At 45.2% G+C, this 144,179-nt stretch overlaps 2 protein-coding genes and 1 pseudogene across 2 annotated transcripts; 1 reads left to right on the forward strand and 2 right to left on the reverse strand.

Moving 5' to 3' along the window:
- Positions 1-13,157: 13,157 nt before the first annotated feature.
- On the reverse strand, positions 13,158-22,269 carry LOC148477464 (collagenase 3-like). Its single transcript, XM_088456677.1, has 5 exons — positions 22,117-22,269; positions 19,524-19,744; positions 16,928-17,076; positions 15,760-15,885; positions 13,158-14,242 (listed from the first exon to the last, which is right to left on the reverse strand). The coding sequence occupies exons 1-5, from the start codon at positions 22,225-22,227 to the stop codon at positions 14,067-14,069; spliced, it is 783 nt and encodes a 260-aa protein (XP_088312803.1). The 5' UTR covers positions 22,228-22,269; the 3' UTR covers positions 13,158-14,066.
- Positions 22,270-50,743: 28,474 nt separating this feature from the next.
- Positions 50,744-50,862, forward strand: LOC148477465 (5S ribosomal RNA; annotated as a pseudogene).
- A 1,114-nt stretch (positions 50,863-51,976) lies between these two features.
- Positions 51,977-111,444, reverse strand: MMP20 (matrix metallopeptidase 20). The gene is made up of 10 exons (XM_088456696.1): positions 111,319-111,444; positions 104,415-104,659; positions 97,248-97,396; positions 94,859-94,984; positions 94,604-94,765; positions 66,970-67,096; positions 61,364-61,497; positions 59,535-59,691; positions 53,832-53,935; positions 51,977-52,077 (listed from the first exon to the last, which is right to left on the reverse strand). Exons 1-10 carry the CDS (start codon positions 111,442-111,444, stop codon positions 51,977-51,979), a joined length of 1,431 nt encoding a protein of 476 aa, XP_088312822.1.
- Between the last annotated feature and the right edge of the window lie 32,735 nt (positions 111,445-144,179).

A 144,179-nucleotide genomic window follows, 5' to 3' on the forward strand; every position in this document is an offset into this window, starting at 1 on the left:
GTTGAACAATTTACTTAATTTGGGCATACTGAAATAAACGGGATATACTCCTTCCCTATTGCATGAGGGAGATGCAGCTCTGAAATCTCAGCATGCATGCAGGATATGTGAAATAAGTGACAATCAAGAACAGTGTTAGACCGGGGCATGAACAGCCTACCAGGGAATGCAATGGATGGACCACAAATTGAAGGGGTGTGGCCAGCCACCATAAAGGGACTGTAGTTTCCACAGAAGGAAACCAAGCACACAAGTTCATCCATGATCCTCCTCCACCAAGTCACTGACTCTCTAATAGTATAATTACAATGTATAACATAAGTGCTTGGTCTGGAACCTGACCCCTAAAGGAATACGTGGGGCCCTCATGCATTGGGCACCACCAGGGATTTCCCCTGTAGCCCTATGGGCCACTCCGACCCTGGGCAATAAAAAAATCAAGATGGGTGGGGTGATGAAGTACAGGCAGAGAGGAACAAGAAAAAGAAGAGGGTGTGAATATAGAAACTTGGGATTTGCGCCGACCCCATGTTTTGGTGTTGGATCTGTATCTCCTTGTGTTTTGGATCTGAGTTTGGTTTTGCCAAAACTGCCCATGTGTGTTATGGTTTTGGATCTGTATTTTTTCTAAACAAATCATAAAAACAGCTAAAATCACATAATTTGGGCCTGTTTTTGATCCTACAGTATTATTAACCTCAATAACAGTTATTTCCAGTCAATTTGACCACCTCACAGCTCACAATATTGAATTAATCTAGTTTAGGCCAAAAGGTTGCATCCAGCTAGCTGGCTGACTAAGCTAAGCGACAGCAGTGGGCAGCACTAACATGTGGTAGTTCAGCTTCCAACATGGCACAGAGTGGCAATGCACAGTGGTGTAACTATAAATTTTGCTCCCCCATGCCAAAAAAGTTTCAGGCCCCCCCTTCCCCGCCCAAAGATCAAACACACCCAAAGATGACATTTAAGGTGTGTGGTTACATGATACAGTAACGTGCCTTACAAATTATGACACACTAAGTAATGCCACTTATAACACAGTGTGCCACACTGGAATGCCCCTTACAACACATTATGCCTTACACATGCCACACAATAATGCCACGTATAACACATAATGACATACAGTAATGCCCTTATAACAAATAAATGCCACGCTGTAATGCCCCTATTTCACATTATGCCACTGTAATGCCACATACAACACATTATGCCACACAGTAATGCCCCTAATAGCACATTGTGCACATAGTAATGCCAAATACACATTATGCCAAACAGTAATGCCCATTACATCCCACCCTGACAGATCTACTTCACCAACCCTCCTCTCTGCTCCTGCCAGTCTGTCACCTCAGCTCAAGACAGGTTGCAGTTTTTATGTCCGTGTAGAACCAGATTATTGGGAACATAATTTATAACCTGTAAACTGCGTGTATCAAGTTAGTGCCCCTTATACAGTGCCCCCTGTAGTTGTGCCCCAAAATGCAATGCCCCCTATACTAGTGCCCCTTATGCAATGCCCCCTGTAATAGTGCCCATTATGCAGGGCCCCCTGTAGTTGTGCCCATTAAAGTAGTGCCCCCTGTAGCTGTGCCCCATATGCAATGCCCCCCTATACTAGTGCCCCTCATAAAATGTCCCCTGTAATAATGCCCCTTATGCAATGCCCCCTGTAGTAGTGCCCATTATGCAGGGCCCCTGTAATTGTGCCCATTAAAGTAGTGCCCCCTGTAATTGTGCCCATTAAAGTAGTGCCCCTGTAATTGTGCCCCTTCTAGTAGTGCCCCCGTAGTTGTGCCCCTTTTAGTAGTGCCCCCTGTAGTTGTGCCCCTTTTAGTAGTGCCCCTTCTAGTAGTGCCCCCTGTAGTTGTGCACCTTCTAGTAGTGCCATCTGTAGTTGTGCCCCTTCTAGTAGTGCCCCCTGTAGTCGTGCCCTTTTAGTAGTGCCCACTGTAGTTGTGCCCTTTCTAGTAGTGCCCCTTCTAGTAGTGCCCTCTGTAGTTGTGCCCCTTCTAGTAGTGCCCTCTGTTGTTGTGCCCCTTCTAGTAGTGGCCTCTGTAGTTGTGCCCCTTCTAGTAGTGCCCCCCGTAGTTGTGCCCCTTTTAGTAGTGCCCGTTGTAGTTGTGGCCTCTCCTTTAGTTGTGGCCTCCCCAAACCTCTCTCTCCCCTCCGTCCCCCCGTCCGTACTTACCTGACTTTGTGCGCTGTCATCCGGGCCGTCTCTCCCACTGCCACGCTGACTGGATCTAAATAGTTCCAGCAGACGAGGCCACACAGGTTCCCCAGGTCGCGGGTGACGTCATAACGTCACCCGCGCACTGCATTACTGGGAACGCTGACCTCTGAAGTGATCGGAGGCTTCCTTAGCCTCCGATCACTTCAGAGGCCAGCACTCACAGTTGCAGTGGCGTAACCACTGCCCCCAAGCTACCCGGCACCTCCAAGCCAACGCGTGGGCTGTAGGGGCAGTAGTTACGCCACTGGCACTGCAGTGGTAGACCGGATGGCAGTTTAATAAACTATACGACACCTTGGAAGTTTAAAAACCAAGAATGGTTTCCTTAACTAGGTCAGAGGCCTGACGGAGTTGGAATATGTTTATGGACTGAAGACAGGGAAAGGACGGAAGGATTGATTAGTTTTTAATTTGTTTATTTTAATGTTTTGATATATATATTTTTTTAGTTTTTGTGGATTGATAATATTATTTTTTATTTCACTTTTATTTTTTTTACTCTGGGGAAGAGCACCCCTGAACGAGACAGCAGCCCCTTGATGAACAACGCAGACAGCACCACTTCTTTATGGACAATAACGCACCCCTGCCGAGTGTGGACAGACCACATGCAGTGCAGAGTCACAAATACGTGGACGATAAACTGCGGTCTGGCTGGCAGTGTCACCAAACAATAATAGCGCAGCTAAGTTGCTTATGCACACACACAAAAAGAAAAAAAGCTCTTTTATTTTTTTTACACTGGGGAAGAGAACCCCTGACTGACAGGACACCCTGCCTGGACAACACAGCACCCCTTTATGGACTGCAGCCCTAGCACCTTGATGGACAGGACAACAAACACAGCAGCAGCCCTTATGTATAACACAGCAGCAGCCCCTTGATTGATAGGACAAGTGACACAGCAGACGCAGCACCCACCGAAGTCCCCCTTTATACTCCAGCCCCTTTATGGACAACACAGCAGCAGCCTTCATCCCCAGACCTTGACAGGACAAGTTGGGCAACACACTGACACAGACAGTGACAGCAACAAGCCTGTTCAGTTCACCATCCACAGCCAGAGTGAAAATGGTGCCAATCATTGTGACATTTATAAAATCCAAAACCCCTGAGAATCCGACAGCGGGAGGATGACGTTTTGCCTCATTTTGAGATCCGAGTCAGCTGGAAAAACTTGAGCCGGTCTTGGATCCGACTCTGAATTGCAAAGTTTGGGTGGGTCCATTTCTCTGAGAACTGAACTGACATCCCACACACATCCTTCTGGATGCTGGTCACAGTCAGAAGCCCCATTCTGTGCTCTGAACACATTCTTAAAGGCTGATTACAGGTGCAGTTTAATTAATTAAATGATAACTGGAGCCTTCAGTCCTACTGCTTTTGCTCTGCCAAACCTGAGATATCTGGACATTCCACATTCACTTCATGTGGATTTATGCTGACCCTACCACACTCCTCCCCCTTAGCTTCAACCATCCTGGTGAAGCTAAGAAACTTTCAGGTGAGCTTGCCTCGCCCACATCTATTTGTGCTATCCGTCCAGGCACACAACTCTCTACCTTTTTCCAAAGTTCGCCATCTTCACCCTCTTCCTCCTTCTCCCCTAGCTTCACCATAGGGTTGTTTGGAGGATCAGGCCCAACATATGTTCTCTAAAGGGCATCAGCATTGAGGTGCTGTTTCTCCGGATGATGCTGTACCCCAAATTTAAATGGCTGCAAAGACAAAAACCAGCAGGTTACACGAGCATTCACTTTGTTCATGTGCATCCTCTGTAAAGGGGCATGATCTGTAACCAACAAAAATTCCCTCCCCAACAAATAATATTTTAACGAGTCTATTGCCCACTTAATTGCCACGCACTCTTGCTCCACAGTTGAGTACTTGCGCTCCCTGGGCAGCAATATCCGACTGAGGTAGAGGATGGGTTTCTTTTCCCCTTCTACCAGTTGGTAAAGGACTGCCCCGAATCCCGTTCCCGAGACATCTGTCTGCAATATAAATTGCTTCTTGAAATCAGGAGCCTTAAAAACAGGTTCTGCACACAAGCCGCGCCTCAAATCCTGCCATGCAGTTTCTGCTGGTCTACACCAAACTATTTTGTCGGGGAACTATTTTTTTAGACACTGAGTTAATGGTGCTGCCCTAGTGCAAAGTCATGAATGAATCTGTGGTAGTAACCCACTAGGCCAAGGAATGTTCTGAGCTGGGACTTTGGGTTTAGGCCATGTGAGGACCACCTCCACCTTACTGGGCTGAGGTTTTACCTGCCCCCTGTCTACAACATATCCCAAATATTTTACCTACACCATTCCAATGGCACACTTCTCAGGATTAGCAGTAAACCCATGTGCCCATAAAGACAGTAACACTGCTTCTACTCTTGGAAGGTGAGACTCCAAGTCAGGGCTAAAGATGACTACAGTATGTCATCTAGATATGCTGCTGCATATTCCTTGTGAGGCCACAGCAACCTGTTCATAGCCCTCTGGAAGGTTGCCGGAACCCCATGCAAACGAAACGGCAGTACTTTATGCTGAAATAAACCTTCTAGAGAAGGCTGTTTTAGCCTTAGCAGTCTCAGTCAAAGGAATCTGACAATACCCTTTTGTCAAATATAGGGTGGTGAGATACTGGCTGTTTGCTAAAGTCTCCAACAGCTCGTCCACCAGGGGCATCGGATAGGAATCAAACTACGAAACTTTATTTAGTTTGCGAAAATCTTAAAGCTATTTGCTTTCCCTATGACTCCTAAGCGCAGAATCTCCTCTACTTCCTGTTTGACCACTGCCCGCTTTGACTCTGGTATACGGTATGGCCTCTGTTTTATTACCACCCCGGGAGGAGTAACTATATAATGATGCTGGATAATTAGTGCTTCCCCCGGAATTGCATAGAACACATCTTGGTGTCGTGCTACCTGTTGTTTCTGGCTAAAATTAAAGGTATTTTCAATGGGTACCTGACATTCTGGGGTTTTCTTGGTGACCAAAGAGGGCTGAGCAGCACTTTCTTTGCAGGGTTTTAACAGATTTATATGGTAGATTTGCACCTCCTTCCTTCTACCCTCTTGTCGAACCTTATAGTTAACAGGTCCCACTGCCTCTATAACTTCATAATGGTCTTGCCACCGGACTTACATTTTGCTTTCACTGGTGGGCACCAGAACCAGTACCCTGTCTCCTGGTTTAAAAGACTGGTTAACCTCGGTCACGTCATAATGACGTTTCTGCCGTTGTTGTGCTCTACCCATGAGCAACCATTTTGCCATTAAATTCTACCACATTTTCAAAGGCATTAACCAGATTTCTATCATTCTGTTGGCCTCTGCCAAAGTCCTTTAAAGACACTTACTCACCAACAGGGGACCACTGGGCCTCAGTCTCTGTTTCCTCCTGCAGCTCACCAACTAAGGAAGCTTTCACAGTCGTTAAGCTCTGGTTACCCATGGTACTCGGCTCCTGGCTCGCCTCAGCTGCTGACCGTTTACCGTCATCATGCCACGTAAGCACCTCTTGCAGCAACGGGAAATCCTGGCCCAGGATCAGTGGATAAGGTGGTTTGGTTGTCACTGCGGCTACCACTTTCAATGACCAGCCTTTTAATAGCAATAGTAGTATATGCACACGTGGGCACTCATCAACATCCCCATGAATACACAACACCTTGATAGGGGGTAAAACCTTGTCAGTCCCCGGAGGTACCAGGTTAGCGGCAACAATGGTGAGGGCACTACAAGTATCAACTAGTGCCCAGATCTCCCGACCATCCACTTGTACCAGCTTAAGGCACAGGGTGGTTTCTGCAGTAGAGAGATGGTCTCAGCAGCCATGCTGACCATAGATCAGGTTGCTCTCCCCGCGCTGCAATACATCGGTTCACCCTGTTTCGGACAGTCCTGCCGCACATGACCGGACTCACCGCAGTTGAAACACACCACAGGAAGTGGGGTTTTGCCCTTAGCAATGGGTACCTGGGTTCTAGGCTTTGGCACTGGTTGCCACCCTTGCTTTGTTTTGGTTAATTTACCGAAGGTAGAATGCTGCTCAACTACCACCGCTAATTCCTGAAATGTCTGCGGGACAGCCTGCAGGGCCCAGTGTTGTACCCCACGGTCTAACATCCATTTAGCGTGGTCTAGGGCAACAATTTCTACTATGCGTAGCGCTGCATGTTTCTTTGGCTGTAACCACGCTTTACTCAATCTGGCTAGCTTGGAAGACTCAGAGGGGTTCACCTGCCAATCGTGGAACTCCTGGGCTTTACTGGAGCTGGTCACCCCAACCCTGCTGAGAATGGCCTGCTTTAGATTATGGTATGAGCTAGCCTCCGCTACCGTCAGGTCAGTATAGGCTCGCTGTAATTCTCCTGTGAGACAGGGAGCTAACCGGGCAGCCCATTCCTCTTCTAGCAACTTTAATCGGGCGGCAATACGTTCAAAAGTGCACAAGAATGCCTCAACATCATCTGAAGCTGTGAGTTTTTGCAAAACTTCACGATCCTGCCCACCTTTTCTTATTTCCTTCAGCTCTTCATGCAGTAGCTGGATTTGAGTTTTGCTGCTCGCTAGCCAGTTTTTGTTGGCCTGCAGCCAATTCAGCAAACACCTTCCATATCTTCCTGCTGCTTGTACACAAACAGCCAGATTCCCAGCACACTATCCCTGCTGATTATCCTTAACACTGCCAATCATTCCCTGGGCTCAAAGCCCTATACACAGGAATTAGTAACAGCTGTACAGAGTGCAGACTCACCAAACTGCCAGACTCTGCTCTTTCTAGGGTCCTTTGCTGCGTAGTAGCATCCAGCAAATCAGGTCCCTGTTCGGGCGCCAAATGTGACAAGAAATACCATATATACAGGATGAAAGTCCAACACTCTTTATTACCAGGACAGGCAGGTTACAGCTTCATACACCAGACTTGGCATTCAGGTTATTCGGCAGTTCTTCAAACAGCAGTTGTTACAGCAGTACATGTTCAGATCAGCTCACAGTTGCACAGGAATATGTCAGTATATCAACATAGCAGCACTGGATCACATCACAGGAACAGTGGCCCTGACTTTGACCGGCTTAGGGGGACGCCCCTTACTAGCTACTAGAGGCTGGACACTATACATACTTGGATACGCTTGCCTAATACAGTTTAGACCCGGAGGTATTACACTGTTTATTTTCCCATGAGTTTATGAGGAAATCCGGAAAACAAGACTCTCATTGAATTGTTACTATGTGGTGCTTCTGGAATAAACCACCTAGATAAAAGGAACGTTCTATTGTTTAAGCTGCTACTAATCCTACACACAGGCTTTATTCTGTTTATTTATGTATTCGTACATAATCCCATTTTAAACTGATATGTTTACATGCTATATATGGATCATTATTTAACTTGATAGAGTTAATGATCCTATCTTATTTACCCTAGATATTGCATATTTAGACTAAAGAGATATAGTTTATTGTTATATTTATATATGGTGTGATATTTGTGATGTTTTAATAGGACCTACTATGGAATAAATACTAATTGAAATTTGCACTCCAGCGCAGAATCTGTTTTCTTTATTTGTCCTTTTTGTGAGGTTGGCAACACCTCTTATTATTCTTCTGCAGGTGTGCATAGAGAACTATCAGCAGGTGGTCATTAGGCGCTGAGATCTTTTAGTATTAATGATTCTGCCTCCACCATGCTTCCCTGTAGGGATGGTATTGGCCTGGTGATGAGCGGTGCCTGGTTTCCTCCAAACATAATGCCTGGCATTCACGCCAAAGAGTTCAATCTTTGTCTCTCATGATCTGAGAGTCCTTCAGGTGCATTTTGGAAAACTCCAGGTGGGCTGCCATGTGCTTTTTACTAAGGAGTGGCTTCCATCTGGCTACTCTACCTCTCTAAGGTTCTCCTCTCTCAACAGAGGAATACTGTAGCTCTGACAGAGTGACCATCGGGTTCTTGGTCACCTCCCTGACTAGGGCCTTTCTCCCCCGATCGCTCAGTTTAGACGGCCGGTCAACTCTAGGAAGAGTCCTGGTAGTTCTGAACTTCTTCCATTTACGGGTGATGGAGGCCACTGTGCTCATTGGGACCTTCAGAGCAGCAGATATTTTTCTGTACCTTTCCTCAGATTTGTACCTCGAGACAATCCTGTCTCGGAGGTCTACGGACAATTCCTTGGACTTCATGCTTGGTTTGTGCTGTGACATGCACTGTCAAGTGTGGGACCTTTTATAGACAGGTGTATGCCTTTCACAATCATGTCCAATCAACACAATTTACCACAGGTGGACTCCAATTAAGCTGTAGGAACATCTCAAGGATGATCAGTGGAATCAGGATGCACCTGAGCTCAATTTTGAGCTTCATGGCAAAGGTTGTGAATACTTATGTACATGTGATTTCTTCTGTTTTTTTTTTTTTTTTAATAAAATTTGCAAAAATCTCAATAAAACTTTTTACACATTGTCATTATAGGGTATTGTGTGTAGAATTTTGAGGACAAAAAAGTATTTATTCCATTGTGGAATAAGGCTGTAACATAACAAAATGTGGAAAAAGTGAAGCGCTGTGAATACTTTCCGGATGCACTGTATAGGGGCCCTTACAAACTTTTGCTATGGGGCCTTCAAAATATCTAGTTATGACCCTGGTTAGAGACACTAACATATTTGCTGCATAGGGCTAAATAAGCCAGAGCTACATTAAACCACAAGATTTCCCTTTTATATGTTAATTTGGTGATGAGGTTGTGGATCGGCAGCCTATCACAGGTTAAGGGGTGGATTTTGCAGGATCATAGTTTTGATCCCTGTCAATCATTCCTTCTCTTGTCTGCTGGAAAGTCATAGAGGAAGGTGCGACCTGTGTCTGTTACACTGACCATTTGTTATCTATGGAGTATAGTGCCTGTTATAGTCTGTTTATATGGGGCCTATTCATCAACACTAAAATAATGTTTTTAAGGACATTTTCCTTAATTAACGTTATTATAGTATTCCTGAAGAAACTTAACACAGGAGATATCACTGATATCGCCTGGTTAAGTCCCCCTGCGTTAATTTCCACACTCCTCATACATTAGTACATTAATATGGGGATATGGAAATTATGGTATTCATCAAATTCCAAAAATTATGTATTTTCGGAAATTGATGGAGTTACTATCCGCCACTGAGAGGTGGCGAATAGCAAGTGACACTTACCTGTGTCAGCGTGTGCAGGTCCCCCGGCGTCTTCCTCTGGCCCTCTGGTCCATCCTCTGGCTCCGGTGGCTGCTCGGACACTGGGCCTGATCAGACCCGCTCGCGAGCGCTGAGTGCTCGCAAGTGGGTCGATGTTGGCCCAGTGCGCAAGCGCACGACGGAGCTGGATCCGTCGTGCGCATGCGCGAGACCCGGATAGCGAAGGGGAAACTGTCGCTCCGGGTCTCGCACCAAAGGGGGCGTGCTGTCGTCGATGTTGAGTGACAGCACGCCCACTTTGGTGGGCGTGCTGGGGGCGTGGCTGCCCAGACGGAGGGAGTGCCAGTGGGAGTGCTTTCGGCTCTGTTTGAGCCGAAAGCACTCCAGGGCTTGCGGCAATGAGACCCTACCACAAGGGTCTCGTTGCAAGCCCGATGGTCGCGATGTTCTTGATCATCGCGACCATCTTCATGACCGCTCGCTATAGCTGTGGGTGGTCACCCACAGCTATACGAGTGGCCAGGAGGCCGCTCTAAAAATCAAGAAGGACGACCCTGATTCAGAACGAGCGCTCTGTCAGAGCGTCCGGCTCTGAATCAGGGCCACTGTGTTCTCCCAGCAGAACACAATAAAGTTTAGAAAAAAAAAAGTTTATTTTTCTTTCTTCTTAACTGTACTGTGGTCTGCTGGAGAACACGGTGTCCGAGCAGCCACCAGAGCCAGAGGCGCTCCAGCGGGCAGGTAAGTCGGGGTCGGGGGGGAGGTATGCAGAGGGGGGAGAGGGGTGAGGGGGACACAAATTTACCACAGGAGTAGGCAGTGCTGCGCATGCGCTGGTTTTACAGATGTAACAGCGCATGCGCAGCACTGATTACAGCTGCAGTAAGGTGGAGCAGCCAGGGAAAACTATCTATTTCCCGAAAAGCTGTCATCGCAAAAATGGAAATAGATACTTATGAAGAGGAGGAATGATGAAATCCTCCGGTAATTAGGTAGAACTCCATGCGAGTTCTAAACCTACTGTAATTACCTACAGAGATTTTTTAGGTATGATGAATAGGCCCCTATGTACCCCATTTTACACTGTGGTTATGTTGTTTTTTAATGTTGCAGTATATCAGTGATCAACTCGATTCAGGATAAAACACTGTTTATGGCACTGACCGCTCTTAGAAGTATTGTGATACTTTTAATCAAACTTCATATTAGCCGTAAAACTCAACACCACAGAGCAGCTATGGAAAGCGTTGACCAGTTATCAAGTAGAACTTTGATTAAAAAAAATAAATGAATAATAAAATAACCACAAAAGCAGCAAGTGAATATACCTATAAAAAGGTCACCAGAGGCTGCATCTGGGACTCTGCTTTAAGGAAAACAGAAAACACTAGAACACATTAAACAGCTAAAATTTAATGTGACTTAAGTAAATAGACCAAAAACCCCTGACATGGGTCTCTTTGATGGGATGGGCTATTATAAGTGAAGCAATCACACCAGGCCTGGTTATATTTGTGGCATTTATTAATTAAATATACATACATAGATGCTAAATACCACCCCACCAGTCCAATATCTAACTAAAGGTGCCTACACACTCCGTGATGTGGTCACGATGCGATCTCGTATCCGATTTCCCTTGAACTCTCCCCAGCAGCTCCCCGGGAGTCCTGGACACGATTTGGTGTTAAAAAGTGTCCAATGTGACAAACGATCTATCGTGCATCTTTAACTTTTTCCAGTGCATCGTGTCCCAGATTGGCAGATCTTGCCTGCAGCAGGCAAGATCTGAAGATGCGATGTACGACCAGCGGGTATGCGCATCGTGATCGTGAGTGGACACTCACGATTTGGACATATTTTACGCGATTTGTCGTTCTGATGCGTCGAAATCGAGCTACACACACTGGGCGGGATGTACTGAGCAATGCATCCCAATGAAAATAGATAGACAAGTACTGTACATATACAGGTTGTAGACTAATACACAGATGGTGACAGACACACAGAGGCAGGGCTGTAACTAGGTATTTTAAGGCTCCATAGCAAAAGATTGTAAGGGCCCCTATATACCACCCAAAGGTGGAAATTTTATATAACATTTATATAAAAATGTATATAACTTTGACAAGGAAGATGGGCCTCTCTCAGCTCTGGGCCTCTCTCAGCTCTGGGTCTCTCAGCTCTGGGCCTCTCTCAGCTCTGGGCCTCTCTCAGCTCTGGGTCTCTCTCAGCTCTGGGTCTCTCTCAGCTCTGGGCCTCTCTCAGCTCTGGGTCTCTCTCAGCTCTGGGCCTCTCTCAGCTCTGGGCTCCAACTATGCAAGGGGTGCAGCTTCCAAGTGTTATTAACGCCACCAGTTATACCAGTTAGTGATGATTTATAAACTACTGCCAATAGTATAATTGGTTGGTACTGATGTCATCACTTCAGCATTCGTTGAGAATTTTAAGTAATAGAAGGAATTATGAACCCCCTAATATACACATACTAGAGGTTCCTCTTAACCTAGTCCTAACCTTTAGGACTGGAGCTTATATGGTTTATGGATCTCCTCAGTAACATAATACCCTTATAATTTACAGTAGTTAGTGCATTATCCCATATAGAATGTCGCACATTTAAACTGATGAAAATGCCCACTGTAGTCTTAAATACAGACATTGGCCCTGATTCTAAAGCTGTATATCCACTATACGAGTGTAGAACGACTGTACGATTACAACATTGTAATCATTCAATCGTTCATCATCCTGTGCAGTGGATATTGTGCCCACACTGAACGATATATCGCTCAGTGCCGGCACCCTCCCTCCAGCCCGAACCTGCACAACCTGTCGATATCGGCATGTTCAGGTGATGACAGATGCCAACAACGACCAGCGGGAGCGTTCATCGCTGGTCGCTGCCAACATATTCACTGCACGATTAATGGACTATTGAACGATAACGATGTCGTAATCGTTAAATCGTTAATTCATGTAGTGGATATGCGCCTTAAGTCAGTGGACACAGTGGACCAATGTTTTCCATATGTGCATGCTTCTGAGTTGCACTGTGCATGCTTCCCTATTTTGTAGTCGAGGTACAGACATGGACGCCTGGTATCATAAATGTAGGAGGCATTCCTGGACGGTGACTGGGAGGTATGTGCAGAGACCCTGAACCCCCCACATAGGGGCCGTACTCAGAGAGGCTGCACCTGCCACGGGGCAGTGAAGTGTCGATGGTGTGACCATTGTTATTTCAGTGTCTTCGGATGCGGACAGTGGGCGCCTCAGTCCTTGCGCATCAGACACACATATGTACACCAGGGAAGGGCTATGTAGTGGCATTAGTATATAGACGCAGGCGCAACTGCATAACACTTTAAATTAGCTCAATTATCTAAATCCAGACCCCTTGAGTTAACAAACCTAGAGACGTTGGGGGCATCCTCTAGAGGGGTTTGAGTTCCCCGGACAGTTTGGGAGAACAGGCGAGTATGATCTACCCCAACTATCTCCACTCTTATCTTCCTCCAGGGTCATGTTTTCAAGTTGCTTAATTCATACATTCATGTATTTGGCAGGTTGTGCCATTAATTATTCTACATGCTCATAAACAGGGAAATCCTCTAAACATGACTTGCTGACAGTGTTTAGCACATAAAATCTCTAAAACGCTACATTTACTGATCAGTTGTGATTTTCTCATGACGGCACACTCTGTGATATAAACATTGTAACACCAGCAACGTATGAACCAACTTTATTCACACATCAGTGTGTTGTTCCAGTAGTTTCACAATTGAAGAAATACCAGACTGAGTACATACAGTAGTTAAACACCTTTTATACTCCTATATCAGTCTGTTCAATGATGTATATTATGTATGCAACACAAATAAACATTATTATAAGAAGGAGGGCTGTAGGGTAAAGTGACAAAAGTGAGAGACTTCCTGGAGATATATGGGGGAGATTTATCAAATCGTAAGAGTGATAAAGTGGAGAGAGATAAATTACCAACCAATTTTTCTAGCACAGCCTGTAACATAGCAGTTAGGAGCTGATTGGTTGATACTTTATCTCTCTCCACTTTATCTCTCCAAGATTTGAAAAATCTCCCTCATACTCTGATATTAAAGGATACCTTATAAGGCCCGTAAAGCTTATTTTGACAATACCAAGGAACCAAAAGATTGTTAGCTCATTGTACCAGTGCTTGACAAAAGCATTTGTGTAAATATTACGCATACAAATATTAGGAATACCTATGGAGTAAAAAGATAATTTTTCTGTTCTTAAAATCACCGCTTTATTCAATTAATATGTTTAATTATCATTCTATTTATTTTTATTCATCCACATCAATTACTTTGGACACAATATGTGTAGGTAGCGTCTTTGTACAGTATTTCTTTATCTTAATAAGTGTTAGCTACAGTATGCTATGTATTTTTATATGACATCTTTATATACTGTACCATGGTGCAGTATTGCTTTCTCTCAGCAATTGTTAGCTATGCTCTATGTTTTTATATTTACAGTTATTTTAAACCTTCTGTTTGTAATTATTGTATTAGTTTCATAGCAAAGGTATAGCCGACATATAATGAAATATCCATCTACATCTGACTGGCATCACTTTCCCTGGCGTTATTAGGGCCTTCTACCATATAGTGACTGTATCCCATTGATGTCGTCTTGTGACAAGCGGAAGTTGTCTGTGTTTACAAAACGATAGGTCGGGAACATCAGTGCCGCTCGATCGTTAGAGTGATCTAGTCCCAAGGAATGACCAAATTCATGTGCAGCTACTAAAAATAAATTGAAACCTACGAGAAAACAAAAACAGTATTTGGGATTACCAACAAATTAGTATATTTATCCTGCATAGTTGGAAATGCTGTACATAGACAGGAATGCAATTGACCGAGAGGTGCAATCTGTTGTGATAAGTGCATAGGTTAACGCAAGGTCGTAGCTTAACACAAGGAACAAGGAAAGTAAGGTGTAGCTTTACGTATTTGTTAAATATTCTCTTTGTATTCTTATTGATTTCATTTTGAGTCTATTTCAAAATATTCCTTTTGCAGTTGTCTGACACATATTAATACACTAACACTACTGTATTACAACTCTGTAACACTACACATATACTGCATTTATTATGCCGGGTACACACTAGACGATATGTCGTCCGATCCGGCCGGATCAGACGACATATCGGGCACTTCGTCTGTGTACCCTTTATGTCGCTGACGTTGCGCACTCCCGCGTATCAGCAGCAACATAGCCCGTCGAACCTGCATGCTGGTCCGACGGGCGACATCGTTAGCGATGGCCATGCTGACGAATGCAGCAAGGCCCCCACCGTCGAGCCATCGCTGCCAGTATTGGCAAGTGTGTACGCACTTGCCGATGCCGGCACCCCACCGGGTCCCGTCGCTTATGAGGTTGGTACACACTAGACTACACACCGGCCTTTAGTTCTAGGTAACTAATACTTAGTGTTTGGATATAAAGTAAGTATCCCCATAGAGTAAATTGCAATCAGTACGGTGTTCCCTTATGGGTTTACTGTACATGTACTACAATATGCTGTTCCATGATGAGTGTATATACCCTGCACCTTTGTAACAACTACTTGAGGGTGAATACTGCTGTGCAAGATTCTAGCCAAGCTAGTCGAGATGTTAGGTCTAAATGAGCAACAGACAACGTGGAAAGGAGTTTGCCTCTCACCGAGCAAGTACTTGCCGGAGCCAATGTAGAAATGGTGGAGGGATGGTCACAGAAGATGGTAGATTCCTGGTATGATCACTATGAATATGCCAAATTGGCTGATATTGGGCATGCCAGTTCAGTAGTGGCATTGCTCCAGTAGGGTGCAGTACGCCACTAGCAACTGGGGCAGTGACTGCTCCAGTATATATGGGAAAATAGTGTAGTCAAGGCTAGAAAAGGTCTGCTGGTAAGGGAAAAGGATGAAGGATAGAATAATCTGTTGCCAGGATCATGAGCTAGTGGATGCCTCCTGGGTGCTCAGCATACTATGGTTTGGGTCAGTATATTGTTGGGTGAGCCTCTGGTGGACCCAGCATTCATAGTACTTATGCAGTAGGTACCAATGACAAACGTAATGGTAGTTGGGTGGTCCTCAAAAACATTTCCAGGGCTGTACATTTAAATCAAGGAAGGAACTCCAAGATAATATTTTCTGCAAAAAAGCGTATCATTCTTTTCTGCGTATCATGCTTTCCTATATATTTACTGTTGAGAGCAAAAATGACTAAAATGATTTTTAACTAACTAAACATAAAACGTAATAAATACAGAAGAAACCATTTACCTCTTCTGTCATTAGTCCATACTTCATCTTCATCGAAATGGGCATCACCCCCTATTCCAGTATTCGGTGCATATGCGTGAGCTAGCACACCATTGGGACCATCAAATGGCGAGCGATCACCGTGAGCTACAAAACAGTAATTTAATTTTAAGTTTCTGTTGTTTTTATGTTAATGCTTTCATATAAATTTTAAAATGTAGTAATATAAAATGAATATTTAAATTCAACACCATATATCATTATATGACCTCCAATCTGTGCTTGTTTACTAACCGTAATAATTAACACTTTGGGTGGGATGCATTAAAACAAGAAATGCGGTCAGACCCCTGAAAATGCTATTTTCAAAGGCTTAATCGCATTTCTCATATGCACCAAGTGGGCTTGGATGCGGTGGGTAATGCCGTCTTCAGATGGGATTACCCTATAGCAGGGTTGGGGAACCTTTTTTCTGCCAAGGGCCATTTTGATATATATAACATTTTTCGCGGGCCCAGTGCAGGTCACGCCCCCTCTGTGTGATGTCACACGGGGACAGGACCACATTTACCAGTGATTACAGCAATGCCTGGAGTATCCTGAGGATGCTCTGAGGAGCTGTAAGGGCAGCAGTATGACCGTCTGAAGCATCCTAAGGACGCTCCAGGTGGCACTGCTGCATAGATTCTGGCCGCAGGGTGCTATTACAGGCACCCTGCTATCCAGATGAGGCTAGCAGAAGAAAAGCTAAGAGGGCCAGACCAAATGATTCCGGGGGCCTTATACCGCCCATGAGCCTGAGGTTCCCCATCCCTGCCCTATAGAAACCTTTGAGTTTCTTTACGCAGAGTGATGTGAGAGGAATCCAATCTGATCCCTCCCAGCACCCCCGTGGCACATGTGTCATTCTGCGAATGCACAGAATGACACCAGAGGGACATTTGGGTCATAGACCCAGAAGTCCCTGATTCACAGAGGACAGCTTTTTACAGAGAAAGCCGTCCTTTGCAATTTTCTTAATGCTTGCGAAGAGTGGCGGGATACATCGCACCCCGAATGTGATACATCAGGCATCCCACCATTTATCACAATACTACCAATCAGTGTCATTTCATATATATTTTATTTTCTCAGAATTACACATACATATTTATATAAAAATATTTTAGATATAAATAGATGTCCTTACATCGTGGTGAAAACTGTATCAGAATATCTGCTTGTGGGCTGCCGACTTTCCTGAATGTTAGAGGAGTCACTTGGCTCCAAACACTGAATGCTCTCTGTATTGCGTCATCGACCACACGGGAGGGTAGATCAGGAGTGTAATTTACAATTCTGTTCAATGAGAGTATAGAGAGTAACAGAGGTTAGATTTCACCATTCGCATTATTATCATTCCATAATTACTTTTTAGGGATACTAAATTTGCAAACCGGAAATAAATTCGGGCCACCAGCGCAAATGGCGTTTTGCTACATCAGACGCCTAATTTCTAGTGATGCAAACATTTATTCGTGAGGACTCACGGATTCGTGGGCCAAGATGGCGCGGACTATAAGGCTATATGGTCACTTATGATAGCAGAAGCTATGTGTATGTGGGAGCATCCTGCTATATGTGGGTGCTAGACTAGATCTATAAATGTGATTCCTCACCCCTGTGGTGTTACTGGATAGCAAAGGGCCACAGAGCCTGGTTACACCACCAGAGCCACCATTGGTGTTGGTGGAGATCAGACCTTGGCCAATGCTTCATTGTAACTTCCTTACTTTCCAGATGCACATTACTTAGGAGGAGGGCACATTATATATGTCCTTTGGGCCATAACTTGAGGACATACATCAGGCAGCATTTAAGGACATAGGGACTGATTCAGCAACGAACGCACGGACGCAGACGCACCCGGCCGCTGCGAGAATATGCTAATAAATGCATTCGCACGGTAATCGCAGCAGAATAAGCAGACGCCCAGCACTACATAATACCACCCACTTCCCTTTACTTGCGTCCTCTATACCTGGCAATACGGCGGAAACATCAGTAACATCGAGAACCATCGGACCCATACGCACAATAGTGGTTGACCTGACCCTCCCGCAGACATAGCGAGACTTCCTGTGTGCAACTAGATCTCAGGCTGCGTCCACCGCCGCAAGGGCTTAATTATGCATACCCCTGAAATGCCGTCCAAACGCACAGGCACACCTGCGTTTGCCCGACCACTCTCCCCTTCACCACCCACAAACGACACTTCCTGTCAATCATTTATCCCTGGGGCTGCAGACTCCCTGCGTACGCATAGTCCATCGCTCTGGGAAGCATGCGCAGAGGAAACCATCCACCGATTGCGTGCCACACCGCATCGGGGCCCATGGAACTTTCAGCGGCCCACTACGGGACACATCTCTTTACCCTCATTGCAGAGCTGGATTAAGGGTTTGGGCATACCTCCCAACATTTCAATGTTGGAAGGAGGGACATGGCGCGCACAGCCAAAAAGGGGGCGTGGCCTAAGTAAAAGGGGTGGATTCTATTGAAAACGGGGCGGAGCCTTGCGGCTTCCCCCATTTTTGCCACTTTAGGGGCGTGCCCAGCACTCTCCGAGATACTGGGCAGCCCCCAGGCAGTCTGCTCATCTGTTCTCCTCCTGCACACCCTCTGTGCTCTCCCCAACTTCCCCCCCACCGCGGGACACTGCGGCTCGCGGGCGGGACAGTCCCAGAAAAACGGGACTGTCCCGCTGAATGTGGGACACTTGGGAGGTATGTTTGGGGGCCCGGGGCACTTAAAATAGTGGGAGCCTCTATGGTCTAAAATGAAGAGCATAGTCATAATTCACAAGATAAAGATAGTGGGAGTGATTCATAGGTGGATGCAGCATCGATGTCGGATGCTAGTGACCGATGTTTTAAGTCTACGCATGTGTCTGAGTAGTACTGCGAATGCATCCCGATGTTTATCGCTGAGAACGCAGAACGGATTTGGATACAGAGAGAGGCAACTTTGGTGGCTAGTCAGATGTGGCCATGTTCCGATGGACATTCTGCAATGGAGTGACCAGTGTGCGACCGATGGTGCGTCATTGCATGCACAGCAGCAGCGGATTTGCTATGCAGCCAGTGGGCGTCTCAGTATGAAGCATAATGTCGCAGACGCGCTGCGGCTAAAGACACAGATATGGCTGCAGCTGGCGTCCACCTCATTGAGAGTTACTAGTAGGTGGTAAATATTATAGAACCATTCACACCAATTCTCCCTGTGCCACCTTCCCCTTAATACGGCATTGCCTCATTGCCTGCCAGTGTTGACAGTAGGTATTCTGTATATTGCTGAGACTGTCCATGGACTATTGCAATATTGTTATAATGAAGTAATATGATATGTTAATATTTAAAAAACGAAATATACAACAGTAAATAGAATTAATTAAATGTATTAAGCAAATGGATACTCCTAACAAATGATCCATATGCAACAATTTCTCATACTAACCGGTTATATTTAACTAATATCTCAATTAACTATACATGTTGTGCTGCCTAGACATCTTTGTTTGCAAACCTCCTCCTACTTTGCACAATTTAATAAGGACCTAGTACAAGCTCAGTCTTGCTATGAGTGGTGATTGGTCACTGTTATTGATATATCCGATTGTAAATGATCCTTTTATTGATCATTTTAAGAGCTGTCTTTCCAGCCAATAAAACATCAGGCGTCCTATGACCTGTTTTCTGCCTTGGACACACCCAGCTATAGCTCTGACCTTGCCAAGTGCAACTCACCTATAGGTGAGGGCATTTCGAGGCCATCTGGGGTTTCCCGGGAAGGCTCTGAACTCTGACACGTCGGGCATGCCACATCGAGGGGCTTTCATCATGGTCATAGTTTCGGTGGTCAGGACCCCTGTTACTTTCATTCCAAAGAATTTCTGCATCTCTTTAATCCTGTCGGCAAATGTGCTTTTTGCTCTGCTGCCGGTTGAATAGAATTTGTTTAGGTAGTCCTGGAAAAAAACAAATACATGGCAACTGTATTAGTCTGTACATACATGTAATACATACACAGTAATGCAACACATTGAATGCATATGCCTTATTGGTGTTCCAGCCATTAGAGCAATGGGTTACTAATTCAACTAACAACAGCCCGAAGAATGTGTAATATACGCCACTTGATACAGAACAAATTAAATCCTGTATTTATTTCTAAAATGAATACAGAGCAACTACAGTATGAAGCTCTGTATTGATCTGTCAACTCCTATACTCTAGAAACCATTATGTTCTATACTGTATGTTGCACTGATGAGAGATTTAATAAGATCCAGCAATTTTTAAATGCATAGTTGGCAAAAAAGGGACATCAGGAACTATTTATAGGTCATTTAAGCTAAAGTAAAAAATTCTGTTTGTTGGTTTAATGAATTAATGCTGTTTTCTACTGGACTGGCCCACTAATGTACCAAAGAGACAATTGGGCCCTTCCCATACTTATCTACTCTACCTAAATGTCCAGGAGACTCCTGTATTCCGAGGGCGCTGCAGGACTCCTTAGAGAGTAGGTCAGACTCGCACATGTGCCCACTTCCCTTCCGGGGGCTCGATAACGTGATTTGCATAGAATTGTGACATCGTGACTCCATCCTCTTTTAGCATATAGACAACTCTTTTATTTCTTTTAATAAGTATATATAAGAGACTTATCGATTCTGCAGCAATTATTATATGCACCACTCTGTCATACCCCAAAATACTAGGTATTATCTTTGGCAGAAGGGTTTTATTAAGATGAAAAAGAAATCGAACAATCATTTATAACGCCTGGCCTGATTCAGAGATGGACCAATGTCGCTGTTGGACGGAGTGGAGCTATTTTGCCACTGTGCATGCCCAAGCCGTACTGTGCATGTGCGGCAATGGATTTACAACAGCGATCGCAGAGAGGATGTCTTCACAAAGTGAGCGGCAGGTAGTCAGCATATGAGCGAGGTAATAGGTGGCGGTAGGAAAAACGCAGGCGTGTCGGGACTGTCTTCTGGGAGCGCTCTTGTGAGTCTCTGCAAATTTGTTCGCAGCTGCAGAGGACCCAACGTCTCAGGAGAACCGCTGGGGCTGAGACAGCATAGGCTTACTCGGTATGTACGGTAGTTAATAGACCGGCGTACTCAATGCCGCCGGTCTAAATCCCGATACTACCTGCCCGACACGGGACTTAAGATAGGCACCCCTAAGGGAGGCTTGGGGGGGGGGAGAGGGTTAGGATACTTACCACTGGGCATTGGGATCTCCTATTGTCGGCCTTCCACTGTCGGGATTTGAGCCGGTGGTATTTTAATCCGATTCCGCTTACTCAGAGGTCCCATGTGTGACCGAAGTGCGATTGATGTTTCGCTTTTGGACGTAAACGGTGGACGTGAGACGCCAGAGGTGGACATCTCAGTGCACAAGACATCAGATAATTCATTAGCCTATTTATGTAAGTCCACTGCGTATGGGATCACAGTCGTGACAGGTTTTGCGACCGTCTCTAAATCAGGTCCTCTATCCATAATTGATTTACGTGTCTACATTTTTATGCAAATATCCAGTTTACATGATAAAATAATTTAACATTGCCAACATTCTACTCTACAATACCGGCAATCATAAATTTCACATAATATAATAGCTATAGAGAAAGAAATATGTACTGTAAAATTAAAATGAAGCACAGTATTAAAAAATAGACAGTGAGAATATTAGTGGGAGATGTACAATACTAAGCCTTGGAGAGTGATGAAGTGGAGAGAGATAAAGTACCAGCCAATCAGCTCCTAACTGCCATGTCACACGCTGTGTTTGAAAAATGACAGTTAGGAGCTGATTGGTTGGTACTTTATCTGCGTCCACTTTATCTGTCTCCAAGGCTTAGTGCATCTCATTCTGGCTGCCCATGTTTAACATAGAACACCTTATGGGCAAATTTACTAAAGTACTGGTTTACAAAGCGGAGGTATTGCCCATAGCAATGAATGACTTTCTAGCTATATATTTCTAGAGTGTACCAGATACAGGATAGCCAGAATCTGTTTGGTTGCTATGGGGAACATCTCCACTTTTGTAAACCCACTGTTTAGTAAATTTACCCCTAAGTAGCACAAAAATACAGAAAAATAGCAACGAACTGGTGATTCCTTTCCATTTTTCATATATATAATTTGTTTTAGCAATTATTAATATGCACTAGTACTGTGCCTCTCACATGCAAAGTCTATTAAGTCTGTTATGGTTATAGGGTATTTCACCTGTAAATTATAGCATTTATTTGAGCATTTACGCTATACTGTATTTTCATTTTTCTTCTTTTGTTATTTTTTATTTACCATTGAGAACATACCTCTGCAATCCTCTGATCCATAGTTGAGCTGTTATCATCGTTTTTGGGTCTTGGTCTTCCGAATGCGCCATAGCAAAATGAAATCAGGATGAAAGTGTGTACAAGCAGCATTGTGGCAATCAGCTTACAGAGCCTGCACTGTGTTGTGCCATTTACACCAACATCTTTTATAGAGGAAGGTAAGTGTCGCAATTCAGTGATTCGTGTCACAATTCACATAGGTCTCTTGTCCCTTAGGGGTATATATTTACTAAATTGCGACATCTCCACTTCTAAAAACCATCACTTTAGCAAGTATTATACCCCTTACTATTTCATTTAAGCAGTCAAGTGCTAATTGTTATGTATCAGAACTTGGTAACGATTAACAAATGTTGATTTGATGCTGTCATTTGTCTGTGGAAAGCCCACACGATTAAAATAGATAAAAACTTCCTTATTTTAGTTGCCAAATTCTCTTGCCGGAAATCTTTTATTTCTCCATTTTATTTATTGCTGTTGCATTTAAAACATATGACCGCATTGGTAACGTTTGATGTCCAATAAAGGAAACAATTTCAAATTTTTTTTTAAACATCAGCTTTATGTTTACAAGAACATCTATAGTAATTGTCTTTTCTATTTATTGAAATTCTGTCCGGACTGTTTAGAAGAGAGAGAATAGCGTTTCATCACCGGCCTGCAGGAGGCTGGATAGCGGACACTGGACAGTGAGGAGACGTCTAGCATCAAGTCACTAAGCGAGTAAATATCTTAAATCAAAAATATTTAATGGGCAGAACATTTGCACTTAGGACCTGATTCAGAGCCACTCGCTAAGCTGCGCTCACTCGCTAGGAGCGATTGTCGCCCATCTGCGCATGCGTCTAAGTCGCAGTGCGTGTGCGCAAACTAGCGTCTGTGATGTACAATCGAACGCTTGTAGTACACAGACTGGATGCTACTTTGAGTGACAGATTGCGCCGTTTGTGGGTGGTAAGAGGGGAATGTGCTTGTGAATAGGGGAGTGGTTGTGCGAACGCAGGCGTGTCTTACCGTCAGAACGGTGTTTAATGGGTGTGCATAATTAGCAAAGTAGCGTCATTGCACACGTGACTTGGTTGTTTTTTAGCCTAAACTGCTCGCAGTGCTTGGGGGAGGTTAGGTCAACCCCAAGCGCTGTGAGCAGCTCCGATGGCCCTTGATGTTCACGATTAATCAGACTCTTCCCGGAGAGGACGTATGCTGCGAGTGACAGGTAGGAGGTTTTATAGTCCAGCGTACGCTAACTGCCATCGCTCACTAAGACATAGAGGGCATCCTTACAGCGCAAATAGCGATCGCTTGATTTGCATACCCGGCCCCTTTTTGCAAGCGAGCGATCGCATCTTGCGAGCGATCGCATCTTGCGAGCGGCTCTGAATCAGGTCCTAAATGTATCAAAGTCAAATATCCCACTGACTTCTATGGAATACATTTTACTTTTTCTATATACTGAGAGCCGTTTATAAGACCAGTCACTACCTACACCACCTAGATGAGGAGTTGATGGGTCAGGGCTGGGTCCATGCATGAGTGATGGGGTTAGGGGTTTAGTTGTGATTTTCGGGTGGCTGATCATTCGATGAATGGGGGCCTAGCACAGGATTATACTGAAAAAAAAAACAACTAAATATTGATATATGTTTAGATTCGTGTCTGAGAAATGTTATCTCTTGCACGCCCAGGATTTCCTCAGTGTTGAATTAGTCCTCAATATAAGGAACATCAAGTGTGGCGATCTTCCGAGAAGCGGTATCCAGATTAAAGATCGATTGTGTCTAGATAGACACTCAATAGGTCTTACAATCAGCAGCGGCTCCTGCCCTCTTGCATGAGGGGGGCTGTCGCTGCTGATGGTTTGGCCGGCCGGGTCCCATCGCTTGCACACTGGATCTGGCAGGCATCAGGACCGGCGCATGTGCACAAGTGCCAGTGGCGCCGTTCATACGTATAATACCGGTTCCTAGAGACTGAATCGGCTGCAGCTCCTAGAAGCCAGGTAGGGCTGCCCGCACAGCCAAGCAGCAGCTTCCACTGGAAGTCGCTCTCTGCTAATTGCAGCCAGGACTGGCCACAAGGGGAGAAAAACCTCTCCCTGGGGCTTCATGTCCTGTGCACGACTTGCAGGTAGCGCTTCCAATCAGAAGCCACTGCCAGACACAGTGTAGCCAGTGCAGTCACAGACTGCAACTGGCTTGCCGAGGTGATGGATTTTAATGGGGTAGCTGCAGCACTGCAGGCTCTAGGTAAAATCCACCACTGTTTACGGCTGCAGCTGCTCAAAATGGCCATTGCAGCGCTTCCGCATTTAGACGCACGGCGATACACCAGGGGAAGTGCTGATAGTAACATTAGCATGAGGTCGTACACCCGGCTACGGTAAAAGACGCTAATGCGGTTGCAGCAGTATCCAAATTAGAATCAGCCTCTATAGCAGCAGATTGGTTACACCAAATTAAATTTAGAAGGAAATGTTTTAAAATAATAAAAAAAGCTAATAAAGCTCAATAATTTGCTTATATTGCTTACAGCTATTTAGTGTTAAATTACAAACAAAAAAACTTATATTGTTGTGGGAACGGCCTGGAAGAAAACTGAAATGACAACGTTTCAAGCTTATATTTTACCTAGATCACTTAATGCGCGGGATGTACTATGGGCGAAAATGCGGTCAAACCCCTGAAAATGCCTTTTTCGGAGTTTGTCCGCATTCTCATATGTACCAAGCTCCTGGATTTGCGATACATTCTTGAGCTTGGACTCAGTCAAATCTATGAGCCTCTTTCCACGTTCCTAATTGTGAGGGATCCCTCCCAGCATCCTCAGCGGTGCGCGCGCCATTCTGTGCATGCGCAGAAGGACGCCAGAGGGACTTCTGGGTCATAAACCCGGAGGTTCTTTTATCACAGAGAACGGCTCTTATTAGAAGAGCTGTCCTTTGCAATTAGAATTGCAAGTCTAGGTACATACTGGCGTAATTAATGCCGGTATGTACCCGACATGTGGCGGAATGTATGGCATTGTGGACGAGAAGCTTAGTATATCCCGCCTATTGAGTCTCAATGCTTTGTCAGTTAAGCAATGGAGGGGACGCATCTTTATTGGGTGTTAGGTCATCAATTTGCCGTAATCAGACTCTGGATTATGGTCATAGTACCTTTTGTTATAACTCTTTCTCTGCTGCAGTGGCGTGTCTAGGGGCGGTCGAGCAGGCCTCGTGTCCTGGGTGCCATCGGATCGGTGACGCGTGGGGGGCGCCTGCAGCGGCGGTCCAGGGCACTACTCTGTGTAGTGCGGACCACATGGAGTGCGGCACTCACTACACGGTAACAAACACCGCCGTCAGCTAGTACACTCATACTACCCGGCGGCAGTGTGTTTGTTTTGACAGCCAATGAGGGTCAGACAGACTCTCATTGACTGCTGCGCCCACTGCCAGAGCCAAGCTGGAACTCACTCATGAGCGCCATCTTCCGGCGCGCGCAGTGGGTGATGGGAGAGACGTCATGACATCTCTCCAATAGTGTAGAGCGGTCCGGCCCGGGATGATGGAGGAGCGGATGGCGGTGGAAGCAGGAGCCAGATGCAGGGATTCAGGTAAGTGTTGTTTTGTGTGTGTGTGTGTGTGTGTCTTTGTCCTTAAATATGTAAGAGGCACTGGCACTGCTGGGGGGGGGGGGGGGGGCACTACATAGGGGAGACTACCACTGGGGGTACTATATAAGAGGCACTGCATAGGGCAGGGATGGGGAACCTCAGGCCCGGGGGCCGTATAAGGCATCCGGAATCATTTGGTCTGGCCCTCATAGTTTTTTTCTGCTAGCCTCATTTGACTAGCAGGGTGCCTAGAATGGCACCATGCAGCCAAAATCTATGCAGCAGTGCTGCCTGGAGCGTCCTCTAGAATTGCTGAAATCACCGGCGATTGTGGCTCTGCCCCTGTGTGACTTCACAGGGATGGGGCGTTGCTTACACCAGGCCCGCAAATAATGTTATATATATCAAAATGGCCCTCGGCAGAAAAAAGGTTCCCCACCCCTGGCATAGGAGAACCACTACTTGGTGCACTGCATGGGGGGGACTACTACTGGGGGCACTTTATAAGGGGCACTGCATAAGGGGGACTGGGGGCACTATATAAAGGGTACTACTGGGGGCACTGCATAGGGAGGATTACTACTGGGGGCACTATATAAGGTTCACTGCATAGGGGGGGCCACTACTGGGGGCATTGTACAAGGGCCACTGCATAGGGGGAACCACTACTGGGGCCAATCTATAAGGGGCACTACTGGGAGCACTGCATAAGGGGGAATATACTGGGGGCACTGCACTACTGGGGGCACTGCATAGGGGGGACAACTACTGGGGGCACTGCATAGGGGGGCTACTGCTGGGGCACTGCATAGGGGTGACCACTACTGTGGGCACTGTATAAGGAGCACTACTTGGAACACTGCATAAGGGGTCCACTACTGGAGGCACCGTATAAGGGGCACTACTGGGGGCACTGCATAGGTGGAGCACTACTAGTGGCACTGTATAAGGGGCATTACTGGGGACACTGTATAAGTGGTACTACTGGGGCACTGTATAAAGGGCACTACTAGGTGCACTGTATAGGGGCACTGTATAAGGGGCACTACTGGGGGCACTGTATAGGGGCACTACTACAGGGGGCACTGCATAAGGAGTACTGCTACTGGGGACATTGCATAAGGGGCACTACTACTTAGGGCATTAAGGTGCAGTCGTGTGCTATGTTGTTAAGCCCCCATTTTCCAGTGGCCACGCTCCTTGTGGCATGCGGCCACGGCCACTTTTCCAGCAGATCTACTTGGGGGCTCCTTATTTTAACTTGCCCAGGGTTCCAAATACCCTAGTTACGCCACTGCCCTGCTGCATACTTTGGTGTCTTCAGTTCTCACTGGAGCAGATGTAGAACAACCTGTAAGGTTATTTTACTTAATTATCGTGTTTTAGATGCGATGATTATAACTTGTTATTGCCGCTGATCGTGTATCGCCCAAATGTATAAAAAAACCACACACAGGGACAGGGGATACAATAGCAGTCTGTCCCTGTTATATGTTAGAATTAAAGTGATCGCTTATGCATTTACTTCAGTTCCTGGTTTGTGGGCTGGTCACACTACTGCGCATATGCGATCATCAGGCCACGCATGTGCAAATCCTATGGATCCCTTTTCTCACACTGTGGGAAGTAGCGCATTCAGTCTGGCTGGCTCGGTAAATAGGCGGGTTCAGGGGCATTTCAAGAGAGGAGGGGGCCCGTGTGCAGTCTCCGTCCCGGGCCCCCTCCTCCCAGTCCGGTGGCCGGCGGCGCACTGATAGACTCTGGGTACTAGACTCTGGGTACAGAGTCTATAACGTATGCGCAGGTCACCGGGAAAATGGCGGCGGCCATTTTCCAGGTAGTTTTTACAGAGTTGACACTGGCGCCGACGTGGGACTCCGGTGAGGGAAGTATTATATGGGTGCAGGGTGCACCTGCACCGATTATAAGTACGCCCCTGGGCAGGTTATAGGATTGTCACAGGTGTGGTGTTGAAGTCTTTGTGTACACAGACGCTGAATCGTACACATTGGAAACTATACATGGATGGAAAATCTGCACCTGGCATAGAGCTGGTGCAAGTTTCAATCGCGCTACTGCTGGTGTCGTCTACATCGACCAGGCGGTAATACAGCTCCTAAAGATGCTGAAAGTGCGGGTCTCAGTCTTTGCACATAGATGCGCACAAATGTACACAACCGTAGCAGCATTTGCATACAGTCACAGATGGGCGACCGCCAAAAGACGAAGACGCCTCTGAATCAGGCCCAAACATTACCCATGTGAGAACACCTCTTACGCCCCATTTACACCTCTTTAGTCAATAGTGGAGATACAAATGAAATTCGTCTGACTGTGCACCACCCGTACTTGCACGTGCGCAGTTCCACAGCATGTTCAGTGCGAAAACTGCAAGATGTGCTCCGTAAGCAGCCATGCTGTACTTTCTATACTTATTCTCCTTGTCTATGTGTTATTGGAGGCTAAAGTTTTTACTAATAGTCTTTTTGTAGGCCCTATAGAAACCTATGGTGACTGCATTTGAGTGGGACCGTAGCAGGTATCTCTGATTACTGCTACACTAACCCTTTGGCAAATGCTAATGAATGCAGCAATCCGAAAACAGCACTGAGAGCTCATAAATCTCTTTTTTTTAATCTGGAGACTGAATACACACAGCAGGCAGGGGTGCCGAGAAGGGGGACGGGGGGCAGGTACTTATTACCCAGGCTGGGGCTTGTTGGAGGAGCCCGTGTCCGATGCCGCCCCCTGTCCTTCTTATCTGAGCTGCAGTAGGAGCAGGGAGACTGCTCGCTCAGCAGCAGTCTCCTCTGTCTGTGGGGGTGGTGTTCACACTGATTGCCCCTCCCCCCCCCTGGATATGCACCGGGCTGAGAGACCCACAGCGAACCCCTCCCCGTATAACAAATAAATTGATTTTATTTTTTATACGGGGGAGGGGCGAATACACCCCACACTCCCATCAGTACCCGGGCCCATGGCTGCTCCTGGCATCCCTGCACACAAGATGCAGGAGCATTAGTCGATAAACACTTCAAAAGCTCCTGCACAGGTCGGATCAGGAGGTTGCATCTTAATAGATGCTTAAAAATTTAGATACCTGACCTCCCCATTCCGTTGAACAACGTACACGCTGAGCTAATATAACTCCATGTGTACTGAGTGCACACTGATCAGATAATCGCTAGGAGGATCGGAGAGTCTAGCTGTTCTGCAGAGCGATCTGCACAGTGTGCACCAGGCTTTATCCCAATCACCAAAGTTTATGGATATTTCTTCCATAGAGAAGGTCCTCCTCAGGCACCCTCCCTGCTTTCCATCTCAGTAATGGCTGCATCTGAGGCCATAAACAGGTAAGTTACTAATTCCTGTTGTTTCTGTTGGGTTAAAGACTGATTGAAGAGGAACAAAGCTGTCTGGGACATGAGCTTACGGCATCTATTACCCAACGATTGTGGTTCTTCATCTGAAATTCCGCAAGGGGTTTTTTGTTTATGTTCTTTCAGCTAAGAAGAATTTTGACATTCAGCATGTGCTCATGTACAGTATATGGAGGGAAGAAACATTCTGTAAACATTCATAGCGATTCCTGCTAAGTACACATAGATAAATCACACGTCCCAGCGGAATGTTGTGCTAATCTGTGAAATACACATTGTACGACATAAATAAATTGACTATGCACATGCATATATTATTCAGCTGCAAACTGCTACTTCAGGCTTTCGTAAAAGAAAACAATTTTGACATAAGACAGCAGGAATAGAAGAAGATGCATATCATAAAGTGTCTCTTTTAAGAAAGTGTCTTTAGTGCAAAATGCAAATCTAAAAATGTTAACTTTGAAATATTCAGATTGTTTAGTTAAGCAGAAATGAGAATGTTAGCAAAACTATTTAACCACTTGTCTGGAATGGTTACATCAGATGGGACCTTGGCCCTCATTCAGAGCCGTACGCTCTGAGCAGAGCGCACTCTCTGAATGAGGGCCACCCTCCATAATTATGGAGCGTCCTCCTGGACGCTCGTATAGCTGTGGGTCACCACCCACAGCCTATACGAGCGTGCAGTTTGATGGCCACGATGGTCTTGACCATCGCGACCATCGAAACTGCGAGCCGGAGCCTGCGGTTGAGGTTTTCAACCGCAAGCCCCGGAGTGATTTTGGCTCTATCAGAGCCAAAATCACTCCCACTGACATCACTAGTGATGTCAGTGGGCCGGCTTCTGACGGTAGGCGTTCCCTTAGGAACGCCCCCGTCAGGGAGGCACGCCCCCCGGCACGCCCACCAAAGGGGGCGTGCTGTCAATCAACATCGACAGCACGCCCCCTTTGATCAGACACAACGAGCGAAGGAAAGTCCTTCACTCGTCGCGTCTGGCGCATGCGCACGACGGAGCTCCCGCCGTCGTGCGCATGCGCAGAGCACAACATCGACCCACTTGCGAGCGGACAGCCGCTTGCGAGTGGGTCTGAATCAGGCCCCTTGTCGGCCTGGGCTTTCCCTAACATGGTCACATCTGATGCAATCAGTCACAAATGCCTACTGGGCGGCAGTTGGAAAGTAAACTTCCAGCAGCCACCAATCTTAGAGGGACCTCACGATCCCTCAGCACCTCCGAATCCTCCCCCAATGTGTGCCAATCATTGCTGGTTGCAGCGATTGGGTAGCCCAGTGTAAGTCCAGCACACAGCTGCCCTTACTGAGAGGAGAAGCCGCCAGCGCTGACCCCAGTGAAAAACCGGCGGCTGCCCCCAGTGTATATCCAGCGGCTGCAGAGAGGAGCAGCCACCATAGACATATAAACATATAAGAGCCTCGGCCCCCCCAGTGTGTCCCGATAGGTTATGTATATTGATGTTTTGATATCTGGTGGATATCGATTTTTGGAAATATCGATAATAATAATGATAACAAATTTCATGAATTATTATGATTATAGTGATCTTGCATCGATCAAAACAACTGATACTGGACCTCTGATTAGGGATGGCCAATTATCCTAAATAGTTAATAAGTAGGGATGTGCAGGCTCGGATAGGTTCGAGTTTGCACGTGGAGTTCGGATTTTTCCCTCCAAAAAAACGGAACTCAGAACGAGGCAAAACGTCATCTTACATGGACGAACATCATCATTCCTGGACAAAAGACCAGGAATGATGATGTGCGTCCATGTAAGATGACGTTTTGCCTCGTTCTGAGTTCCGTTTTTTTGGAGGGAAAAATCCGAACTCCACGTGCAAACTCGAACCTATCCGAGCCTGCACATCCCTATTAATAAGAGTTTAAAGTTCAAGTTTTTTTTATAGTATCTAGTTTATATATTTTTGCAATCATATTGGAAAAGTCATAGATGTTCAGGACCTAATTCAATCATAAAAAGCAACAATTTCTGAGTGGTTTTTGGAAGAAATATTAGCCAGTTTACAGGTTAGAGATCCTCCAGGCTCAGAAGGTTTTTTTTTTCCATTGAATAACAACTACAAACCATCTTAAGGCAAATCCGCCTGTTGTGTCTGGGTGTTGAATGACAGGATCATCATTAGTTTAAATCAGCGGAAATTCGGCTGTCCGGGAATCAGGCGACGCGGCTGGATCATGTCTGGCTTCCCTGCAGCCTGCTTGTGTGGATGGGAGAGTGTGTGTGTGTGTGTGTGTGTGGGGGGGGGGGGTTTGGAAGAGACCTAATGTGACAGATACGCTAGGCACACCTCTGGGAAAAGCGCTATGCTCCAATGTGATGTGGCAATACCCCTAGGACCTCATTCAGAGTCTCTCGCTAGGGCGTGATCGCTCGCTCCGAATGATTTTTTCACATCTGCGCATTCACATAATTTGCAGTGCGCGTGCGCAAGCCATTCGTTACAATCTGATTTACTCGTATGCCACTATCGGGTCGCTGCTTTGAGTAACAGATAGCGCCGTTTGTGGGTGGTAACAGGGGAATGTGCTTGTGAACGGGGGAGTGGAGTGGATGTGTGAACGCAGGCGTGTCTGGCCGCCCAAATTGCGTTTAAAGGGCGTGCATAATTAGCAAAGTGGCGTCATTGTACACGTCACCTGCATGTATTTCAGCCCTCACTGATCGCTATGCTTGTGGTAGGGCAAGGCAACCCCAAGGGCTTCGAGCAGCTCCGATGCCTCTCGATGGTCCTGATTAATCCTTCATTTCCCGGAGATGACGTGTGTTGCGAGTGGCAAGGGGGCGTCTTTAGACACTTGCGAGCACACTTTCCCATAGCTCGCTAACACATAGTGGGCGTCCTTACGAGACGCAGTGCGAGCGCTTCATTTAAATAGCCGGCCCCTTTTAGCCAGCGAGCGATCGCGCCCTAGCGAGATACTCTGAATGAGGTCCATAGTGTGGTGTGACCATTGCTATTTTTCAGCAATGATGTCATTTGCACTCTGTCCCACTTTCCTCAGTGCCAATCGCGACCATCTTTTTGGCCGCTCGCTATAGCTGTGGGTGGTCACCCATAGTTATGCGAGCGGCCAGGTGGCCGCTCTGAAATTCAGAGGGACGGCCCTGATTCAGAGCGAGCGCTCTGTCAGAGCGTTAAGCCAATCAGGTCCTAACTGCCATGTCACAGGCAGTGTTTGTAAAATGACAGGAGCTGATTGGTTGGTACTTTATCTCTGTCCAAGGCTTGGATAGTAAATAGACCCCACTGTTCTAAGCTTTGGAGAGAGATAAAGTGGATGGAGATAATGTACCAACCAATCAGCTCCTAACTGTTACTTTACAGGCTGTGGGCCCTATTCATCATCGGGACATATACTTAAGTATCCACCTCCCAACGGGGGATACTTATCACCGCAGCAATTCATCATTGCTTCGGTGTGGGGGGGAGAGCTGCTCCAAAAAGCAGCTGTCACCGCATTTAGTAGCGCACCTACAGAAGTAGCTGTGTTACTTACCAGTCCCCCGTTGCCGCCTCTACACATGCGTGACCTGAGGTCACGCATTCAAAAAGTCTCCGGGGAGTCAGCGAGGAGGCGTCGGAGGGAACCCTCTTCACATCCCCGGAACTCCTTGGGCCATACATGCCTACTCTCCCGGGAATCGCGGGAGGCTCCCGATTTTTCGGGTAACCCCCCGCGATCCCGGAAGGGCAGGCATATCTCCCGCATCCCGCCCACTTCCTAGTGAAGTGGGCAGGATGGGGAGATTTTACCTGAAATTATCGGGTCCGTCGGGAAGGGGCGGGGCTAAATTAGGCAAATCGTGTCATTTAGCCCCGCCCCCTCCTCACGGACCCGCGAATCACGGGAGTTTTCTGTAAGGGGGGCGGGGCCTAATGCCGTCTATCGTCTGGCCCCGCCCCCCGAAGAGGAGTGCAGCAGGTCCCCCTCCTGCTGCTCCCGGAAAGCTGCTCAGCAAAGTAGGTAAGTATGCCTTGGGCTAGGAGAACAAGCGCCATTTCAGATGGCACTTGTTTTTTGCAGGCTATCTCTGAAAACTTTCAGTTTTCGGAGTTTGCTGAATATCAGATGGTCCTATTCGGACCCCTGATGATGAATGGTCTGGTAAGTTAAATATGCGGAAACTTGAGTTTCTGCATGGGTAACGGCCCCATTTTCGTATGATAAATAGGCCCATGTGTTTGAAAAATGACAGTTCGGAGCTGATTGTTTGGTACTTTATCTCTCTTCAAGGCTTAGTACATAGATCTCTTTATCCAATGAGGATGAGCAAAACATTACAATTCTTTTTTAAACTCTATTTGAGTGAGGAGAAATTATATACATCATTTGGAGCCTGAATCGCACGCAATCCACAGACAACGCCGATGTTCAAGTAGTTGAGCTTTTTCTTGCAACTGCGCATGCGCAAATATTTCGGGAAACCCCCACGGCGCATGCGGTACACAGAGTGCACGCACACAGGGACTGTTGCGATCGGGTCAGAAGGCATTAAAAAAGTGCGTTCCTGGGCGGTGACTGGGAGGTGGCTCGTAGTGCATGCAGAAATGGTCCGTTCAGTAGGCATGTTATGAGAATCTGGCGGGCGTGTTAGTGCAAGGGGCTGCGTTCTCAGACGCACAGCCGCAGCCTCATAGGCCGTACTCAGACTGAGAAACTGCGGCTGCCAGAGGGCTGGTGCAAGTTACAATGGTTTGACCGATGTTGGCGTATATGAACGCACCAATCGGTATTGCCACGTATCCAGGCGTCGTAACGGGGCACCTCAGTCCTTCCACATTTGTACACAAGGGAAGGTGTTTGTATCAGCATTTGTATATAGTCACAGACAGGCGACCGCCAATAGATGCTGTTGCGTGCGCTTTTGCGTGCCACTCAAAATCAGGCCCCCTGGAGAAAAGAAAACAAAGTGACATGGGCAAACTTTTTCATGAAGAAGTAAATAAGAATGGGGAAGGATATGAGGACAGACACAAAAAGGCAATTTAGTAAAAGCCTCAGAGAAAAGATGGTAACAATTGCGGTGGTGCAGAATATTACGAGATGGGGAGGAACTAAGAAATAGGAAGGGGGATTACTAGTTACGGTAATGGGCAATGGGTGCAGCGCAGTTAGGCCTCTCCTGAAAGTAGCACGGGGCCTATCATGTATCATGTAAGTAAAAGGTGATGTTTCCCAGACATCTCTGGCAGGGGGAGGGGGTGTATATGCAAAAGGGCAAAACTAAACTATTTCAGCTAATTTTTTGTTTTTCATTAATCTCAGTGTTTTGTTGCTGGCGGATCGGAATCATGCTAAAGAAACCCTAAACAAACGGTGACAAGTTAAACCTTCTATCGGATGAGGTGTTGTCATGTGTGCAAACCACTTATCATACTAACATAAAATAAAGACACTGAGACGTGGATTTGGCAGATAACTTGATGGCGATTTATTGGAGCAATAATAATTATTATTTATTTAAGGATGTATGGTGGCAAAGAAAGGACGGCCAGAAATCAGCCAGATCTGCTATGCCCACACACAAACAACAAAAGGCATAGCAGGCGTAGATCGCCCAGAGTGCATACACATAACCATGTAACTCATATCATCAACAAAAGGTAACGCTCACCCCCATCTTGACTTCCCACCCGTTTAGGTGGTGATACTGCCCCCCGTTAGGTTGGTACAGCCAACTACCAGTCAACGAAGGGAGCGCCCTTAAATCATAATTGCACCCGGACTGGCGACCTGCCGTTCTTTCCCGCCACCCAAAACCAAACCCACAACATTCCAAAATTTATAGGGGAGGGAGGGTGGGGAATCTGGAACAAAGAGGCTTTGGCCCACACTTTTATCCCACTATATAATGTTCCTGTTACAAACCCGCCCCTGCTTGCCATAGGCTAACTCCCACAAGTAATTTGCATACATGCCTGCCCCCATCCTAGAGGTTTAAAACACCTCTTTTCTTATGCAATCTTTCGGTTTCTCTAAACCTTCTATCGGATGAGGTGTTGTCATGTGTGCAAACCACTTATCATACTAACATAAAATAAAGACACTGAGACGTGGATTTGGCAGATAACTTGATGGCGATTTATTGGAGCAATAATAATTATTATTTATTTAAGGATGTATGGTGGCAAAGAAAGGACGGCCAGAAATCAGCCAGATCTGCTATGCCCACACACAAACAACAAAAGGCATAGCAGGCGTAGATCGCCCAGAGTGCATACACATAACCATGTAACTCATATCATCAACAAAAGGTAACGCTCACCCCCATCTTGACTTCCCACCCGTTTAGGTGGTGATACTGTCCCCCGTTAGGTTGGTACAGCCAACTACCAGTCAACGAAGGGAGCGCCCTTAGATCATAATTGCACCCGGACTGGCGACCTGCCGTTCTTTCCCGCCACAGCAAGGTTCTGCTTATAGAACCGATGCACCGCCACCATACCAAGTACTACCCCAATAACGCCAACTCCTCAAAAAGATCCCCAATAAACAATGACCAACCCTCCTCTGTTAAATGAACTCCATCAGGTCTATACATATAACTAAATCGAAATTGAATGTTCTTATGGTAAATGAAACGGCCATAATTGGCCATCACAAATTTGGCAACTGCGAAATTAAGTTTCTTCCTAGCTTCGTCATTAGCAGGAAAACTCCTAACCCCACGCCAGACCTGTCGAGGTACAATGCAAGACCAAATTAATTTACACAAGGGCCAGGCCGATAGCACCCTCGCCAAATCGTTGACAATATCAACTCGTAATTCTACAGTGGACCCCTGCCCTAAGTCGTTGCCTCCTAAATAAGCCACCAAAATACGTGGCCTACCAAAAAGCCTTGCATACTCTAACAGTTTAGGACAAAAGGAATGCCATCTCATACCTCTGGAACCTATGCAACGGACCCTAGCTGAATATTCAAAAATTGGAGCTTGATCTGAACTCAAACCTAGCAGCCCAGAAAATATATGAGTGGCCTATAACCCAAATTTCCTGCGTGTCAAAGAGCAATCCTAAAGGTGGAGGAAAGCAGTAAATAAAAAATTAGTAATTGTCATAAAACAATAAAATTTTATGGTGTATTAGTGGGATCTGATAGAACATAAGTGAGTATCTGCCAAAAAGAAAAATTTTCTATTGGTCGCCGACTTTACTATTTGAAGTGGCTGAGACAAACAGAAGACACAAAGGGGAAGAATGGGTGGGGGGGAATTGGGAAAAAACAGGTGAACTCGGCAAGAGGTAAAATAAAAACCTGCTGAGGGATGGACTATGGCCTAATTAAATGATTGAGAATAGCCGAATTGAATCCGTCAGTTCAGGTAAAAATTGTAAAATCCCTCAAGACTCCCATTGCCAGCAATGGCGAGTAGCTAATCCCGAGTAGGACGGACAGGGGTAACAGACAAGACAGGACAGTACATGAGACAAGACAAAAACCAGGCAAGCATAAAATATAAACGTAACCGGAACAGACTGTGAAATGACTTTAAAACAAAGGGCCTTCACGCCTAGGTCGAATGTAACCTTTATAACTATCCGATTTCCAACGTCCTAGGGCCTTAATTTCTGATGCCGAGAAACCCGCAGCTGCCGCCGAAGTTGCGGCTCCGATCAGAAATGAGTGTGTACCAAAATCTTGAGGCGGGAGGCCTAAAACTGATACACACCTCTTCAAAAACCAACCAAACTGGTATTTGGTAAGCGGAGTCCTGTCCATATGCATGAGTCATGAACCAGGAACATCCGGCCGCAATAACTCATACCGCATAGCTAGTGCCACGGGGCAGATCTGTTCGTACCTAGATGGACCCAACGAGATCCACCCACCCCTACCAGTCTGGTCGGTCTTTGACCGCCGAATCCTACAGAGAACAGACCTCTCACTGACCAGGATATCCGAGAGGAGCATGGCGGCATCAACCCATTTGGATGATGCCACCAGCTCCGATACCCTCAAGGTGCCGTGAAAAGCCTCTGAAAACACCACTTGAATCAGGACCGCCTCATACGCAGTAAGAGCCACTCCGAGAACCGCCCCTAATACTGCCGGAAGCAGATGAGCGTCCACAGGTCTCCTATGGTCAGCTACTGGCCGGGAGACCCGTGCCCAACCCTTTAAAGCCTTCACAATCAGAAAACTTTTAGTAAAGTCAGGTTGGCCCTTCAATTTACAATAAAATGCAATGCCCCCCAAAGAGCGCGCAACAGAAGCCCTGGATCTGCCAGCCAAATGGAGACTCCAAATAAAAGAAAGCATCGAACGATGCTGACTCTTACCTGCCTGTTTGCTGCTACGGGAATAATCTTCCCATTCATTCCATGCCTGCCGATATGCTCGCAACGTGGAGGGGGCTAAAGACTGTTCTGCTAAGCCCTCCATGCCGGCTCGATCACCTGCCAAACATAAGAGGGGCAAAGCACAACGTCAGCACCAGGGGCCACAGATCGGGACCTAGCCCACTGGAAACGTGATAACGCATTGTCTATCTCATTCTCCACCCCAGGAACGTGTCTTGCCTTAAACATGATGTTACAGCGCAAACATGTGAGCACAGCTGCGCTAGCAAGCGCAAAACCAGCAGGGAAGCCGCATGTTGCTGATTGTATCGCATGGACCACACCCAGGTTGTCACACCTGATAATGATGCTGCGATTGCGTAACCATTCCCCCCAGATTTCCAAGGAAACCATTATGGGAAAGAGTTTGAGAAGGAGTAAGTCCTTAGTCAAACCCTTTCCCACCCATTCTTCCAGCCAACGGCCAACGCACCAGGAGCCATCAAGGTAACATCCGAACCCTGTGGTGCCTGCTGCGTCGGTGAACAGCTGCAGCTGCAAATTGTCAGCGGCTGGAGACATCCACAACCGAACGCCATTAAAATCCCGAAGAAACGAGACCCAGACAGAGAGGTCCTGCTTAATCTCTGAGGATAAACGTAGCAAATGTCTCGGTTAGTGACACCAGCCGTGGCCCTTTCCAATTTATGTGAAAAAGCTCTGCCCATTGGAATTACTTTACAGGCCCAGGAGGGATTGCGCCTGCCGCAGGGTAATTCTACTGGAAGCCGTGCATTCCGCTATGGCATTACGCAACTTGACAGGCTTATCGAGAGGAATGCGACAAGAACCCGCTGAGGTACAGATCTCGATACCCAGGAATGACAAGGGGAAGGGCCCTCCGTTTTGTCCGCAGCAACGGGAACTCCAAATGAAAAAACAGCGCTCGTAAAGAAAACAAAAGATAACTGCATCTGCCTGAACCGGAAGGGCCGACACACAGAAAGTCATCGAGATAGTGGGCTATTCCATGACTACCGCAAAAATTAAATAAATAAATTCCGCGCACCAGTGTAGGAAGGTGCTAAAATGCTCGAAAAACGCACAGGACACAGAACACCCCATAGGCAAGCATTTGTCTATGCAATATCCGTTGTCCAAGCTAAAAACCCATAAACTGGAATGACTCTGGGTGCAAAGGAAGTAGACGAAAAGCTGACTCAACATCTATCTTAGCCATCAGTGCGCCCGGACCATAACACCTAATGACATCCAAAGCATCGTCAAAAGACTGGTACACCACCGAGGAAACCTCAACTGGTATGGCAAAATTTACTGACGAGCCTGGCGGATAAGACAGATGTTGCATGAGCCTGTATTTTCCTGGAATTTTCTTGGGAACCACTCCCACCGGGGAATTCACAAGATCCCTAATGGGGGTTCTGCAAAAGGCCCTGCAATGCGCCTGACGCTAACCTCGCCAGCCACTTTTTCCCTAAGAATGTGAGGCAATTCAAAGGCAGACTTCAAATTTCTAGGCGAATATGTGTCGACATCCCTGCAAATAGGTAAACGAAAACCAAAACTGAAGCCTTTTAACGAAAATTCTGCGTCCTGCAGAACCGGGTACCAACTCAACCATTTTGCTATCGCTGTGACACGGACAGGGGATGGAACTTTACTTAGCACTTGTGCCTTTTGCTGGCTGTGCAGGCTGCTGCTGGGCACCCCCCTTGAAACACTTGGCAACTGGGTGATTGCCACCACATCGCAAGCAGAGGTGACGAAAATGACATTTTCGTCCCTGCGTACAGGTGGAATTATTAAAGGCGAAGCATTTTCCCCAGACGCCTGCTGTTAGCCCTGACGAACTGAACTAGCTGCTTTGCTCGCGTTGTACCCCTCATAGGCAGGACGCGAAGGCTGCGTGACCTCCAGCAATGTATATTTGTCGAAGTAGGAGCATAGCTGAGAATGGAGCTTCCAGGTGATAGCTGCTTGGGGCAGTGATTGCAATAATAAGCTGTGCACCCTGTAGAAATTCACTGTAGCACATGTATTCTGTCTATTTTGTAAGTTAAATGCTCAGAATACAGTATATAATACAATCTCCTCTATTGACTGATAATATGATTCAAAGGAGATAAAAGCTAGATCTAAGGTGCCATACATAAATAAAGCAGTGTCAAAGCCATTACCCCTTACTGTCAGATAACGCATCACTAAAGCATTCTATTCCCCCAATGATACCTCAATGCCCAGCATAATACTGACACTGTTTGCTGCAACTGTTTTCTATCAGTAAGAGGGCATAATCAGCACAGACCAGCTATAAAATACATCATACGAATGTACTGAATGATATAATTCTGGCATATACAGGACCAGCAAACACAGTAAGCAATTATATGTAGAAGTAGGGCCATCCTGTCTGAGCTGAATCTTTTTATTTCATGTGCAGGCTCCTTTACAGATCATATGAGCAAGTTGGGGAATCTGGGAGAGGGCAGAAAAAGAAACCATGCACTGTCCTGGACATAGATGCACAGATTGGTCCCCTTATGTACTGGATGGTGTATTATCCAGTATTAATAATTGATCCAATAGGTGATCCATATCAGTGCACCCCGTACAGTGCATGTTTTCCAGATCTAGTTGGTGCACAACAATATTCATTACTGGCTTTTAACTTTTTCTACTGGCTGACACATTTAAAAGATCAACAGGGACTGTAGTGCTAGTTATTTCATTTGTGACACTGAGGGGATCCTAAAAAACATGCAACTTTAGTATTATATGCTATTTCTATTGTAGTCATCATGGTGTGTGCTGAGGGGGGGTTCAGGCAAGGCACTCATAAACCCCTCCTGCATTTGCCTATGGTGCTGGCCACTGCAGCCACAAAGATGATATTGACCAGGGGCATTAAGGACTGAAGGGAAGCACCCCTCCCCCGCACTGGCACACCTTCCACAAAGCTGCTGCAGCAGCCTGAGGGGGGATAGAACTATCAATAGGGGAACCACACCTGCAGCTCCTAATAACATGGGGGCACTGTGGAGCCAGGGACCAGGGTCTGGGGAGGCTCATTACTAGGCAGGACATAGCTACACCCACCCCCAGCAGAACAAGAAATCAGAAAAGACAGTGATTGAGGACAGAAAGGAAAAGTAAAAGCAATGATATGAAGTAAATGAAAAGAATGACTAAATACAATAAGGAAAAGGAGGAGAGAAGGAGAAGCACTAAGAGAGTTTTATTAAGGAAAATGACAACTGACAAAATGCACTTCCCTGTCCTGGAGGAATCTGGAACAAAGAGGCTTTGGCCCACACTTTTATCCCACTATATAATGTTCCTGTTACAAACCCGCCCCTGCTTGCCATAGGCTAACTCCCACAAGTAATTTGCATACATGCCTGCCCCCATCCTAGAGGTTTAAAACACCTCTTTTCTTATGCAATCTTTCGGTTTCTCTTCCATAAAAAAGTTAAATACAAATTTACTATGTACTGTATAATGATTCAATTGTGAGCATGGAGCAGCAGCGCGCGCCCTGAAAAGGGTGTGTGGCCTCATGCGAAGGGCATGACCTCTCGGGATGGGGGCGTGGCCTCACAGCCTGATCCCTCTTGTCCCTTTTTTTTTATATTACTAGGAGGGGGTGTAGGGGGTGCTGACTGCCTTGTGTTGCAGTGCCGGCTCCTTCACAGTGTCAGGAGCCAGGTGCTGCACTTAATACTACAGTGCAGCACTGGACTCCTGTCACTGTGGGGGAGTGTCAGTCTGCACCTTGGTGTCACCCCTCGATGGGTGACACCCGGTTGCGTCCCGGGTGCGTACCTTCCTTGTGACGCCACTGACCTAAGTGGCTTAGGGGTCTATTCATCATCACTTAAATTCTACAAAAGCAAGTGAAAATGAAAATTTTCACCTTCATTTGTAGAAATTAAGTTATCGGGCCATTCATCAAGAAGGTAAAGCAGGAGATATCACAGATATCTCCTGCTTACCTTCCTCTGGCGGAATGGCTGCTGTCCCCATACACTAGTATCACAGATATCTCCTGCTTACCTTCCTCTGGCGGAATGGCCCGCTGTCCCCATACACTAGTATCACAGATATCTCCTGCTTACCTTCCTCTGGCAGAATGGCTGCTGTCCCCATACACTAGTATCACAGATATCTCCTACTTACCTTCCTCTCCAGGAATGGCCCGCTGTCCCCTTACACTAGTATCACAGATATCTCCTGCTTACCTTCCTCTCCCGGAATGACCTGCTGTGCCCATACACTAATATCACAGATATCTCCTGCTTACCTTCCTCTCCCGGAATGGCTTGCTGTCCCCATACACTAATATCACAGATATTTCCTGCTTACCTTCCTCTGGCGGAATGGCCCACTGTCCCCATACACTAATATCACAGATATCTCCTGCTTACCTTCCTCTGGCGGAATGGCCTGCTGTCCCCATACACTAGTATCACAGATATCTCCTGCTTACCTTCCTCTCCCGGAATGTCCCGCTGTCCCCATACACTAGCATCACAGATATCTCCTACTTACCTTCCTCTAGCGGAATGGCCCGCTGTCCCCATACACTAGTATCACAGATATCTCCTATTTACCTTCCTCTGGCGGAATGGCCCGCTGTCCCCATACACTAGTATCACAGATATCTCCTATTTACCTTCCTCTGGCGGAATGGCCCGCTGTCCCCATACACTAGTATCACAGATATCTCCTATTTACCTTCCTCTGGCGGAATGGCCCGCTGTCCCCATACACTAGTATCACAGATATCTCCTGCTTACCTTCCTCTCCCGGAATGTCCCGCTGTCCCCATACACTAGTATCACAGATATCTCCTACTTACCTTCCTCTGGCAGAATGGCCCACTGTCCTCATACACTAGTATCACAGATATCTCCTGCTTACCTTCCTCTCCCGGAATGTCCCGCTGTCCCCATACACTAGTATCACAGATATCTCCTACTTACCTTCCTCTGGCAGAATGGCCCACTGTCCTCATACACTAGTATCACAGATATCTCCTGCTTACCTTCCTCTCCCGGAATGTCCCGCTGTCCCCATACACTAGTATCATAGATATCTCCTACTTACCTTCCTCTGGCGGAATGTCCCGCTGTCCCCATACACTAGTATCACAGATATCTCCTGCTTACTTTCCTCTGGCAGAATGGCCCGCTGTCCCCATACACTAGTATCACAGATATCTCCTGCTTACCTTCCTCTTGCAGAATGGCCCGCTGTCCCCATACACTAGTATCACAGATATCTCCTATTTACCTTCCTCTGGCGGAATGGCCCGCTGTCCCCATACACTAGTATCACAGATATCTCCTATTTACCTTCCTCTGGCGGAATGGCCCGCTGTCCCCATGCACTAGTATCACAGATATCTCCTATTTACCTTCCTCTGGCGGAATGGCCCGCTGTCCCCATACACTAGTATCACAGATATCTCCTATTTACCTTCCTCTGGCGGAATGGCCCGCTGTCCCCATACACTAGTATCACAGATATCTCCTGCTTACCTTCCTCTCCCGGAATGTCCCGCTGTCCCCATACACTAGTATCACAGATATCTCCTACTTACCTTCCTCTGGCAGAATGGCCAACTGTCCTCATACACTAGTATCACAGATATCTCCTGCTTACCTTCCTCTCACGGAATGTCCCGCTGTCCCCATAAACTAGTATCACAGATATCTCCTACTTACCTTCCTCTGGCAGAATGGCCCACTGTCCTCATACACTAGTATCACAGATATCTCCTGCTTACCTTCCTCTCCCGGAATGTCCCGCTGCCCCCATACACTAGTATCACAGATATCTCCTACTTACCTTCCTCTGGCGGAATGTCCCGCTGTCCCCATACACTAGTATCACAGATATCTCCTGCTTACCTCCCTCTCCCGGAATGTTCCGCTGTCCCCATACACTAGTATCACAGATATCTCCTGCTTACCTCCCTCTCCCGGAATGTCCCGCTGTACCCATACACTAGTATCACAAATATCTCCTGCTTACCTCCCTCTCCCGGAATGTCCCGCTGTCCCCATACACTAGTATCACAGATATCTCCTGCTTACCTTCCTCTGGCGGAATGTCCCGCTGTCCCCATACACTAGTATCACAGATATCTCCTACTTACCTTCCTCTCCCGGAATGTCCCGCTGTCCCCATACACTAGTATCACAGATATCTCCTGCTTACCTCCCTCTCCCGGAATGTCCCGCTGTCCCCATACACTAGTATCACTGATATCTCCTGCTTACCTCCCTCTCCCGGAATGTCCCGCTGTCCCCATACACTAGTATCACAGATATCTCCTGCTTACCTCCCTCTCCCGGAATGTCCCGCTGTCCCCATACACTAGTATCACAGATATCTCCTGCTTACCTTCCTCTTGCAGAATGGCCCGCTGTCCCCATACACTAGTATCACAGATATCTCCTGCTTACCTTCCTCTTGCGGAATGGCCCGCTGTCCCCATACACTAGTATCACAGATATCTCCTACTTACCTTTCAATTCCAAAATGGCCCGCTGTCCCCATACACTAATATGGGGATAAAAATTTATCAAGTTCTGAAAATACAATGTTTTCGGAGCTTGACTGCGGGAGCATTTGCCATCTTCAGATGGCATTTGATAACGAAACCCACTCCCTCCCTATGGAAGGAGTCCCGTTTTGCAAAGTGGGATCCTTTCATATCCCTCTGCCCCTGCCCGTCTCCTTCCACCGGACGCCGGGGCTTTTGTGCCCTAGTTTCACTGCTTTGAAAGAGAGATATTGCAGAGAGATATAGCTGCATAAGCGCAGTGTGAGTACATATGCGTTGCTCTTTACAGCCCGGGCCTGGTACTGTTTTGTCATTTAAAAATATAGACTCAGTGAAGATTAGCCTACTCTCTGCTTGTGCAATGTGTAAGGTGTTACCAAACCATTACTACTGCAGCCTCCTATAGTAGAAGACAAAAAAGGGTAAAGAATCTCCCAAGGCTGAATATTAATATATACGTGGGCCCTTTGCGGCGGTTGCTTTACCGATAAGACCGCTCTGCATTTTATATAAGATTCCTGTGCACACAGGAATCTTATGGGGTTATGCAGTCAGCATGTTGACATTTATTATGTTGCCGGTCATGAGGTCGACAACAGAATGTTGAATTTACTACTACCAGTTATTTATATAGCGCACACATATTCCGCAGCTCTTTACAGAGAATGTTATCATGTCGACATGGTTGATATGTCAAGACATTTAAAATGTTGACACAGTCAAAATCTCGACAATAGAAATGTTAGGGTCAGAAATAAAATTGCTTTTTAACATTGTCACCATGTCGACACTTCGTCAGTATCGACATGCAAGTCGACATTTTGTTGCCTGTCAACTTGTTGACCATGTCGACATTATGAGTGCTGACATGATGAATGTTGACAAAATATACAGAATCTCATATGGGAACAGTGGAAGAAGCCAATAAGCCCCAAGTGGCCATGACCAACATAAATATGCCTTTGCAAAATCAGGCTAATAATCTTCACTTCTTACTGCTGTCTATCTGGGACCTGAAGAAAGATACCGTCTGCATCGGGGGGAGGTGGGAGTGGAAGGTGACTAGCCCGGGATTTCTCACTTACCCATGCTGTTACAGTGCCTTCTTTAAGGGTTGGGTATGGGATCCCGATGGTCAGGATGCCAATGGTCAGAATACCTACAGATTTGTGTAAGTATTGTAACCAGTGGCGTATCTATAATGGGTGCAGTGTGTGCGGGGCACATGGGCCCCCGGGTCCAGTGAGGCCCCGCACCGCACACACTGCACCCATATTATTTTAGACTTACCTGTCCGTGGTCCCACGTCGGGTGTCTGCGATGCTCAGAACACCGGAAGATGGCTACCGCAGCCATTTTCCGGCATTCTGCGCATGCGCAGTAGACTTCGGGCACACTTTAGTGCCCGGAGTCTACTAAGGCTCCGGTGGCTGGCTAGCCGCATCAGTCAGCTGCCGGCCACCGGAGAGAGAGGAGGGGGCCCCGCACGGGGAGTGCACACGGGCCCCCTCCACTCTTAAGACGCCCCTGATTGTAACCCTTCTCCTAACCCTCCCCTTAACCCTAACCCACCTCTTCTGCAGACGATATGTCGTCTGAGTTGGACGATTTAGATGACATATCGGGCACATCGGCCAGTGTGTACCCGCTATGTCACTGACAATGCGCATTCCCGCGCATCATCAGCAACCTCGCTCATTGGACCTGCATGCAGTTCCGACGGACGTCATTGTTAGGGAGGACCATGCTGCCGAATGCAGCATGGCCCCCGCCTATGTAATTAGGATAGTTGGATTTTATATTTTTTCCTGGTGTAAGAAATATACTTACTGTATATACCCTCTGCGCTGTTGTGCCCTGGGGTGGTTAATAAACTTTTTCACACCAGTAGTCCCAGTATAGTAGACATTTGCTGCACGTACATTTAATTTTAAGAATACAGTTGCATTGGATAAGTGACTCCCCCAAACCCTTCTTCACCAAGTGTGGTAAAGCCAATTGTGTGCTTTATTATACTTTTTTGTACAATAGTAAGTGGTCTTGGGGTTTGAGGGCCTCATTCAGAGGCGGTCGTAGGATGCAAGTGGTCATTCTGAAACAGGGCGGCCGCTTGCATCCCGAACGGCCGCCTCCATGTCGGTCGTTAGGCTGTGGGTTAACAGCCTAACGACCGATAGATAGTAGCGCTTCTACCCCACCCGGTGCTAAGCCCCACCCCTGGCTCTATGCCCCGCCCCCGCAATCGCCCTTTTTCATTTTCTTTTAGTCAAAATAATGTTAATAAATAGAGCCCTTAATGTGGAAGGTGACGGATGTGTGCATTGAATTTAACTTGTTTAATACTTTAATGCTGTCTTTGTATCTTGTACTAATTAATTTTTTACAAGGTACTGTAATTGTGAATTTATTAGTTATTAACAACACTATGCAGATATGTACTACATTGTGTATGAAGTGAACTATGTACTGTAACTAATATTTACTACTATGACTGTAAAGCAGCATCTCTTGGAGTAAACCAGCCACACTTACTACTGTACTCTTCTTGACGAGGTCAAAGGTCGATGTTGAGAAGCATGATACTGTTGGCAGGAGCCCGACCAATATGAACTGGTGGTACTATGGCCGAATCTGAACTGGAGGCACTGGGCCTGATTCAGACCCGGTCGCAAGCGCTGTGCGCTCGCAGCCGGGTCGATGGTGGACCAGTGCGCATGTGCACGACGGAGTCGGCCCTGTCTTGCGCATACGCGAGACCCGGATAGCCATGGGCACTCTGCCGCTCCGGGTCTCGCAACAAAGGGGGCGTGCTGTCGATGTTGAGTGACAGCACGCCCCCGTTGGTGGCGGGCCGGGGGAGTAGCTGCCCAAACGGAGGCGTTCCCATGTGAACGCCTCCGTTTGGGGGCGGCCCCACTGACATCATGAGTGATGTCAGTGGGAGAGATTTCGGCTCTGTTAGAGCCGAAATCTCTCTGGGGCTTGCGGCAACGAGACCCTACCACAAGGGTCTCGACGCAAGCCCGATGGTCGCGATGGTCTTGACCATCGTGACCATCTTCCTGGCCGCTCGCTATAGCTGTGGGTGGTCACCCACAGCTATGCAAGTGGCCAGGAGGCCGTTCTAAAAAAAAAAAAAAAGACCGGCCCTGATTCAGAGCGAGTGCTCTGTCAGAGCGACCGGCTCTGAATCAGGCCCACTGTGTGATACACTAAAGTGCCAAAAGTCATGGGTTTTATGAGCCGTCATGACAGCTCATATCTGCTGTAGGTTCCGGCCAAAGCTGAGAGGTTCAGAATGGCAAAGACAGCCACAGTGAAGTTCGGTCCAGGCTGATTGCTCCCAGCTGAGATGCCTCGCAACATGTGAACATGCAGCACTCAGCTGCGCATAGTGGAATTTACCAGAGGCTGGTCCCATTTGCTCACACGGGATTGGCTCTGACTTCTGTTATAGGGGAGCCAGCCCATTCCTGTCTTGCCGGAGATAGTTTCTTGTGGAAGTCGTACTATCCTGTCCGGTATGCATGGTTCCTGTCTTGGCTCTAACTTGCGTTACCTTTACCTGTTGCAAGTATACCTGAAACATTCATTTTGCTGCAAATCCACTCTGCAGCCATTCATGTGTTGTACGGCTGCTATTCCATCCTGCAATATATGCACATATCAATTGCTGCTATTATACTATGCAAAACACACTCTGGTTAATATATTACTATTCCATTCTGCATTATATGAAATGCTGCAATTCCATACTGCCAGCTGTATGTGTATTTCAGTTTATTGCTATACCATCTTGCAATATGTCTGTTGTTTGTGATTGCCACTATTTTTATATAGTTGTGTTTATATGCAATCATATTTTATTATTGTCCACAGTGTATGCTGCTCTGTGGTAAAATCCTGCAATATTATTATTTAGTATTGCTGAGATTCACGCTACCTGTTTATTAGTGTCCATCTACAGTGTCTTGCTTGTGCCCACAACTGCAGGTTTCTCCATGGTTAATATTACCTTTGTACTACTACTCCAGTTTAACTTGCAAACTCCTGCTGGCTGTATAAGCCCCTACTGTCCGAAGGTTAAGACCTTGCGGCATCCTAAGTATCAGTGAGTGTTTCATACTCTATGGAACAACGGGTGGTTGCAACTTGTTATAGGCAGAAGCCCTCCCAAGAGTGACTCTAGTGGACTTATGCAAATACAGGAGAGAGTCATAACAATGGTATAGCAGTATGTAAAGGTCATGATAGGTGGCGTCACCATACTGTGATGTCTTGGAAATGCCCGGACCTGCATCAGTTATAATCTGACATCTCATGAGTCAGTTTGAACTCAGGTTAGGCTGCTCATGGCAAGGCAATGAGATTCATCGCTTAATGATCGGGACCATTACATCTGGCTAGAAATGTCCGTGGTAACAGACAAGCAACACTGGCTCAAATCACATCCACATTCAATGCAGGATGTACCAGATGCATATCCAGCAGGTCAGTGCGTTTCTTAACTTGAATTGGAATAGATCCACCAGATTGCGCCTGTTAAGACTACAAGACACAGTGCCTCACCTGAGCTTGTGACATCGCTAATTGGACCCTTGATGACTCGCAACATGTGACGTGGTCCGATGAGTCATGGTTCCAGTTGTTTCATGCTAATGGTAGGGTCCAGGTGTGGCACAGACCCGATGAGGCCATGGACCCCAGTGGTCAACAAAGTACCGTGCAGGCTGGTGGTGGTTCCATAATGGTATTGGTGTGTTCACATGGCATGGGTTGGGTCTGCTGGCCTGCCTGAACAAGTCATTGACTGGTAACCACTACATTGCATTGCTTGATGACCATTTGCAGCGCTTCATGTACTACATTTACCACAACAATGATGGAATATTCCAGCAGGATAATGCATAATGTCATCTCTCCCAATTTGTCCAGAATTGGTTCGTTGAGCATTCTGGAGAGTTCCGACAAAATGTGTGGCCACCACATTCACCCAACATGAACCCAATCAAGCATTTATGGGATGTAGTCGAGAGGTCCACTCACACCCAAGATCCTGCACCTACAAATGTCAGGGAGCTATGAGAAGCTATCCAGACAGCATGGGTTAATATCTCTCCAGGGGTCTTCAGACCACTTGTAGAATCGAATCTGCATCGAGTTGCTGTACTTTGCCAGGCTAGAGGGGATCCTACATGATACTAGGCATCTTTCCCATGACTTTTGGCACTTCAGTGTATAATGTAAACTGGAGGCAGTGTGTGGCGTAATGTGATCTGGGGACCCTGTGGAAAAATCTTAACTGGAGGCACCATATTGTATAACATGAACTGGAGATATTGGGTCTCATTAAGAGGTGGACGTTAATGCAGCTGCAACTGCATCTTTTTTCACAATCTGTCTGCTACTTTATGGTCATGCCGCCATCCAGGGCTGGCTCTTGGGGTGGTTAACCAGTGCGTTCGAACAGGGGTGCCATCCCATAGAGGGTGCACCCCCTCCCAACATTCCAATTTCAGCGGAACAGCACTGTCCTGTCGTTCCACCCGTGGGGTGAAGTGTGCAGCAGGTGGTCAAATCGGGAGGTTGGGCACCCCCACCGCTGCAGCTGTGCAGTGGTGCCAAACCCCGGAGTAGCTGAATGGATGCGTGCGGCATCCATTCAGTGCCAGGATGGCGGCTGGGGGAAGCCCAGCTAGGGATGGAGTGCTGGTATCTCCCCCAGCCTGACGTTACTTGGGAGGCGTGCTATGCGGGCATGCCACCAAATAACATAACTTAGAGGGCATGACCTATGGTAATTAGGCCACGACCCCATCTTTGGCGATTTACACTGAGCTGGCACAGGGAGGGCTACCCCTGGAGCCGGCCCTGCCGCCATTGATGGGCTTCCTACTGAGATGTCTACCAGCTGCTTCACTAATCGCCACTGTGCGTAAAAAAAAGTCACACCATCGGACATTGTAATGGAAAAAAATACAGTTGCTGAATGCAATGCCGTCATATGGCTAACCACCTCCTTAATACCACCCAGGAACGGCCACTGAAATTACCTCTCTCTGCATCCTCTATGGGAACAATGGGCAAAATTGCTTCTCTCTGCATACTCTATGGGAACAACTGGCGGTTGTTATAGGCAGAAACCCTCTTGAGAGTGACTCTAGGGGACTTATGCAAATACAGGGGAGAGTCATAACAATGGGGTGGTAACCATCGGGGCGCATGAGCAGTGTGACTTAGACTCATGCACAGTATGATAACATCAGCCACTTGCGTCCGACATCGACCTATATATACGGGCCTGAGCAGTAGATTCATGGTGGCACTGAGCCCATCGTACTTTTGTACAGTGGGTGCAGATTGGCATCGTATTGGTCTGATGTTTGTTTTTGGCACAGTTGATATGTGCTATTTGCACAGCCAAATAAGTTTTGAGTCAGATAAATATGTTGATGTGTAAACAGCATACAACGAAATGATCAATTTCTGAAACCAGCCAAGAAGTGCATGCTTGCGCTGGAATGTAATAAATGATAATATGTGTGATGATTTATTTTTGAACAATTAAAGTACACCTATGCAATACTTTTGATGAAATTGTGCATTATTTAATAAAGTGGTCTCCTCACATAAGTTAGTCTTACAAACACTTTTGCATTGTGTATACGCGGGCATTTCATACTCCCCCATTTGGGCGCATATACAGTACCTACAACCATACCATACTGGATATGCCAAATCTCGTCTGATCATGGAAGCTATGCAGTAATGGGCCTGGCCAGTACCTGGATGGGAGACCACCTGGGAATACCAGGTGCTGTAGGGAAAAAACATAGGAGGTGGATTGGGACAGAATAGTAACACAGCAGAGTGTTAATGCAGCACAGTGTTTGCATAATTGCATTCCCACACATCTAGTGGTTTGGAAAGTCAGTAAATTACCTTTTATCTGACCTATGATCAGGGTTATTAGGGTACCTGTCTCTCTACGTATCATCATTGATATGATATCCTATCATTAATATAGTGGCATAGGGGATCACTTATACCTCTTTTCCACCAAAAACCCAGGTCCGACCTGGGTTTTTGGACATGGTTCCAACCCTGGTCAGACCCATTTACACTGCACCTTTGATCTGGGTTACTCCCAGGTTAGCCCTGTTCACACTGAACTCAGGTCTGCCCTGCTAAACCTGTGAGGTCATAAAAAGTGGGAGGTGACTGCTCCACAACCACCAATCCGCTCATTTTAGGCATGATCCAGGTCAGATAACCCGGGTTGCGCTGTTTACACTGCACCATTACCTGGGTCCAACCCTGGTAGCTACCTGGGTTGGATTGCAGGGTCACTTGACCCAGGTTATTTTTCAGGGACCCTTTTACACTGAGCTGCGACCCGGGTAGACCCAGCAATAACCCAGGTTTTTGCTCTGGTGTAAAAGGGGTATAACCCTTCATAGTCATGCAATATTTTCGCCATATCATACATTAGGAGACATACATAGTTATTTTTTATCTTTATTACATAATTTTGCACAATAAGGGGGTGTTTTTCACACTTTAACTACATTTATTAAAAGTTACATTTTACATTTGGGAAGTTAACGTTGATATTCACCATCAGAGTGCCCAGCAACGAGCCCTTCTTTTTCTCTTTTTTTCTGTGTTCTGTGGCACATTTTGGGCTTTGGGAGCACCACCAACGATGACTGATGAGTAATTATAAATGGATATAAAATTGTTGGTATGTAATCTTTGAGTATTTGTTTTGGTCCTGTGCAGTACCCTCCTCTCTCTCAAGTAAGTATTGCTGCAATATGCCAGGTACTGAGTTATGTTCACACTTCTATGTGGCCAGACATTGTGATGCAATATTTCACACAATTTCGCATCTCCGCACAGATAGTTTTTGTAATAACTCTGGTACAGTTATATATGCCTCAACAGCCAATCCAGGAGCCCGATTTCACAACGTTAACCACATCTTCTTTCTCCATGTCGTACTTGTAAGCCTGTGGCCCGGAAAAGAAATAAATGTATCCTAAAAAGGATAAAAACAATTGTTTATGAACCTGAAAGACTGCATCCCCAATGTCCGTACCGCTTATTAATAACAACAACAATGGCTCATTTTTTCCTCTTTAATATTTTCATTAATTAAAGATTCATGTAGCTAATGTGTTTTCATTTTTAACACCCTTCCAGCTCAGACTTGCTGGCACAGAAGAGATCATTGATGCCATGTTCATGGGGTAACAAATGGAACATGTAGAGAAAACAAAAGAACTCAGTAGCTTAGACTTTGTTCTAAATACCTAAATAACTAAATCAGTGAGGGGGGGTGTGATTACATTAGTCACACACCAGTAGTCATTGTAGAACAATCTATTATTTAGGTGATGACATACAGTGGCTGTTATGGGGCTAACGATGGGAACAAGTCTCACACATCCAGGTTATTCAATAGATTTATTTGTGTAGTTAAAAAGAACTTGTAGTTTCCTGGTTAATAAGTTTAGTGAAAATTGCTCCTGGTTAATTATTTAAGTATACCAGCTTCTGCGGTAAGGCTCAGAGTGACCTATTGATGTCTAGGTCACCTCCTGTCTGCAAGTACTGCAAGGTTATCATTGTAAGGTAAAATGCGAGAGTAGAGTAACTACTAGACCTTTCTAGGGCCTTCTACTGTATGTAGAGCATACCTCCCAACTGTCCCGATTTCAGCGGGACAGTCCCGTTTTCGAGGCACTGTCCCGCTGTCCCACCTGCGGGCCACAGTGTCCCGCGGGCAGGGGGAATTTGGGGAGGACCCGCTAACACCGTTGCCCTGCATAGCTGAGCAGCGGTGAATGGATGACGCGTGCCTGCCATCCATATACACAGTGCCGGCTCTTGAAGAGGCTTGGGGGATGTCCGGCAGCTCCTGGTGTGCTGGGCAAGCACCTAGCATGACAAAAAGGGGAGCGTGGCTCAAGGGTGCGGCATTTCCCGTGAGGCCACGGCCCTTGTTGATAGGCCACACCCACTATTTTTGGGCGCACGTCTATGGCACACGCAACTGTCCCTCCTGCCAGGACTTAAACGTTGGGAGGTATGGTAGAGTAGTATATACGGTATTATTATTATCCTTCATTTATATGGCGCCACAAGTGCTCCGCAGCGCCTTACAAAGTACACAAAAATGTAAATGAGAAAACCCATATAAAATAAGCCCTGCCCCAATCCACCCAAGCCACGCCCATGATCCACCAAGCGTCAAGCGCTTATTGTTCCCCTTTTCTGATAGGCCACTCCCATTCTAGGCTCCAACAACAGGGCTGCTGATACTTATATTATATAGTTACTATATTACCAGCAAAATAATATTTTCATTGTGCAACTGACACATCACAAAAACATATGAACATTATTCTGGTCACTGAAATGCTGCCTTTAGAGACATTTATCTAACCCTACAGGGAAAGGTTTTATATTTTTAGCTGACTGTCGGAGATACGGTAAGCAAATTGCTGGATGTGGCATACGACTACTGCATTACCTCGCGTCACGTCATAATGTCCAGGCTACCTTACAAAGGGGTCTATTTACTAGGCCTTGGATGGAGATAAAGTACTAACCAATCGGCTCCTAACTGCCATGTCACAGACTATGTTTGAAAATGACAGGAGCTAGTTGGCTGGTACTTTATCTCCGTTCACTTTATCTTTATCCAAGGTTTAGTAAATAGACCCCAAAATTCAAGTGTGAATGTAACTGTTCCAGGTAATTAGGTAGTTAGTTAGTTAGGTCAATTACCATTTACTTCCACTGCTGCATCCACTTTTCCTTCCACCCCAGAAAACTCATCGTCTATGCTTCTCGGGTAATCTCTTTCCATGATTCGGTTTGCCTCGTCATAGCTGTGAATGAAGACAATATAAATTGGTGGCACTTGACAAACAACGAGGACAATTGCAGTCAGAGACCAACTGAACTTAGATAGTGTACCAAAGAGCTATGGGTACCCATGAAGCTACTGATGATATTTCTACTGAGACTTTACATAAAATGAGCACAATTTGAGAAAGGTTCCTGTGCAGTATAGTTGAGATGGAAAGGACATTCTTTAAGCTGGGTACACATGAAATTATATGTGTACCCAGCGATGCGTCGGGCGACTGCACGGGCGGATATATCGAGAGGCCGGTATACATTAGACGATCTGGTGCCTGACTGCCTGATATGTCGGCCCCTGCCGCATTCCGCTGCATGGGGTCGTCAGTCAGATTGAGCTACATGTAGGGATGACCTGATGATGCGACTGACAACCATACCGGAGCACGCATGGCCCGACATAGAGCAATCACATTAGACGATACTGACAATATATCTGACCGATCCGTCGGATCAGCAGAAATATCGTCTAATGTGTACCCACCTTTAGACTGAAATGCCGAGGTAGTGTCTAATATTAAAACGGTTTATCTGGCCACTTGGCCTGATTCCATCTAGTTTAACCATCCTTTTTTAAGTTGAAAGCCAAACAAGTGGCTCCTCTGTGGCACAAGTGGTATAGTTGGTTGATGCATTTCAATCACCATCTGGCAACATTTTCAGCCAGTCCTCATCAACACAGCAGATGTTTTTGTACACATACTGTGGGGGATTAAAACTACCATGGGCCCCACTTACCATATTTTCTTTGTGCTTGATTACCAACTCAATCATCCAGTTTTAATATTTGCCCTGTAACCCACATTCAACAAGCCTCTCGTCCACTTTTATCATTCCCGTTGGAATCATTGACTACAGCGATTTCTGTGCCTTGCTCTGGAGCCCATTGCTGTAAGTTTTGCATCATATGGTACTCGCTGCCCCTAGGGGCCATTAAAGAGCTGACCTTTAAGAATGCCTGCGTTCGGATCTCCACTATTCAAATGAACCGTTCGCTCATTGCGGTCTGTTCACGCCTCTAAGTCTGAACGAGCGAGCAAAACTTGTGGTTGTAATTTTGAAAAAGACGCCCCCTGGCCGCTCGCACCATACGTCATGTCCGCTATTTATTAGATTAATCGAGTACATCGACCAGCGTATGAACTGCTCGCTATTCTTGTGGTTGGTTTTTCCTACCACTATATTGCGAGCAGTTCTGACTATAAAACAACCAGGTGACGTGGGCAATGACGCTGCTGTTTTAATTATGCACACCCTTAAAACTCCCGTTTTGACCTTTAAGCACGCCTGGGTTCTGATCTCCACTCCCCGTTTTCAAGCCCCTTCCCCTGTTACCACCCACATACGCCTCATCCTGTCACTCAAAGTAGCAGGCATTCGCTATATAGCGAACAAACGATTTTCGGCCGCACTGACTGGTTCGCGCATGCATATTACAATCCGTACGCATGCGCAGATGAGCGAATATCGGTCAGAACGAACGAGCGGCCGCTTACGAGCGGCTCTGAATCAGGCCGATTGTTAATATTGATGTGGACAGTTGACATGTTGACCTTGCGGTTTTCCACGGGGGTCTTAACTAACCCTAATCCTAAAACTAACCCTAACAGCAGCCTAACCCTAAAACTAACTCTAAAATTGGCTGTCGACACTTACAATGTCAACATTATGTCATGTCAACATTCTGTTTTTGTCGACATTGTGAATGTTGCGTGTCATGTCGATCTCCTGTTTAGACCATGTCAGCATTCTGGTGAAGACATTGTATACTTGTAAAATACCTAATATCAGTGTTCATAATGTCTAATATTATAATTTAAATAGATTTAATTTTTAAATAAATGTATAGGAACATTCAATACGGGTTTGCTATGCAATTCTTGGGGTGCTGATGCTTTTACGTTTTTATTCCTACATTTATATATATATTCTGCAAACAAATCCTCCCACACACTGAATCACATGGTGACTAACTATTATTCTGTAATATCCATCCTGCAGGTGTTTATTAATCATAATCGGAAATGGTGGAAGCATGAGAAGTTTCATGTGTTTCTTTATCTTTTGCAATAAATTCTTCAACCAAGTTTTTGACTTGTAATAGGAATTAAAATAATAAATACCAATGCTTGAAAATTTATATTACAATTCCTCGTTAAATGTGTAAAAAAACCATCTGTTTAAAATTCTCTAGGTACAGTAAGTACTGTCTTTTACATGGACCACAGGAATCTTCATTACAAGCTTATATCAAGGCCGTAACTAGGAGTGTGCGAGCAGTGCCATCGTACAGAACCCTGGTGGCGGCACCTTCACACCCTGCTGCCATTAAGGCTACTGTAGAGCCGCTCGTAGTGTCCAAGGGGTGTTCCGGGCAGTCAACCTGCAGCCTGTGGAGCTGCCAGGAGTGTCCTTAGGACTCCTCGGTTAGTGCTCTACTTCCTAGAGCAGGCGTGGCATCACGACGTCACTGATATAGGAGACGAGGCCGTCACAGGACGCACTGTTGCCCTATTACGACGCTGGATTATATAGCATGAATACATGAATATTTAAGCTGATTCCTGAAAGTGAGACATTAGTAATTGACATACAACTTGTAATGAGTCCTTGTTGCCTTAGTAACCCGTACCCATGCCTGGATATCATCTTCTTTTTACCCTCGGCAACTTTTACCGTCTTCTCCATAACCACAGAGCTCAAAGGCCACCACATCTACCATGTCTCAAACACATGAGAAATACATAGCTTGAAAATCTTAGTGGCACAATGTGATAATATTATGAAATATAGCTGGCGCCAGGCATGGACAGAGCATAACATATGCTAAAACCCTGACTTTTTATGTCAAGCTGTCGTCTTCAGGGAGCAGTATACATAACACCGTGTATACCAAGTGCCAGGTACTATGTAATAAGCAAATAAAAAGCCATTGAAGAAAGTCAATGTGGTCTCAGGCCTTGTTTGGAGTAAAATGGCTGATTTTAGAGAATAGCTTGCACTCAACAGGAAAGCTAATTTATCTAGGTCGCCCATCTTCAGCTGATTACTGCCTAGTATTAGAAATGTCTTTTTTTCTGCTTTTTTTTTCTTTCTGCGTCAGTAACAGCCACCATTTGCAAAGCACCCGAGCGATAGACTTGTCAACTGAGTTCCATCTTCTACATATATACATTACATTAGAGTAATATACATAATCCGCATTTTTATGTAATGGTACACAGTGGCAGGACCAGCAACTTTTGTTTTACGTCTACATTTTTATGCTAGCCATACACTAGTGTGATTTTGGACCGATTGCCCAATTTGCGACGCGTCGTATGATGAATCGTGTAAAAATCGTGTTGTTTTTAAGGTAGGATATGATCAGATGCGCGCTCTTAAAACGTATCGTTTGATCAGATGCTGGTTCAGTGAGAACCACCCGTGCATCTGTGAAAACAAAATATAAAAAAAGTGTTTTTAAAAAAAAACAGCGTACCCCCCCAAAGAGCAACCAGCCCCGGGCTTTTAGCGACCCAGTGCTGGTTGCGCAACATACGGGGGACAAACGGTTCCCCTTATGTAAGCACAACCAGCACTGGGCTAGTCAGAACCAGCACTGGTTGCCAAAATATGGGGGACAAACGATGTAGGGGTCCCCCGTATTCTGCACAACCAGCATTGGGCTCTGATCCAGTCCTGGTTCTGGAAATACAGGGGTAAAAAATGCATAGGGTCCTCCTGTATTTTCCATAACCAGCACCAGACTTTTTCTACTTTCTGTTAGTCAGCCCAGGCCGGGGATCCCTGGGGAGCTGCGGATGCTACAATAAAGTGGTCCCCTCCTCCAGGGCACCACAGCCCAGGCTGATAGCCCGAGGCTATCCCCGGCACCTCTGGGCGGTGGGTGCCGGGTTGATAATGTTTATACATTATCAACCCGTAAAAAAAGTGTAAAAAAAGAAGTGAAAACATTGTACATACACACTTACACATACTCATTAACATTACCTGGACTGGTCCTCTTCTCCCTGTAGGCATCCTTGGTCTTGGTAAAACAAAAAAATAAAAAAATCCGATCCACACATTTAGGTACCAACCACGATGGTTGATACGTCCTGAACGAAGAGCTCAGATGAAACATTACCCTTTTGTAGTGCTGTGTCTGAGCGTTCATTGGCTGGGAGGTCAGCCCCCTCCTCTCTCAGCCAATGAACGGCTCCCACCATTGACTGCAATGGTGGGAACTGTTTATTGGCTGACAGGCGGAAGGCTCGCCTCTCTCAGCCAATGAACATTCAGCAGCGGGGTTTCCATGGTGAAATCCCGCTGCTAAGCTCTCATTCGGGAAGTACTGTTCTTATGGAACGGTACTTAAGTACGTGGCTCCATACTTTTCATTTTTTTATTTTGCCAAGCCCGGGGATGCCTTCTTTGGACCGAATAGGACCCGAACTTCGCATAGGAGCCAGTGAGTATGGATACTTTTTCACAGGTACCCTATGGATAAACTACTGGAGAATAGGACCGATGGCTACAGGGATACATAGGTGTGTATGTGTACATGTGTGTGTAAATGTGTATATATGTATGAGTGCATGTATGTTTAATAAACTTATACTTTATACGGTGTTTGTGTCCTGTGTTTGTTTTAATATTGCTTTTGCAGTGGAACTACAGATACCAGCGGACCTGTAATGCCTCGAATGCTGGTACTTGTGGTTATTTGATATACACTACATAATCAACCCGGTACCTATCGCCCAAGGGTACCGGGGATAGCACAGGGCTATCAGTATAGGCCTTGGGTACCCTGGAGAGGGGGACCCCTTTATTGGGGGGTTCCCCAGCTCCCCAGGGATCCCCGGCCTGGGCTGACTAGGGGTCAGGGTTGATGCTTTGGCTAGGGAGCCCGGTGAAAGGGCTCCCGTGGCTGTGGCATCAGCCCCCTGCTAGAAAAAGTCTGGTGCTGGTCCTGGAAAATACAGGGGGACCCTACACATTTTTCCCCCCTGTATTTCCAGAACCAACTCCGGATCAGAGCCCAGTGCTGGTTGCACAGAATACGGGGGACCCCTATGTCACCTGTCCCCCATATACACTAGAGTGTGCCCAGAGTCTATAGCGCATGCACAGGTCACCGGGAAAATGGCCACAGTAGCCATTTTCCCTGTACTGCGCATGCACAAATGACGGGAAAATGTATGCGGTGGCCATTTTCCAGCTGTTTTTTACAGTGCAGACACCGGCACCAGTGTGGGACTCCAGAGAGGTAAGTATAATATGGGTGCAGGCACACCCTGCACCCATTATAAATACGACCCTGGGTACAGGGGCGGCATTTGCTTGATCAAGTCCCAATACCAGGAAGCGGATTATATAGTCAAGCTCTAGTCACCTCTATGACCACAAATATTAACTAGTACTGTCTGTTTCTTTTTTCTATCAGCTATTGGGATACTACTTATTGTCACAATAAGTGCTTTGGTTTTCTTTTAAGTTTCACAAAAAAAAGTTTACAAGAATCCATATTAATCAATGTTGAAATATGTCTTCAATCACTATTATAATTATATTATCTACCTGTAAAAATCTTCCCCAACAAAGAATAATGTTTTCATAGAACTCTTCAAGTAGACAGCAGCATCGACTGCTTGCACAGTATTTGGAAACCCAAAGTCATGAATAGGCCGAGGGGGTCCTCGAATCTGAAGACCTCTTGTGGCCCAGTAATGGGGACCTGTTGAAGACATGAAATCATTCTGTGACTCTGCTGGTTACATCATTTGAAGAGAACATCCTGTTGTATATGTGTGTTTTTTATATTTATCATTAAGTACTGATGCAGACTTACTATGACCGGTTTCACCCCACCACAATACTCAGCTCAAACTTTGCCCACTTGTTTTCGAAGGACAGTAACTTGGGCTGAATAAATGGACGTTAAATTTGATTCAAGTTGAGATCCTCTTTTTAAGTTTGACCAAGACTAATTCAACTGAAACATCAGAAGAACATTGGGTCATGTTGTGGGGTAAGTATTGGAAACTACTCAGTGAGGGACACCAAAATCCTACAATAATGATGTACAGTATTATTGAGTAACAAATTGAACGTTTTTGGCCCAGACACTTTACTGTTTCGAAATGAACATGGAAAAACATTTACTTTAAAAGTATGGATGCTCTCTGGAGGAAACTTTTGCCGCTTATCGTATGTTTGCATGCTCCCGTTTATCGGGCTATCCTATTGAAAAATCGGAGATAACCAATTCGCACGATAATTCTTGCATGGATGACAGGCGATAAGTAGAGGTGAAAATGGGGAAATCAGTCTGTACCCCCCAGAAAAGGTAAACTAAGGTAGGGTAATGGTATAGAAGTGTGTTAGTGGCCCTAATCCAAGGGTTTGGGGTTCTTGAATTGTGTCAAATGTCTGTTATGTGCATTATTCTCTAAAAGTGAGAAAATGATAGAAAGCAATATTTTGTGGCCAAAATAAATCCTGTAGTTAAATTAGGGGTACATTAAAATAGATGTAAGTATATTTTTGTGTCATTATAGGCCATTTTTTAAAAATTTTTAAAATACACCTGCAATGTTTGAAACACCTGTCCCATCCATACCGCACACCCATATACCTGTCCCACTACTTAAACCTATTTTCCAACACTTTTTACTTTTGCACTCCAGAAATGACACGTCATTATTGGTCAAATTAAGCTAATTAAAATATTTTGAATATTGAAAAACGGGTTATCCGGCCAAATTGGTTACCCTCCTTAATATTTGCAGGTATCCCCCCGAAACAGCTGTTTTCAGGGAGTATCCCACAAATATTATTTGATAATAGGCCCTTTAGTCCCAGGCACCTAAAATAAGATATTAAACTTGACTAGGGAGGGAAACTGTGCCTGAATTCTGTAAATGAACCTACTTAAAATTGTAATACAGGTTGAGTCTCCCTTATCCAAACTGCTTGGGACCAGGGGTATTTTGGATATCGGAATATTCCGTATTTTGGAATAGTTGCATACCGTAATGAAATATCTTGGGAATGGGACCCAAATCTAAACACAGAATGCATTTATGTGTTATATACACCTTATACATGCAGCCTACAAGTAATTTTATACAGTATTTTTAATAATTTTGTGGGTCAAACAAAGTTTGTGTACATACATGAAATTAATTTATTTTTCATATACACCTTATACACACAGCCTGAAGGTAATTTTATACAATATTTTTAATAATTTGGTGCCGTAAACAAAGTTTGTGTACATTGAACCATCAAGAAGCAAAGGTTTCACTATCTCATTCATGCTAAAAATATTCTGTATTTCAGAATATTTGGATATGGGAGACTCGACGTGTAAGAAAAGTAATAATAACTGGCCTGGTCTGGCTTACCTTTAAAAAAATATGCAGTTCCTTTTTCAGGAACCTCGTAAGCAGCGTCTACATTTGACATAAGCTGTGGAAAGGAACTTGCTATAGGGTAGGGTCTAATATTAGCAGGATAGGTATGCCTTCTCCAGAAAGACCTTTGAACAAAGAAAACGGAAAACAATTTATATGTAAAGCACAGAATTACTGGGAGGGAAAGACTACATTATAAATTTGGGAAGTAACATTTCACATGCAGATCTGTCATTTGTTACATTTATTCGGAAGAATTATGAATTTCCAGTGTAAAGCCTGACTGCTATATTTAACTGGAATCGGTATGATTTACCGCCAGACCCATGCCCGGCGGTTGGAATCCCGACAGCGGCATCACGGCAGAGGAGGAAATCCTGATCGTCCAAGGTAAGTACTGTATATACTAACCTATTTCTAACCTTAACTCTCCCTTAGGGGTGCCTAACCATAACCTCCCCCTCCAGTGCCTAACCCCCCCTCTGTGCCTAAACCTAACCCCCCCTTCCCCCGCTGCCTAAACCTAAGTCCCCCAGGGGGTGCCTAACCCTAATTCCCCCCCTGGGGGTGCCTAATGCTAGCCCTCCCTTCCCCTAGCCTAAACCTAACCTCCCGGGGGGGGGTGTGCCTAAGCCTAAGTCCCCCCCGGGAACCCTAAACCTAACCCTACCCTCCCCGCGGCTATCCGCGCTCGGCGCCCGGCGTCCCTTCGATCGGGATGCCGGGCTTCGGGCTCCTGGCGTATGTCTAATGACAGGCGTCGGCATGTCGACGCCTGTCTTTAGACACTTGCCGGGATATGACAGTCGGGAAGCCGGCTGTCGGGATTAGGACCGTCCGCTGGCTTCCCGACTGCATACCATTTAACATATACAGTATTGTGTCATTTGTAATTACAAAAACACTGAGCGTGATCCATAGGTGGACGCAGGGTTACTGCACATAGACGCAGATCGAAATTGAATAGGGATCCATGCAATTTAAATGGGCATTTGTGGGTGGTAACTGGGGATGGGGGGGTAGCTACCAACCAGGGCATGTCATAGGCGTGTCTATATAGGAGCAGTTATACTGACACTGGTGGCCATGGTCAGTTGGACCTTCTGCTCCTGTGATAGGCAGGTGCTATGGTCTGGCCAATGGTGCGCTGATAGTGCATCTATTTGCGCACATTGGTGGAAATCGCCCTGCAGCCGGCGGGCATCTCTATAGGATGCCCAAAGGCCACAATATTACCATAAAAACTCTTGGGTATATTTACTAAAGGGCGGGTTTATAGAAGTGGAGGTGTTGCCCATAGCAACCAGGCAGACTCAACTTATAGATAGAATCTGACTGGTTGCTATGGGCAACAACTCCTCTTCTATAAACCGGCACTTTAGAAAAATATACCCCACTATCCATCAGATTTAGACAAAATACATATTAGCTGTTTGTGTTGGCTGTTCTGTGATGAAGAAACTTTAAGAATTGGAGACTTGGAGATACTTGGAGCAACGAAGTAATGTAAATTGCATATATTAAGATATTTTCTGTGGATTTAATTCAGTATTAAGAAGGGAACCTTGTATCCCCAAAACACAGCAGTGATGTCTTCACAATCCGTTGCACCAACTATATATTACCTGCATTTGGAGTTCTATTTACAGAATGACATTTAGCATTAAGGGGCCTATTTACCAAATTGTCCCAAAGGACATATTTTCTGTTGCTACCCGTTGCGGTTATACAAAACCTTTTTGGACTAATTTATCAAAAAGCTAATTTAGCTCCCCGCTGATACAGCAGCAGTAAGAGAGGTAATGCCGCTTGCCAGGCTAGTTAGGAGTTACATGTGTTATTATAAGGCTTACCAGCTGGAACTAGAAGCACATACTCAAACTTACAGTTCCAGTTTCTATGTCTATGGAGGGAAAAAAAAGGTTGGCAATGAAAAAAATGTTACAAATTAAAAAAATATATTTAAAAAAAAAAATCACTTAAAAATGCTTTATTTTAATAATAAAACATATTTTCACGTGGGCAACCCAAGCTAACGTATCTGAGATAGTGTTAGCCATCGGAGAACAGCGAGGGAACCTGCCTTGAATCAATTTGCAGTTTGGTTTATACCTCTGTTATTTATTTATTTTCCCAAACAATTACCTTAGTGCACTAGGCTGATGATTTAGTTTATTTGTTGATGTAATTTCCTCACTAATTGAGTAATTGACCAATTTTTATTCCCTATTCAGGGTAAATCACCAAGCTTGATGCTTAGTCATCATACTTGACTCAGAACGGTCTATGTCCTGTCTCCACATTCTGTTACATACATCCAGGCCCGAAGACAGGGGGGTAGAAAAGGTACCCCTGTCCCAGGCCCCGAGGTTCAGAGGGACCCCGGCTGCTAAATTTAATTACATGTGCAAACAGTCTCCGCCGGCTGTCCAGGCCAGCGCGGCGCGGTACAACTGGACACATGAACAAAAAGCCGCCCGGGTAATCTCCCTGGTGGTGACGGCTTGGCGGCATCCTTCACTGGCAGTTGGAGCGTGGCCAGGTGTGTAGTGCGCATGCGCTATAGTAATGGACACCACAGCGTCATAACGTATGACGTTGCGCCCGCGCTGGCACTTCTGTATCTGCCTGCCTCCCTCCATACCCTGACCGCAGCAGCCTACAAGGAACTGGAGGAGGCAATCCCAAGCGGACATCACGGCCCCCGATGACATTGACTGCAGATACCATCCCCAGCCCAGGGGCAGCACTGTCAATATAGTTTTGTGGTAAGTGGCTTTTAACTTTATTTATATTTAAATCATGTAGTCAGAATGCCGACGCTCGGGAAGCCGTCTGACGAAATCCCGGCGTCTAAATCCCGACTTGGTACTAAAGATAGGCGTCAAAATCCCAACGCCTCTCTTTAGCCCAACACCGGAATCCTGACAGACGGCTTCCCGAACTAAGGTAAGTGGGGAATGTTAGCACTTAGCCGTGGGGGGGATTGGTAAGGGTTAGGCTAGGGAAACGGGGGGTTAGGGTTAGGCACCACCGGGGGGTAGTTAAGGGTAAGGCACCCCCCAGGGAAGGGTTAGGTTTAGGGAGCAGAGAGGGGGGGCTAGGTTTATGGAGCAGAGAGGGAGGGTTAGGTTTAGGGAGCGGAGAGGGGGGGTTAGATTTAGGCACCCCTGGGTGGAAATAAGGGAGTTTTAGGGTTATGCACCACCAAGGGAGGGTTAGGGTTGGGGGGGGAGAAGGGTAGGGTTAGCCTACTTATCTGCCCCGATGGGATTTTGCGGCTTCGGGAATCCAGCATCTGCATTTCACCCTGCGGCTATACAGCTGTCTGGATTTCATACCCAACCTATATATATATATATATATATATATTTATATATATATATATAGTGTGTGTAGGGGGTTTCATGGGGGGCCCCCAGAGACGTCAGTGTACCGTGCCCCAAGGTTTCTGTTGCCGGCCCTGCATACGTCTAATAACGCTTTTACACCTAAATCCCGGTTCGAACCCGGCTTCAGATACCATTTACACGTTGCCGTTTACACTGAACCCAGGGTCAGCCCTGCTAAAACCTATGGGAGAGTAGATAAAGACTGCAGGATAAAGACTGCAGGAAAAACTTATTTTTATAAGACAGGGGCCTGTTTATTAAGCTGAGGATCAGGCGAGACAAGCTGTGGGATAGCCGGGTGGGTAACCAGTGGCTGCTGCAGGCTGGTGAGGGCTGTCTGTACTCTCTGCAGGGCTCTTTTACTTCAAGTGATTGCAGAGATGGCTGGTGAGGGCTCTCTGTGCTCATTCTGCGATGGCTGCATGTGCTGTCTCTCTGGGGGGGGGGGCACTAACCAATGACATCATCGGCCAGTGCCCCAGAGCTCCAATCACAGTCTTTTGGTATTACCCAGGTCAAATAATAACCCGGGTCATGACCGTTACCATTGCCTCATTACCCGGGACCTACCCATGTCCAACCCTGCTCGATTCCCATGTAGGATTGCTGGGTCAACTGACCCGGGTTATTTTTTTTGGAGCCGTTTCCACTAAGGCCTGATCTGGGTCAACCCTTCAATAACCCGGATTTTTGCTCTGATGTAAAAGGGGTATTAAGAACATATCCAGAATATGCACGTATCACACACAGCACAAACTTTATTTCTTGCACTTACAGAGTCCACGTTTACATTTATTAGTAAATACAGGCAGACAGTGCAATTTGGCACCTGATAAAAACCAAGTTATGCTGTCATTTAAAATGCGTGGACAGATTTAGAGTTGGGTGTAACCTAGCTCGACTTCAAATTGCGGTGTAAAATGAAAGCTGTCCACATTATTTGTGTACTATGGGCCTGATTCAGAGCCGCTCGCAAAAAGCGAGCTCTCGCTCTGAATCAGGGCGGCCGCATGGTTTTTTTTGTTCGGCCTCCTGGCTGCTCGCCAAGCTGTGGGTGACCACCCACAGCTTTAGCGAGCGGCCAGGTGATGGTCGCGATGGTCGAGACCATCGCGACCATCGGGCTTGCGACGAGACCCTTGTGGTAGGGTCTCGTCTGTCGCAAGCCCCAGTGAGCTTCCGGCTCTAATAGAGACATTGACCCGCTTGCGAGCGCATAGCGCTTGCGAGCGGGTTTGAATCAGGCCCTATATGCAAAAGCAATCAGTAATGTCTGTGCATGAAGAAATTTGCATTTGCACCATTTGTATCACAACATGGTTTATCCAGAACCAATTTTTCCCCTTTAACTGATGACAAATGCAATCCCCCTCTCACTGGTCTTCCCTTAACCAGACTTTCAACCCTACAATCCAGTTGGAACGTAGTGGTTAGAGTAACTATGCTGTCCCATTCTGCCATTCCTTACAATGGTTGCCTTTATCTGTCTATCAGGCAGTATCACACCAGGTGCAGATGGATGGCCTGGAATCTTTGCCCTGTTGTTCATTTTTTGAGAACATAGTGCCTGATTTAGACTTGTGCGCTAATGCTGCAGCTCCTGCGTCAGTGTATGCAGCAGCTATGCAAAAAATCTGCAAATGTCACAGACGTCGGGCGCTGTATAGAGACGCGCACTTGAGAGGCGGTTTTTCAAATCCAACCATCTGCGTACAAAAATGCAGCATCGGTCACAGATCATTAGACTGTCGCAGTCCTGAGTGAGCCTATGGTGCAGCAGAATGGCCGTGGGAGCTGAGACACAGGAGCCATATTTCTTGGGTATGTGATCGCAGACGCACGATGTGAGATGCCCCCAAAATGGTCGCGACACACCTGCTCTCTTTGCCTCCACTCCCGTTACCTCCCCCAAATGCTCCCTGACTATCAATCACACTGCGGGTAAATAGTCCCTGCGAGCGACTACGGTAATGCACCTTAATTCATGTGCTGTGTGACGCGTGCGCAGGTTGCCGATTATCGCTCAGCTACAAAAACATCAGGCCCATAAGGAGCAGATGCAGTGTGACTTTTTATGGTGTCTGTATTGTGTAGGTGATGTACGGTTTATCATTTGAATACAACTTGGAAGTTAATATCTTCTTGACATATCTATAAATATCTTTCTATAGTTATATTGATCATGTACTCTAAGATTTTATTCACCTGTCCTTAAAAAATAAAAGTTCGCTCCCTAAAGCTGTAACAGCGTCAAATGATAAATTTGGGTCACAGTGAGATGGATTAGGTGTTAGGGGTATTCCAGACTTTTCTTGTCCAGATTTCTTGGTTCCTGAAATAAAATAGACAAAATCAAAGATATCAAACAGATCAATATAAAAAATAATGATAATAAAGAGCTTGTTGGCAATTTTAATACAACTCCCTTCATTTCTGAATGTATTCTAGTTGAACAATTGTTTGTGATTTTGTTTTAAGTAGCATTGGCTATATCATGTGGAATAACTTTTTTCTAGTATTGTAGAGTAAATATCTATTTTTATTTTAAAGTAAAACTTATTAGATAGGACAAAACAGGCAGAATCACAAAAAATACATTCTCTTGTACTCTTCCATCACTACTCTCACAAATTGCAAGCTTGCCGACATTCTGCCTGCCCTGTCCGGGAGGGAGCAGCCAGGTCGGCATAGCAGGGGGGCGTGGCCAGTATAGGTGGGCGCGACCGGACATAATACCCTGCATTTGCGGGCAGAGCAGGGAGGGGGCGTGCTTACACAATTGCATCATTGTGGGTCCGCCCACGCTGCACAATGCCAAGATCACCAGCATTGTGAAGCAGGGGGCAGGGTCATGATGACACGATTCAGCGTAAATCGCGTCAACGGCCAACCCCCCGCTGTGCGAGTTTGTATTGTAAGTGCGGGGGGACCAGAGGGGTCGCGGCCGCCGTGAGGCTTACCTGCCTTTCTGGGAGGCCAGAAGCGACACCTGATTTTCGGGAGGCTCCCGGCTGAATCGGGAGGGTAGGCAAGTATATTATGGTCCAAAGAAGAAAAGAGTGCATTTACCAGGGTTCCTTTATAGAAAGATTTATTACTTAAAATTAATTCAATGGTAGTAAAGAAGAATAATACTGAGCACTGGGCTGCCGACCTATTGTTGTTTGGGGAGCTGCTGTATACAAAGGGTGTAGTTTGTGATAGTTTGTCATTATTGATATATATCGACCATTTCATAATCAGGACACGTGGAAAAGGCATCTGCCTGAAGTAAGCATAACATTTAGATTCAAAAGGTGTAGCGCTTTTACCATTTTTTCCTTAAAATTACTTCACATCATAAATAAGTTGATGCTTTGGTCTAATCCCAAACTTGCCTGGTGATTAATGTACATCTCCAATGTTGAGGGGTCTGCGCTGCGCACCCCCCCCCGCCAAGCCACAGCGTGATTGACATGCTGCGGCGTTTGGGGGGCAGGGCGGGCCTGGTGAGATATGTGCAAGTGTAAATGGGGAGGTGTAAATGATGTAGGACAGGTGTGTGGAGGTGTAAATGATGTAGGACAGGTATGTGGAAGTGTAAATGATGTGGGACAGATATGTGGAGGTGTAAATGATGTAGGACAGGTATGTGGAGGTGTAAATTATGTGGGACAGGTATGGGGACGTGTAAATGATGTAGGACGGGTATGTGGAGGTGTAAATGATGTGGGACAGGTATGTGGAGGTGTAAACGATGTAGGCCAGGTATGTGGAGGTGTAAATGATGTAGGACAGGTATGTGGAGGTGTAAATGATGTGGGACAGGTAGGTGGAGGTGCAAATGATGCAGGATAGGTATGTGGAGGTGTAAATGATGGGTACAGGTATCTGGAGGTGTAAATGATGTGGGATAGGTATGTGGAGGTGTAAATGATGTAGGACAGGTATGTGGAGGTGTAAATGATTTAGGACAGGTATGTGGAGGTGTAAATGATGTGGGACAGGTATGTGGAGGTTTAAATGATGTAGGACAGGTATGTGGAAGTGTAAATGATGTGGGACAGATATGTGGAGGTGTAAATGATGTGGGACAGGTATGTGGAGGTGTAACTGATGTGGGACAGGTATCTGGAGGTGTAAATGATGTAGGACAGGTATGTGGAGGTGTAAATGATGTAGGACAGGTATGTAGAGGTGTAGTGATGTGGGATAGGTATGTGGAGGTGTAAATGATGTGAGACTGGTATGTGGAGGTGTAAATGATGAGACACAGGTATGTGGTGGTGTAAATTATGGGGGAAAGGTATGTGGAGGTGTAAATGATGTGGGGCAGGTATGTGGAAGTGTAAATGATGTAGGACAGGTATGTGGAGGTGTAAATGATGTGGGACAGGTATGTGGAGGTGTAAATGATTTGAGACAGGTATGTGGAGGTGTAAATGATGTAGGACAGGTATGTGGAGGTGTAAATGATGTGGGACAGGTAGGTGGAGGTGCAAATGATGTAGGACAGGTATGTGGAGGTGTAAATGATGTAGGACAGGTATGTGGAGGTGTAAATGATGTGGAACAGGTATGTGGAGGGGTAAATGATGTGGGACAGGTATGTGGAGGGGTAAATGATGTAGGACAGGTATGTGGAGGTGTAAATGATGTGGGACAGGTAGGTGAAGGTGCAAATGATGCAGGACAGGTATGTGGAGGTGTAAATGATGTGGTCAAAGTATGTGGAGGTGTAAATGATGTGGGATAGGTATGTGGAGGTGTAAATGATGGGTACAGGTATCTGGAGGTGGAAATGATGTGGGATAGGTATGTGGAGGTGTAAATGATGTAGGACAGGTATGTGGAGGTGTAAATGATTTAGGACAGGTATGTGGAGGTGTAAATGATGTGGGACAGGTATGTGGAGGTTTAAATTATGTAGGACAGGTATGTGGAAGTGTAAATGATGTGGGACAGATATGTGGAGGTGTAAATGATGTGGGACAGGTATGTGGAGGTGTACATGATGTAGGACAGGTATGTGGAGGTGTAAATGATGTAGGACAGGTATGTGGAGGTGTAAATGATGTAGGACAGGTATGTAGAGGTGTAGTGATGTGGGATAGGTATGTGGACGTGTAAATGATGTGAGACTGGTATGTGGAGGTGTAAATGATGAGACACAGGTATGTGGTGGTGTAAATGATGGGGGAAAGGTATGTGGAGGTGTAAATGATGTGGGGCAGGTATGTGGAAGTGTAAATGATGTAGGACAGGTATGTGGAGGTGTAAATGATGTGGGACAGGTATGTGGAGGAGTAAATGATTTGAGACAGGTATGTGGAGGTGTAAATGATGTAGGACAGGTATGTGGAGGTGTAAATGATGTGGGACAGGTAGGTGGAGGTGCAAATGATGTAGGACAGGTATGTGGAGGTGTAAATGATGTAGGACAGGTATGTGGAGGTGTAAATGATGTGGAACAGGTATGTGGAGGGGTAAATGATGTGGGACAGGTATGTGGAGGGGTAAATGATGTAGGACAGGTATGTGGAGGTGTAAATGATGTGGGACAGGTAAGTGAAGGTGCAAATGATGCAGGACAGGTATGTGGAGGTGTAAATGATGTGGTCCAAGTATGTGGAGGTGTAAATGATGTGGGATAGGTATGTGGAGGTGTAAATGATGGGTACAGGTATCTGGAGGTGTAAATGATGTGGGAAAGGTATGTGGAGGTGTAAATGATGTAGGACAGGTATGTGGAGGTGTAAATGATTTAGTACAGGTATTTGGGGGTGTAAATGATGTGGGACAGGTATGTGGAGGTGTAAATGATGTAGGAAAGGTATGTGGAGGTGTAAATGATGTAGGACAGGTATGTGGAAGTGTAAATGATGTGGGACAGATATGTGGAGGTGTAAATGATGTGGGACAGGTATGTGGAGGTGTAAATGATGTAGGACAGGTATGTGGAGGTGTAAATGATGTAGGACAGGTATGGGGAGGTGTAAATGATGAAGGACGGGTATGTGGAGGTGTAAATGATGTGGGACAGGTATGTGGAGGTGTAAATGATGTGGGACAGGTATATGGAGGTGTAAATGATGTAGGACAGGTATGTGGAGGTGTAAATTATGTAGCACAGGTATGTGGAGGTGTAAATGATGTGGGACAGGTATGTGGAGGTGTAGTGATGTGGGATAGGTATGTGGAGGTGTAAATGATGAGACACAGGTATGTGATGGTGTAAATGATGGGGGAAAGGTATGTGGAGGTGTAAATTATGTGGGGCAGGTATGTGGAAGTGTAAATGATGTAGGACAGGTATGTGGAGGTGTAAATTATGTGGGATAGGTATGTGGAGGTGTAAATGATGGGTAGAGGTATGTGGAGGTTTAAATGATGTGGGATAGGTATGTGGAGGTGTAAATGATGTAGGACAGGTATGTGGAGGTGTAAATGATGTGGGACAGGTATGTGGAGGTGTAAATGATGTGGGACAGGGATGTGGAGGTGTACATGATGTGGGGCAGGTATGTTGAGGTGTAAATGATGTAGGACAGGTATGTGGAGGTGTAAATGATGTAGGACAGGTATGTGGAGGTGTACATGATGTGGGACAGGTATGTGGAGGTGTAAATGATGTAGGACAGGTATGTGGAGGTGTAAATGATGTAGGACAGGTATGTGGAGGTGTAAATGATGTAGGACATGTATGTGGAGGTGTAAATGATGTAGGACAGGTATGTAGAGGTGTAGTGATGTGGGATAGGTATGTGGAGGTGTAATTGATGTGAGACAGGTATGTGGAGGTGTAAATGATGAGACACAGGTATGTGGTTGTGTAAATGATGGGGGAAAGGTATGTGGAGCTGTAAATGATGCGGGGCAGGTATGTGGAAGTGTAAATGATGTAGGACAGGTATGTGGAGGTGCAAATGATGTGGGACAGGTATGTGGAGGTGTAAATGATTTGATACAGGTATGTGGAGGTGTAAATGATGTGGTCCAGGTATGTGGAGGTGTAATTGATGTGGGATAGGTATGTGGAGGTGTAAATGATGTGGGATAGGTATGTGGAGGTGTAAATGATGTAGGACAGGTATGTGGAGGTGTAAATGATTTAGGACAGGTATGTGGAGGTGTAAATGATGTGGGACAGGTATGTGGAGGTGTAAATGATGTAGGACAGGTATGTGGAGGTGTAAATGATGTGGGACAGGTATGTGGAGGTGTAAATGATTTGAGACAGGTATGTGGAGGTGTAAATGATGTAGGACAGGTATGTGGAGGTGTAAATTATGTGGGACAGGTATGTGGAGGTGTAATTGATGTAGGACAGGTATGTGGAGGTGTAAATGATGTAGGACAGGTATGTGGAGGTGTAATTGATGTGGAACAGGTATGTGGAGGTGTAAATGATGTGGGACAGGTATGTGGAGGGGTAAATGATATGGGACATGTATGTGGAGGTGTAAATGATGTGGTCCAGGTATGTGGAGGTGTAAATGATGTGGGATAGGTAAGTGGAGGTGTAAATGATGGGTAGAGGTATGTGGAGGTTTAAATGATGTGGGATAGGTATGTGGAGGTGTAAATGATGTAGGACAGGTATGTGGAGGTGTAAATGATGTGGGACAGGTATGTGGAGGTGTAAATGATATGGGACAGGTATGTGGAGGTGTGCATGATGTGGAGCAGGTATGTTGAGGTGTAAATGATGTAGGACAGGTATGTGGAGGTGTAAATTATGTAGGACAGGTATGTGGAGGTGTAAATGATGTGGGACAGGTATGTGGAGGTGTAAATGTCGTATGACAGGTATGTGGAGGTGTAAATGATGTAGGACAGGTATGTGTAGGTGTAAATGATGTAGGACAGGTATGTGGAGGTGTAATTTATGTAGGACAGGTATGTAGAGATGTAGTGATGTGGGATAGGTATGTGGAGGTGTAATTGATGTGAGACAGGTATGTGGAGGTGTAAATGATGAGACACAGGTATGTGGTTGTGTAAATGATGGGGGAAAGGTATGTGGAGGTGTAAATGATGTGGGGCAGGTATGTGGAAGTGTAAATGATGTAGGACAGGTATGTGGAGGTGCAAATGATGTGGGACAGGTATGTGGAGGTGTAAATGATTTGAGACAGGTATGTGGAGGTGTAAATGATGTGGTCCAGGAATGTGGAGGTGTAAATGATGTGGGATAGGTATGTGGAGGTGTACATGATGTGGGATAGGTATGTGGAGGTGTAAATGATGTAGGACAGGTATGTGGAGGTGTAAATGATTTAAGACAGGTATGTGGAGGTGTAAATGATGTGGGACAGGTATGTGGAGGTGTAAATGATGTAGGACAGGTATGAGGAGGTGTAAATGATGTGGAAAAAGGTATATGGGAGTGTAAATGATGTGGGACAGATATGTGGAGGTGTAAATGATGTGGGACAGGTATGTGGAGGTGTAAATGATGTAGGACAGGCATGTGGAGGTGTAAATGATGTGGGACTGGTATGGGGAGGTGTAAATGATGTAGGACAGGTATGTGGAGGTGTAAATGATGTGGGACAGGTATGTGGAGGTGTAAATGATGTGGGACAGGTATGTGGAGGTGTAAATTATGTAGGACAGGTATGTGGAGGTGTAAATGATGTGGGACAGGTATGTGGGATAGGTATGTGGAGGTGCAAATGATGTGAGACAGGTATGTGGAGGTGTAAATGATGAGACACAGGTATGTGGTGATGTAAATGATGGGGGAAAGGTATATGGAGGTGTATATTATGTGGGGCAGGTATGTGGAAGTGTAAATGATGTAGGACAGGTATGTGGAGCTGTAAATGATGTGGGACAGGTATGTGGAGGTGTAAATGTTTTCAGACAGGTATGTTGAGGTGTAAATGATTTGAGACAGGTATGTGGAGGTGTAAATGATGTGGGACAGGTATGTGGAGGTGTAAATGATGTGGGACTGGTAGGTGGAGGTGTAAATGATGTAGGACAGGTATGTGGAGGTGTAAATGATGTAGGACAGGTATGTGGAGGTGTAAATGATGTGGAACAGGTATGTGGAGGGATAAATGATGTGGGATAGGTATGTGGAGGTGTAAATGATGTGGGGCAGGTATTTTGAGGTGTAAATGATGTAGGACAGGTATGTGGAGGTGTAAATGATGTAGGACAGGTATGTGGAGGTGTAAATGATGTGGGACAGGTATGTGGAGGTGTAAATGATGTAGGACAGGTATGTGGAGGTGTAAATGATGTAGGACAGGTATGTGGAGGTGTAAATGATGTAGGACAGGTATGTAGAGGTGTAGTGATGTGGGATAGGTATGTGGAGGTGTAAATGATGTGAGACAGGTATGTGGAGGTGTAAATGATGAGACACAGGTATGTGGCTGTGTAAATGATGGGTGAAAGGTATGTGGAGGTTTAAATGATGTGGGGCAGGTATGTGGAAGTGTAAATGATGTAGGACAGGTATGTGGAGGTGTAAATGATGTGGGACAGGTATGTGGAGGGGTAAATGATATGGGACATGTATGTGGAGGTGTAAATGATGTGGTCCAGGTATGTGGAGGTGTAAATGATGTGGGATAGGTATGTGGAGGTGTAAATGATGGGTAGAGGTATGTGGAGGTTTAAATGATGTGGGATAGGTATGTGGAGGTGTAAATGATGTAGTACAGGTATGTGGAGGTGTAAATGATGTGGGACAGGTATGTGGAGGTGTAAATTATGTGGGACAGGTATGTGGAGGTGTACATGATGTGGGGCAGGTATGTTGAGGTGTAAATGATGTAGGACAGGTATGTGGAGGTGTAAATGATGTAGGACAGGTATGTGGAGGTGTAAATGATGTGGGACAGGTATGTGGAGGTGTAAATGATGTATGACAGGTATGTGGAGGTGTAAATGATGTAGGACAGGTATGTTGAGGTGTAAATGATGTAGGACAGGTATTTGGAGGTGTAAATGATGTAGGACAGGTATGTAGAGGTGTAGTGATGTGGGATAGGTATGGGGAGGTGTAATTGATGTGACACAGGTATGTGGAGGTGTAAATGATGAGACACAGGTATGTGGTTGTGTAAATGATGGGGGAAAGGTATGTGGAGGTGTAGATGATGTGGGGCAGGTATGTGGAAGTGTAAATGATGTAGGACAGGTATGTGGAGGTGCAAATGATGTGGGACAGGTATGTGGAGGTGTAATTGATTTGAGACAGGTATGTGGAGGTGTAAATGATGTGGTCCAGGTATGTGGAGGTGTAAATGATGTGGGATAGGTATGTGGAGGTGTAAATGATGTGGGATAGGTATGTGGAGGTGTAAATGATGTAGGACAGGTATGTGGAGGTGTAAATGATTTAGGACAGGTATGTGGAGGTGTAAATGATGTGGGACAGGTATGTGGAGGTGTAAATGATGTATGACAGGTATGAGGAGGTGTAAATGATGTAGGACAGGTCAATGGGAGTGTAAATGATGTAGGACAGGTATGTGGAGGTGTAAATGATGTGGGACAGGTATGTGGAGGTGTAGTGATGTGGGATAGGTATGTGGAGGTGTAAATGATGAGACACAGGTATGTGATGGTGTAAATGATGGGGGAAAGGTATGTGGAGGTGTAAATTATGTGGGGCAGGTATGTGGAAGTGTAAATGATGTAGGACAGGTATGTGGAGGTGTAAATTATGTGGGATAGGTATGTGGAGGTGTAAATGATGGGTAGAGGTATGTGGAGGTTTAAATGATGTGGGATAGGTATGTGGAGGTGTAAATGATGTAGGACAGGTATGTGGAGGTGTAAATGATGTGGGACAGGTATGTGGAGGTGTAAATGATGTGGGACAGGGATGTGGAGGTGTAAATGATGTAGAACAGGTATGTGGAGGTGTAAATGATTTAGGACAGGTATGTGGAGGTGTAAATGATGTGGGACAGGTATGTGGAGGTGTAAATGATGTAGGACAGGTATGAGGAGGTGTAAATGATGTGGGACAGGTATATGGGAGTGTAAATGATGTGGGGCAGATATGTGGAGGTGTAAATGATGTGGGACAGGTATGTGGAGGTGTAAATGATGTAGGACAGGCATGTGGAGGTGTAAATGATGTGGGACTGGTATGGGGAGGTGTAAATGATGTAGGACAGGTATGTGGAGGTGTAAATGATGTGGGACAGGTATGTGGAGGTGTAAATGATGTGGGACAGGTATGTGGAGGTGTAAATTATGTAGGACAGGTATGTGGAGGTGTAAATGATGTGGGACAGGTATGTGGGATAGGTATGTGGAGGTGCAAATGATGTGAGACAGGTATGTGGAGGTGTAAATGATGAGACACAGGTATGTGGTGATGTAAATGATGGGGGAAAGGTATATGGAGGTGTAAATTATGTGGGGCAGGTATGTGGAAGTGTAAATGATGTAGGACAGGTATGTGGAGCTGTAAATGATGTGGGACAGGTATGTGGAGGTGTAAATGTTTTCAGACAGGTATGTGGAGGTGTAAATGATTTGAGACAGGTATGTGGAGGTGTAAATGATGTAGGACAGGTATGTGGAGGTGTAAATGATGTGGGACTGGTAGGTGGAGGTGTAAATGATGTAGGACAGGTATGTGGAGGTGTAAATGATGTAGGACAGGTATGTGGAGGTGTAAATGATGTGGAACAGGTATGTGGAGGGGTAAATGATGTGGGATAGGTATGTGGAGGTGTAAATGATGTGGGGCAGGTATGTTGAGGTGTAAATGATGTAGGACAGGTATGTGGAGGTGTAAATGATGTAGGACAGGTATGTGGAGGTGTAAATGATGTGGGACAGGTATGTGGAGGTGTAAATGATGTAGGACAGGTATGTGGAGGTGTAAATGATGTAGGACAGGTATGTGGAGGTGTAAATGATGTAGGACAGGTATGTAGAGGTTTAGTGATGTGGGATAGGTATGTGGAGGTGTAAATGATGTGAGACAGGTATGTGGAGGTGTGAATGATGAGACACAGGTATGTGGTTGTGTAAATGATGGGTGAAAGGTATGTGGAGGTTTAAATGATGTGGGGCAGGTATGTGGAAGTGTAAATGATGTAGGACAGGTATGTGGAGGTGTAAATGATGTGGGACAGGTATGTGGAGGGGTAAATGATATGGGACATGTATGTGGAGGTGTAAATGATGTGGTCCAGGTATGTGGAGGTGTAAATGATGTGGGATAGGTATGTGGAGGTGTAAATGATGGGTAGAGGTATGTGGAGGTTTAAATGATGTGGGATAGGTATGTGGAGGTGTAAATGATGTAGGACAGGTATGTGGAGGTGTAAATGATGTGGGACAGGTATGTGGAGGTGTAAATGATGTGGGGCAGGTATGTGGAGGTGTACATGATGTGGGGCAGGTATGTTGAGGTGTAAATGATGTAGGACAGGTATGTGGAGGTGTAAATGATGTAGGACAGGTATGTGGAGGTGTAAATGATGTGGGACAGGTATGTGGAGGTGTAAATGATGTATGACAGGTATGTGGAGGTGTAAATGATGTAGGACAGGTATGTGTAGGTGTAAATGATGTAGGAAAGGTATTTGGAGGTGTAAATGATGTAGGACAGGTATGTAGAGGTGTAGTGATGTGGGATAGGTATGTGGAGGTGTAATTGATGTGAGACAGGTATGTGGAGGTGTAAATGATGAGACACAGGTATGTGGTTGTGTAAATGATGGGGGAAAGGTATGTGGAGGTGTAGATGATGTGGGGCAGGTATGTGGAAGTGTAAATGATGTAGGACAGGTATGTGGAGGTGCAAATGATGTGGGACAGGTATGTGGAGGTGTAATTGATTTGAGACAGGTATGTGGAGGTGTAAATGATGTGGTCCAGGTATGTGGAGGTGTAAATGATGTGGGATAGGTATGTGGAGGTGTAAATGATGTGGGATAGGTATGTGGAGGTGTAAATGATGTAGGACAGGTATGTGGAGGTGTAAATGATTTAGGACAGGTATGTGGAGGTGTAAATGATGTGGGACAGGTATGTGGAGGTGTAAATGATGTATGACAGGTATGAGGAGGTGTAAATGATGTAGGACAGGTCAATGGGAGTGTAAATGATGTGGGGCAGGTATGTGGAAGTGTAAATGATGTAGGACAGGTATGTGGAGGTGTAAATGATGTGGGACAGGTATGTGGAGGTGTAAATGATTTGAGACAGGTATGTGGAGGTGTAAATGATGTAGGACAGGTATGTGGTGATGTAAATGATGTGGGATAGGTATGTGGAGGTGTAAATGATGTGGGATAGGTATGTGGAGGTGTAAATGATGTAGGACAGGTATGTGGAGGTGTAAATGATTTAGGACAGGTATGTTGAGGTGTAAATGATGTAGGACAGGTATGTGGAGGTGTAAATGATGTAGGACAGGTATGTGGAGGTGTAAATGATGAGGGGCAGGTATGTTGAGGTGTAAATGATGTAGGACAGGTATGTGGAGGTGTAAATGATGTAGGACAGGTATGTGGAGGTGTAAATGATGTAGGACAGGTATGTAGAGGTGTAGTGATGTGGGATAGGTATGTGGAGGTGTAAATGATGTGAGACAGGTATGTGGAGGTGTAAATGATGAGACACAGGTATGTGGTTGTGTAAATGATGGGTGAAAGGTATGTGGAGGTGTAAATGATGTGGGGCAGGTATGTGGAAGTGTAAATTATGTAGGACAGGTATGTGGAGGTGCAAATGATGTGGGACAGGTATGTGGAGGTGTAAATGATTTGAGACAGGTATGTGGAGGTGTAAATGATGTGGTCCAGGTATGTGGAGGTGTAAATGATGTGGGATAGGTATGTGGAGGTGTAAATGATGGGTACAGGTATCTGGAGGTGTAAATGATGTGGGATAGGTATGTGGAGGTGTAAATGATGTAGGACAGGTACGTGGAGGTGTAAATGATTTAGGACAGGTATGTGGAGGTGTAAATGATGTGGGACAGGTATGTGGAGGTGTAAATGATGTAGGACAGGTATGTGGAGGTGTAAATGATGTAGGACAGGTATATGCGAGTGTAAATGATGTGGGACAGATATATGGGAGTGTAAATGATGTGAGACAGATATGTGGAGTTGTAAATGATGTGGGACAGGTATGTGGAGATGTAAATGATGTAGTCCAGGTATGTGGAGGTGTAAATGATGTGGGACAGGTATGGGGAGGTGTAAATGATGTAGGATGGGTATGTGGAGGTGTAAATGATGTGGGACAGGTACGTGGAGGTGTAAATGATGTAGGACAGGTATATGGAGGTGTAAGTTATGTAGGACAGGTATGTGGAGGTGTAAATGATGTGGGACAGGTATGTGGAGGTGTATTGATGTGGGATAGGTATGTGGAGGTGTAAATGATGTGAGACAGGTATGTGGAGGTGTAAATGATGAGACACAGGTATGTGGTGATGTAAATGATGGGGGAAAGGTATGCGGAGGTGTAAATGATGTGGGGCAGGTATGTGGAAGTGTAAATGATGTAGGACAGGTATGTGGAGGTGTAAATGATGTGGGACAGGTATGTGGAGGTGTAAATGATTTCAGACAGGTATGTGGAGGTGTAAATGATTTGAGACAGGTATGTGGAGGTGTAAATGATGTAGGACAGGTATGTGGAGGTGTAAATGATGTGGGAGTGGTAGGTGGAGGTGTAAATGATGTAGCACAGGTATGTGGAGGTGTAAATGATGTAGGACAGGTATGTGGTGGTGTAAATGATGTGGAACAGGTATGTGGAGGGGTAAATGATGTGGGACAGGTATGTGGAGGGGTAAATGATATGGGACATGTATGTGGAGGTGTAAATGATGTGGTCCAGGTATGTGGAGATGTAAATGATGTGGGACAGGTATGTGGAGGTGTAAATGATGGGTAGAGGTATCTGGAGGTGTAAATGATGTGGGATAGGTATGTGGGGGTGTAAATGATGTAGGACAGGTATGTGGAGGTGTAAATGATGTGGGACAGGTATGTGGAGGTGTAAATGATGTGGGACAGGTATGTGGAGGTGTAAATGATGTGGGACAGGTATGTGGAGGTGTAAATGATGTGGGACAGGTATGTTGAGGTGTTAATGATGTAGGACAGGTATGTGGTGGTGTTATGTGGGACAGGTATGTGGAGGTGTAAATGATGTGGGACAGATATGTCAAGGTGTAAATGATGTAGGACAGGTATGTGGAGGAGTAAATTATGTGGGACAGGTATAGTATGTGGAGGTGTAAATTTTGTGGGACAGGTATAGTATGTGGAGGTGTAACTGATGTGGGACAGGTATAGTATGTGGAGGTGTTGTATTGAAGGGAGAGGGGTTTTTGAACTTGCAGATGAAAGGTAAAATTATTTATTCTTACTTTTTACTAAATTATATCAAATAACTGAAAAACTACTATATAAACATTTGACGCCTCCAATACTTTGCTTATGGCTACTAACAGCCTGCTATATGGTCCTGGTATCTCATTTGCCACCCTTTGGGGTTTAGAATGATTTCCACACTTTCTCATGTCCTTCTCCCAGGTCCCATATTGTACAGAAGTTATGCCGCCTTGATGCGAGTTCCGCAAATTGTTATTTCTAATTGGACATTGCCTTTCTCGGGTGCGTGTTTGTGCGGTGTATGCAAGTTTAATGATGCGAGTTCACTTTCAAAAACTTGCATCTAAATGGATAGACCCCCAAGATTGTCAGCTTCCTTAGACAATACACCTGTTCAGTGTACAGTAGATAAACCTAGAAAAGAAGACATACTTGCCAACATTTTATATCTTTTTATACTAGAGAAGATATGCAGCTGGCCGCTTCGGGAGGCGTGGCCAGGCTTATATGTAAATAGGCCCTGCCTCATCATGATAAACTGCGCGAATCGCAGGACCACGAGGAGGGGACTGGGCTAAATGAATTCTGCAGTCTCCCGCTACTTCCAGGAGAGTAGGTAAGCATGCAAGAAGATAAGGGGCACCAAGATTTGTTTTTTTCAGATCTCTACTCTTGTTTGCGATTTAGAAATGACTAGAGAAAGGAGGGGGATTTAACCCCCTATTGTACCTCAGCACACTGAATAATACCTGCAACAATATATGAACACTATATGGTCATAGAAATTCAGAGATATTAGTTGCATGCATTTGCAAATACATGGGAGGCTGCTAGGCCACGTCACAGCTTCTCTGTTACCAGCAGTCTCTAACACTAAGGGGTTCACGTCCGGGGCGCAGTGCACCCCAAAAAACGTCCAGCCCAGGACCCCCCCAGGGCATCACACGAAAATGGAAAAAGAGTGATAGTGCAGTGTAAAGTATAGATGTGTGCGAGTAATCATTAAGTGTGGAATGAGAGGTTAAAATATATGTGAAAAAATACATGAATAATAAACAAACATAAAAGGTGATGTGAAAAGCAACTATGTGTATTAAGTGGTGATGCCCTGAGGAGGCCCAGCCAGACCAGTCCCGGGGGCCCTACGCCCAAACGCTCACCCCAAATTATATATGTGCCTTTATCATGAGGCCTTATAATTGGTATATTTTACATTTGGGGTGAGCATTTGGGCGTAGGTCCCCCGGGACTGGTCTGGCTGGGCCTCCTCAGGGCATCACCACTCAATACACATAGTTGCTTTTCACATCACCTTTTATGTTTGTTTATTATTCATGTATTTTTTCACATATATTTTAACCTCTCATTCCACACTGTAGCGTCCAGACACATTGCCATAATTACAGCTGCCCGGATCGTCTTCAAGACACTCCTGTCACTGCTGCCCTTCTGGCCCCACCCCTTTATGTGCGACTTTATGATGTCATGCACATAGGGCCGGGGCCAGCACAGGGTGTCCAGAGTCCTTGTTACTGCTCTGTCCAGGGCCACTAGTACTGGTTTGATATACAGTATAGAGCATAAACAAGAAGAATTTCCCAGTATACTTCTTTTTCTTAAATCCAGGTCTTTGAGATGTTTAGCATTACTCAGTTGAACAGTGTTATCAGTTTATCAAAATTAGGCTCTGGTTAACTGTCAAAATTGTACAGTACATGACATTTAATTTAGGGTAATCATTATAAAATCATATTGTGCCATCAGTGTTTGACACTGGAACTACTTTTATCAATATGCCCACAACCTATAGTAGTGGTGATATAGGGCTCTATTTACTACAATCCGCATATTGAAGTGTGATATTACCAACTGAATTTGCATTGCGAATTCAGACAATATAACAGGGATTTACTAACAATCCTTTGCAGGGACAGAGCTTGCGATAAAGCTCTGTCCCTGCAAATACCCTCCGCACACTTATCACGGTATTTTCGGAAAAAATACCGTGACAAGTGCCCGCACATGCACCGACCGGCCGCTGCTAAGCCCCGCCCCTGCGTTAAGCCCCACCCCGCCAAACCCCCCCCGTCCGTTAATTACACTTACCTCCGGTGATCGGGACTCCGGTGATGTCCTCCGTTACTCCAGTCAGCTGATCTCCCATCCTGCACTGGGACCCGGTCAGCTGACCGGGGCCCAGTGCAAGATGGGAGACCAGCTGACCGGAGGGAGGACATCACCGGAGCCCCGATCTCCAGTCCCTGGACTCAGGTAAGTTATTTTTTTTTTTTTAGCAGTGTATCAGCGTGTGGTCTGTTTAGACCACACAGCTGATCACTGGGGCCGGCTCCGAGCTCTGCTCTGCCTGTTAGAGCGGAGCAGGAGTCCGGTAACCGGGGGAGACCCTGGATAACGCCACCTCCAGGTGGTGTTATTATCACAAGGCTTCCCCCGGTACAATTTATTTTTAGTAACTACCATGATAGGAAATGCGATCTGATTACTAAAAATATGTGATAATTAGTGCTTGGAGTAGAATTTTACGAATTCTACTCCAATTGCCCTTTAGTAACTTTAGGTGATACTAAAATAATGTGAAAAGGGTGTAAAAACACCCTTTTTCACTTTATTTTAGTAAAAATAATGTTAATAAATAGAGCCCATAGTGTACAGTACTTGCTGTGTTATATAGGCTCTGCATATTATGTTGGAGAGTCTTGGCGTCACATCTAGTTGGTACAAATACCAGGGAGAAAGAAGTGCAGAGACACCGCGCATACACAGTAGCGCAGGTCAGAGGTTAGAGCTCTCACTGAGCTCCTGCAGGTCCTAGAGGCCGCCTGCTCAGCTTACCTGTCTGCACTGAGGATGGAGGACGCGCCAAAGCAGTCCTCGTTCGACAAGGAGAGGCATTTTATAAACTGCTGCTACTATACATACCCTGTGGTCTTCTCCTCAATACTTTACCTCGACAATCTTCAGACTTCCCCCTTTTCTCTGATCTGCATAAGTGGAAAGCTTGGATGTCAGTTCCTTTCATAGCATCGCCACAAATATTTATATTTTTTTTATTGTTATTTATTTGGTTGTTGGTATATTATAGTATATATCTTATTAAATTAATTGTTATATGAAGTAGTTTTATAGTTGTCTTCTTAGAGCTATGTTTTCTATATATGCATGTTTCTTTTGGGTTCTTGGCAAACCTCACACAGCAATTTTAATCTAGAGTCTCAGGAGTATATTTACTAAAGTGTGGGTTTTTATTAGAAGTGGAGATTTTGCCCATAGCAACCAATCAGATTGTAGCTGTTTGTCTTCTAAAAGGTGCTAGATTTTTTTTTACCTGGATGAACCTTAGCCCCTCGGTGGCCGCTAAACTCCATCCCGTTTTTTGATTGCCCCGCGGTCCCTGTTCCCCACCGCAGCGGTGGCCATGAAGGGGTGCAAACCATCGATGGTTCACCATAGATGGTTTTGTGTGCCATCGAGGGTAACCACCAATGGAATGGTAATCATCTATGGACACCCCATCGATGGCCATCACTACGCAGGGGCCCAGAGCTTGCCTGAGTGAGATTGTCACTTGGCATGTAGCTTCCCCGCTCTGCACTGAAGCCACGCCTCCACCCCCAGCAGCTCTGCCAAATGTAATAGGGTGAGAGTTTAGAAAATGTGAGAGTTTTCGCACACTTTGCAAACTCGCATGTTTTTCAGACTAAAAAACTCACGATTTAAACTCTCATCCAGATGTTTTCCCATTTGAAAATAGGGACCTCATTCAGAGTCGGTCGTTGCGGCCGCTCGGTCGTACGCCACCGATGTTCGCTAAACTGCGCATGCGTAAAATTCGCAATGCGCGTGCGCAAACTAGCTATTACGATCAGAAATTGCTCTCTCCTTGAACACAGCCAGGTCGTTAGTTTGAGTGACAGGATGAGGCGTTTGTGGGTGGTAACAGGGGAAGGTGCTTGTAAACGGGGGAGTGGAGATCCGAACGCAGGCGTGCCTGACTATGCAAACGGCATTTTATGGGAGTGCATAATTAACTAAGTAGTATCATGGCACATGTGACATGGGAGGTTTTTACACTGACTTGATCGTAGTGTTTAAGAGAGGGTATGGTCAACCTTAAGCTCTACGAGCAGCTCCGATGGTTCCCGATGGTCTCGATTAATCCTTATGTGCCCGGAGATGACGTGTAATGCGAACGAGAAGGGGGCGTATTTTTAGTCTTACGGCCGCATCCTCCCATTCGCTCGTTCAGCTAACGATCTCATCTTAACGACGCAACTTGCGAGCGCTTCATTTGCATATCCGGCCCCTTTTACCTTACGACCGTGCGGCTGCAACGACCAACTCTGAATGAGGTCCTAAATCTCGACCAATGTAAGTGTGAGAGATTACTGCTAAACTCTCACATTTTCTAAACTCTCACCCTATTACATTTGTCCCTTAGTGTTTGAAGTGTCGGTATGTCATACCGTTGCATACCAACTAGGGATGTGCGCCGGACCATTTTTGGCGGATTTGGATTTGGATTTGGTTCTAATTCGTCATCCGGCTTTGGATTTGGATTTGGATTTGCCAAACTGCGGTGACTGGCTTTGGATTTGGATTTGGATTTGGATTTTTTGCCAAAATTGGCAAAAAAAGCTAAAATTACATAAATTGGGCTTTTTTTTCTTCCTAGAGTGTTATTTACCTCAATAACATTAATTTCCAGTCATTTACAGTCAATTTAGACCACCTCACAGCTTAAATTATTCGTTTCACCATTATTGGCCAAAGGTTGCAGTGAGCTGACTGGTGACCAAGCGTCAGAGCAGCGGCGCAGTGGCACAGACACCACAGTTTAAAGCACATCTATGAAACTATTCCACACAGCAGTGGCAGAAATGAAAGGTAGTGCTAGATGGAATTGTCCTTGGGCCCTCCCACCCACCCTTTATGTTGGATCTTAAAAAGGACATGCACACTTTAACAAACAAAGCATTTCAGCGACAGGTACTGCCACTTTGTGGCTGAAGTGCTTGGTTTGTTTTGGCCCCCACAAAAAAATCTTCCAATCTACTAAAGGCAACAGGTCTACAGTGGCATGATGTCACCATCATTGCCATCCTCACCCTCATCAGTGTGTACATCATCCGATTCCTCACACAATATCAGTTCATCCCCGCTGGAATCTACCATTACAGAAGTATCTGTACTGTGACGTGATTGGTGGGAAAGGTTTTCCTCGTGAAATTTCCAGTTCATTTTAATGAACATCATTTTTTCTACATTTTGTGGAAGTAGCCTCCTTCGTCGTTCACTCACAAGGTTCCCGGCTGTACTGAAAACTCTCTCCGAGTACACACTGGAGGGTGGGCAGCTTAAATAATGCAAAGCCAGTTTATACAAGGGTCTCCAAATTGCCTTTTTTTTCTTCCAATATTCGAAGGGACTCTGTGACATGTCTACGTGTATGGTGTCCTGAAAATAATCCTCCACCATTCTTTGGATGGTAATCGTATTAGATGGAGTTGCGGTAGAGGTGTCACTGGTGTTGGGCAAATCTTTTAGACCCGACCAGATGTCAAAATGTTGACTTGACTTATCTGCATCACCACTGGGTCTTTTGGAAAAGGTGCATTTTTTTCTGGCTGCTGCTGCAGAAACCGAAGGAGGAGACGTCATCGTAGTGCCATGTGTCACTTCAGCTGCCAACTTGCTCACCAGGAGCGCTTTGGTTCTTTTAAGATCTGGGTCAGTTGTAAAGAAAGACACAGCATATGACTTGAACCTAGGATCAAGAATGGTTGCTAAAATATAATGATCAGATTTCAAGATCTTGGCCACCCGTGGATCCTGGCGAAGCGAACAAAGGACTTGATCTATCAGTCCAGCATACTTTGCGGAATCACTTTGTTTAATATCATCCTTCAATTTCTCCAGCTGCTTTTCCAAAAGCGAAATCAGGGGAATCACCTTACTCAAGCTAGCAGTGTCAGCACTCACTTCACAAGTGGCAACTTCAAATGGTTTGAGCACCTTGCACAAGACAGAAAGTACTCTCCACTGTGCTGGGGTAAGGTACATTCCCCCTCCTCTCCCAATGTCATGGCTTGTCGTATAGCTATGGATGGCTTTTTGCTGCTCCTCCATCCGCTGAAGCATATACAGGGTTGAGTTCCACCTCGTTACCACTTCTTGCTTCAGTTGATGGCAGGGCAAATTAAACTGCTCTTGCAGGTGCTGCAATCTCCTGCACGCTGTTGCTGAATGCCGAAAATGTCCCAAAATTTTTCGGGCCACAGACAGCATCTCCTGAACGCCCCTGTCGTTTTTTAAAAAACCCTGCACCACTAAGTTTATTGTGTGAGCAAAACAGGGGATGTGTTGGAATTCACCCAGCTGTAATGCTTTCATTATATTTGTAGCATTGTCAGAAATCACAAATCCTGAGGAGAGTCCAAGTGGGGTAAGCCATGTTTCTATGACATCTCTTAGTTTTTCTAAGAGGTTGTCAGCGGTATGCCTCTTATTGAATCCGGTGATGCACAGAGTTGCCTGCCTCTGAATGAGCTGGTGTTGTTTGTTAGATACTGCTGCTGCTGAAGGCGATTCACCCACCCAGTGGGCTGTCACAGTCATGTAATCTTTAGTTTGTCCACTACCGCTTGTCCACATATCTGTGGTTAAGTGGACAGTGGGTACAATAGCATTTTGCAGACCAATAATTAGGTTCTGTTTAACGTCCTGGTACAGCCGAGGAATGGCTTTTCGGGTAAAATGAAACCGAGATGGAATTTGGTACCGGGGACACATGACCTCAACTAGCTGTGTAAATCCCACTGCATTAATTGAGGATATTGGACGCAGATCTAATATTAGCATAGCTGTCATGGCGTCAGTGATCCGCTGTGCGACAGGGTGAGAGCTGTCATACTTGCTTCCCCTTGCAAGAGATTCTTTAACAGTCAATTGTTTTTTTGGTATACTACTAGTAGTCTTCTTTGTCCACTTCTGGGATGAAGATCCACCAGCAGCAGCAGCAGCAGGCCTAGCGCTCAAAGATTCAGTTTCTTCTGAGGTGTCCTGGAAATTGGAGGAGTCACCGTGACTTAGCACTAATAAATTGGATGTTGTACTACCACTGATCATTCCTGAGGATATTGAGGAGGAAGGTGTTGTCGGTGGAGATTGCAGGTGCTGGGATTTAGTAGAGAGAAGGCATCTAGCTAATGCTGGACTGCTTGTTGTTATTTTTTTTGCAGTAGTTTCTGTTATCAAACACCTGTCATGAGCTCGCTGCAGATGACGTAATAGCGTAGAGGTTCCTAGATGTTTAACGTCCCTACCTCTACTAACTGTGGTCTCACAGAGGCTACAAATGGCTTGACAAACGTTGTCAGGGTTTGGGTAAAAGTAATTCCACACAAAAGATGTGGATTTCTTGGTTCTATGCCCAGGCATGGCAATGGCCTTCTTATCTTGGCCAAGAGCTGCTTCCACTGGTGCCTGACTTATACAAATAATATCCTCATCCTCAACATCCTCATTAGTGCCAGCATCAGCTGCACATATATTCCTCTCATCCTCTTGCAATTCCACGGTGGCATCCTCAATTTCTATGTCCTCGGCAATACTGCTCATCCCCACAACTACAGATGGAAAAGAAACTATGGAGGGCGGCTTCTCTGAAAGGTCAGGCTTACACATAGAAATGCCACTTGTGGACCCACTTAGACTCTCCTCAGGGATTTCTGACATTTGTGTTTCAAAAAACACAGTTTGTTCGACTGCCTTATTGGTTTTAAATTTTTTCACACTTCTATAGTCTGATTGAAAAGGTCTTTTATCATCACGAGAGGCACAAGATGCCTCACTGACAGCTGCAGAACCACCACTCAGAAATAAAGGGCAAAGCCTGAGTCTTTCCTTGCCGCTACGTGTGGTGAATGGTATGTTGCCAATTTTCTGTTTCTCTGCAAAAGTAGTAGTCTTTAGAGGTTTTTTTTTTGTCTTTACCCCTGTAAAATCTAAATTTTTTGATTTCAGGTTCCCTAAGGTTTTAAAGCCTCTACGCCCTTGAGCATCAGCTTTAGATAAAAGTGATGGACTTCCAGCCGCTGCAATGCTAGCATTTACATGTTGTTTCTGCTCTCCTCTCAGTTCATTCTCGTGATCCATATTACTTTATCACTATGAACTGGAGTCACAGAGCTTGTATACACACAGTGGGCTATGCCCTTTCACGGAGCTTGTATAATAGACACAGTGGGCTATGCCCTGTCACGGAGCTTGTATAATACACTCAGTGGGCTATGCCCTGTCACGGAGCTTGTATAATAGACACAGTGGGCTATGCCCTGTCACGGAGCTTGTATAATAGACACAGTGGGCTATGCCCTGTCACGGAGCTTGTATAATACACTCAGTGGGCTATGCCCTGTCACGAAGCTTGTATAATACTCAGTGGGCTTATGCCCTGTCACGGAGCTTGTATAATAGACTCAGTGGGCTATGCCCTGTCACGGAGCTTGTATAATAGACACAGTGGGCTTATGCCCTGTCACAGAGCTTGTATAATAGACACAGTGGGCTTATGCCCTGTCACGGAGCTTGTATAATACTCAGTGGGCTTATGCCCTGTCACGGAGCTTGTATAATAGACACAGTGGGCTATGCCCTGTCACGGAGCTTGTATAATACACTCAGTGGGCTATGCCCTGTCACGAAGCTTGTATAATACTCAGTGGGCTTATGCCCTGTCACGGAGCTTGTATAATAGACTCAGTGGGCTATGCCCTGTCACGAAGCTTGTATAATAGACACAGTGGGCTTATGCCCTGTCACAGAGCTTGTATAATAGACACAGTGGGCTTATGCCCTGTCACGGAGCTTGTATAATACTCAGTGGGCTTATGCCCTGTCACGGAGCTTGTATAATACACTCAGTGGGCTATGCCCTGTCACGGAGCTTGTATAATAGACACAGTGGGCTATGCCCTGTCACGGAGCTTGTATAATACTCAGTGGGCTTATGCCCTGTCACGGAGCTTGTATAATACTCAGTGGGCTCATGCCCTGTCACGGAGCTTGTATAATACACTCAGTGGGCTATGCCCTGTCACGGAGCTTGTATAATAGACACAGTAGGCTATGCCCTGTCACGGAGCTTGTATAATACTCAGTGGGTTTATGCCCTGTCACGGAGCTTGTATAATAGACACAGTGGGCTATGCCCTGTCACGGAGCTTGTATAATACACTCAGTGGGCTATGCCCTGTCACGGAGCTTGTATAATAGACACAGTGGGCTATGCCCTGTCACGGAGCTTGTATAATAGACCCAGTGGGCTATGCCCTGTCACGGAGCTTGTATAATACACTCAGTGGGCTATGCCCTGTCACGGAGCTTGTATAATAGACCCAGTGGGCTATGCCCTGTCACGGAGCTTGTATAATAGACACAGTGGGCTTATGCCCTGTCACGGAGCTTGTATAATACTCAGTGGGCTTATGCCCTGTCACGGAGCTTGTATAATAGACACAGTGGGCTATGCCCTGTCACGGAGCTTGTATAATACACTCAGTGGGCTATGCCCTGTCACGGAGCTTGTATAATAGACACAGTAGGCTATGCCCTGTCACGGAGCTTGTATAATACTCAGTGGGTTTATGCCCTGTCACGGAGCTTGTATAATAGACACAGTGGGCTATGCCCTGTCACGGAGCTTGTATAATACACTCAGTGGGCTATGCCCTGTCACGGAGCTTGTATAATAGACACAGTGGGCTATGCCCTGTCACGGAGCTTGTATAATACACTCAGTGGGCTATGCCCTGTCACGGAGCTTGTATAATAGACCCAGTGGGCTATGCCCTGTCACGGAGCTTGTATAATAGACACAGTGGGCTATGCCCTGTCACGGAGCTTGTATAATAGACACAGTGGGCTATGCCCTGTCACGGAGCTTGTATAATACACTCAGTGGGCTATGCCCTGTCACGGAGCTTGTATAATACTCAGTGGGCATATGCCCTGTCACGGAGCTTGTATAATACACTCAGTGGGCTATGCCCTGTCACGGAGCTTGTATAATAGACACAGTGGGCTATGCCCTGTCACAGAGCTTGTATAATAGACACAGTGGGCTATGCCCTGTCAAGAAGCTTGTATAATACTCAGTGGGCTATGCCCTGTCACGGAGCTTGTATAATACACTGAGTGGGCTATGCCCTGTCACGGAGCTTGTATAATACTCAGTGGGCTTATGCCCTGTCACGGAGCTTGTATAATACACTCAGTGGGCTTATGCCCTGTCACGGAGCTTGTATAATAGACACAGTGGGCTATGCCCTGTCACAGAGCTTGTATAATAGACACAGTGGGCTATGCCCTGTCAAGGAGCTTGTATAATACTCAGTGGGCTATGCCCTGTCACGGAGCTTGTATAATACACTCAGTGGGCTATGCCCTGTCAGTTGTCATGGAGCTTGTATAATACAGTGAGTAGTAGAGTACACATACACACAGTGGGCTTATTATGCCCAGTCACGGAGCACACACAAGGGCTTATGCCCAGTAAAGTCACAGAGCACTGCCTACTCTAATCTATCTAACACTAGAACAGACAGCGCACTAGCTAACTACCTAACTACGCGTCACGCGAGAAATGGCGCCGACTGCCGGGCGCCGCGCCTTTTTATTGAGGCCGAACGTCACTCGGCTCTCGCGAGAATCCGACGCCGGACGGGTGACGTTCGGCCTCGAGGTGGAATCCGAGTCAGGCGGGAACACCCGAACTTGCGTTCGGGTGGACTCGGATTCCACCTGTTCGGAGAGGTTCGGATTCCTCAGAATCCGAACCGCTCATCACTAATACCAACACACTTCGAGCACTGAGTTGTATGGTATTGCACAGCTTGCAAGGAAGTGGGAATAGGTGGCGTGGCTTAGCAGCAATGGGGCATGGCCTCACAGGAAATGCAGTACCCATGAGCAACGTCATGCTGGAGGCTAACCCCGCACTCCAGGAGCTGCTGGATAGCCCTCAGCCTCTCCTTGAGCCGGCACATCCATTCACCACTACTTTGCTATGCAGAGCAGTGGTGTCAGAGTGTCACCTAAATCCCCCACTCACAGGACACTGCGGCCTGTGGGTGGGACAGCGGGACAGTGCCCGAAAAGTGGAGGTATGCGAAATTGAAGTTGAAGTAGTCCCACTTTTCTGTTGACAGCAAGCCTTTGTATGTATCTTTTATTTGACTGTAGTTTCTCCTGCACAGTTTTCATTGCCAAAGCCTCTGACTTTTCCTCTGACTATTTGGCCAATTCCTTCATTCTCCATCTAATGTAACAAAGCTCATTACTCTGGGTGATATTTCACCTTGAGATCTACATTAACATACTGTAGTACTTTAGGATGAGAGATTATTTGCAGGCATAAGGGGATGCAGGCATGTTTAATACGTGCAAACTATCCAGAACAAATAAAAAAATTTTTTACAGTATGTGGTTTGGCTCATGCCCATAACCTCCACAAATGTTAGTGTATATTTTACCTGTCTTGGTATAACTGCTGTTTACACTCTACCTGCTCTGTGACCCCTCACCTTGTTCAACTTCCTCCACCTTCTTCCACCTGTTGCCAATAATCAGAGCATGATTCGCAAACACTTAAAACATGTTAAAGTCTTGGGGGAGCAGAGCCGTGCTGTTTACAGATAGGATTGAGTCGTTGGGAAGGAATCGGTATGTAACGCCAGCTGTCGAGGTGCCTCCTGTCAGAATACCGACAGCGGCATCCCGATGGTTGGTATCCCGACAGGGGTCGGGTAAGTATACTTACCCTCCTAACCCTAACCTTCCCTCAGAGCCAGCCCTAACCCTCCCCACCCCGCACCCTAATCCTCCCCGTTAGTGCCTAAACCTAACCCCCCAGTGGTGCCTAACCCTAACCCTCCCCCCTCGGTGTGCCTAACCCTAACCTCCCAACTCCCCCCAAAACCTAACCCGCTACGCTCCCTAAACCTAACCCTCCCCCCCCTGTGGCTAACACTAAGGGCGGCCCGGATTTACCTAGTTCGGTCTGGCATCCTTCAGCATTCCGGCGTCAGGATTAAGACAGGTGTCGGTATTTTGGCGCTTATCTTACGTCCCTTGTCGGGATTTCAGTGTAGGTATTGAGACCGGCAGCATCACGGCCACCGGTCTCACAACTACATCCCGCTGGAGTTTGTTCTGCTGCTTTACTTATTTTCCTGACCATTGTTGATTGCCATCTGTTCTGTCCATGCAAGGAAGCATATTGATTCCATACCATGCAACAATACAGCTGCACCGGTTTTACAAACTACTCTCTTGCAGCTAAACTATCCTGCTGTACTCTCAATTTTTGTTGCTAGACATAGTTATTGCAGTAGACATGAAATCCTATCTACAGGAAGCACGGGCAAATCTAGACTTTTCCTTTAAAGGGGGAGGGGGTTGCAATTAATCTGGACTCCATCACTTTGTATTTCTGACTCCTTTCATTTTCTAAATAATAATAATTAATACAAAATAGATATGTGCATCATCCCCATGTATTAATACAGACACTTCATAGCTCTTCCTGTGGGGCATTCAAACTTCAGACCACCTGTACCATAGTCAGATGTTTACCTGGTGAGCTATCCATGATTAAGTAATATGTTGGTACAACAATATTACTTATAATAACAATAATCTTCAGTAACATAGGGGTCTATTCATCATCAGAGGCCGTATGGTGTCCGATGATGAAGTATTGAACTCGCTGCAAGGGATACTTAAGTATCCAACTCGCAGCGGGGAAACTTTGCACCGGAACAATTCATCATTGCTCCGGCGCGGGGATAACTGCTCTGAAAAGCAGCTGCCGCTGCGGTTAGTGTCGCAGCTACAGATGGAGCTGTGTTAATTACCTCATCCCCGTCATCCTGGCTATGCATGCGTGACCCGAGGGCACGCATGCGCGCAGTTACCGGGGAGGTAGTGAGGAGGCGGCGGATCCCTCTTCACATCCCTGGAACTTCCCATGGGAAGGAGCGGGGATCCGAGAACAAGTGCCGTCTGAAGATGGAGATGAGTCCTTTTTGGACCCCTGATGATGAATGGCCCTGTAACTAAAATATGTGGAAACTAGCGTTTCCGCATGGTTAACGGGCCATTTAGTGTTGATGAATAGGCCTCATAGGGCCTGATTCAGACTTGGGAATAGAGTGAGATATCTCTCTCAACTGTGAACCTGAACAAACCATGTTGCAATGCAAGGGGTGTAAATACATTCATTTTTTTACATGTAGGGTAAATACTGGCTGCTTTTGCATGTAGCCCACAAATAGTGCACAACTTTATTATTACTCTACAATTTAGATGTCAGTTTGGAAACACTCCTCCCAAATCTAAATCTCTCTGCACATTTTAAATCTGCCCCAACTGCAGTGCAAAATGGTTTCACCAAGGATGATCAGTTGAGAGAGATATCTTACTCTATTCCCAAGTCTGAATCAGTCCCTCTGTCCCCATCTATTAAAAATAATACGAATTGCAAATCATTCCTTGGGGGAGATTTAAGATCTAGACCTCCTGTATCATACCCATACACTTAACTCATGAGCTATCTGTAATAAATATTACTTGCTTGCACCTTGTTAACAATAGATTTCAGTGAATCCCTCTGCATGAGCTATTTGCAACTACGTACAGTAGCACCCATACTAATTTTAGCTATTTGGAAGCTAGTTGTAATGCTTAGTTTATACCAGAGCTGCTATGATCCTCTGCCTCTCAACAGCCAGGCAAACCCATGTATTGTGTGTGTGCAGTGACTGCAACCTAATAAGGAGCATCTTATCGACCCCTCTGGATCCCCCACTGGCATGAAGGAAAATGGATGTCAATATTTGCTGAGAGTGCATAAAACCCAATCATCATTCTGATATGAGCATTATTTTGGATAACACTTTAAACACACACCAGCCAGTAGGGGCATAAATAGAATTGCGTAGACCCCATATCAAACTTCTGATAGTTACCCAAAGCTTTTATGGAGGAGGAATCCTCAATAACCCAGCAGGGTGGGCTGACAGTCTCTGTTCCACGCCATTCTTCACTTAAGTTCCCACTCTAAGAGAGCATCAGTCTTCCCCTCTGAGCAGAATTTTATTTTGGAGCCCTAAAATACTGGCTCATGCTTAATGCGTTCTGAGGCTTCAGATACCTTGCAGTGTTGGCTGTCATACATTAGAGAGCTCATTAAGCTCCTGCTGACCTTAGACACCCAACTATTCTCCTCTGAGCATAGTTCTCAGAGGAAATGTCAAAGAGAAGCAGGCTCCAGAGTGGCATTGGTGGCAGCTATGTAACACCTGACAGCTGAGGGGACATGATGGTTATACCCATGCCAACCAGGATTGTTTGTGCAGTCTCAACATTAATGATATTCTTAGCACTAAATAAGTAGCTACAGTAGTTGAAGTAGCTGAACAATGTGTTTCATATACCATACAATGCTTGTATCCCTTTCACGTCATCATTGGGCAAGCGGAATCCAATAGGATGCTGATATTTGTAGGTCGGATACATCAAAGCTGATGGGTCACTGGAATGTCCAAGCCCCAAGGCATGTCCAAACTCATGAGCAGCCACCGTGAATAGATTAAACCCTACAATGTGGTCAACATTGGCATTATGTCACTTGATATACTGTATAACATTTACAGCTCATAGTATAATTAACATGGAAATGATATACACACCATTAGTTCCTGTTGACCACCTTTCCGCATTGTCAAAGTGGGTATCTCCACCGAGACCTTCACCAGGTGCAAATGCATGAGCCAAAGTACCTCGAGGTCCATCAAATGGGTAGGAGTCCCCATGATCTAATTAACAATTCAATTGATTTAATTAGCAAGAATTATAGCTCTCTGCTCATCAAAACAATTTCAGTTTTTAAGCTACATCACACAAAACAATAAATAACAATAGGTAATCTAATATTAAACTATCCCCAGACATATCTTTCTCACCTAGTGTAGGGTGGAATGCAACGGAGGAAATTTTTTTGAATCCACTTGTTTTCCAATGTGATCAACCTTAAAAATGTTGTGTGGAATCAAAATCTTTGGAAACCCCTGCAACTTAGTTCTTGGTAGATTGCTTAGCTTACTGATATGCGGCAAATTTTGGGAGGTGTAAAAATAGCAGATTCTTATTACCGTAAAAGCCCCCATACATCAGTAACGGATTGCTGCGATGTTGCGTTCCTGCAACCCGGCATCGCAGGATCGGTGAAATCCAACATGTTGGATTTCACAGATATGCCGATCGTGATCCAAAAATTATCGTGATTGGTGGCACATCGATGAAATTTAACATGTAGAATTTCACTGATCCTGCGATGGTTGCCAGTCATCATTTCCGACCAGCGGATCGGCGTTTCCGATCTGATCGCCGGATCGCACAATCCGCCTTCAGATGTATGGGGTCCAATAATATAAGTGACACCTGGTTTATTGTAATTATTGTTGATATGTGTGTACTATTTGGCAGTAATATGCAGAGTAAATAATATACACCATCTGATTACACTAAACAATTTACGGTCCCCATACATCTGCGACGGATTATCTCAATGTTGCGATGGGACCGGAGACGCTGTCCGCTGGTCGGAAATGCTGACTGGCTGCCATCAATGTTCCGCGATCCGTCGCAGGATCAGTGAAATTTTACATGTTAAATTTCACCGATGTGCTAATCACGATAATTTTTTTGATTGTGATAGGCATAGCCAACATGATGGATTTCACCGACCCTGCGGTGCCGGGTTGCAGGATCGCTACATTGCGGCGATCCGTCGCAGATGTATGGGGGCCTTTAGGACTCAAGGCCCCCAATACATCAGCAATCAGAAAACCAGAATTGAACAATTTTAAGATTTGTTGCCCGATTTTAGGATTTCTCAATCTAGCAATCTGCGCCCATACATTACAGATCTTTTTCAGTGATTTGCAGATCATTTCCAGCAAACACAGATCTGCCAATCTTGAAAGGCCCATCATTTTACTAGTAACAGACTGCAGATCTGCTGATCATGTCTATAGCCCTAATCCATCTGTGATATCTAACATGTTGGACAATCTGATTTAACAATTCCAATCACTTTTTGGTTGCAATTTGCGATCTGTGAAGTACTCACAAATCACAGTTATAATGTATACAGTCAGACTCCTGTTATGGAGCGGAGATTGAGCAGGGCATACAGATCACAAGCCGGTGATTGTATGTGGGTAGCGGTGCAATAATATAGCATGTGCCTTTTTCGGAGCTTTGAGAGGCATAAACGGCAGGGTCTTTCTGGATCTATGTGGAACACTTATGTGTTCCACTGTGGCACTCTTATACAATAACAAGATGACACCGCACATGACCAGCAGACCAAATGGCGGCCATCTTAGTAAAGGGAAAGACACATACCTTTAAGAACAATATGGAGGCTGCTGCACCATATTTCAACAATTGTATCAGTATCTGACCCAATAAATATTTGGCTCTATCTCTACTTGTTTCAGCCCATTTTAATATCTCAGAGGAAAATGTTTGCATAGATATAGTATTTAGAGCAGATAGTTTTAACTATTTCACTGTCCAAAAAAATAGTTCCTCCACAACAGACATATAAATCTATTAGCACCTGTGTAAAACCGGGCACAGAAGTAGTGGTGTTGCATCATAACAGGATTTTATGCTTTGTTGACATTGCAAGTGACCCAACAAGAGCAGCTCTTGCCAAAATATTATATGCATAGGAGCTGTCCCCTATAAAACATTGCACAGTGCGGGAATGGGCACAAACAGCATCGGTGCCTGGGTAAATGACTCTGGAGACTCCTTATGGACATCACAGAGCTGTGATAAGTGCAGAACATTAGAGTAACGCATCACTGGACCAGGCTGTAGTGGGAAGCGGGAGTTATTGTACACATAAGTTTTATTCGATTACAAGGAGCAGTCTATAAGCATGGAACATTTGTGTTGGAGATCCCCTGTATCTAAGACTACTTAAGGTATACTATTGCTCTATTGGCTTTTGTAATCAAAGCAAATCACCACGCAATACATGTCCTACTTGCAAAGCTGTAGTACCTCCAGATTCAAAGGAAATCATGATGTCTGCTTCCCCCTGATTTGTTTTCACAAAACGTAAAGGTGTAGCATCACTCCAGGCTCTCAGTCCCATATCTACAGCTTGATCAACATCTAGTTTATTCATGCTGGTTGTATATTTTGCAATCCTAGAAAAAAAAATATTTACTGTTATTTGGTGACAATTTTAGCAGATTTATATTAAGCTATAAAAGGCTGCTCGCTTTCAAAAAACAAGTTCTAATTAACCTCCCCCATGCATATAACAAATAGAAGGAACCCTGGAAATGTTGCCTGGGACCAAGAGCCGGCTCAAGGCGGCCTGAAGAAGAATCACCGGGAACATCTGTGCAGTATACTATGGCACAGTGCCAGTGTCTACCCTGCAACTGCACAGGAGAGAGGGGGAGCGCCATATGGAGACTGTACATGGGCCCACTCCTCTCATAAATCGCCTCTGTATCGGGTCATAAACCTGTAAGTGAATTTTTCATATGGACAGTTCTATGTTGGAAAAGCTGTCCCAGTGGGTACATATTGCTCGATACCAGCGGTAAAAATTTCAGTATGAATGTGATAAGGGGCGGGATGAAACGCAACGTAATTGCGATACATGATACGTCCTGTCCATAGTAAAGCTGGCCACACACATAGCGATCTGCACATGATCAGCCAATGTGTACAATTTGTGTACGATTTCCCTTGAAACTCTCCCCGGCAGCTCTGCACACGATCTGCACATGATTTGGTGTCCAATCTTCAAATGATCTCTCCTGCATCCAGACTTTCACAGTGCATCGTGTCCTAGATTGTCAGATCTGCCCTACTGCACGGCAGATCTGAAGATGCGATGTGCGACCAGCGGGGACACTCATCGCATCGTGATCGTGAGTGGGGACTCACGATTTACTGAGGATAAGGCCATATTTTACACGATCTGTCATTCCAATGTGTTAGAATTGGCCAGATCGGGTAAAATATTGCTATGTGTGTATGCCACTTTTAGTCTTTTTGTCTCCTTTCGCAATTTATAGCAGCTGAGCAAGTCTCGGAGCCTGCAAACGCAACTTTGAGCAACTAATAACAATTAAGAGTGTTACGCATCCCAGCCCCATCTGCACTTATGGCTAAATGGGTTTAACTAGGAGGCATAGGGGCATATGCACGTAGGCTAAGTGTTCAATAGGCATGCTGTTGAAAGGCGGGCTATTCAGTGCTGAGAGATCACAGAGTTCTATCTGATTTCAGACAAATCTCTTGCACCTAGAGGATGTCTCGAGCAAATTTGTGCTGGTAGTGGTCCTAAGTGGATGTATAGGGCGACGCAGCTGCAGAAATGTGGTCAACTCTGAACACTGGCGAAGACCAGAATTTATTTCCTAACATGCAATTGCCTGTGACTCTGAATTAGCCCCTAAAGAGGGCAATACATCCACGGTCCTATTCCCTGTTCTTCCGAGGCAGATCAAAAAATGCAGAGCAGTGAACAGCAATGATCGGCGATCCGTCAGATAATTGGGGAAATTAAACATGTTAAAATACCTTGACTCACCAATTCTGACCATATTCCGACCAATGGGATCGGGGAATCGAGATTGTCCAACATGTTGGATTTCTCCGATTCACCCGATGTCGGTAGAGTAGAGAATTGCCTTGATACAGGCTAGATGTATGGTCCCCATTAGTCTTCACCTTGTTTGTCTGTGTCAGTGGGCTGTGGTTTTAGTAACACAGAAGACTGTAATCTCTACAGTTAATTGACTGTTTTATGATGGAGATTATGAGAATATTTTAACAACTTCCCCTTACCGCATAACCACAACTTGTACAATCGCCAGTGAGTTGCAACACAGTACATAGAAATATGACAATTGTAGCAAGATCTCTTTTCTCTGCACAGATCCTTTATTTATTTCATCTATTTGGCTTTCTGCTTCTGGGCATATACTGTAAGCACGCACGTACATCCCACAGACATAAGAGATGCCAGTAATCCAAATATAAAAATGCTTCACACAAACATTCAGGTAATAAATTCTTAAATTGAGAAACAAACAAACAATAAAAGACCTAAACCACAAATTATCTACATACAACTAAAACGGGATGCAGTTTACAGACTGGAGGACTAAATGCCACCGGTCTATATCCCGACAGGAGAAGCCCGACGGGGAACTTCAGATAGGCGCCGAAATACCAATGTCTATCTTAATCCCAATGCCGGAACGCCGAAGGACGACAGCCTGAACGAGGTAAATCCGGTGCGTCCTTAGCGTTAGCCGCGGGAAGGCGGAGGATTAGGTTTAGGGAGTGTAACAGGACTAGGGTTAGGTTTTTTTGGGGGGGGTTAGGGTTAGGCACCCCTAGGTGGAAGGGTTGAGATTAGGCACCCCCGGGGGTAGGTTAGGTTTGGGTGCGGGAAGGGGGATTAGGTTTAGGCACCCCCGGGGGGATTTAGGGTTAGGAACCATCCCAGGAGTTTTAGGGTTAGGTACCCCTAAGGGAGGGTTAGGCTGGAGAGGTGAGGATTAGGGTACTTATCAGCCAATGTTGGGATCGTCTCCTGTCGGGCTTCTCCTGTTGGGATTTCATACTGATTCCAACTAAAACACTGTTGCTACAGATTTAAAACAAGTTTATCTTTCTCAGCTATTTGACCTATTCACATTGAACCATGAAAAACCAACGGCATGTACAAAATGGTGCTCAGACAACCTCTATCTCTCTTATGGGTCTATTAATCAATATGATGATTAAGCTAAATTTCTATAACTGCTTATTACAACGAGAGGAAACCACCTATTGTCATAATTGATAAAATCACTTGGAGGCAGCCAAGTGATACTCAGTTGCCTCGTTAATACAGGCCCAAAGCAATAAAGATTAGCTTATCCATGTGGCAGGTAAGTCTCGGGGGATATGCTTATACACAGGATTTGCCTTTCAGTTACACTTAGATGCCAGGTAAATTAGTTTAAAATGTTTAAAACATTAAAAAGTAGTTACAACTATTCCCAGTTGAACGAAATGCATTATTTCTATTATGAAACATATTTTCATTGAATTTCTTCTGATAACTGCACCATGAGATGGCAGCAAGGGATTGCGGCATTCCATGTGTGACCACCATCCTTGGTATATAGGATTCTCCATGCTTACCACACAGAAGCTATTGGCAGCATTATTATTCCAGTGAAGGCTCCTGATCATCTGACCACACCTTCTTACAGATAGAAACCTTCGAACTACTCATTCCAGTCTCAGACTTACTGGCCACACCGTGGACCCACTATGACACTTGTTTTCTCCATCTTCACTCAGAGCTGCCCCCTCTCCACCATTTGCCTGTTGTGCCAACATAATTGGACTTTACTGGCAAGCTTGGCCTGACAGCCAAGTCTCCAATATTAAGACTTTCTTGCAAATGCAGTAAGATATAAGTTACATAATCAAAGTAATCAAACTCAACTTGTATTTGTCACGTCTAAGGACTGGAGTTGGTCAGAACAGACGTGGAAGGCTGAAGTGAAGACTTTGGATGTGTGGATGAAGTTGGGAGTCTTGAGCCAAGGATGATGGACCCGAAGGCAAAGACAGGAATGCAATGTCTTTATTAACAGCGAGTAGGAATGACAACTGGAGATGATGATACTGTATAGATGAGCAGAATCGGGCTGGGACCGATGATGCTGGATTGTTGAGTAGGGCGAGATTGACTGGTAATGCTGAACTGAAGAGCTGGATTGGTTTGAGACCGATAGTCATGAACTGGAGGTCTGAATCGGTAGGACTCCGATGATGATGAGTTGAGATCCTGGAGTGATTTGAGACCGATGATGATGAATTGGATTTCTGAATCAGTTTGGAACCAATGAGGAATGTATCGGATGGAACCCATGTTTGGCGGATGACAGCTGAAATCGATGATTGGAGATATTGGATGAGACCAATGATTGTAGGTATCGGATGAGACCAATGATTGTAGGTATTGAATGAGACCGAAGACTGGAGTTATCAGATGGGGCAGATGATTGGAGGTATCGTATGGGACCAATAATTGGAGGTACAGTATGGAATGAGAACGATGTTTGAAGGTATTGAATGAGACCGATGTTTTAAGGTACTGAATGAGACGATGATTGGAGGCATTGGATGGGACCGATGATTGGAGGTATCAGCTGGGACCGATGGAGGCAGTAAGAGCAAGTGGTAAAACCAGACTGGAGTGCAAGATGGTATTGGAGACTTGTTTACCAGATTAGCAACTGGATATAAAGTACTGGGACCGTTCAGATACTGAGGGGGTCATTCAGACCCGGTCGTTAGCGCCGATGCACTCGGACCGGGTCGATGGCCCCCCACAGAGCATGCGCACGATGGCGCCGGCGCCGTCATGCGCATGCGTGAGACCCGCTACGACCGACAGCGCCGGTCGTAGCGGGTCTTGATCCAAAGGGGGCGAGCTGTCGATGTTGATTGACAGCTCGTCCCATTTGGAAGGTGGGCGAGGGGGGTGGCAGCCCAAATGGAGGCGTTCCCATGGGAACGCCTACCGTTTGGGGGAGGCCCCACTGACATCACTAGTGATGTCAGTGGAGAGCTTCCGGCTCTGACAGAGCCAGAAGCTCTCCGGGGCTTACGACAAGTGAGACCCTACCCTAGGGTCTCTTCGTAAGCCCCGATGGTCGCGATGGTCTCTGACCATCGTGACCATCACCCGAGCGGTCGTTAGAGCTGTGGGTGTTAACCCACAGCCTAACGACCGCAAAAGAGGCGGGCGGTCAGGATGCAAGTGGCCACCCAGTTTCTGAGCGACCGCTTGCATCCTCCGACCACCTCTGAATGAGGCCCTGAGTACCTGGGAGCTCAGCACTGAGCTGTAACTTCAACAAGAAGTGACGTTGTACTGGCAATGTGGGCCAGTCAGGAAATGGAATTTATAGGGATAGATTACCAGGGTTTGGATGCTACGATCAGCTAGTCTGGGAGCAGCGCTCTCAGTGGAGGATGACCATCAGGTGGCTCCACCCATACTTTGCTCTTGGAGGGATCTCTGTCATGCAGCTTGTGTAGTACCATGCTTGGGAGACACGCTGTGAGCAAGGGACTGTGGAGAGCCATTTCCATGCTCAGTGACAGAACACTGAGCAGATGGGGCAGGAGCAAAGACAGACCTCAGCACCAGCTGGGAGCGATGTGCAGCGTGAGCAGACCTCAGCGCTAGCCTGGACAGGCATCGGAGAGGCAAGAAATTTTAAGTGTCCGGAGCGTGATAGTATTTATATTATAGTTGGTGATGTGAATCAGGCTTCAGATTAGATCTCATTTGTACATACTCTATATCCAACCTTATGTTGGTCGAAGTGATTCAGTCATCATATATATTCTATTGTATAGTGGCTGTGTTTAAAGTAAGTTTCAATTTACCTTTACAGAGTAAGCAATATCCCTTACTTACACTAAAAGGTAAATAAGCTGCAACAGTTTCATTGATAAAGAATATATTAAGTCCGTTAAGATACGAAACCATTTAAAAAAAGATACTAATTACATTTTAACAAAAAAATGACAGTGTTGTTATGTGGGATAATAATGTTATTTATATAGCATTTTTCTCCCAATATGACTCATTGCTTTACATTTGAATTTTAAAAACCACAAGATACAAAATATTTGTAAGTATTTATAGACTATGGAAAAGAGAGCTAAGTATTTGGGTTATATTTCTTTTTTTAGGAACTAAAGGGATAGGGTGAAATGCGTGAGTTAATCAAATGCGTGAGTAAGCTGGTGAGTCATGAGTCTGTTTTTGATGGTTTCCAGATTGGAGGCTTCCTAAACTGTGTAAGGAAATGTTCTATAGGGCCAAATGTAATAGGGTGAGAGTTTAGAAAATGTGAGAGAAAACTGTCACTTTTTAAACTCAGCCAACGTAATAAAGTGTCAGAACATGGAGACTTGCATATTTTTCAGACTCAAAAAACTCTCAAGATTTAAACTCTCATCCAGGTGATTCCTGTTTTGAAAATACAACTTGATCAATGTATTATTTGGAGAGTTTTACTGCTAAACTGTCACATTTAGTAAACTCTCACCCTATTACATTTGGCCCATAGAGTTTGTGCCGCATAGATAAAAGCTGAACCCCTAAAAGAATTAGGGAAGATTAAAGGTACAGTACAGCTAAATGTCCTTCTATAGATCAAAGTAAGTGAGTGGGGGTGTAAGGAATCAGAAGCTGCTTCAGGTACCGTGGATCCTGGTTATGTACGGCTTTAATATTTCTCAGTTTTATTCTCATTCCTGGAGTACAGTCAGATACTTTGTCGTTATAACTGTGCTGATACTGGCACCAGAGATTATTGTCTTAAGGAGAAGTCCCCATTTTTCTTAAAAAGGAAATATAAATATCCATTTCTGTCGGTCAGCATGGTCACTATTCACTCTGCAGTGTCACATAGCTCTTGGCTTTTGGTTGGGACCAGGGCCGGCTCCAGGGGTCTGAGCATCCTGTGCTGGCCCGTTACGCCGCGCGCGACCAAAATTGAGGGCATGGCCTCATCACCACAGGCCATGCACCCTAAGTGACGTTATTTGGAGGCGTGCCAGCATGCACGCCTCCAAGTAACGTCAGGCTGGGGGTAAAGCCATGCCCTCCGTCACTGGCTGGGCTTCCCCCAGCCCTCTCCCATCTGTGTATGGATGCCATGCGCATGTGCGCTGCATCCATTCACACTCTGGGGGTCCGGCACCGCCGCACAGCTGCAGCGGGGGGGTTTCCTAACCTCCCGATTTCACCACCCGTGGGCCACTATAGCCCACGGGTAGAACAGCAGGACAATACTGTCCAACTGAAATCGGCGCCCTTGTGAGATGAACAACAGATACCTGGGAAAAATGGTCTTTATGTAGCCAGAACATTGCTCTGGGGAGAGGAGGAGTGGGTACTGTTATTTTATCCCCCTACCAAGTAGTTGAGTTCTAGAGCACAATGCCACCATCTTTATAGCACAGAGTTCCACAAAAACAGGACAAGCAATTAAAAATCTCATGAAAGCTTGTGATAATGTCTCATATTTACCTGCATAACATGTATCAACAACTTATATTTCCATGCAATATGCAACACAAACAGCATGCAACTTATTTCTCATACACAAGAATCACCTGTAAGTTAAAGTGGTCTTTTGCCATTTGGGCTCTCCTGGAAAGAGGTGATAATTTGCCACATCCGGCATGCCACAACGTGGCTTCTTCATCTCAGCCATGGTGGAATAATCCAATTTTCCAGTAACTTGTAGCCCAAAAAACTCTTGCATTTTCTTTATTTTCCTTGAGAACGAGATATCTCCTGTCACCATTTCAGCCACATGCATTTGTCCTTTGTTACTGTAATACTTGTCAAGATATTCCTAAAATTGACAGGAAGAGCAACAGGGTATTTATTTGAAATGCAAGAAAACTAATATAGATATAGGGGTCAATCCAACTGATTGCAAAGGATGCAAGTTGCCGTTGCCACAGCGCAAAAACGCTGGCAACGGGCACAGGATCTCGCACCACTCACGGCCTGCTCCCAGCCTGAATTCCCATCATTTTGCTTGGAGTCCTATGGGGCTGCGAGCACTTTTAGGTGTATTCGGGCTGCTGTCAGGTGCGCCCGTTGTCGCGATGACTCGCAGCCATGAGTACGTCCCACCTAATTGGATTGAGTCCCTAGAGTGGAGCACTAGTGCCACGTGTGGCTCTCCTGTATATCTCCGGGTTCCATGCATGAAGACTGCAGCAGAATATCTGGCATGACATACTGAGTATCAATAAATTTACAGATAATTGGCAATCAAGGTGTAAATACTTAGGGGTAAATTTACTAAAGTGAGAGTTTTTAGAAGTGAGTTTTAAAAGTGATGTTGCCCATAACAACCAATCAGATTGTACTTTTAACTAGCATTTAACATTAACTTAACATTTAACTAGCACCTTCTAGAAGACAATAGCTAGAATCTGATTGGTTGATATGGGCAACATCACTTTTAAAACTCACTTCTAAAAATTCTCACTTTAGTAAATTTACCCCTTAATATTTAGTAAATGGGGAAATACTATGCACTGGCATGCTGCAAAGTCACACATACATTCTTACACACTGAAAATCTTGATTAGATTATTGTCATACATATTGATAGATACCAAAGGAAACTTAATAAGCCTAGGTAAAAGATATTTTGTCTTTTTTTCTTTCCTGTGTCGATGACGGCATCTAGGGCTCTATTTATTAACATTAAGCTGAGCAGGCGGCCTCTAGGACCTGCAGGAGCTCAGTGAGAGCTCTAACCTCTGACCTGCGCTACTGTGTATGCGCGGTGTCTCTGCACTTCTTTCTCCCTGGTATTTGTACCAACTAGATGTGACGCCAAGACTCTCCAACATAATATGCAGAGCCTATACAACATAGCAAGTACTGTACACTATGGGCTCTATTTATTAACATTATTTTTACTAAAATAAAGTAAAAAAGGGTGTTTTTACACCCTTTTCACATTATTTTAGTATCACCTAAAGTTACTAAAGGGCAATTGGAGTAGAATTCGTAAAATTCTACTCCAAGCCCTAATTATCACATATTTTTAGTAGGGGTGAGCGGGTTCGGATTTCTGAAATCCGAACCCCCCCGAGCCCCCCCGATCCGAGGCCGATCCGAGTCAAGGCTCGACTTTTCCCGCCTGACTCGGATCTGAAATCGAGGCAAAACGTCATCATCCCGCCTTCCGGGTCTCGCGGGTTTTGGATCCTATATAAGGTACCCGCGTCAGCACCATTTTCTCACTCGGCTGTGGACAGTGAAGAGGGAGGGTGGGAGTTAGGGCTGGCTGGGCTGTGTAGTGTAGTGTAGTGCAGTGTAGTGTTGTGCTGTGCTGTGCTGCGCTGTGCTGCTGTTGTCCGTAGGGGCTGTGTCCTCTACAAAGTCCATAGGGGCTGGCTGGACAGTGTTGTGCAGTCAGTTGTCCATAGGGGCTGTGTCCACTCCAAAGTCCTGTGCAGTGTCCCAGTCCTAAAGGGGTGCTGTAGTGTTGTCCAGGGGGTGCTCTCTCCGTCAGGGGTGCTCCCCCCAAGTGCAAAAAAAATATATTTTTTCTGTGTTTGTGAATTGTGTGCACTGTGGCTCCACGTGCATCAACAAAGGAGCAGCGCCAAGCGTGCGCCTGTGTCCCATAAGTAAAAGGCCGGCTGGCTTGTCCGTTAAAGGGTGCTGTAACCCCCAAAGGGCACTCCAAACAAAATAAAAAAATATATTTTTTTGTGTTTGTGAATTGTGTGCGCAGTAGCCGCACGTGCATCAACAAAGTAGTGGCAAGCGTGCGCCTGTGTCCCATAAATAAAGGGCCGGCTGGATTGACCGCTAAAGGGTGCTGTAACCCCCAAAGGGCACTCCAAACAAAATAAAAAAATATATTTTTTTGTGTTTGTGAATTGTGTGCGCAGTAGCCGCACGTGCATCAACAAAGTAGTGGCAAGCGTGCGCCTGTGTCCCATAAATAAAGGGCCGGCTGGATTGACCGCTAAAGGGTGCTGTAACCCCCAAAGGGCACGCCAAACAAAATAAAAATATATATTTTTTTGTGTTTGTGAATTGTGTGCGCAGTAGCCGCACGTGCATCAACAAAGTAGTGGCAAGCGTGCGCCTGTGTCCCATAAATAAAGGGCCGGCTGGATTGACCGTTAAAGGGTGCTGTAACCCCCAAAGGGCACTCCAAACAAAATAAAAATATATATTTTTTTGTGTTTGTGAATTGTGTGCGCAGTAGCCGCACGTGCATCAACAAAGTAGTACCAAGCGTGCGCCTGTGTCCCATAAATAAAGGGCCGGCTGGATTGACCGCTAAAGGGTGCTGTAACCCCCAAAGGGCACGCCAAACAAAATAAAAATATATATTTTTTTGTGTTTGTGAATTGTGTGCGCAGTAGCCGCACATGCATCAACAAAGTAGTGGCAAGCGTTCGCATGTGTCCCATAAATAAAGGGCCGGCTGGATTGACCGCTAAAGGGTGCTGTAACCCCCAAAGGGCACTCCAAACAAAATAAAATTTTTTTTTCTGTGTTTGTGAATTGTGTGCACTGTGGCTGCACGTGCATCAACAAAGGAGCAGCGCCAAGCATGCGCCTGTGTCCCATAAGTAAAGGACCGGCTGGCTTGTCCGTTAAAGGGTGCTGTAACCCCCAAAGTACACTCCAAACAAAATAAAAAAATATTTTCTGTGTTTGTGAATTGTGTGCACTGTGGCTGCACGTGCATCAACAAAGGAGCAGCGCCAAGCGTGCGCCTGTGTCCCATAAGTAAAGAGCTGGGTGGCTCATTTCTTAAAGGGTGGTGTAACCCACAAAGTGCACTACTCTCCAGCAAAAATAAAAAAATATTTTCTGTGTTTGTGTGCGCCTTAGCCGCACATATATATCAAATCAATATAACATAAATGGAGGACCAAACTTTCTCCGATAAAAATAAAATAGGGAAAGATCAAGAACCACTTCCTCCTAGTGCTGAAGCTGCTGCCACTAGTCATGACATAGACGATAACATGCCATCAACGTCGTCTGCCAAGGCCGATGCCCAATGTCATAGTAGAGGGCACATACAATCCCAAATGACAAAGTTCAGGATAATGACCTTAAAAAAAACATTTAAATCATCTGAAGAGAAACTTAAACTTGCCAATATGCCATTTATGACACGGAGTGGCAAGGAACGGCTAAGGTCTTTCCCTATGTTCATGACTAGTGGTTCAGCTTCACATGATGATGGAAGCCCTCCTCCCGCTAAAAAAATCAAAAGAGTTAAGCTGGCAAAAGCACAGCGAAGAACTGTGCGTTCTAAGAAGATATCACAAATCCCCAAGGTGAGTCCAAGTGTGGTGGAGGTTGCGATGCCTGACCTTCCCAGCACTGGACGGGAAGAGGTGGCTCTTTCCACCATTTGCACGCCCCCTGCAAGTGCTGAAAGGAGCACCCACAGTCCACTTGCTGATATGCAAATTGAAGATGTCACTGTTGAAGTACTATAGGATGAGGATACTGGTGTACCTGGCGCTGAGGAGGAAGTTGGCGAGGAGGATTCTGATGGTGATGTGGTTTGTTTAAATCAGGCTCCGGGGGAGACAGTTGGTGTCCGTGGGATGAAAAAGCCCATCACGGTCATGCCTGGGCAGAAGACCAAACATTCCACCTCTTTGGTCTGGCAATATTTCTATCCAAATCCGGACAACAACTGTCTTGCCATATGTACCATATGTAAAGGTGAAATACGTAGGGGTAGGGACGTTAACCACCTAGGATCATCCTCCCTTATACGGCACCTGCAGCGCGTTCATAAAAAGTTACTGTCAAGTTCAGAAACTTTGGCTAAGACCGTAAGCAGTCCAGGGACACCTAAATCCCTTTTTCCTGTTTTATCCAAGGAATCGGTGGATGAGGAGGATGAGGACGACATCTTGCCTCCGTAGAGCCAGTTTGTGCAGGGACACATTAATTGCCAGCTTGTTTTGTGGGGGCCCAAACGAACCAATCATTTCAGACACAGTCATGTGGCAGACCCTGGCGCTGAAATGATTGGTTTGTTAAAGTGTGCATGTCCTATTTATACAATCATAAGGGTGGGTGGGAGGGCCCAAGGACAATTCCATCTTGCACCTCTTTTTTTTCTTTGCAGTATGTACTGTTTGGGGCCTAGTTTTTCAAACTGCCATCCTGTCTGCCACTGCAGTGTCACTCCTAGATGGGCCACGTGTTTGTGCCGCCCACTTGTGTCGCTTAGCATAGTCATCCAGCTACCTCGGTGTAACATTTTGGCCATAAAAACAATATTGTGAGGTGTTAGGTGTTCAGAATAGACTGGAATTGAATGGAAATGAAGGTTATTGAGGTTAATAATTGAATAGGAGCATAAACACCCACAAATTCTGTGATTTTAGCTGTTTTTATGCTTTTTTTCAAAAAAAATACAGATCCAAAACACAAAACCCAGAACCCAAAACACGGAAGGGTGGTTTTGGCAAAACCAATCCAGATCCAAAACACGAAGAAAGATCCAGATCCAAAACCAAAACACAAAACACGAAAGTGGCCGGTGCACACCCCTAATTTTTAGTAATCAGATCGCATTTCCCATAATTGTAATTGGAAATGCAATCTGCCTGAGATTTACTAAAAATAAAATGTGATAAAATACCGGGGAAAGCCCTGTGATAATAACATCACCTGGAGGTGGCATTATCCAGGCTTTCCCCCGGTTACCGGACCTCTGCCCTGCTCTAGCAGGCAGAGCAGAGCCGGGAGCCGGCCCCGGTGATCAGCTGTGTGGTCTAAACAGTCCACAAGCTGCGGCCGGTCGGCGCATGTGTGGAACCTTGCCACTGTATTTTTTGCGAAAAATATAGTGATAAGGCTGCGGAGGGGATTAGCAGGGACAGAGCTTTATCGCAAGCTCTGTCCCTGCAAGGGATTTTTAATAAATCCTTGTGATATTTCCTGCACACTACAATCTGCATTTTAATGCGGATTGTAGTAAATAGAGCCCATAGGGGGGGGGGGAGGTGAGCGGAGGGTGGAGGGGAGTGGGGGGGGGTCGGGGGGGTACACAAACTTAACACATCTGTAGGCAGTGCTGTGCATGCGCTGGTTTTACAGATGTAACAGCGCATGCGCAGCACTGTTTCCAGATGTGATAAGGTAGTGTAGGCAGGGAAAAGTATCTATTTCCCGAAAAGCTGTCATCGCAAAAATGACAGCTTTTCGGAATAGATACTTATGGAGAGGTGGAATGATGAATTCCACCTATAATTAGCTAGAACTCCATGCTAGTTCTAAACCTAATTATCTCTAGATAATTTTTAGGTTTAATGAATAGGCCCCCTAATGTGATAAAGTATTCAAACTTATTTCTTTACAATTATTATTTTTTCTTTTGAATTGCCACTTGTTTAGCCACTACAACTCCAAGAGGAAGACCATATACGGGTCAAAATGCGTTGGGGATACACCTGTTACAATTGAAATGATATCCCCATTACTCCCCGCACCGAGGCGCTGCACATTGAGACCAAAACGACGATCCATCACGTGAGCGGCAAGGATAACATGACCAGGAAGTAACAGCGTCTGGACGCCGAAGCCGAGCACCCGCATCCGCCAACCAGAGGACACGGAACACGGACAGGAGGAGGAGGGATCGAGCCACACGCAGCAACAGGAAGACAGATGAGTCTCTGTAATGGAGGGGAAAGCGGGCTGAGATTGTGAGCGGTTGCATCCAACAGTTCCCCTCCGAAGACAAGGTCACCAAGCCGGAGTGCAGGATACAGTCTTTAATTAGACTTACCACTCACTCAGACTCCAGCCACACAACCCCAGTCCGCAGCCCCTGCACCTTAGTCTAAGTGGTTCTCCTCCAACCTGACCAGAAGACATCCCCAGCCATCAACAGTATCACAACCGTAAAGATACGACATAAACCAGACTTGTCAAATAAGAACACCAGTACTGCACATATTGGAGGAGATAGCGGGACGCCGTTAATCTCCCCCCACGCCATCATAGACATTAGCATCATTCCCTATTGTCGAATAAGGGTCTCAGTACAGATGACACAGTGCACCAATATGGGGGATATTGTGTTTTAGACAAACTAAGTGCTAGTTTTAGCACAGACATCTCTATTGTTGAATATTACATTTTTATATAGATAATGTCTGCGACCATATTGTATGATTTGTAATGCATTAAACAAGCAAAAATATTTTGTACTTGCATCACAGTCTACTGGTAATATTTTATGCACGTTATATTGATTAGTCCTATAAGACGCATATTCCAGCTAATAGGGACAACAAGTGCATTTCACATATCTAGAGAGGTTTAGTGCTGAATATTGAAATCTTTATATCACATGTTAAATGGAGGACGCCCTTTTATTCAGCAGCTTACCGAAAACAACAAATTAAATAGCCCAGTGCGCAGTGTCCATCTGTTTCCTAAATAATAAATATCCCCACATTCCCATGTGCTAACACAACAGACCTTCGCAGTGTGCAGTTCCCTCCAGTCTGCAGTTCTGGAAAAAGTGAAGAGGGCAGGAGCCGCCGCCGAGAATTTCCATGAATAAATCCACGAACATAACATCCAGAAAAGAACCGATCTCTTCATATCTGTATCCAAAGATGGGTACAGCCTCGGGATCTGCAGTGGACACTTAGTTGTGGAACAAATAAAAAAACCAAAACCTCGAGAGCATCTTTTATATTGAGGACGTGTTTATGGAGACACAGACTTGATGATTCATGTCTGAATGCGCTACATAATTACAAAGCTACCATGGCAAATAAAGAAGTAAAACAATAATTGCAGCTGATAACATGATAACAGGCTCTTATGGGGAAACCTGTAAAATAACAGTATGAGTTTTAGGCAACCAAGCTCACTCTTTAATCCGTGCAAGTTAACGTTTCTGGAACAGTTAAAACATCTCATAGTTGTAATTGTATAATATGTTGCAAATAGAACATCCCCTAATGTTATGACTTTATGAATAGTGCAATAAACACTAATCCCTTTAAGATTATAAGAACAACAAAATTATTAGGCAGGAAGATTATTAGAATCAAATGATAAACAATAAAGCCATATACTGTATTCATCGAATTATATAAACTGTCGAGGTCAGACATACCATACTTTGGGGTCAATTTACTAAGCAGTGTTAGGAGACAGAGTAAAAAGTGATAGGCAGCACAGACTATGTAATGGTTAGCATTACTGCCTCACAGCACTGAGGTTGTGAGTTCGATTCCCACCACGACCCTAACTGTGCGGTGTTTGTATATTCTCCCTGTGCTTGCGTGGGTTTCCTCCGGGTACTCCGGTTTCCTCCCACACTCCAAAAATATACTAGTAGGTTAATTGGCTTCCACCAAAAATTAACCCTAGTTTGTATGTGTGTGCGTGTACATGTGACAGGGAATATAGATTGTAAGCTCCACTGGGGCAGGGACTGATGTGAGTGGTCAAATATGCTCTGTAAAGCGCTGCAGAATATGTGTGCGCTATATAAATAACTGGTAATATAGTGCCAGCTAATCAGCTCCTAACTGCCATCTCACAGGATGTGTTTGAAAAATGACAGCTGATTGGCGCCTTATCACTTTTCACTCTGTCTCCTAACACTGCTTAGTAAATAGACCCCTTACAAAATACTGCTGTTAAAATTGCTTTCTGTAATTATCTTCCCTTTAGAAAGACAGTACCGTGATTCTATTCAGACTGCATGTTCACAAGCACTATTTGCCAATCAGAAAGACGGAAACATTTTAGGAAGATCCTAGCCTACAGTACATTTAATTTTAGGTCATTTTGACAAAAAGATTCTCAATAGGATTCAAAGCATTTTTCATTATTTCAGAGAGTGGGCATAACTACCATAGGTCAGGCTTGCCGACTTTTTGGCTGCCCCTTCCGGTAGGGAGCAACCAGAACGGCATTACAGGGGGGGTGTGGCCATCGCGAGGATGCGGGGCCGGCCAGGTGATGCACGTTTGTGGGCAGGCATTGTGAAGCAGGGGGCTGAGCCAAAATGACGCGATTTGGCGTGAATTGCGTCACGGCCACCCTCGCTGTGGGAGTTTCTAAGGTAAGTGCGGGGGGGTTAAGAGGGGTGGGCGGCAGCCGGGAGGATTGCCTGCCTACCAGGGAGGTCGGGAGCGGCACCCGATTTTCAAGAGGCTCCCGACCAAATCGGGAGGGTAGGCAAGTATGCCCTAGGTGCAAGGCGTGCACCATTGGGTGGTACATAGGAGCCCTTACAAACTTTTGCTATGCCTTTAAATACCTAGTTATGCCCCTCGTGAGCCCCATTGAAGCTCACAGTCTAAATTCCCGAACACATACACATACAAACCAGGGTCCAATGTTGTTGTCCGCCAATGAACCTAGCAGTATGTTTTTGGTCTGTGGGAGGAATCAGGAACACCTGGGGAAACCCAGATAAACATGTGCAGAACATACAAACTCCACACAGATAGGCCCCTGGTTGGACTCAAACCAACGGTTCTACGAGACAGTGATGCTAATCAGTGTGCAAAGTAATTTTACATTTGTAGTTGATGTGTCTTCTAAGCTAGACAGAGACTAATCTTAACCCCCAAATGTAACTTGTCATGTTTGAACCGTGAAGGTAAGTACGGTTTTACCACTGCAGTAATGTAAAAATATGAACCTGATTTCCATGATAACCAAATTGATGAAACAAACATTGAAAAGAGTGGAGAAGTTGCTGATAGCAACCAATGCCAGCATAGTTATGCTTTAAATTGCATTTTAACCGTAAAGGAATCCTAGTGCTGACTTGCTCCTGTCTACCTAGTCACCGTCCGTATAGTGACTGTAGATTTCGTAACATGACCCCAGCAAAGCATGTTGTGACAGAGTTGGTCTCTCCCACTTTCTGAGGAGAGGGTTATCTGCTCTGTAGCCAGGGAGGAACCACACCTTTACCTCAATTAAGACCAGCTAAGGTATAAAACCCTGGTAAGTTTGGATAGTCAGTGGAAATGTGAGGGAGAGGGTACACCTTCAGCAGCTCTCTCTATGCTGGACAATCTAAGCCATGACTGCTGTGAATACTCTGCTTGTTTGAACTGCTGCCTCATGTAAGCTGATTTATTGTTCTTGAACTGTGTTTGCCTTATGTAAGAAGCCATTACACTGGCTATGCCTTTTCTGCTTTGGAATTAAAAGCTTACTTGTGTGCAACACCTCAGTATCCCATTGGTCATCTGAACTTACCCGCTACACATGTCCTTTGAACTTGCTGTGCCATCCCTGTCTTTCAGTGGGTTCCAGCCAATAGATAGACGTTAAAAAGGTTGATAATGTCTAGATAGACAACAGATGTTAGACAGACAATAGATCGACAGGGACAAAAGGTCAACACAGAAGGTCAACAGATCCAAAAGGCTCCTACTGGGTCAATGTCTACTGGGTCAATGTCTGTTGACCTTCATCAATGGATGAAGGTCAACAGATCCAAAAGGCTCCTACTGGGTCAATGTCTAATCTGTTTCTCTCATCTGTCCATAGTGAGTTCATAAGTGAGAGAATATATTCCACTAAAGAGTTAGTTGCTGAAAGTGAGAATAGAAATTCCACCACAGTTGCAAATACTGAAACATCAATTCCTTCCTCAATTAATGTTTTAAAAAGATGAACCCATTTATCCTTTCAGGATAGACTGGCTTCTGAATTAGAAGTCCATTTCTTCCAATTTGCATTAATATGCCTTTCAACTATTTTATACTGGTCAAAATATTGTTCTTCATCAATATTAATGGAAGATATTTGCTGAACAGATGCTAAAGATGATCTAGCACCAGACCAACTAATTTTTTGAGGTTATCCCAAGCCAGGAAAAATTAGCTAATTCCTCTAGGATTTAGAGCTACCCATTTTTCTAAATAGTTCACGTAGGCATCGTAAAGCTCATCACACAGGCTATGAAAACATTGTTCAGTTGAGTCCCACTCACCGTGCATTGCTTTTAGTAGAGAGCGGGCTTCTGTGGGCAGAAAATTTTCTTCTTTTCTGTCACAAATTTTCTGACACAGGTTGTTGAGAATGGCTAATAGTTCTATAACTGTCATTTTCTCGTTCTCTATTTGTTTAATGCAATTGTGGAACACTGAGCTGGCACTGTAGGAGTGTATGCCACAACATGAAAGTGCTGGATGTAGCATAACCCTGGTTATGAACATGTCATCTTCATAGGCTGCACCTAGTCCTGTATATTGTGTAGCAAAATATGTCTTTCAAATTGTATGGCAGATGGCTGGGAGGTAATCGACTGGCTAGTGTTTACTTATAGCCACTAGGCCCTCAATGTACAAGTTGTTAATATCTGTCGTTTTCTGGCCAAGAATCACTGATCAAAAGATTGGAGTCTGTTAAAAACACCACAGGGAGTCAGGCTTACAGACCAAGGTGAGACATCCAGGCCCACAAGGTGTGGAATCTTCTTCCTAGCCAGCTGTAAAAAGTGTCCAGGTCTGTTGACACAAGCCTGGTCTCCAAACTTCAAGCAGGATGGAGTGAGTAATTAAATAACCCCTGCTCATGTGACCAGGAGACCTTGTGATACAGTCACCTAAACAATTAATTCTGATCTGGGAAGGGTTAAAACTATCCCAGGGGGGAGTGACCAAGAGCAGCCTGCAAAGGGATATAAAAATGTGTGTTTGATATGAAACAGTGTGCTTTACTAATGAGGAGGCGAAGACATGCCAGTGTGCGACCATATCTTTAGGAAGAGACCTCACTTCAGACATAGTTTGGCCCTGTCCAGGTAATCAAAACGGTGTTTCTTCCCTTTTTTTGTTATTTTATTTTGTGAAATTGTGAGTAACTGGTGTGACCTTTTAAAATTATCATCTTTGTATCTTTTTTGTAGTATAAGCTTTGAAGATATGCTTGCAATTAAATATTTACAATTCTAGGACTGGTTCTGTGTTCTTAGACCCAAGGCCTTGTGTGGCCCATATTACCTACTGTAGTTTACTAAGTGTTCATAATTGTGTGTGCAGGTAAGGGTAAAGGCTTACCTTGGGGCCTATTCATGATGGTAATTATCGGGGTCCGAACGGACCCCGATAATTAACACCCTAATTCGCCGCGGCCACCGGAGCAATTCATCATTGCTGCGGCGTGGTGGCAGCTGATGTGAAATCAGCTGCCCCTGCGAGTGGCTTCACTGCTCCTTTCGGAGCAGTGAATCTTTTCACTGCTCCTTTCGGAGCAGTGACGGTGGCGTGCGTGCATCAACTACAGGTCACGCATGCGCACAAGAGCCCCGACGTACTGCGGAAGGAGCCGGACAGGGACGGAGGGATCCGAAAGGATCCCTTCTCGCAAGCCGGACCCTCTTCCCATAGGGATGAGCGGGCGGCGAAGAACAAGCGGGAGTATTCGCCATCTGAAGATGGCGAATTCCCCCGCAGTCAAGCTCTGAAATATATAATATTTTCGGAGCTTGATGAATTCTGTCCCCATACTAGTGTATGGGGACAGCGGGCCAATCCAAAAACAGAAGGTAAGTAGGAGATATCTGTGATATCTCCTGCTTCACCTTCTTAATGAATGGCCCGAATACTTAATTTTAACAATTGCAGGTGAAAATGTGCTTTTTCACCTGCTTTTGTCAAAATTAAGTGATGATGAATACGCCCCCTTGTGTTTTAGCACTAAAGTTCCCCTTTGCTGATGGCAGTGACTGTGTTTGAGTAACCACACGTGCTAAGGTAACCAGTAAAGTCACGGGCGGCGATTCTCAGAGTGGTATATCTGGAGGGTCGGCCCGCAGGACCGTGACACTGGATGCAAAGAAATTGTTCAGGATTTTGGGACACGTTGCTTGGGAAAGGAAGTAAGCTTTCAAAGCATTAAACATAGTTACTATCTTGTCAATTGATGGAGACTAGTCGACAACCACCTTGTTTTTGAATGTCGTAAATATCTTTGTACTGTACATCAGCAAAATCACAAAATCCTCCTAGACTTGCCACACAAACAGTATATATATCAAAATATGAAAATGTCTAGCATTCAGGTGTTTCTACGACAGCTGGTAACACATCACTGGCACTTTGAATACTGATGTGTAAAACGTGAGCGACCCACTCTGTTACATAAATGTTCCTTTTTTAAATGAGATTTTAATTTTACAAAAAATTGTCGTTGTCCCCCTCGCAGTTGACTCCTACAAAGCTGGTGTTTCTATTATCTACATATAATGCTATTATGGTATCTGTCAGCTTGTATTTGTTCAGAACTTCAATAATCAAACCCGTAATCAAGTCAAAAGTTTCTCCCTGAAGATTAGTAAAGTGAATAGTTGTCACCATGATACCTACACCTGGCACAAAGTAGTGAACAAGGACAGTGTCTAACTGCATGGCCTTATGATTTGAATTATCTATCATCATAACAGATGCCAATCGTGCATCTTCCAGATCATGAACAACTTCTTCCATTGCATATGGTGCCAGTACATTAACAACAATTTGTCCTGATTTTTGCTGTGCACATGTAAATTTCTTTTTCCCAAAGAGTTCCCAATTTTCCAGGTGCAGTTCATTGAATTGAACTATGATTGATATTGCTTTTCCATATGGAGAACCATGAATCCCTTGCATGCAGCCAATTCATAGGACTTGTTATCCGCTTTAGCAGGTGTAAAATAAAAAACTGGTCACCTTCCCGGAAGTTGAAGAAGCCTGAGATGTAAGTCTGTGTTTTTTATTTAATATGGACCTTTGGGATCTATTCATGTACAACATGAAATGGCTACTAAAAGATGTCACTATATATTGCATCACATCGATGCGATATACAGTAGCCATTCATGTATAGTTACGTCTCCGGCAACTTCGGGCGCTGTTCGGCCCCTTCGTGATCCCTGTATGCAGTGAGAAGACAGACATATCGGGTGCCCGCTCCTCACTGCGCATGCCCCGGCATCCGAGAGCAGCAGGTCACGTCAGCCCTGCTGCAGTGAACGCCAGGAAAAGGAGGCGGAGCCAGTGCTGGGTGCCGGGCAGACAGTAGGGAAGTATGCAGCTTCCCTGCTCTGTTTGACTTGCGGTACAGATTACACCATCATCAGATGGTAAATCTGTACCGCAGCAGAGGAACGGAAAGTTGAAGTTTCCATTCTTCTATGAATCGCACTCACCATACAACAATAGTGTGGTGATGCGATGCAGGCATGGAGCAGGGGTACCGCTGGAGAAGTAATACTCTTACCCATGGTAAACTAGCTCCATGCATTGCACGAAGCAGAGAAAAGTCCTGATATCAGCTAAACAGGGCTCTTTTCTGCTTCAAGAATAGACCCCATAATGTCAGATCTACCACCATGGCCTATTGCAAACACAGCACTGCACATTGCGCATATCACAGATTCATTGTCATTCGCTATACATTTCTTAATAAAAGGAGAGTTATTATGCGATTTATCAGTAGACAGTCTTTTCAGCCAAAAGATCCAAGGCCAACTTGAAATTAAACAACAAAAAAGATTTTTGTATCCCTTATATTGCAGGGTAATAGTGTATTTAATATTTACTATATGGAGTCTTTTGCACAGCATGGTGTAGTGTGAAAATGATTTGTCAGACTCAGCATACAAATACATAAAGCCAAATATATCTTGAAATACAAAGAAGGTTTTTTTTTCAATACCTTATATTGCAGGGCAATAGTGTAGTTTATATTTACTACTATATGGAGTCTTTTACAGAGGCAAACGGAGTATATAATACAGTGTTCAGTATAGTATGTGTTGTTGACTTATCTTTGTCTCTCTATCTACAGAATCTATGCTCTTTATCTCTATCAGTCCTCTCTGGGAATGGTCACAGTGAGACATGGTCTGGGAAGGAGTGATCCTTCCAGACCAAGGGGTCTAGTTTCAAAGGGGGGGAAAACACTAAAGACAGAGAAAATCTCTGTACATACCGCTTTTCAGTATGTACTAAAGGGATTTTCTCTGCCAGCGCTAAGTGCAGGCTACAATGTTGAAGTCAAATAATTGGATATGATCGCTTGCAATTATTATCTGAACGATTTAGTCGTCTATGGTCTGATGACGAATTGCTTGAACGCTGCTCTGTGTCAGTGCATTTCCGATGCGCACAAATACAAGGTTTAGTGTGGAAAACAGGTTTGGTGTGTATGTCTGTGGGTGTTTGCATATGTTTTGAGAGACTCCACATGCTAATACAGTATGCCTGTGACAAATAATAAAAAAATGTAGCACAGTCTGAATGCAAGGTTGAGAACCATTAACAGAGGCCTACAGGTCGTTAGCGATTGTTTGGTGCTGTTTTGGTGCATAGGAACTGACACCTATACTCTAATTAAGTGGAGAGGGGCCTGTCGCAAGCTACCAGACAGAGTGGCAATGGCATAGCTGGGGATCTCTCCTTACTTAGAAATATACCTGCTCTTCAAGCAACTAAGAATTTGGTTCAAGCAATGTCTAAATATTTAAATAATGCCAGTAAATAGATAAAGCGAGGGATATATATATATATATATATATATATATGAATATATATATATATATTGTATACAGAGAGTACTGATAATAGCGCTAGTCCCTATGTGGATTCTGTAAACATCAAAGTCCTTTGATGGTTCAAATAAGTGTTCTACTATATTCCCGTTGTCGCGGTGGCTGCTCGCAAATCTCCAGATGGATCGTTGTTGTGCGGTCCCAAAATTTATGAAAATACAAAAGGTGAGAGCGAGCGCCTTATAGTACAGTAAGTTGTGTAATTAGATGCACACTCATACTAAATTACAAAGCGTACCATGTGTGCCTAATAATCAGGCATGTAATGATACGTTCTTGGTCCGCAACCTTGCGTTCCTTTATAGTGTAGGACTTCACTCCAGGTAGGATGATAAATATAGCCACAAAGTTTATGAAAGTACAAAAGGTGAGACGAGCGCTTTATAGTGTAGTAAATTATATAATTAAGTGCACACTCATAATAATTTACAAAGCGTACCGTGTGGGCCTAATAAATAGGCATATATTGATATGTCCTTGGTCAGCACCCTTACGTCCCTTTGTGGTGTGGCACAGTTACTTCACTCCAGGTAGGATAATAAATGGGGAGGAAAAAGATACTTGCATAGTGTAGTATATTTAAAATTTTTTAATTACAAACATATAACTCCAAAAAAATACACAATTACAATAACAAGATGTTTTTAAAGCTTATCTGATTGATATTGTAGTCCCAGATAGTGGGGTTACCACAGCCTCAACGCGTTTCGTCCCTTCTGCCTACATGGCTGGACTTCGTCAGGAGGATAGGACAAAGTCCAGCCATATAGGCAGAAGGGACAAAATGAAACTATATCAATCAATACTGAAGTATCCCGGCTGTATCCCGGCTTACACAACCGTACGGAAAAGCGGCCATGAGTGCATCTGACTCGGTTACAAGCCCAGATTGTGGGATTACATCAGAGGTCACGAGATAGGTGGACATTACTTTTGCACGAGCAAGTGGATGCAATAAAACATAAGTAATCAGACGTGTAAGCAAATATTGTGTAGCTCTATGAAAGTTTATACAGTTTTTGCAGTAGGTGGTGCCACAAAATAGCACTCCGTTTTGTCGGAGTGAATGATTACCAGGCTCATAGAGAAGGCTGGAGAGTTGTACTGACTTTAGACAACATCCTGTTACCTTTAAATTAGGCACAAAATCCCAGAATGTATGGAAAGAGACGAGTGCTAAATACACTGCAGTTTATCATCGTTAATGATGCGTGTGATCCAGAAGTGATGCACAAAAACATATCTACTATTTATAGTACTGTAGTTCACCACTTTATTAGAAGTAATCTGCTATTCTTTTATTTATTTATTTTTTTTATTTGATAAAGACCAAATAAAAAAACATAAAGTCAAATTTGTATAAAATAATGATCCACCTGCGCACTAATGGCCTGCTCCTGAGTTGGACGCAGCGGCAATGTTTTTCATTTGCGTATGCGTCTGAGTTGCACCACGCATGCCTCTTGATTTTGTATGTACAGAGTCACAGTGCAGATTTGTACACACGGTAGCAGAAGTCTATTGGAAAGTGGACGGGGCATTCCTGGGCGGTGACTGGGAGGTAACAGGGGGCGGCTAATCAGAAGCATGGAACGTTTACATCTTATAGGAGTGTCGCAGATGTGTTGCTGATAGTGGTTGCCTTCAGACTCACACTTACCAAACTTGCGCCAGCCCCATGCTAGTTGACATTTGTCAATCAGAGTATGTCCTCCAATATGAATGATTATGAGTCAGAGGGGGAGATGTACTAAGCTTTGAAAAGTGATAAAGTAGAGATAAAGTACCAACCAATCAGCTCCTAACTAATTTTTCAAACAGCCTGTAAAGTGACAGTTAGGAGCTGACTGGCTGGTACTTTATCACTCTCCACTTTCTCAATTTGCAAGGATTAGTACATCTCCCCCATAGTTTATAACCACTTCAGCAACCTGCCCACAACAGTCCCATAACATACTCCCATGACTTCCATGGACCATCTCAGTTCGCCCATGTAGACGCATTTGCAGTAGAAAAAAAAAAATTGCTCATCTGTGCCCGTCATCGGCATTACCTGTGAATCAGGCCCTAAAGCTGACTAAACGATCAGGTCAGTTCAGTACCTAGAACAGTGATTCCCAACCTCGGTCCTCAAGGCACACTAACAGTCCTTGTTTTAGTGATATCCATGCTTAAGCACAGATGGTTAAATCAAAATACCTAAGGTACTAAATAAGTCACCTGTGCTTAACTATGGCTATCCTTAAAACCTGGACTGTTAGTGTGCCTCGAGGACCGTGGTTGAGAACCCCAGCCCTAGAAACTCTCTTTTCTGCACAATCCATCACAAGACTTTTCCCATGCTGGTCACTTGTGATTTGCTATAGAAAAGTGCTGTTTGTGGATGGGTCCTTTTTAATGGTTACTTTTGGGGTTGATATACATTTTTTGGACTCCATCAGAGAAATGCCTGTCATATAGTGATTCACCTGAAGACTACTGACTGCGTTACAATGCTCAGCGCTGGAAGCTCCCAGATGACTGTAGTGGAGAGAGCCGGTCATATATTACTTTGATCCTTTTAAGTGGAAATTTTTGGGTGTAGCTTTCCTGTAAATGATATTATTTTAGTTTGTTCAGGAATCCTAAGTTTATTCTTAGCATCGATATATCAGGTGCAAGTTGCTATAGCATGTAGCAGTTCTGAAGTCTGTTTACAGCCAAATAGTTTCATTATACACCTGTGTATTAAGTTCAAGACTAATTACAATGTGTGCTACACTTATATGTATATAAATACAAACAGAAGTGCAGAGTGCTGATGTTAGCGTGTAAAGCTCTGTAATTACACCAGCAAACCTGCTATAACAACGTAGCAATTCTTGCTTACACCGATGATATTTCTTGTGAAGTCCACATGCTGCGCACAGAGGCTGGTTATGTACGTCTGTGTTACTGAGACATAAACAACATTATTACAGATCGATTTGGACAATTCTGAAATTCAACTTAATTTCTACCTCTTTACCATCAAAATAGATTTTCTCTTTCCCCTGGTGGGGTCTTTGGTTTTTGACAGTTCTTTGGGATTTTATTGTTATTACGTTCAGAACCACTGACATGAGGCTGCTGTGAAGAATGACCACACTAACACATCTGTGTCTCGGACAACACACTGTCGCATTTATTTATCTCAAAACACTCTGGTGCATTGTTTCACTCACATTTACTGACGCATTCTTTTCTCTGACATCCTGATGCATTTGTTTCCCTGACAACATACTGACGGATTTGGCCCCTGATTCAGACTCGGTCGCTCTGAATCAGGGCCGGGCTTTTTTTTTTAGAACGGCCTCCTGGCCACTCGCATAGCTGTGGGTGACCACCCACAGCTACAGCGAGCGGCCATGATGATGGTCACGATGGTCAAGACCATTGCGACCTTCAGGCTTGCGACGAGAACCTTGTGGTAGGGTCTCATGACCGCAAGCCCCAGAGAGCTTTCGGCTCTAACAGAGCCGGAAGCTCTCCACTGACATCACTTGTAATGTCAGTGGGGCCAGCCCCAAACGACAGGCGTTCTCATGGGAACGCCTCCGTTTGGACAGCCAACCCCCTGGCCCACCCACCAAAGGGGGCGAACTGTCACTCAACATCGACAGCTCGCCCCCTTTGTTGCGAGACCCGGAGCGACGGAGTGCCCGTCGCTATCCGGGTCTTGCGCATGCGCCCGAATGAGCTGGCTCCGTCATGCGCATGCGCTCTGGGCCACCATCGACCGGTTGCGAGCGCTCAGGGCTTGCGACCGGGTCTGAATCAGGCCCTTGGCTCCCTGACAACATACTGACGCATTTGTTTCCCTGATAACACAATGATGCATACTTTTTTCTGACAACATACTGATGCATGATTTTCTCTGACAACATTCTGACACATTTGTTTCCTTGATAACATCTAACGCATTTGTATCCCTGATGATATTCTGATGCTTTCTTTTCTCTGACAACATTCTGGCGCATTTGTTTCCCTGATAACACAATGATGCCTTATTTTCTCTGACAACAAACTGATGCATGTCTTTCTCTGACAACATCCTGATGCATAATTTTCTCTAACAAACTTACTGACTCATTCATTTCTCTGACAACATACTGATGCATTATTTTCTCTGACAACATTTTGATGCATTTGTTTCTCTGACAACATACTGATGCATTCTTTTCTCTGACAACAAACTGACGCATTCTTTTCTCTGACAACATCCTGATGCATTCTCTTCTCTGACAACATACTGACGCATTTGTTTCCCTGATAACAAAATGATGCATTCTTTTCTCTGACAAACTTACTGACGCATTATTTTCTCTGACAACATTCTGACACATTTGTTTCCCTGATAACACAATGATGCATTCTTTTCTCTGACAACATACTGACGCATTTGTTTCCCTGATAACACAATGCTGCATTCTTTTCTCTAACAAACTTACAGACTCATTCTTTTCTCTGTCAACATACTGATGCATTCTTTTCTCTGACAACATACTGACGCATTTGTTTCCCTGATAACACAATGGTTCATTCTTTTCTCTGACAACATACTGACGCATTCTTTTCTCTGACAACTTCCTGATGCATTCTTTTCTCTGAAAACATACTGATGCATTTGTTTCCCTGATAACACAATGATGCATTCTTTTCTCTGACAACATACTGACGCATTATTTTCTCTAAAAGACTTACTGACTCATTCTTTTCTCTGACAACATTTTGATGTATTTGTTTCTCTGACAACATACTGATGCATTATTTTCTCTGACAACATACTGACGCATTTGTTTCCCTGATAACACAATGGTTCATTCTTTTCTCTGACAACATACTGACGCATTCTTTTCTCTGACAACATCCTGATGCATTCTTTTCTCTGACAACATACTGATGCATTTGTTTCCCTGATAACACAATGATGCATTCTTTTCTCTGACAAATTAACTGACGCATTATTTTCTCTGACAACATTCTGACGCATTTGTTTCCCTGATAAAACAATGATGCTTTCTTTTCTCTGACAACATACTGATGCATTTGTTTCCCTGATAACACAATGCTGCATTCTTTTCTCTGACAAACTTACTGACTCATTCTTTTCTCTGACAACATACTGATGCATGCTTTTCTCTGACAACATACTGATGCATTATTTTCTCTAAAAGACTTACTGACGCATTCTTTTCTCTGACAACATTTTGATGCATTTGTTTCTCTGACAACATACTGATGCATTCTTTTCTCTGACAACATCCTGATGCATTCTTTTCTCTGAAAACATACTGACGCATTTGTTTCTCTGACAACATACTGACGCATTTGTTTCCCTGATAACAAAATGATGCATTTGTTTCTCTGACAACATCCTGATGCATTTGTCTCTCTAACAACATTCTGACACATTTGTTTCTCTGACAACATTCTGATGCATTCTTTTATCAGACAACCTCTGACGCATTTGTTTCCCTGACAACATACTGACGCATTTTTTTCCCTGATAACACAATGATACATTCTATTCTCTGACAATGTCCTGATGCCTTTGTTTCTGTGACAACATCCTGATGCATTTGTTTCTCTGACAAAAACTGACGCATTTGTTTTCCTGATAACACAATGATGCATTCTTTTCTCTGACAACATACTGATGCATTATTTTCTCTAACAAACTTACTGACTCATTCTTTTCTCTGACAACATACTGATGCATTCTTTTCTCTGACAAACTTACTGATCCATTCTTTTCTCTGACAACATACTGATGCATTCTTTTCTCTGACAACATCCTGATGCATTATTTTCTCTGACAACATTCTGACGCATTTGTTTCCCTGATAACACAATGATGCATTCTTTTCTCTGACAACATACTGACGCATTTGTTTCCCTGATAACACAATGCTGCATTATTTTCTCTGACAAACTTACTGACACATTATTTTCTCTGACAACATCCTGATGCATTTGTTTCTCTGACAACATTCTGACGCATTTGTTTCCCAGATAACACAATGCTGCATTCTTTTCTCTGACAAACATACTGACGCATTATTTTCTCTGACAACATTTTGATGCATTTGTTACTGACACATTTGTTTCCCTGATAATACAATGATGCATTTGTTTCTCTAACAACATACTGATGCATTCTTTTCTCTGACAACATCCTAATGCATTCTTTTCTCTGACAACAATCTGACGCATTTGAATCCCTGACAACAAATTCTGATGCATTTTTTTCCCTGATAAAAGAATGATGCATTCTTTTCTATGACAACAAACTGATGCATTTGATTCCCTGATAACACAATGATGCATCATTTTCTCTGACAACTTACTGATGCATTCTTTTCTCTGACAACATACTGATGCATTTGTTTCCCTAAGAATATACTGATGTATTTGTTTCCCTAATAACATACTGATGCATTTGTTTCCCTGATAACTGATGCATTTGTTTCCCTGATAACATCCTGATGCATTTGTTTCCCTGATAACACAATGATGCATTCTTTTCTCTGACAACATCCTGATGCATTATTTTCTTTGACAACATTTTGATGCATTTGTTTCTCTGACAACATACTGAATGCAATCTTTTCTCTGACAACATACTTATGCATTTGTCCCTGAAAAGACAACATTCTAACGCATTTGTTTCCCTGATAACATGCTGATGCATTCTTTTCTCTGACAACAACCTGACGCATTTATTTCCCTAATAACACAATTCTTTTCTCTGACAAACTTACTGATGCATTCTTTTCTCTAACATCATTTTGATGCATTTGTTTCTCTGACAACATACTGATGCATTTGTTTCTCTGACAACATACTGATGCATTATTTTCTCTGACAACATTCTAACACATTTGTTTCCCTGATAACACAATGATGCATTCTTTTCTCTGACAACATACTAATGCATGTGTTTCTCCTACATCCTGATGCATATGTTTCCCTGACAACTCTGACACATTTGTTTCCCTGATAACACAATGATGCATTCTTTTCTCTGACAACATTCTGATGCATTTGCTTATCTGACAACATCTTACAGATTTGTTTCCCTAATAACACAATGATGCATTGTTTCTAGGGGTGAGCGGAAATCCGAACCCCCCCGAGCCCCCCCGATCCGAGGCCGATCCGAGTCAGGCTCGACTTTTCCCGCCTGACTCGGATCTGAAATCGAGGCAAAACGTCTTCATCCCGCCTTCCGGGTCTCGCGGGTTTTGGATTCTATATAAGGTACCCGCGTCGGTGCCATTTTCTCACTCGGCTGTGGACAGTGAAGAGGGAGGGTGGGAGTTAGGGCTGGCTGGGCTGTGTAGTGTAGTGTTGTGCTGTGCTGTGCTGCTGTTGTCCATAGGGGCTGTGTCCACTCCTCCAAAGTCCATAGGGGCTGGCTGTGTTGTGCTGTGCTGCTGTTGTCCATAGGGGCTGTGTCCACTCCTCCAAAGTCCATTGGGGCTGGCTGGACTGTGTTGTGCAGTCAGTTGTCCATAGGGGCAGTGTCCACTCCAAAGTCCTGTGCAGTGTCCCAGTCCTAAAGGGGTGCTGTAGTGTTGTCCAGGGGGTGCTCTGTCCATCAGGGGTGCTCCTCCCAAGTGCAAAAAAAATAAATATTTTTTCTGTGTTTGTGAATTGTGTGTGCAGTAGCCGCACGTGCATCAACAAAGTAGTGGCAAGCGTGCGCCTGTGTCATAAGTAAAGGGCTGGCTGGCTTGACCGTTAAAGGGTGCTGTAACCCCCAAAGGGCACTCCAAACAAAATAAAAAAATATGTTCTGTGTTTGTGAATTGTGTGCACTGTGGCTGCATGTGCATCGACAAAGGAGCAGCGCCAAGCGTGCGCCTGTGTCCCATAAGTAAAGGGCCGGCTGGCTTGTCTGTTAAAGGGTGCTGTAACCCCCAAAGGGTGCTCCAAACAAAATAAAAAATATTTTCTGTGTTTGTGAATTGTGTGCACTGTGGCTACACGTGCATCAACAAAGGAGCAGCGCCAAGCGTGCGCCTGTGTCCCATAAGTAAAGGGCCGGCTGGATTGTCCGTTAAAGGGTGCTGTAACCCCCAAAGGGTACTCCAAACAAAATAAAAAAATATTTCTGTGTTTGTGAATTGTGTGCACTGTGGCTGCACGTGCATCAACAAAGGAGCAGCGCCAAGCGTGCGCCTGTGTCCCATAAGTAAAGGGCCGGCTGGCTTGTCTGTTAAAGGGTGCTGTAACCCCCAAAGGGCACTCCAAACAAAATAAAAAATATTTTCTGTGTTTGTGAATTGTGTGCACTGTGGCTACACGTGCATCAACAAAGGAGCAGCTCCAAGCGTGCGCCGGTGTCCCATAAGTAAAGGGCCAGCTGGATTGTCCGTTAAAGGGTGCTGTAACCCCCAAAGGGTACTCCAAACAAAATAAAAAAATATTTTCTGTGTTTGTGAATTGTGTGCACTGTGGCTGCACGTGCATCAACAAAGGAGCAGCGCCAAGCGTGCGCCTGTGTCCCATAGGTAAAGGGCCGGCTGGCTTGACCGTTAAAGGGTGCTGTAAACCCCAAAGTGCACTCCAAAAAAAATAAAAATATATATTTTTTTGTGTTTGTGAATTGTGTGCGCAGTAGCCGCACGTGCATCAACAAAGTAGTGCCAAGCGTGCGCCTGTGTCATAAGTAAAGGGCCGGCTGGCTTGACCGTTAAAGGGTGCTGTAACCCCCAAAGTGCACTCCAAACAAAATAAAAAAATATTTTCTGTGTTTGTGAATTGTGTGCACTGTGGCTGCACGTGCATCAACAAAGGAGCAGCGCCAAGCGTGCGCCTGTGTCCCATAAGTAAAGGGCCATCTGGCTTGTCCGTTAAAGGGTGCTGTAACCCCCAAAGGGCACTCCAAACAAAATAAAAAAAATATTTTTTTGTGTTTGTGAATTGTGTGCGCAGTAGCCGCACGTGCATCAACAAAGTAGTGCCAAGCGTGCGCCTCTGTCATAAGTAAAGGGCTGGCTGGCTTGACCGTTAAAGGGTGCTGTAACCCCCAAAGTGCACTCCAAACAAAATAAAAAAATATTTTCTGTGTTTGTGAATTGTGTGCACTGTGGCTGCTTGTGCATCGACAAAGGAGCAGCGCCAAGCGTGTGCCTGTGTCCCATAAGTAAAGGGCCGGCTGTCTCATTTCTTAAAGGGTGGTGTAACCCACAAAGTGCACTCCAACAAAAAAAAAAAAATATTTTCTGTGTTTGTGTGCGCCTTAGCTGCACGTAAATATCAATATAACATACATGGAGGACCAAACTTTCTCCGATAAAAATAAAATAGGGAAAGATCAAGAACCACTTCCTCCTAGTGCTGTTGCTGCTGCTGGGAATTGTTCATCATCCCAGAGAGGAAGTAGGAACACCACTACTTTTACAAAACAATTGACCCTCCAACAGTCCTTAGCGAGGAGGATGAAGTACAACAGCAGTCATCCTGAAGCAAAACGTATAACTGAGGCCTTGACTGCTATGTTGGTGTTAGACGTACGTCCGGTATCCGCCATTAGTGCAGTGGGATTTAGACAATTGATGGAGGTAGTGTGTCCCCGGTCCCAAATCCCGTCTAGATTCCACTTCACTAGGCAGGCGATACCGAGACTGTACAGAAACGTCAGAAAAAGTGTCCTCAGTGTCCTGAAAAATGCGGTTGTACCCAATGTCCACTTAACTACGGACATGTGGACAAGTGGAACAGGGCAGACTATGGACCTCATTCAGAGTCGGTCGAAGCAGCCGCACGGTCGTACGCAGTCGATGTTCGCTGATCTGCGCATGCGTACAGTTCGCAATGCGCGTGCTCAAACTAGCGGCTATGATCAGAAATTTCTCTCTCCTTGAACACCGCCAGGTTGGTAGTTTGAGTGACAGATTGCGGCGTTTGTGGGTGGTAACATGGAAAGGTGCTTGAAAATGGGGGTGTGGAGATCCGAACGCAGGCGTGCCTCATTATGCGAACGGCGTTTTAAGGGTGTGCATAATTAACAAAGTAGTGTCATGGCACACGTGACAGGGGAGGTTTTACACTGACATGATCGTAGAGCTTAAGAGAGGGTAAGGTCAACCTTTAGCTCTACGACCAGTTCCGATGGTATACGATGCTCGCGATCAATCCTTATGTAGCTGGAGATGACGTGTTATGCGTACGAGATGTGGGCGTATTTTTATCGATCCGACCGCATCCACCCCTTGGTCAGCCAGCTAACGATCCGACCTTAGGGAGGCAACATGCGTGTGCATCATTTGCATATCCGGCCCCTATTACTATACGACCGTGCGGCCGCAACGACCGACTCTGAATGAAGACCTATATGACTGTGACAGCCCACTGGGTAAATGTATCACCTTATGCAGCAACAACAGCAGCGTCACCAGTAGCAGCATCTCTGAACCGCCAGCTCGTTCCAAGGCAGGCTACGCTGTGTATCACCGGTTTCAGTAAGAGGCACACCGCCGACAACCTCATAGAGAAACTGAGGGAAATCATCGCCCAGTGGCTCACCCCACTTAGACTCTCCTGGGGATTTGTGATATCTGACAATGCCACCAATATTGTGCAGGCATTACATCTGGGCAAATTCCAGCACATCCCATGTTTTGCTCACACAATAAACTTGGTGGTGCAGAATTTTCTGAAAAGCGACAGAGACGCTTTGGGTGGCCCGAAAAATTTCTGGCCACTTTTGCCATTCAGCGACTGCGTGCGCCTGTGTCATAAGTAAAGGGCCGGCTGGCTTGTCCGTTAAAGGGTGCTGTAACCCGCAAAGTGGATTACAAACAAAATAAAAAATTCCTTTTTTTTCGGTCTTTGTGAAATGTGTGGGCTGTAGCCGCACCTGCATCCTCAAAGCAGCAGCGACAAGCGTGCATCTGTCTGTTAAAGGGTGGTGTAACCCTCAAAGTGCGCTCCACAAACAATAAAAAAATTAATTTTTTTTCTGTCTTTGTGAATTGTGTGGGCTGTAGCCGCACCTGCATCCTCAAAGCAGCAGCGACAAGCGTGCGTCTGTCTGTTAAAGGGTGCTGTAACCCCCAAAGTGCACTCCACAAAAAATAAACAATTCTTTTTTTCTGTGTTTGTGTGCAAAATGTATGCGCAGTAGCCGCACGTGCATCAACACAGCAGCAGCGCCAAGCGTGCACCTGTGTCATAAGTCAAGGGCCAGTATGGACATCTGGTCCGGACTGAAGGACGTGCCAACAATTTCTGACATGTCTACTGTCACTGCATATGATACTGTCACCACTGACAGAATGGTGGAGGAATTATTTTCTGTGTTTGTGAATTGTGTGCACTGTGGCCAAGCGTGCGCCTGTGTTATAAGTAAAGGGCCGGCTGGCTTGTCTGTTAAAGTCCGCTGTAACCCCCAAAGTGCACCCCACAAAAAATTAAAAATTCTTATTTTTTTCTGTCTTTGTGAAATGTGTGGGCTGTAGCCGCACCTGCATCCTCAAAGCAGCAGCGACAAGAGTGCGTCTGTCTGTTAAAGTATGGTGTAACCCTCAAAGTGCGCTCCACAAAAAATAAAAAAATATATTTTTTCTGTCTTTGTGAATTGTGTGGATTGTAGCCGCACCTGCATCCTCAAAGCAGCAGAGACGAGTGTGCGTCTGTCTGTTAAAGGATTACATCGGTGACAGCATCCAAGTAGGCATGTCAGATAGTCTGTACCTGTACTGGCAGGAAAAAGAGGCAATTTGGAGGCCCCTGTACAAACTGGCTCTATTTTACCTGAGTTCCCCCCCTCCAGTGTGTACTCCAAAAGAGTGTTTAGTGCAGCCGGGAACCTTGTCAGCGAAAGGCGTAGGAGGTTGCTTCCACAAAATGTGGAGAAGATGATGTTCATAAAAATGAATTATCAACTCTTCAAGGGAGACCAGCCTCCAGAACGTACAGAGGGACCTGTGGTGGTGGATTCCAGCGGGGACAAATTAATACTCTGTGAGGATGAGGATGTACACAACACTGAAGAGGGTGAGGAATCGGTGAATGAGGAGGATGAGGACGACTTCTTGCCCCTGTAGAGCCAGTTTGTGCAGGGACAGATTAATTGCCAGCTTGTTTTGTGGGGGCCCAAACGAACCAATCATTTCAGCCACAGTCGTGTGGCAGACCCTGGCGCTGAAATGATTGGTTTGCTAAAGTGTGCATGTCCTGTTTATACAACATAAGGGTGGGTGGGAGGGCCCAAGGACAATTCCATCTTGCACCTCTTTTTTTTCTTTGCAGTATGTACTGTTTGGGGCCTAGTTTTTCAAACTGCCATCCTGTCTGCTACTGCAGTGTCACTCCTAGATGGGCCACGTGTTTGTGCTAACCACTCGTGTCGCTTAGCATAGTCATCCAGCTACCTCGGTGCAACCTTTTGGACATAAGAACACTATTGTGAGGTGTGAGGTGTTCAGAATAGACTGGAAATGAGTGGAAATTAAGGTTATTGAGGTTAATAATAGCATAGGAGCAGAAAAACCAACACATTCTGTGATTTTAGCTGTTTTTATGCTTTTTTAAAAAAAAATACAGATCCAAAACACAAAACCCAGAACCCAAAACACGGAAGGGTCGTTTTGGCAAAACCAATCCAGATCCAAAACACGAAGAAAGATCCAGATCCAAAACCAAAACACAAAACACGAAAAGTGGCCGGTGCACACCCCTAATTATTTCGGATGCATTTGTTTCTCTGACAACATCATCCTGCATTTGTTTCTCTGACAACATCTGACAGATTTGTTTCCTTGATAACACAATGATGCATTATTTTCTTTGACAACATCCTGATGCATTTGTTTCTCTGGCAACATCTGACAGATTTGTTTCCCTGATAACACAATGATGCATTATGTTCTCTGACAACATTCTGAAGCATTTATTTCTCTGACAACATACTGATGCATCTTTTTCTCTGGGCACAAACTTCCCCAATTGATTCTCTGATATATTCCTTTTTTTGCTGTATGAATGACTGTTTGGACTGTGCGGATAAGGTGGGTTTCTAGGGACTGAATAGACTTGATAATTTAGTCAGCTTTAGGCCTGATTCTAATTTGCATGTAATGCCGATGACAGGCGCAGTTGAGCGAGATGGGGTAGAAAATGCGCAAATTGCATTTTTTTTCTACAAATACACCAGTTGACATCATAGTGCAATCTGATGACGATGGTGATGATGGCGACGATGATGGTGATTATTATGATGTGATGATATGATGGTGATGATAATGACGATAGTGATGATGATGGTTATTATGGTGATGATGATGGTGATTATTATGATGTGATGATATAATGGTGATGAAGATGTGATGATGATATGATGATGTTGGTTATTATGGTGATGGTGATGATGATGGTGAGGTGATGATGATGGGGATTGTAATGACAATGATGAGGGCTATCCCCAGCACTATCCAGCTGCTCTTGATTGACTAATGCTACATTGATTTTTGACCACTTAACTGGCTAATATTGTTTCCATAAAGCGCTCAGAAATGTTTTTTTTTTAATGATTGAATTAGGTCAAGAACAACTATTTAAAACTTATTTAACAAAATATTATTTAAACAAAAAAAAATTTTTTTTAAACACATAACATTAATATTTATTTAAAAAAAAAAAAACATTTCAAAAAGCCAAAACATTGACTGCTGATATATCAGAACGCCGATCATCAGAGCATCGCAACTTTAAATTTTCCCCAGCATGCTTCTATCTGTAGCCAACGTTTGGGAGGTGCTGCCTGAGTGCCCAATCAGCAGTGATCAGCTGCATGGCAGATACTGGGGGGAGGACACAAGGATGCAGAGGGGCCAGAAGGTCTCTCTGAGATGGGTGGCTGCTGGAAAATTATCTTCCAGCAGCCGCTCAGTGGGTATTTCTGACTGGTTGCATCCGATGCGACCATGTCAGGTAAAGCCCAGCCTGTCATGGTTGTATCTCATGACCATCCCCACCAGTTTATTAATCATGCCTACTCTCCTGGAATGTCTGGGGGAATCCTGAATTTCAGGGAATTGGCCCTCATTCCCAGGAGAGAAGACCACCCTCCCAATTTCCGCTTAATTTTCTTATGAAGTTGGTGGAGCGGGGCTCGATGATGTGATTCGTAGAGAGTTGCATCATCATGACCTCATCCTTCACTGCGAGATTCCACAAAGGTAGGGACAAAGTGATGTTTTTCATGTCATCACAGTTGCTGCTTTGACTTTGTGTCCAAGCCATGCAATTATGCCTTTATCTCATTACAGAAAATCTAATTTCTAGTGCATATCTCTGAATGTTTACAATGCAATAAATAGCCTGTAAGTCTTTTTCCACATTATTTTTCATTAATGTTATGCTGAACATTATTGTTTTATTTCTTTTTTTTTTTTTTTTTACATATCTCCTCACATTTTACATTGTTGAATGTGTCCTTCGTACATGATCTCCTGTTCAAGGCTTTGGTATCTTCTCGATTCTCTTGAGCAGCCAATGTCACTGTCCAGGATGGCCCAGGATAAATTCTACTTTAAATAAAAAATAAAAAAAGCCCTGTTTTGAATACTTTTATAACTTTTTATATTGTAGCAATTTCCACAACAGGCTAAGAAGATTTAGAAAAAAATTAGGGAACTGACCAAAACAACGACAAGAGTTTCATCATCCTTGCTAACATCCCTATTACAAATACACCGACATTTGTGCAACAATATTGCTTTATGCAATTTATTTTCAGTTTATTTACTCTTGTAAAATGATTAAGGACCAATCTCATCGATCTTCACAGATCATATCACATCTCTCTTAATGGGGTAGCACTAGTTGCAGATTGGCCTACAATCCTATAAGAAGAGTTATGGTTTCCTCTCAAAACTTGGCCATTATTTTTCCAGCCCATGACCCACATATATAAAGCACAAGATTACTCGAAGCAAACACACTATCCCTGATGAGGTTCAGAGTGGAATAAAATGTGTTGGTACACTCAGGGCTGGCAACAGGAATCTATGGGCCTGGCACACTCATCTTTTTGGGCCCCCCATCCCTCCCCGGAAGGTACAGGTCAGTTGCCTATCTGCTCATCCCCAGTGTTTCTCTAGACCCATCCTAGTGTCTTCAGAACCATCCCCAGGTTTCTCTCCAGCCTCACCCCCATCTCAGTCTTTCCATCCCCAGCCACTGCCTCCTCTCTGTGTACGAGACACACACAACCACCACTGTGTCCCTTCGGCACCAGTAACCATCCTTTGTCACTGTGGCTCTCTGGCACCAGCACCCAACCGCATCCCTCTTCCCACATAATTGTGGCTCTCTGATACCAGCACACACACACATTTTTCTCCAACACTTCAGAACTCCCCCTCATTGTATCTCTGATCTCCAGCTCAAGCACAGCCCCCCCTGTGTGTCTTCAGCCCGATCCCCACGCTTACTTTTTGTGTCTTCAGCTGCTCCTTCCTCTGCTTCACTGGTCCTTTTACAATTAGCGGTGCGGCATAACACAGTGACATAACAAGCGCAGTGCCGCAAACAAGAAAAACTTTATTGCACTGACCACTGGAGCTGGACTCTCTCTTCATGCCTGTGCCCTGCATTAGTCACTGCTACAACACAAACAGGCCAGGCAGGCAACAGCAATCAGGTACTGGGCTGAACTCTGTGGACTCTTGAGTCTCAAAGTCCCCTCAGTACACTGCGTCCATCCCCAAACACGCACACACGCCTAGTCCACATCATCACATTGGTCAGTTGAATCAGTATAGATGACCATATCAACCAACAGGATCTCAGCTGCAGCCAAGACCATGAAGTAAAATACAGCAACAGCCCCACAGAGACCAGTGGAAATTACCCAGCTGCCCTCGCTACCTGTTACACTCATTACATTTATTTATTTTTTATTACCAGTTATTTATATAGCGCACACAGATTCCGCAGATCTTCACAGACCATATTCAGTCATTTACATCAGTTGCTGTACCAGTGGAGTTTAGAATCGATATTCCCTAACACACCCACACACACACACACATACACACACAGTGTATGACTAGCCGCCGGTTCAAATCCCAATATTGGAACTGAATGTGCATAATCCCACCAGCGGCGGTAAGTAACCTAACCCTCTCCCTACCACCCTAACCCTAACCCTCCCTTAGTGGTGCCTAACCCTAACCTCCCACCGGTGGTGCCTAACCCTAACTCCCCCTTCCCGTACCCTAAACTGAACCCTCCCTGGGGGGTGCCTAACCCTATCCCAAGGCATCACTTACCTGGGTGACACCCAGTGCAGCTGGACTGAGTTCTTTTGTGTGCCGCAGGTGAGCGTCCGCAAAAGGGGGCGTGGTTTTGCGGTTGTGTGCCGATCTTGGGGGCATTACCGCCTCCCATTCTCAGCACATAGTGGGCTTCCCCAGTGCTCCTGCAGCTGCTGGGGCAGCCCACAGTCTCTCCCCTGCCACTGTCCGTGTCCTGGCTTCACGGTGACACCATCCGACGGGGTGGCACCAAAATAGCAGAGCAGCTCTGCTATTTTGGAGTCACCCCCTTGGATGGTGTCACCCAGTGTTGCCCGCACCCCCCAGCTCCCCCCTAGTGATGCCAGTGCCCTACCATCCCCCCTGGTGGTGCCTAAACCTAACCCCTCTCCCCGCAGCCTAACCCTAACCCTCCTTCCCGTAGCTGAACCCTAAGCCTCCCGGGGGGGGGCTGGGGGGCAAAGCCTAATTTCCCCCCGGGGGGTCCCTAAACCTATCCCCCCTCTTTCCCCGGGCTAACGCTAATACTTACCTCATATCCTTTGTTCAGGATTCTGGGGGTCGGGAATATACAAAATAGAGATGTGCGGTTTGGTTCTCCAGAAATCCGAATTGACCGGAATTTCGTGAAACCGCACAGTTAATTTAAAAAAAAATAAAAAATCCAAAACCAAAATGAAAACACTCGAGGGTGATTTTGCAAAACCAAAACACAAAGACAAATCCACATCCAAAACCAAAACAAGGGGGGGCAGCACATAATGCTAATACAAACTCCTCAAACATAGGGCCATGGTTGGAATCAAATCCAAGACCTCAGTGCTGTAAGCCAGTAATGCTAACCATTACACCAACTGTGCTGCCCACATGTGCTTATCTAATCTTTGCATCACTTTACACTCAGCATACTGCATTTTACTCTGGGTGCAACAATTGTGCACCCAGTTCATAAAACCCAGAACTTCATCTCTCCCTCAATGCAGCCACATACTGTAAACTCATCCATCCAGGAACCAGCCTTATACAGCAACCACTAACAATATGTAGCAGTCTTTGTTCAAACTTATAGGACCACATTGCTCACCACCTACAGTAATATTGCTCCAGATATAAATAACTAAGCTATAAATAACTGTATTACAGCATAAACATATTTATACTATTACTGTACTATTATAAGATCCATGGTCATAAACCATAAACAAAACAGGAACTGATAGCACTGCAGAAGAGATGTAACATACAACAACAAAAGGAGATTGTAAATTAGAGCTATAAACAAATAAAACAGCTATAAACATAGAAATAGACCGTGTGCCACCACAAAGACTGTGCTGAAAGGGGATGTAGTCAGAATGCCGATGCTCAGGAAGCCGCCTGTCGAAATCCCGGCATCTAAATCCTGACCTGGTACTAAAGATAGGTGTCCCAATGCCGGAATCCCGATAAACGGCTTCCCTAACGAAGGTAAGCAGGGAATGTTAGCACTAAGCCGCTGGGGGCATATGGCGAGAGCGGAGGGGTTAGGTTTAGCCCCCCCGGGGAAGTGTTAGGGTTAGGCTAGGGGAAGGGGGGGTTAGGGTTAGCCACCACCGGGGGAGGTTATGGCTAGGCAACCCCTGGGAGGGTTAGGTTTAGGGCGTGGGGAGGGTAGGTTAGGTTTAGACTAGGGGTGTGCACCGGCCACTTTTCGTGTTTTGTGTTTTGGTTTTGGATCTGGATCTTTCTTCGTGTTTTGGATCTGGATTGGTTTTGCCAAAACCACCCTTCCGTGTTTTGGGTTCTGGGTTTTGTGTTTTGGATCTGTATTTTTTTGAAAAAAAGCATAAAAACAGCTAAAATCACAGAATTTGTAGGTTTTTCTGCTCCTATGCTATTATTAACCTCAATAACCTTAATTTCCACTCATTTCCAGTCTATTCTGAATACCTCACACCTCACAATAGTATTTTTATGTCCAAAAGGTTGCACCGAGGTAGCTGGATGACTATGCTAAGCGACACGAGTGGGCGGCACAAACACGTGACCCATCTAGGCGTGAAACTGCAGTGGCAGACAGGATGGTAGTTTGAAAAACTAGGCCCCAAACAGTACATACTGCAAAGAAAAAAAAGAGGTGCAAGATGGAATTGTCCTTGGGCCCTCCCACCCACCCTTATGTTGTATAAACAGGGCATGCACACTTTAACAAACCAGTCATTTCAGCGCCAGGGTCTGCCACACAACTGTGGCTGAAATTATTGGTTCGTTTGGGCCCCCACAAAACAAGCTGCCAATTAATTTGTCCCTGCACAAACTGGCTCTACGGAGGCAAGATGTCATCCTCATCCTCCTCATCCACCGATTCCTCACCCTCTTCAGTGTGTACATCCTCATCCTCACAGAGTATTAATTCGTCCCTGCTGGAACCACAGGTCCCTCTGTACGTTCTGGAGGCTGGTCTCCCTGGAAGAGTTGATAATTAATTTTATGAACATCATCTTCTCCACATTTTGTGGAAGCAACCTCCTACGCCTTTCGCTGACAAGGTTCCCGGCTGCACTAAACACTCTTTCGGAGTACACACTGGAGGGGGGGCAACTCAGGTAAAATAGAGCCAGTTTGTACAGGGACCTCCAAATTGCTTCTTTTTCCTGCCAGTACAGGTACGGACTGTCTGACATGCCTACTTGGATGCTGTCACCGATGTAATCCTTTAACAGACAGACGCACGCTTGTCGCTGCTGCTTTGAGGATTCAAGTGCGGCTACAGCCCACACAATTCACAAAGACAGAAAAAAAAAAGAATATTTTTATTGTTTGTGGAGCACACTTTGAGGGTTACACCACCCTTTAACAGACAGACGCACGCTTGTCGCTGCTGCTTTGAGGATGCAAGTGCGGCTACAGCCCACACAATTCACAAAGACAGAAAAAAGAAGAAGAATATTTTTATTGTTTGTGTAGCACACTTTGAGGGTGTCACCACCCTTTAACAGACAGACGCACGCTTGTCGCTGCTGCTTTAAGGATGCAGGTGCGGCTACAGCCCACACATTTCACAAAGACCGAAAAAAAAAGAACAATATTTTAATTGTTTGTGTAGCACACTTTGAGGGTGTCACCACCCTTTAACAGACAGACGCACGCTTGTCGCTGCTGCTTTAAGGATGCAGGTGCGGCTACAGCCCACACATTTCACAAAGACCAAAAAAAAAAGAACAATATTTTAATTGTTTGTGTAGCACACTTTGAGGGTGTCACCACCCTTTAACAGACAGACGCACGCTTGTCGCTGCTGCTTTAAGGATGCAGGTGCGGCTACAGCCCACACAATTCACAAAGACAGAAAAAAGAAGAATATTTTTATTGTTTGTGTAGCACACTTTGAGGGTGTCACCACCCTTTAACAGACAGACGCACACTTGTCGCTGCTGCTTTGAGGATGCAAGTGCGGCTACATCGCACACAAGTCACAAACACATTAAAAAAACAGTTTTTTATTTTTTGGAGCACTTTGAGAGTTACACCACCCTTTAACAGACAGACGCACGCTTGTCACTGCTGCTTTAAGGATGCAGGTGCGGCTACAGCCCACACATTTCACAAAGACCAAAAAAAAAAGAACAATATTTTAATTGTTTGTGTAGCACACTGTGAGGGTGTCACCACCCTTTAACAGACAGACGCACGCTTGTCGCTGCTGCTTTAAGGATGCAGGTGCGGCTACAGCCCACACAATTCACAAAGACAGAAAAAAGAAGAAGAATATTTTTATTGTTTGTGTAGCACACTTTGAGGGTGTCACCACCCTTTAACAGACAGACGCACGCTTGTCGCTGCTGCTTTGAGGATGCAAGTGTGGCTACATCGCACACAAGTCACAAACACATTAAAAAAAAATTTTTGATTTTTTGGAGCACTTTGAGAGTTACAACACCCTTTAACAGACAGACGCACGCTTGTCGCTGCTGCTTTGAGGATGCAAGTGCGGCTACAGCCCACACAATTCACAAAGACAGAAAAAAAAAGAACAATATTTTAATTGTTTGTGTAGCACACTTTGAGGGTGTCACCACCCTTTAACAGACAGACGCACGCTTGTCGCTGCTGCTTTAAGGATGCAGGTGCGGCTACAGCCCACACATTTCACAAAGACAGAAAAAAAAAGAACAATATTTTAATTGTTTGTGTAGCACACTTTGAGGGTGTCACCACCCTTTAACAGACAGACGCACTCTTGTCGCTGCTGCTTTGAGGATGCAGGTGGAATCTAGACGGGATTTGGAACCGAGGACACACTACCTCCATCAATTGTCTAAATCCCACTGCACTAATGTCGGATACCGGACGCACGTCTAACACCAACATAGCAGTCAAGGCCTCAGTTATACGTTTTGCTTCAGGATGACTGCTGTCGTACTTCATCCTCATCGCTAGGGACTGTTGGAGGGTCAATTGTTTAGACAAAGTAGTGATGTTCCTACTTCCTCTCTGGGATGATGAACAACTCCCAGCAGCAGCAACAGCACTAGGAGGAAGTGGTTCTTGATCTTTCCCTATTTTATTTTTATCGGAGAAAGTTTGGTCCTCCATTTATGTTATATTGATATATATACGTGCGGCTAAAGCGCACACAAACACAGAAAATATTTTTTTATTTTTGCTGGAGAGTAGTGCACTTTGTGGGTTACACCACCCTTTAAGAAATGAGCCAGCCGGCTCTTTACTTATGGGACACAGGCGCACGCTTGGCGCTGCTCCTTTGTTGATGCACGTGCAGCCACAGTGCACACAAGTCACAAACACAGAAAATATATATTTTTTTGGTTTGGAGTGTACTTTGGGGGTTACAGAACCCTTTAACGGTCAAGCCAGCCGGCCCTTTACTTATGACACAGGCGCACGCTTGGCACTACTTTGTTGATGCACGTGCGGCTACTGCGCACACAATTCACAAACACAGAAAATATTATTTTTTTTGGTTTGGACTGGAGTGTACTTTCGGGGGTTACAGCACCCTTTAACGGTCTAGCCAGCCGGCCCTTTACTTATGACACAGGCGCACGCTTGGCACTACTTTGTTGATGCACGTGCGGCTACTGCGCACACAATTCACAAACACAGAAAATATTTTTTTTTTTGGTTTGGACTGGAGTGTACTTTGGGGGTTACAGCACCCTTTATCGGTCAAGCCAGCTGTCCCTTTACTTATGACACAGGCGCACGCTTGGCACTACTTTGTTGATGCTCGTGCGGCTACTGCGCACACAATTCACAAACACAGAAAGTAATTTTTTTTTTGGTTTGGACTGGAGTGTACTTTCGGAGGTTACAGCACCCTTTAACGGTCAAGCCAGCCGGCCCTTTACTTATGACACAGGCGCACGCTTGGCACTACTTTGTTGATGCACGTGCGGCTACTGCGCACACAATTCACAAACACAGAAAATAATTTTTTTTTTGGTTTGGACTGGACTGTACTTTCGGGGGTTACAGCACCCTTTAACGGTCAAGCCAGCCGGCCCTTTACTTATGACACAGGCGCACGCTTGGCACTACTTTGTTGATGCACGTGCGGCTACTGCGCACACAATTCACAAACACAGAAAATAATTTTTTTTTTGGTTTGGACTGGAGTGTACTTTCGGGGGTTACAGCACCCTTTAACGGTCAAGCCAGCTGGCCCTTTACTTATGACACAGGCGCACGCTTGGCACTACTTTGTTGATGCACGTGCGGCTACTGCGCACACAATTCACAAACACAGAAAATATATTATTTTTTTAGCACTTGGGGGGAGCACCCCTGATGGACAGAGCACCCCCTGGACAACACTACAGCACCCCTTTAGGACTGGGACACTGCACAGGACTTTGGAGTGGACACAGCCCCTATGGAGAACTGACTGCACAACACAGTCCAGCCAGCCCCTATGGACTTTGAAGTAGTGGACACAGCCCCTATTAACAACAGCAGCACAGCACAACACAGCCAGCCCCTATGGACTTTGAAGTAGTGGACAACAGCAGCACTACACTACACTACACTACACAGCCCTAACTCCCACCCTCCCTCTTCACTGTCCACAGCTGAGTGAGAAAATGGCGCCGACGCGGGTACCTTATATAGGATCCAAAACCCGCGAGACTCGGAAGGCGGGATGATGACGTTTTGCCTCGATTTCAGATCCGAGTCAGGCGTGAAAAGTCGAGCCTGATTCGGATCGGACTCGGATCGGGGGGGCTCGGGGGGGTTCAGATTTCAGAAATCCGAACCCGCTCACCCCTAGTTTAGACACCCCCGGGGGTATTAGGGTTAGGCACCACCCCGGGAGTTTTGGGGTTAGGCACCACCAAGGGAGGGTTAGGAGGGGGGGGGAGAAAGGTAGGATTAGCCTACTTACCTGCCCGTCGGGATTCTGCAACTTTGGGCTTCCAGCATCAGCATTTCACCCGGCGGCTATACAGCCGCCAGGATATCATACCCAATCAGCTGAAAGTACAATTAATGCAGTTTTTGTTCCAGCTCACCAGCTGCATAACCACCGCCCCAAGAGCACTCCACCACCAGAATCAGGGAGAACAGCAACGCTCTTTAAAGAAACACCACCACCAAGACCAAGATGAGATCTCTATACCCGCTTACTTCCACAGCACTGACCACAAATGGACAGCACATGTTCAGTGCACTGTTAGACCACAGAAACACCTCTACCCATATTAAGAACAGGACCGGAACTCCTAACCCTGTTATATTGCCAGCACTGAAGCACTAACAAGCATAGGTCATCTCGCCACTTGTCTGCATTGTTTCGCTGCCCTTGCTCTTTCTATCAGAGGCTAAAGGTGGCCTTGTCCAACAATATTGACCAAATATTTGCCTATTGCCATAGTCACCGGAGGCACTTGACTGTATTTACCATTAATCCTGCTTATCTGAAGGATTTTAATATGGCTTGCACTGTGTCCACATGTTCTCCATCCGTAGAGCATGGATGTTAATAAGGAGGTTACAACAGTTAATTTGCAGTTTAACATGTGAAAAGCCATTTAAGGGGTAAATTTACTAAGAATCGTGATTTATTCATTTTTTTCCTGCTTGCGAATTTACTAAAGGCAAAGTCGGGTGAGTTAGAGAGAGATTTCTCTCATCTCACTAGTAAAACTCGGGTGAGATAGCAATCTCGAATCAAATCACCATCGGGCCAAATCGGAAGTACTTTTCACCTAAAACATACATCTCTTAAATTTACCAAGAATCGGGATGACAAGCTCGGGTGAGATAGGAGCAAACTCTCTGTCAAAATCACTTTTCAAACTCTCAATCCCCTGAGCTGCAAGATGGTCAGAAACATACACAAATCATTGTCATTTGTGTATCTTTCTTTCTGTAAATGGTTAAAATCGGGTTAATTTACTTACAAAAATGACGTGAGGTCCCCCCTGAAAAGACTAACCAGCCCCAGGCTTGCCAGTTGGTCCTGGTTCTTAATTTACAGGGAATAAAATGTGTAGGGTTCCACTGTAAATTACGAACCTGCTATAGGCAGCAGGGACAGAGCTGGTTTTAAATATACGGAGAAAAAAATGGTGTGAGGTTCCCCGTATATTTAAAACCAGCCCTGGACCCTTTCTAATGGGGGACTGATGCCACAGCCAGGGATGCCCTTTCACCGGGCCCCCCAGCCGCAGTATCAGCCCTGACCATTAGTCAGCCCAGGCCAGGGATCCCTGGGGAGTTGGGGGCCCCCCCAATAAAGGGATTACCCGCTCCAGGGCACCCCTGGCCTAGGCTGATAGCCCGGGGCTATCCCCGGCACCCTAGGAGAACCATAAATACCAGCATGTGGGACATTACGGGCCCGCTGGCACTTGTAGTTCCACAACCAAAGCAATAAACACAACATACACCGTGGCAGTAAAATTTTATTATAACATACATCACACTCACTATCACACTCACTATCACACATACTCACCTAGTATCCGAAGTAATCCATAGGGGTACCTATAAAAAAAATCCATACTCACCTCTCCTATGTGTAGGTCACGTCCTCTTCGCCAAGTAGGCATCCAAAGGGTTAAAATAATAAAACGAGTACCCGAAGCCAAGCCGGACCAAGCAAAGCTATGTGTTTCCACCTAGCTTTACTCCGCGCGAATGACCGGGGCACACGGAGCTGCCAGCCAATCAGCAGGCATCTCCGTCGGAGCAGCCCATTAATTGGCTGTGTGCGGTCAGCGTGTCTCCCCATAGACTTCTATGGGGAGAATTCTCCTTTGAAGTCTATGCTGGGAACCGCGACATTGTATCTGCTGCTGTAACCACAAGGGTGACCCCAACTCCCCAGGGATCCCTGGCCTGGGCCTGGGCTGACTAGCCGTCAGGACTGATGCTGTGGCTGTGTGGCCCTGTGAAAGGGCACCCCTGGCTGTGGCTTCAGCCCCCCGCTAGAAAGGGTCCAGGGCTAGTTTTAAATATACGGG

This window comes from Taudactylus pleione, unplaced genomic scaffold (assembly GCF_031769625.1).
Source record: "Taudactylus pleione unplaced genomic scaffold, aTauple2 ptg000711l, whole genome shotgun sequence".
Lineage (NCBI taxonomy): Eukaryota > Metazoa > Chordata > Amphibia > Anura > Myobatrachidae > Taudactylus > Taudactylus pleione.

What these genes read in the sequence shown, in the direction of transcription:
- LOC148477464 (XM_088456677.1), bottom strand. Translation starts at nt 22,227, where the DNA reads ATGCTGCTTGTACACACTTTCATCCTGATTTCATTTTGCTATGGCGCA. An exon ending in TGGATCAGAGGATTGCAGAG is followed by an intron (nt 19,745 to 22,116) that starts GTATGTTCTCAA and finishes GTTTTTTTCCAG; the next exon opens with GACTACCTAAACAAATTCTA. An exon ending in CGAAATGCCCTCACCTATAG is followed by an intron (nt 17,077 to 19,523) that starts GTGAGTTGCACT and finishes CTCATTGAACAG; the next exon opens with AATTGTAAATTACACTCCTG.
- MMP20 (XM_088456696.1), bottom strand. Translation starts at nt 111,444, where the DNA reads ATGAAGAGATCGGTTCTTTTCTGGATGTTATGTTCGTGGATTTATTCA. An exon ending in AAGACCACTTTAACTTACAG is followed by an intron (nt 97,397 to 104,414) that starts GTGATTCTTGTG and finishes TTTTTTTTCTAG; the next exon opens with GATTGCAAAATATACAACCA. An exon ending in GATTTCCTTTGAATCTGGAG is followed by an intron (nt 94,985 to 97,247) that starts GTACTACAGCTT and finishes ATTGTTAATTAG; the next exon opens with ATCATGGGGACTCCTACCCA.